Source organism: Ixodes scapularis, unplaced genomic scaffold, assembly GCF_016920785.2.
Source record: "Ixodes scapularis isolate PalLabHiFi unplaced genomic scaffold, ASM1692078v2 ptg000058l_1__unscaffolded, whole genome shotgun sequence".
NCBI lineage: Eukaryota > Metazoa > Arthropoda > Arachnida > Ixodida > Ixodidae > Ixodes > Ixodes scapularis.
Window position 1 is genome coordinate 2,511,661 of NW_024609900.1, and position 144,179 is coordinate 2,655,839.

Consider the following 144,179-nt stretch of genomic DNA (forward strand, 5'->3'; position numbering starts at 1 on the left):
TAGTGCTCTTCGTTTCATCATTGTTTAATTAAATGTAGTTTCGTGCTGTTCAAACTGTTATACTCCGTTTCACCTTAGGTTGTACCGCAGAGAAGGCTAGAAGCGCGAGCTCATAGCGTTGGGAGCTGCTCTTAACGCAGAACTTGTGCCGCCGTGATGTGCCCTAGCGCAAGGAGCTCGCGCTTGTAGCCTTTCCTGCGGTACATCATAAGGTGAAACAGAGTATAGTTCCGTGTTATTCCCCCGGATCGGGTATGCAGCAAGGCAAACCGACCACAGATGTTATTACTAGTTCCAGGCTCCATACTGTCCAAAAGAGACTACCCATTTTTTTATTTTTTAAATGGCAACTGTCATGTACCTAAATGGTAGACAATTATAGTATTTTTTTCAAATATATTAACAAAAATGAAAGCCGTTTACAACTCCCTGTAACGCCGAATTTGAGCGCAGCTCTTGAGGAGGAGGAGGGAAGGGTATTGGGGGGATCAGTTGACCTCGGAAAGGGGGGGTCACGTGACCTCGGGGGTCACGTGACCTGGGAGATCACGTGACCTCGGGGGAAGGGGTCACGTGACCGGGGGGGTCACGTGACGATGACATCATGACGATGACGATGCGGATGCCGATTACGTCATTGGCATCCGCATCGCCATCGTCATCATGACTGATGACGTCATCAGTGACGTCACTGATGACGTCATCGGCATCGTCATCGCCATCATCACTGATGACGTCATCATCACGTGACCCCCCAGGTCACGTGACCCCCCCCCCCTAGGTCCTCCCGAAGGAACCCGAGCTCCTCCCGAGGTCCTCGCGAAGGAGCCTGAGGTCCTCCCGAGGTCCTCCCGAAGGAACCCGAGGTCCTTCCGAGGTCCTTCCGAGGTCCTCCCGAAGAAACCCGAGGTGCTTCCGAGGTCCTCCCGAAGGAACCCGAGGTCCTGGGGTGGTCACGTGACGATGACGTCATCAGTGATGATGACGATGACGATGCGGATGCCGATGAAGTCATTGGCATCCGCATCGCCATCGTCATCGTCACTGATGACGTCATCAGTGACGTCACTGATGACGTCATCGGCATCCGCATCGTCATCGTCACTGATGACGTCATCGTCACGTGACCCCCTCCCTAGGTCCTCCCGAAGAAACCCGAGGTTCTCCCGAGGTCCTCCCGAAGGAGCCCGAGGTCCTCCCGAGGCCCTCCCGAAGGAACCCGAGGTCCTTCCGAAATCCCCCCGAAGGAACCCGAGGTCCTCCCGAAGGACCTCGGGTTCCTTCGGGAGGACCTCGGGAGGACCGCGGGAGGACCTCGGGTTTCTTCGGGAAAATTTACCCATAATGCACCGCGCGGTTACGCCGACGGCGACGGCGTCGGCGTTACCGCGAGGTCACGTGACCCCCAGATCACGTGACCCCCCCGCGGTCACGTGACCCCCCTCAAGTCACGTGACCCCCCCCCCCCCCCCCCCCGAGATCACGTGACCCCCGGACCTGGGGGGTCACGTGACCTGGGGGTGTCGCCCCCGGGGGCCACGTGAGCTGGGAGTCACGTGACCACCGGGAGGATGAGGAGGAGATGAAAGAGAAGGAGAGGGTGGAGGAGGAGGATGAGGGGAGGAGGCGAGGAGGAGTAGCAGGCAGGATCACGAGGGAGGAGGAGGGAGGAGGTATATACCCTCCTTTCAGTACCCTTCCCTCCTCCTCCTCAAGAGCTGCGCTCCAATTCGGCGTTACAGGGAGTTGTAAACGGCTTTCATTTTTTTATACCAATTTCTCAAGTTTAGAAGACTTCTTTGATAAGCTCAACAAGGGGCCAGAAAGGCTGCGGAAGAAAATGTACTTTTTTAGAAGTTAAGGCAAGAGCAATCAAAATACCTTATTGTAGGGTTTACAGATTCAACAAAAAGTTGAAGTGCCCAAAAAACAGGTGAAAGACAGAAGTTATAAAAACACTCACAGCAGATGGAGTTCCCTCGTGCGTGTTTCCTCGTGCGTCTAAAAAAGACAACCTTTGTTCACAATGAACAGGACACGAAAGGGCACTTCTATAGTGATTGTACTTTCGCCTGTAGCTTCCCGTGGGGGGATTTTTAATTGCATGTTTTTTCTGTGATTGTTTGTTCTTTTTATATATTATGGCGCACCGTGAATTCACGAGGGCGCCCATCAAACCATTTGGCCAATCTTGGCCGCGACACGATCACATGGTCGTGTTGCCGCGGGGTCGATCGGGATCTCGAATTCGGCTCCCGACGCGCCGCTTTCTCTCCTAGCCACTGGAGGGCGCTGCAGGCGCCCCCGTGGCAGGCGAGGAGAAACCTCCTCGCCCATCGAGTGTGGCAGGGGGCGAGAGGCCTCTAAGAACTCCGGACGCGACCGAGACGCAGGCACTGGCAGGCAAGTGGGTGGCGCTGGCGACCGGATCTAGGATATCGCGGGACGCGAGGCCTAAGGGCCTCCTTTGTGTTTAGCTTTAGCCTGAACGTGCATTTGTAAATAATGGTGTAATGTAGCTTGTATTTGTAGTTTAGATTGAGTGTTTTGTAGTGTTGTGTTTTATTGTACGAATAAACGGGGAGCGGAATCCCGCTCCCGTGAAAGAACCAGGCTGGACTCGGTTTGTTGACGGACCACGTGGGAAATGGCGAATCGGCGGCGGTACGCGATTTCCTACAATATATATAACATATGTTTTTCAGTGTCAAAGCTGCTGCCAATGTAAAGGAATCCCAGACCCAGTCAAGTTGTTTTTAACAGCGTTTTGTCTGGCGATCCCTCCAGGTTTTTGGAAATAAAGATTTGATTTGATTTGATTTGAATCTTGGCGCTGGGTGTTGAAAACAACAGCGGAGCTGAGAAATATTATGGTCAACATCGCTACATGATGTATGATTTGGAAGCAGGAGAGCAGTGCAACCCATGCTATTCCAAACAGGGTATGCAAAAGCCAGAATCGGGATTTATAAAACAAATATTCAGTTACATAAGAATACCACAAGGAAGGTTAAATTAAAAACGGAAAAGTAAAGCATTCAAGTAGTAGTGAATATGCTGATTTTGAACTGCCTTCCCATCCCCAAAATGACCTTTTTAGAATTATCTTCAAAATAAAACAAAAAAGTCATAGAGAATATTTTGACCCATATTCTGGAATGCCCTCCAATTCTCCAAAATGATCTCTTCAAACTGAACCTAAAATAACTCGAGAATATACTTAACCATACCTTGCATCCTCACCATTCAAAGTAACTAAATGTCATTGCCCAGTAGTTTATAGACAGAGAGTAGGCGACGGGATCGATAGATGGAAGCGTGACTCAGAGTCGCGAGTAAACTTTATATTTTTTCTGCACGTCCGATGACAGAGCCGATGCCCCCCCCCCCCCCCCCCCCAAGACTTTCAGCATTTATTCCTATAATAAATGCCATCCCTTCTTTAACAGTTTGACAGAACTTAGGGGGGTGGAAGCATTGCTCAATATCGCGAGCATTCTTGATATCTTCTGGATGTCCGATGTCAGAGCGGATGACTCGCCAGAAAAAACTTCTAGCATTTTGCAATCTTGCAGAAACGTGCCGTGGAGTGCTGCAACGATACTCGCCTAATAATCTGACGAACTTTGATTTGATTCCCACTGAACTCTCTGAGGGGTATTACCAAACTATTGAGTAAAATTGATTTATAATAAATGTATTTGATATTAGGGAAGTTCATAACTGCTTATATAATAAATTATTGGTTTAAAAGTCATATTTCCGCGCGCCCTCCTGGGCAAGGCTTAAGAGGTGGAGCCACAATATTTCTTCACTAATTAAAAAACAAAACTTTTCCCTTTTCGAAGCTTTATTGAATAAAAAGTTTAGTCTATGGAAAAGGCCACCTTAAAAGGTTCAAAATGTTTCATCTAATAAATACACGCTATATTGAAACAACCTCCGCCAAAAAAATTTTGTGTTCCGGCCAAAATGTTAAATATAACCAGCCTAAAGAACAAAAGATATACAAATAATGACCGAAATCTTCACAAAAAGAAAAGAACTTGAGTTATATGATCATAAACATTCTCTTCGTGTTTTTTTGTCAACAATATTTTAGTTAATATTAAGTGTGTTTACGTTTAGTGAAGAATTGTTTGATTGACCGGAAAATCTTAAAAGAAAATATATTAAATGTGCTTGTGAAAAATGCCATAATCCGGCTCGCAAAGATCGCACGAAAAACGTTTTTTTAGTTTATAGACGAACAATACTGAAGGCTTTCAAGTAAAAAAATTCACTTGATAATTTATATGACCTATACCGTGAGAATATGGACGGTGTTCTAAGCATTCATAACCATCTTGAATCAATTAAAGGCGTTATAATATATATTTTGTTTTATTTTCCATTTACAATGGTGGAGGCCGAGAAAAAAAGCCGCACGAAACGGCTTGTCGAGCTCTCGGCCCCCGAACTACATTCTGCAGCAGTGACAAGGCAAAAGAGAGACAAAAAAAATATTTAAAAAATAACTAAGGTATCTGTGTGATACAATAGTTAGGATATATTTAGTCAAACATGGAAAAAAAATCAAACAAAAAAAAATTCTGATGCGAATAAAAAAAAAACACCACCCTCGATTTTTTTTAAATTTAGGTAACCTGTTATACTGTATTTCGGCATTCATTTCCATTAAAACATGTTGCATCATTTTATTGAGAAAGAAGATGCAACTCCCCAAAGTAGGGTCCTTTTTCAAAGCCTACACTTAGCCGTGTTTTATACAAGAACTGACTCTGAGTTCCAGTTTCATGAAACCAACACACATCTTTTATATATTTTTATTCAGATGAGGCCAATGATAACTAAAGAAATCGTTCACACGCTTAAATTAAGGAGAAACTACTGTGTACAAAGAGGTATCATATTACGGACTAGTGATCCGAGAAAAGATCATGCAGCCATCGGCCACTAGGAACTTTGTTTACTTTATTCTCCTGCGACACTATATGCTATTCCCTCTTCCGCTCTACCTTCATCTCTCTCTCTCTCTCTCTCTCTCTCTCATATATATCCCTGATATATATCCAGAACAAAAACATGTTCAAGCATTCCCTTTCTGCGTGGTAGTGTTCTGTGGCTAGCAAAAATTATTTCCTCGCTAAGCTCACGATTATGGCAAAATAGTTGCCGGAAACCGCAGACAACACTCGTCGCTAGTTCTGGCAAAACGGCCGATACAATCTTTTTTTTCGCATTTCCCCGCTCGCTGTCAAGGACAAGGGGGTTCGCTTCAACCAGCAAAACATGGCCGCCGACGCCTGTTTACTGAGCAGTCATACCTGTCGCCATCTCACTCGCTGGCGTCACGGGCGATAATATCAGGCACAAAGGGGCACACCAACCGGCAGCATTATCCCCAAATACTCGAGCCTCGCGTAAATACATAGAGTGTAAACGCTGTCGCCATCTTATCGTAGTAAGACCGCCCCCCCCCCTCCCCCAACGGGGGACTGCAGTACGCGACGGCGTACTAACACAACGGCGACGATATCGACATCGCGGGCTCCGAATTTTCCCATAGTTCTACTCCACGGGCATTTCTCGAAACGCTTGATATTGTGTACGCCCGCCTGGAAGGATTTCAGGCGCGTAGTTAAGATAAGGCGGTTCTCCGCGGCAAAAGAAAGCAATTTCACGAAAGCTTAAAAGCGGCGGCGACGCGTGTGCGGTGAACGCTTGTAGTTTTGGTGTAGACAGGGTGTGTGTGTTCTCGTTGTTGACACCAGCCGGCGATAAGGCACTGCAGGCGGTAGCTCAGTACAGCAAGGGCTAATCCGAGTGACCATCAACGTAACCCCACCGCCAACCCCTCGCGAACCGGTCGCCGACATGGCTCAGGCTGTGTCATGAACCACGTGGTAGAAGCTCGGGTGCTTTCATATCAGCGCGTGGAGGGACGACAGTGCGATTCCGGAAAGTCTTTTTCGAAGGCCGCTGACCACAATTTTTTGTCTGGAGACTTTCCCTCTTTCTTCCTTTGACGTGGATCAAGCTTTGCCGACAGCCTCAGTTGTGACCTCTCTTTTCAAATGTACGTTTGCAGTGAGTGAGCTCCTCAGCCTCGGACTTGTCACTTGTGCACCCAGTAGTTCTTTCACTTGGCAATTATATGCCATCAGTTGGGGTTTAATTTCTATTATTTATGTATACATTATGAAGACGTCCTGGAGCTCCGAACGAGTGTTTTGTGCAGATTACTTTTGCAAACACAAAAAGACTATACCAAAGCAGCGGAATTTTCGAAGTGTTGGCGAGTTGAACCTAAACTCGTTGAAGCAAATTCTTCCGCCTGACTGTTCCACCAAAGTGAGTGCGACGGACTACCTGTGCTACCATTGCTTCATGCACATCACTAAGGAGATCTCGATGCGAAGTTCAGAGCAGTGCCCTGACATATTTGTGCCGGCTGAAGAAGCAATTGAAGATCTAAATCGCAGCATACTACCTACAGATGTGTCGCCGCTGAGACAACCAAGCGTCGTAAGAAGTCGGGACAGGCCTGCCTATGTCAAGAGAAAGCAGACACAACTAGAGCAGGTTGCTGTCAAGAATATACGCTCAAGGCTACGTATTGCGTACGACAGGGACGCACCATCGGGGTCGTCCGAACCAACATGCTCCACATGCACTGAGTGGGTGGACAACTTTCGGCAGGCCTTTGAAACCGCCACCTCTCTCCGGGAACGTTGTCAACTGCTTACACTCCTGCCGTCAACACTGACGAAGAATGAGGTTCAAAAGATGATTCCACAGGCCTCAATGTACCTCATCAGTAAATCCCGAAAACTCAAGGAAAAGCATGGCGTGTGGTATGAGCCGGATCCTTACACGAGGTGCAAGGTGAGCCCTGAGAACCTGTCTGCTGCCCTAGAGTACTTCACGAAAGACGAGCTACAATGTTCGCGCCAAAGTCCCAACCAGAAGGACGTCATCTCAGTCATGCTCAACGGAGAGAAAACGTTCGTGCCAAAGCGCTTCATGACACGCTCAATACGAGAGGCCTTCCGTATATACAAAGACAAGCATCCCGATTCCGGCGTTGGGCTAACGAAATTTTATTCGTTGCGCCATAGATGGGTCCAATGTATTCCACACCAGGAAGTGTGCGTTTGTGTGCGCTGCGCCAATTATTATCTTTGTATTGCCGCTCTAGAGAACGTTACAGGCTCAACATTCAACACTGGTGAAATGAACTCGGCATTTCTGTGCGACCCAGCAACAGAACTGTGCCTTCAAGGAGACTGTGATCACTGCCCAAAAGGCCAGTTTCTTACACTCCAGGAACTTGATATCCCGGAGGATGAAGAGATTGTGCTTGCAACATGGGAGTCCGGCGACCTTGTGAAAAAAACTTTGGAACCTGAGACTTTCCTAAAAGTCATCCAAGTGACGGTTGGAAGTTGGGTACTTCACAACCATATCCGGCAAACGCAAGGTAAAGCGATCTACGATGAAAAACAGTGCATGCAACGCGGGAGCATTGTCTTTCATTTTGACTTTGCTGAAAACTGGACCATCGTGCTTCCTGACGAAGTGCAAGCATATCACTGGAAAAAAAAACAAGTTTCGATATTTACATGTGTAGTGACGACAAGAAAATCTACAAACAGCTTTGCCATCATCAATGAGGACCTGTGTCACGACGCCGCTCACGCTTGCTTGGCTCTAGAAAAAGTGAAGGAGTGGGTTGAAGACAACGTTGCGGTATACTCGTACGTGACGTACGTAAGTGACGGCGCCGCCAGTCATTTCAAGAATCGCTACCAGCTTCACCAATTTGCAAAGGACGATTTCCCACAAGCCCAGTGGCTATTTTCTGCATCTGGACATGGGAAAAATGCATGTGACGGAGTTGGCGGACTCGTGAAGCACCAGGCCACGCTGAACAACCTGAGAGAACGTTCAGTAAGCGCAATTCAGACGGCCAGGACAATGGTGAGCGTTCTATCAAAGAAACTGGAAGGCGTGCATCTTGTATATCTGGACGAAAATGAGGTTGTTCGGTATCGTGAACAAAAAAAAAGAAGAGTGGCTGACGGTGCGCGCCTTTCCCTGGCATTCAGTCTTGGCACGCGTGGCGGCTCAGCAAGTCATCAACAGAAGGGACCTGTGACGTATATGTAGCACGGACAGTCGGATCTGATTGGAAGCAACTTTATTAAATGGGTACAGTGAGGAAAACCTTAGCGTAAAGTGCCGAATTTGATTTCCCAAGGACTGCTCATTTTGAATGCAGGGACATCTTATTTATCACATTTTTCTTCACGGGGTATTTAACCTACTGTTTTTGTTGGTGGTTACTAATAATTTTTATCTGATCACTATAAAAAAAATCCCAAAATGTTATCCTCGAGCAGGATAAAATATATCGGCTTGCCACGATTCATTCATACACCGAGAGCATCGAAGCTGCTCCAGTTAGGCACTATGGCATCCGTCACCTGAAATCGTTTGTAATCGTAAATACACAGCCAACCTAAATATCTACCTATTATATCTTTGTTTTTGTCTGTGGAAGTAAAGTTATTTATTTTACTCTAGATGTAAAATATACCGGAAGGTACAACTTCACACTGCATCATCTTTTCTCAAATCATTAGTCTCTAATATGATACCACTTTGTACGCTTATGTAAAATGCTGTATATAGTTTCTCCTCCCTTTTACTGTGTGACCGATCGCTCGTTTTATCAATGACCTTATCTGAATAAATGCATATAAAAGATTTGTGCAAGTTTCATGAAACTGGAACTCAGAGTCACTTCTTGTATAGGACACTGCTAAGTGTAGGCTTTGAAAAAGGACCCTACTTTGGGGAGTTGTTTCTTCTTTCACAGTGCAATGATGCAACATGTTTTTAATAGAAATGAATGCCGAAATAGAGTATAACAGGGTACCCAATTTTTAAAAAAATCGAAGGTGGTGTTTTTTTTTATTCGCATTGGAATTTTTCTTTGTTTGATTTTTTTCCCATGTTTGCCTAAATATATTGTAACTATTGTGTCACTCAGATACCTTATTTATTTTTTCAATAATAGCCATATATTAGTAAAATAATGTCTGCAAGTTATGTAATAATGATTAAATTATTTCATGAGATACAGATTTCCAAAGTTTGCCATTTGTCGTTCGAGCAGGCATGTTTGGCAATTTTTGGAAAACTAAATAAATTTTTAATAAATATTATTACTTTATATTACAAGCACGTTGTACCCATAGTTTGTTTGTAAAAAGTTTTAAAATTCTCCTAATTTTATTGTTTTAATTATTCACTTTCAAACTTGCCTCCTCTATCAGTGCGCATTATTGCAACTGTCCACCTCTCCCTGCCTTACGATTTTTCTTGTCTCCAAATTTTTTTTCTGGTCAAAACTAAGTGTGGATTCGTTTATACCAGACACTAGACAATGTCATATAAAAACATCAGTTGATTTAAAAATTTCGACCAGCCACCATTTGGTCGATCTTATCTGAAATCACCCTGCACTTAAAAAAACTATCAAAACCAAACACACGAAAGACAAAGCTGTGTGTAAATATTTGTCTAATAATCGAACGAGAAAGATTAGACGAACGAGATAGAGATTATGGATATTGAAAACTTAATATAGGACAAAAATCTTCAAAAATAAATTCTTAGACAATTTGGAGCTCTTGAATTAGAAGGACCTGGTTGGAAATCTTGAAATGTACTCAGAATTAAAATTGCAATCACCTAATTTCAACCCCTAGAGTGTGAGACATACATTCCTCTAACAGAATGCATAAAGGCTAAAAACGCTAGTTTAAATGTTCAAAATGTATATAACAGATGTTTCATATGGACTGTACTATCGGTTTTATATCCTGCTTATTGTAGCCAGCAAAAAATTTCTAAATATACGAATTATAGGCTGAATTAAAGTTTGATGTTATTGAATTTCCTCCAGCAGGTAGACTTCACAAAGTTTGAAAGGCAGAATAAGCTAAAGATCAATGTGTATGACTTTCAAGAATGCATTTGTACTAAAACAAATTGTAAAATTGATTTAGGAGTTCTTAATAATAGTAATATAACTAATAGATAGAGGCAAACCTTTTTTTTAAGTAAAAATCTCATACTGTTGAATAAGTCATCTAAGCAGATTAGTCTCCGCTCAACACTCAGAACATGGTCATAAATTAAATATACGTGAAAGCTGCTTCTATTGAACTTCAATGCAAGAAATTTAAGATAATCATAAAAAAATTACAAAAATAATATAATAGGTAGAATTCAATTGCGGGAATATGGTTACACTGAATTCAGAAAGCATTTTCGTAAATTTAGACTTTCTTAGGCGATATATGCTGACTTTGAGTCGGTTTAGTACAAGTAGAAGAGAATGCTAAAAAGAAATACAAAAGCATATAAGAAAAACTTCTTCCATCTACTTTTGGAATTTATGTTTTCAGTGTCTACCACTATATAAACGTTCGACTGTACCTTTATTGTGGTGAAAATGCCGTAAAAAATTTTGTCAAAAAATTACAAACACTGCTAGAGAAATGCATAGCTTATTGAAAGTAAATACGGTAATGTTTGATGCAAAACAGAAAAGCCGTAACAATGCTGACGGATGTTATATATGCTTAGAACAGTTCGAAGACAAAAAGTTTGTGATAATGATCACCGGAGTGGAAAGTATAATTATATTGATTCCTTTGAAACAAATAAATAAATTGAATTTTCTACAAAAAAATTAATTTTCTGGTAAGATTATTGGAGTTAAATAAAAGATGAAGACTAGATAGGAATTCACGGTTTATAAAAACTATTGCAAAACATAAGGCGAATACTTTGATCTTTATCTCGAACAAGATGCTCTATTACTCACACATGTATAAAAAAACTTCCGTGGTGTAGGATTGAAACATACATTAGATCCGTGTTGATACTTTACAACTCCAGGATTACCTTGGGATGTAATGTTAAAGTTTACACAAATTAGACTTCAAATTATTACATATACGGATATATTTTATTATAAAAAATTGCAGGAGGAATGGTATGTAACATACAAATATCCAAAAACACATAATAAATGTTAACCAGATCATGACAAAAATCTATCAAATTAGCTGCTTAGTGTACTTCCATGCAAGTAAATTATATAGATGGATACATTCTTGAATTTGAACATGAATATTCAAAACTGTACATGACTACCTACTGATATTCTGTTAGCTCGAATTAAAAGTGCAAGAAGTGGTTTCTACATTAGAAGATAAAGAATATTATGGTACTCATAGCGTAGCATTAAAGAAATACAGATAACTTAGGCTAAATGTTGCCAAGACACACATAATTCCTATGTTCAAATAGAAACCTTTCATCAAAGAAACCTTTCATCAAAGAAATATTTCAAGTTAATTATTGGTAAAACAGGAGAAAATTGGGGTAATAGACAAGTTATAGGATTAGTGTCAGATATAAACAAAAAATCTTGAAAAACTTGTGTCATAGGTTAACTTTAAGTTGAGGAATATATTTAGTGAGGATCTGGTTGCTCCAAGTTTTTATAAAAAAACATATTTGCCAACAAACCCATATATTTTCAAATTTCAGTTTTAGATCTACCAAAGGTTATAATGCATGAGCTTCAGAATAATGTTATGAAGAAAAAAGATGGAACATATAAAGATTATTTGTAAAGGTGCAGGTAGTTTAAAGTATGAGATTGAAACTGAAGATATTTTCAATGATATGAAAGGAATGAATGGGCACTTTGATTTTTCTGATTATCCAAGATATCATGAATTATATTCAATAGAAAATATATAACTGTATAGTTTTGAAATGAGTCGAATGTGAATATTCTAGTAAAATTGATAGCGCTTCGACCAAGATGTCATGCAGATAAAGTTTATGCTGAAGGGGAAGAAAAATATCAAGGAAGGCTAAAAGAGTTATAACTATGTAGTAAACATATATACACTTCGATAATGATAAAAAAGTCATAGAAAATACAAAAGATGTAATCAGAAACCAAAGTACATTACGATAAAAAAAAATCATGACATGATTATACGAGACAGTATAAAAAAAAAAGCTTTAACCTTTGAGGGCGATAGAAAAGTAATTTTGGGTGACGGTATAAGTGTATTGGCATATTGACATTATTATAGCCAATTTCTTCATTTATTTAATATTTTACCCTCAAGGCGCGGGGGCATTAGAGAGGAGAGTGGGAAATAAAAAGTACAAAAATGAAGCACAATAGGAACAACATAAGTGCTTAAACATTAGGAAACTTGTAGTTAGCTTTACTAGTGCAAAAAGAGTGTAGTCAACAATTGATGCTACTGATGCAGGTAAACGATTCCAATCATTGGAAGTTTTAGGAATCAAAGATGCAAACAAAAAGAAAGAATTACAGTTGCAAAACGGGACACCGACTTTGTAACGATGATCAGAGCGCGCGGAAACAAACGATGGTGGGATTATTAGCTGTGCATTGAGTTGAGAAATATGGTGGGAGATTGGTATGAAAATAACAACTGCGAGAGGTTCTGCGACAATGTACGAGACTTGGAAGTAGTAAGCAATTTTCATTGATGTGACACCTGCAGTGCGATTATAACTGGCTAATATAAAACATGCGGTCCTATTCTGAACTGCCTCAAGTGAGTCAATGAGAGAAACAGCATAGGGTTCCCACATGGAGGTTGCATACTTCAATTTAGACCGCACAAGCGCCTTATAAAAAAGAGCTTTAATGATGAAGGAGCCAGGAAGAAGTTACGTTTGAGATAGCCAAGCATACGATTAGCATTGTTAGTCATGTAATTAACATGCCGCTGCCAAGAATGATCGGCACTTATGATCACGCTTAGGTACTTGTATAAGCTTGCAAGCTGTAAGGGTGTGTGATAAAGTTTATAAGTAGCAGATATTTTAGCTTTACGTGTTATGCGCATCGGTTTGCATTTGGTAACATTTAGCTGCATTGACCAGAGTTCGCACCACTGAAATCGAATCTAAATCATGTTTCAGTTTTTGTGAGGCGGAGTCGCTGAATATACAGTAAATAGCACAGTCATCATCAAAGAGTTTGATCGAAGAAGAAACACACGTCTGCAAGTCGTTAATTTAAAGCAAAAAACAAAATAAGGGACCTAAGACGGACCCTTGAGGTTCACCAGAAGAGACGGGTGCGAAAAAGGAGTTTGCGTCATTACACGTTAAAAATTGAGAGTGATTGATTAAAGATGAAACAATCCAATTAAACACGTTAAAGTCAATGTTAAGTTTACTTAGCTTAAGTAATAGAAGTTTATGCGACACTTTGTTGGAAGTCTTTGAAAAATCTTAAAAGATGCAGTACACCTGAGATCCCTGATCAAGAGCGGTATAAAATCGTTGGTGATAGAGAGGAGGAAACATATTTCCTACACTCATGTTGAACTGGGAAAAGAACAAATTTGTTAAAGAGGGTTAATAGAAAATAGCTCCTGTGTTTTAAACGTTCATCTTTATTCATGTCATCCACACTTTTCTTTAGACATTCAATTCCTTTATTTTCCTCTGACCCACCAGCTTTGCTATATTCTCATACTTTTCATAGTTCTCTTTGTTCTATGGTTTTAATTTTGTGTATAAACTCTCTGCGAATTCCTTCCTTGTTATAAAATTAACAGAATCAAGGTTTTCACTTGAATTTTTAACATTGACGAACTTTTTGTATATCATATTTCCTTGATCAACTAATTGAAATTCGAATCCAGCATCTCCATTAATTACTTTTGAAATGTTTCTCTACACCCAGTATAATTTACTGAGGGTAAAACCCAGCTTACACCCAGTTTGAATTTGGATGACTAGTTACTTTATCAATAAATAAAAATATATATATTTGTTGTGTAAGGCAAGTAAAGCTCTTGGAATTTATCACTATACTCCGCGACAACTTTTCTTGGCAATGCAGTGGAAGGTACAGGCCCGCGTCCCGCCCTCTCCCATTTTGAGTGTGCGTGGGCTCTCCTCCTCTCCCCGGAAATGAGGAGAGGAGGAGAGCCTGCGTACACTCAAAATGGGAGAGGGGACGCGGGCCTGTACCTTCCACTGCATTGCCAACAAAAGTTGTCGCGGAGTATAGTTATATCCAATGAAAATTATAGTTTAAGTAATGTCATATAGATTATTTTTATCTTGAAATCCAAATAGAATGATATAGTCAAAGTTCCTTTTCAATTATGTTGAAATACTATCTCAAATCAAGATCAATAGAAGTTTTAAAACATTTTTCCTGGTATTGTAAAAAAAATTACTAAATTTTTCAACAAAAATTATTTACTATGAGTATATTTCCAAAATTATCAATAACTACAATATTTTGTTTAGACTCATCCAAATCATTAACATCTAACCTAGCATTTGCATTATCCCAATATCTTCCAAGCATATCTTTTCTATTTGCTTTTCATAAACATTCTGAAAGAATTTATATTGTTCATTTAACATTAGTTTGTATACATATTATATATTTTACTAAACATGATCAGAAAGTAAATTGGAGACAATTTGTTTTTCCGGAACCAATTGGACCATAATCTATGTTCCTTAATCGGCATTACATCACCATTGAGATATTTTATTGAATTTTATTATAGGTTTTGAATAGCCTTTTATACGACAACACATTTATTATAGAAAAATTAACTTGACATATTTTAACTACACTTGAAATTAGTTAACATGCATATTTAGAATGGATGAACTACACTTGAAATTATTCAACTAAACTTAGAATAAATATAGAATACTTAAAAAATAAATTTGATACACTTTAAGTAAGTTACTTTAAAAATATTAAGTGCCAATATTACTTATATAAATAGATCCAGAAATATATGTAAGTTTATAATAAAAATTGTAAACAATGAGAAATCCTAAAAAGTCGAGTTACATGGAAGCGAAAGAAACACTACGAATTTATATGGAATTACTTTGAGAACCAGCAACAAACGAAATTAAAAATCAGATAGAAAAACAAACCCTTGAAGTAGCACAATTTTTAGATAAGCAGAATAGAGCAAGCTTGTACGCAATTACTGCTCCTCGACAATTAGATCGGATAGAATGGCAAGATACGTTCAATCCTTCCCCACTAGCGAATCTTTAGAGCAAATTAGTAAAACTTTTGGTCGTGTTTCCTAAACAGAATTTGAATTACCTGGTTTGACATAACATTTTAATGAATATCTAAAAAGATATTGATGTTCAGCTTAGACAAGTTATAGAGAATTATAAAGCGAGACAACTATCATAAGATGGCAAAAAAGTGTAAGTAGGAAAAAAACTGTAGAAGCAGAAGAGAAAGAGAGCCTATAATATTGATGTAAAATTGTTGATAGCACTCTAGAATTTGGAAAAATCACAGGAACCGGCATAGCATAATATGCAAGTGTTGGTAACCTTATAGAAAAATTATATATTGTTATTGTGCATAAAAAAGGTAGAAATTATTCTAAGGAACTTATAAATGAAGCATGTTCTTTATTGAATATTTTATGAAGGATTAAAAAAATAAATAAACAATGGCATAAACAATGGTATGTAAATTTATATCCCCTTAAAATGAATAATTTATATGATATTCTAATTAATATAATTTTTATAAATGGTAACGATACTGCAACATTGCCCGAGGTCCAAAAGTTAGATCCATGCAGGAAATGTTTTATAATAAAAATAATAAGAATCAGAATGATAACAAAAATAAATATTTCATGTCCCCAAAAACAACCACAGTGGTCTTCACTTTGGTACACACAATAAAAAATCAAAAACCGGGTGAATAAAAAAAACCGATCAAAGGTCGAGATAACATATATCAATAGCAATGAAACGATGTGCAATCCTTTACACATAACATAATATCTAAACAAAATTAGAATCAAAATATCGCTTTACCATGGGTCCATATCACAAAAGCGAATGACGTTTTAGCGAACAGCGACATTTGAGCGAATCGACGTTTTGGCGAATAACGGGGGCGCGTGTTAACCCACCCGCCGCGCTGCACTTTACGCCGCTTCGCGGCGACAGTCTGCGGCGGCTCATTACAAAAATGTAAACTCACTTGGCCCACCCGAAAACGCCGCTTCGCGGTGTCCCACTATTCGCTAAAGTGTCGTTCGGTAAAACGTGGGTGTTCACTAAAACGTCATTCCAATTATCAAATGGTCAAATATTTCAAAATGTCCGAGGACGATATTTCAAACCTTTTTTTCAGAACCACCAGGTATTACTAATAGAATACCCATAACTTTAAAGAAACTTTGGAAAGTGAATGTTAGAGATGGTAGAGGCATTACGGAAAGGAGTGGGTGTTAGTGAGTTGAGGTGATCAGTTATAACTAGGGCTCCGTGTTTTCCGAGTTTAATTTTCGTGAAATTCGGAGGGTGTTTTTCGGAGTTTATTTTTTAGCGAAAATTCGGTGTTTATCGGAGTTTATTTTTTGTAAATCCCCAATTCTCCGAAATTCGGAGTTTAATTTCGCTGTATTCTCAATACTCCAAAATCTTAGATGAAATGATATCTGAACATGAACACATCAGAACACACAAAACAGATTTTAATTGTCTGAAAGGTTTAAAGGAACAAACAAATATGCACACAGGCACAAAATACTTGTATACAAAACATGTTCGTTTGTGCGTGTTACAACCTTAGAGCTTGTTATAATAGACGCAAGCCTACTTTAGGAGGTTTGTGTCGCCGATGGAAGTGCACCCCTTTCGGTTGATAACACTCAGCATTGAAAATGCCCTTTCAACGTTTGCGCTAGAAACAGTGAGAGCAAGAAGCTTCAGCGCGCAGCGCGAAAGCACTGGCCACTGGACCGAACGACAGGGGTTCAACAATGTTGGTGATTTCATAGCTCTGATAGTTCGCAAAATCACTCATGAGCTGGCTCATGTCAGTCTCAAGAAACACTAACTTGAAAATGGGCGCACAGGTTTCGAACGCGGAGGGTAGCTCGAGCTTCACATTTGGATTAACAATCTGAACACTCTACCAGAAGGATTCGCTCGTGTACTGGAGTGCATCACAAAGGTTCCTCTCAACTGCCTGACTCCACTTTTCAGCGACAGCAGCGTAGTATCCATGAAGGTCTGCAATAGTTGTTGAGCGGAAAAGAGGAATTGAGCAGCAATAAAAAGAGCTCTTTGACAGGGTTGCCTATTGTCTCCCCTGCGCTTTATGCTATACCTCAGTGAGAATATGGAAAAAAGTTTAGAACAGTGCAACCTAGGTTTTGACCTGACTTACATGGAGGAAGGACATAAAGTAAATCAAGTATTGCCAGGGTTAATGTATGCAGACGACATTGTACTTGTATCAGAAAGTCGTGAGACAATACAGGAACTGATTAGGATTTGCAGAAGGGAAGGGTACCATTTAGGACTAAAATTTAGTAGGAACAAGCCGGGTATAATTGTTTTCAACGACGAGAAGGGGGAACCCCTGGAGGTACAGGACACATTGATAGAACACGTAGAAAAGTACAAATATCTGGGAGTATGGTTAAGTGAGGGAAGAAAGCATCTAAAAGACCATGAATATATTATATTAAAGGAGGGGAAACGAGATTCAGCTATCATGCAACACAGGGCACTGTGGAACTATAATAGATATGAAGTCGTTAGTGGTGTATGGAACGGAGTCATGGTGCCAGGACTGTTATTTGGGAATGCGGTATTGTGTATGAGGTCAGAAATACAGGCAGGTTTAGAGATACAGCAAACGAGAGTGGGTAGGTTGGCATTGAGGGCACATGGGAGTACACCAAATGAAGGAGTACAGGGGGATATGGGTTGGGCATCTTTCGAGAGTAGAAAAGCGATCAGTAGAGTAAAATTTGAACAAAGACTAGCTGAAATTGAAGATAGACGGTGGGCAGTGAAAGTGTACAAATACATGAAAAGTTTAAACACTAAGTGGACAAACCGAACCCGCAAACTGAGATTTAAATACATTCAACGAGATGGAGCCGATCAGAGCATATCAGTAGAAAAGTGAGTAAAGGAAACTGAGAGGAAATTGTGGGAAGAGAGAATGAAGGTGAAATCAGCTTTAGCCATATACAGGGCACAAAAACAAGAAATAAAGAAGGAATAGCTGTATGATAACTCAGTGGGAAGCTCATAGCTGTTTGAAGCTAGAACGGGGGTGCTAAGAACGAAATTCTAAGTAGACACTGTGCGACGTATGCAACCGCGAAAGGGAAACTATAGAACATGTAATTTTAAGGTGCACGGGGCTTCGTCCCACACTCTCTGGGGGGGTGACTACGGACTTGGAGGGGGCACTGAGCTTTCCGGGCATGGATGGACGAATGATAGGGAAGGAATTGCGGTAACTAAGAGGAGATTGGAAGATTGGTGGAAGGGATCTAGGGAAGGATAAGAAAGTACAGATAAAATAAGCAATGGTACCACCTTAAAAAGGGGGGGGGGGGGGGGTGTCTGTTATAACAAAATTCATGCAAACTTAAAACAAAAAAGAAGGCGTGACGAAATGTTAAGCTAGGTGGCGCAAGCTACCGCCCGTTACAAGGGGTATAGCCATTACCATTTATCCATCCAGAAACTAGTTGGCCAGGGAGGAGAGCGGCATGGTTTCGGTTTCGATCGACACGTCAAGAAGAGATCATACACCGAGCGCGGATTACAAACAGCCGTCATCTCATGTTTTCTGGTCCCGAGTGCATCGTTTTGGGACTCTAAACTAACCTAAATGGCCAGACCTCGAACCTTCAGCACAAGACCGAACCATACGTAAAGCCTGTCCTGACACATGCTCGTTTATTTGTGTGCTCGAGCCTTCCTGTTAGCATTTCGAGGTATGTGGACGAGCCAGTGCCGGGAATCTCGACGCTGCGAAGCTCGGGGATCTTGCGTGTGTATGAGGCAACAACCTGTAACAACCAATAACTTCGCGTACACCGAGCTCGCAACTTTACATTAGTGTTGCTGGTCAGCAAGTTTGGTGCAAGTTTGTTACTTTTTTTATGCGCCCATTGACGAAATTAGCTTTTTTTTTTTTTTCAATTACTGTTTTTCTTAACACGCCCGGGTACGCGAGCTAGAACTGGGAGACGCCATCGAAAAGCTGAAATCGAACACTTATTAACCGTTGTACTGACCCGCAGCACTGAACGAAGTGAAGCCTCTACAGGCTTGGATTCGACTAATATGTAATATCGCATGAAGTTACCCTTCAATCATTTATGGCACGTTGACACATACAAACCGTTTTGAAGAAAGAAATAGTCGAGCACTTGCGTGAAGAATGTCGCACAGTTCGGCGAGCCCCTGTGCGGTGCGCCAAATGAACTAAAAAATTCCAAGCGCCTTTGGCGGTTGCTAATGGCCCTAAGATTTGTTATATTTCTTGACTGAGTATGCCTAGATAATGTCAGACCCACCGTTCAGACCAAGGAGGTTAGAAGTACTAGGAGGGGGCACGTTGCAATATTGGTGAAGCCTAGTCATAAAAAGTTTAAACGATTTTGTGCTTAGCGTGACCGCAGATCTGTCTGGTGATTGGTGCGCGTGACATGTCACGTGTGAGATGGATGGTTGATTGTAGAAGGACTCCTTGCGGGCTTGCGCGCGCTCCGTCCGGTAGGTCTTATCAGATCGAAGGCTTGACTGTGGTGTACTCTAGTACCCCATAGCAAGACCAATGCTAGCTACGGTCCCGTGATGTGGTCACGTTGGCATGGTAAGTGAGGAGAGTAAGGAGGAAAATGAGAAAAAGGCGAGGCGTCAAGGGAGCATGGCTTGTAAACGCTACGCGGCCGACGTCATGCCCTCTCCTACCCTTCTATCCTCCTTGGTTAGTATGGATGATATCTATGCTTTCAGAGTACCGAAACTCCCAAACTACGCGTCTGAAGCGCGTCAGGCGCCGCCATCTTGGGTCCACACGCAGATGGAGGAATGACTGTAGCTGAGCCAAGCCGAGCTGTAGCTGTCGCCTGCGCCAGCTGCCGTATCCGCAAATGTGGCAGCGAATCAAGGTTGTGTTGCTCGCATCTCGACGTAAGATGGAAAAAATTGCGGTGGCTTAGATCGGCTATGCCAGGACATACGTAGCGTGAGCTTATGCGCACAAAATGAGAGGCGCTATCAAGCGGCTCCGGTGCAGCATCAGACTTGGTTACTGCGCAACAGAGGCGGACAGCTGGGCACGCTGCGGCGCCAGTGCGTCTGCCGCGGCTATGACGTCACTCCTCTGCAATGTGCAGACCGGCGAGGCAAACGCAGCGGCGGCGGCGGCTCCGGCGCGCCAGCTGTGCGCCGCGTGACGTCACTGCTCCTCGCGGATACGCAGCACGGAGCACGGCTCATTATGCGAGCCACGCGAAACTGCTCAACCTCGGCCAGTGTAGCGTACGCTACAAAAGGGCACGCTTAGCGACGGACTTCAGCGTGCGCGCTCAGTAGAACAGTAAAACAGCAGCAGGCACGGTTCGCTGGGCCCAACATGGTGGCGTTGAAGAAACGCGATGGTGATGATAGCGACTCACGTGCGCTGTCCAATGATGCCGCAGCGAACGAGAATATTGTTGGATAGAGCGACTGTATTGTCGGCAAAATGCCGAAGAAAAGGAATGCGGTCATGGAGAATAGAAGGGTAGGAGAGGGCATGACGTCGGCCGCGTAGCCTCAACAAGCCATGCTCCCTTGACGCCTCGCCTCTTTCTCATTTCCCTCCTTACTCTCCTCACTCAACATGCCGACGTGACCACATCACGTGACCGTAGCTAGCCTTCGTCTTACTATAGGCTACTAGAATACACCACAGTCTAGCCTTCGATCTGATAAAACCTACCGGACGGAGCGCGCGCAAGCCTGCAAGGAGTCCTACAATCAACCATCCATCTCACACGTGACACGTCACGCGCACCAATCGCCAGAGAGATCTGCGGTCACGCTGGGCACAAAATCGTTTAAACTTTTTATGACTAGGCTTCACCAATATTGCAACGTGCCCCCTCCTAGTACTTCTAACCTCCTTGAATGCGGTACTCAGAAAGCGTAGCCTATTTAGTGACTCTAATGTAACTTATTGGGTTCCACTCTGCGCAACTCCCACGCCGCGAGGATCACTTCGATTGTGCAAGACGTAAAGTGCTGGATATCCAATTCACTTAGCGCTTTAGCAAAAGGTGAATATACCTATTGCTATATTTTAATCAAGCATCAAGGAGAATGCAGGGATTGGTGTTCCACGCGCCGCACGTGCTGGCCTCAGCAGTGGTAACTTTTATAAAAGAAACACCTACAACCAATGGCATCTTGCACGCGCGTTCGTCAACGCTTTATTTTGGTTATTTACTTGAAAGGCGTGCGCGTGTCGCGCGTGGATGACCAATCCCAGCATTCTCCTTGATCCTGCTTGGCAAATGGTCTATTCTGTATCAAATGTGTGTGTGTCATACGTAGCTTCGCTGTCGAGCTTAAACCTCTCAAACGACCCGGTAAGTCTATATCAAAGCACAACTCTTTGGTAGATAATGAAAGGTCCCGAGGGGCACCAAGAAAGCTATGGACAAGGTTTTCCGTTTTGCGTAGTTCACAGAAACGCCACTCTAATCGTGACGCGGCGCTGCCGATTGTTTTCGTATTTAGAGAAACTAGATTTAAGAGAGGAATTAACTAAAACCAGGGAAAGTGCTTGCGATTTAATGGCGAATGTTTTTTGGACAAGTCAAACGCAAGTTATCATGTGTGATTTATCACGTGAGAAAAAGGATGACATGCGGAGAGGCTGAGCTTAGCTAGGAGTTGCTCGTTCTCGCAGCTTGCACGGCTTGCAACATTGAAAACGCAGTACAAAAGCCACGTGACCCCATTCGACCAGTTGAAAACACTCCGTAATCTAGGCACAGCATTCGTTTTGTGTTTATTTTGTCTCTTTCCCACTTTCCCCACCTCCTGTAGTAGTCCGTTTATCGCCCCCCACCGAACCTCCTCCTCCAACCTGTACTCTCAATGGCGAGTGTGGGTTGCAGCGGTTGCAGCAAAGAGCCCTACGGAGGAAGTGTTTTGTTTTAAAAAGCATCTTTCGTTGCGTGCAGCTCGCGACGTTGCCGCGATGTGCGGGTGACACAGCCCGTCGACCACACGTCGCGTTGTCGTCACACGCAAAAGAGATAACAAAAATTCTTTTGGGCTCCGTCGTCTGGTTTCAGTTGTGGCCTTCCGTGGCGTCTTCTCTCGTCTGTCCAGTCATATGTTAGGAGACGACCGCCGTCGCCGAGACTTCAGGTGGGTGAAGCGTCGATTTCTTCATCCATCGACGCTTTTTTTCGATGGCGTTTGTGGCTAACAAGCTGGTTTTGAGCTCCGTCGAGCGTTTAAACCGCGCTATAAAGCTCCGCTTGTTCGCCGTCGCCAGTGTTTAGCGCCGTATCCTTAGTTTGAATACCTAGGCCTCATGTCGCAGGGTACTCGTGCTGACCAGCAGATTTGACCCCCCGCATTACCAGCTGATTCTCAGGCATTTTTTCTGCGTTGCAGTCAGGGAACCAAATACTTCGAACGAATGCGCTCGGGTCGACGCAAAACGCCAGCAGAGATAGCAAAGCGAATTTTCAGTTTCCAGAGGCTGTTTAGTTTGTTACCTTTTTTCTTACAATTTTTTCGTTGTTTTTGAGGAGTTTTCAATGCCAGTGGCTCAGTGGTTGTGTCATTTTAGGTGGGGTTTTATGTTTTCGTGTGATGACTTCATCGGCTTGTAGGCAGCCCTCGTTAATAGTTTCTTGATAAGCATACATAGATTGATTACCAAACAGCCCTGATAAAGCCTGTACTGCGCTGATACGTGAAAAGTTTGATAATCCGGCATTATTTATCCGCAGCAGGCGAAATTTAGGCTACATAACACATGTCAGTGAAACCTTGCGTTTTTCTCCGAAACCGATCTCTGAATCACCATGTGGATGTGCAGCTTCTGATTTCATGCTGAGGAACTGCACATGCTGATGGAGAGAGTACTCAAAGGAGTGCATGTTGAAAAAGCATCTAGAGAATGGGAGCAGCATTATTTTGTGTTGAATCTGCCAGTCAGTGGTGTTTTTGTACAATTACAGGAAGTGCAGAGACTTCTCAAGTGGTGGTAGTCCGTTGTTAGCCACGATTCCAAAGTCGGAGTAGTTTAACGTATTCCAACATTGGAGTGCATAAACCGTTGTCTGTGTGTAAAACTGTGTGCTATTCCCGACTTCGTCAGCTGCAGTGGCTTCGTACTGTCTGTGCCACATAACACGCTCTTTTCGAAACACAATGTTTTACATCGTTGCACGTCTGGTATGACGCACGCCCTTGCTTCCCATGCAATGTTTACAAAAGCTCCCGCTGTATGACACTGCCACCCCAGAGCAGCCACCATACGCACGTACAGTGACTGCACTGTATGTGCTTATGCCACCAATTACAAGAGTGCAACTCGTGTAAATAGAATAGACCAGTCTCTGATTGATATTTTTTGCAACATGAACACCTATTGGCGAGCAATCAAGCCACTAGTGCACGCATGATTATGACTTTCCTCGTTTCTTTTATTTTCCTGCCTTGTATGCATTTTTTTTTTCTATTCCCATGATATGTGAGTACCAATATTTAGGCTTAGCGCTGTTTGTGGATACGTAAAACTAAAAGGTTATGGTAGCGGTGTCTATGGTGTCTGGAACGTGTGTCCGACGGGTTTGTGTGCCGCGTTCAAAAACGTGGCCCCTCGATTTCTGCCTGGCGGCGTCGCAGAAGTGTCAGTTTGTTGCTGGCCACAGTCCTGGCGGTGTCGCAGCAACGGAGGTGGCCGTGGCAGAAACCCGTTCTGTCGCAGGTCGCTGTCCAGCTCTACAGTCCTCGGTAGCCGGGAGTTAGGACTCCGTAACTCACATTCGCTCGTGCTTTTTGCCGGTGCTTCTACTGCCAATTGCCAAGATCGCGACATCTGACAGCACGACACGCCGACTGTTGCGACATCATTTGTTGCCACCTTGGAACCGCTTTCGATGTCTGGGCGGGATGAGACGCCAATCGGACCGGTCGAGAACGTTCTAGGCACCATGGTGGAGCAGACAACCAACATTCCGAGATGATCGGTTGACAAGCTCCGCAGAAAAGCGTCGTTTGAAAACAGTTTTTTTTTTGTTGCCCGCACGGGAATAGGTACTGCGCCATAAGCATCGGCGCCTCCTCTTAGTAATGCAGCCAGGGGGGAAGCTTAAAAAAATTCAGCCGACTCTAAAATATACTTGTGCATTTTGACCTCCCCCTAAGCACCCCATGTCATGGGCATCCCTGCCACCCAGCCCCCCAGCCCTTGAAAAACAAAAAAGATTTCCGGCCAGGCTACTGCCTCCACAGACAACAAACGACACTCTTTTTCTGCAGACCTTTTGTTTATCATAAACTCTACTATAGGATCACTTTCCACCGCAGGCAATGTGCATTTAGCATTCACCACCGGTTACGCCGCTTCTGTCCATGGGGTGGGTTGACAGCATAGCGAGCGCCACCAAGGGGATGTACCACAAAAAGGTGCCAGGTGCTCTAGGAAGCTTGTCAACTGACTTTGTTCTACACGGTTAGATTGAGAAAATGAAACCCGGTTTTTCGGCTCGCATAAATGAACTACACATCGCAAAAGGTAAAACTTTGTGAATCTGGCACTAGCGGAGGTGATAAAATGCAAAAGTTTGTGCACATGAAGTCGCCTGGATCAAAAGATACAAGTGAAATCTCTACGAGCCGACATATATTCGTGAAACCGGAATTTGAGATTGTAAGTGCCTGTAGCATTTATTCGGTGAAAAAAAAAACTTCTCAGAAAGTCAATTTCGTTTTTTTTTCTTTCCATCTAGTCTTTTCGCTGACACAATTGCTACAAGCACCCACATTCCGAAATTTCAGTCTGACGAATATTGGGCGTCAGTTCAAAGAAATTTTGTTTTTCTTCGATTTCTTTCGATCCAGGTAACGTCGTGTGCTCCGTCCTTTGCATTTCATCACCATCTTTAGCAGACGACGGCGCAGACTTTCTCTCTGTAACTCTCCCCCTCCGTGCCTTGGGGAAGCAGCTGAACGGGGCCAAGATGGCGGCCCAGGGTCCTGGAGGGGGCCGGGAGCCGGCGCAGCCGCGAGTGCTGAGCGCCAGCTGCCCGGACGAGGCATGCCATTCCCGGCTCTTCTTCCCCTCGTACGACCTGAGCGTGGAGTGCCCCCAGTGCGGCCAGCGACACGACAGAGCGGCCCTGCGCAACGTCGAGGAGGTGTCCAACCCAGGCATCGCCTTCCACTCCCTCATCCGGAACATCCTCGTCGGTACGTGCGGACCCGACGCTTTCCCGCCAAAAGCCAAGCGGTTGTGGGTCCTTTTTGAAATTTGGTGCTGTTGGGTGGATCAAAAGGCAGTCTCAGTTTCGAAAAATGCGTGGCGATCGTGAAACTGTATTTCGGAGAGTGCCGTCCCTTTCGCACATCAGTGGCAGATACAATTTGGTTCTTCGATAACCTCGTGATTCCTTGTCGATTTGTTTCGGTTTTGGCGGTGGGGACGTAAGAGCCGACACGAAGCGGTAACCCGTAACCACGTTCGTTAAACTTCCGTCATCGAAAGGCTTCAGATACACACTCGTGCAAACAAACTTATTGGACCACTTTCTGAAACAAATGCTTATGCGGCCGTTTCATATCACAGACAAACTGCAGCCGACGCTACAAGCCATCCCAGCTAATCCAACACTGTAAATGTGTTGCGCGACTATGCAACCTGTACATCGCTGCACACCTTAGGAAGGTCATGGGACTCTCACGCGGCGGTAAATTGTCTCCGATACCTCGTCGCACCCGCTGCAGTTCACCGCAAGGTGAAACGGAGTATAATTTGTGCATTGCGTTGTACTGATGTCTCGAAAGTACAGGCCTCGTGTATCCTCTGCTCGCTGGTATGTCTTCAGTTTTTCCCTTCACCAGCCACAAGAAGGCCACCATTAGTTTGGGACAGATGCCATTCACCGTGGGGATCATTCTTGGGGCGCTGAGGGTGATCAAAACTGCTGTTGACTCACACCTCCGTTTCGTCCAATAGCGTCTCTTGGTTTTGCTCGTTGTTGGGGCGTGTCCCTCCACACTTCCGGCTTCACCCCTTGTGTTGTCATGTCACCTCGAGAAGCTTCCTACCTCCCTGCTATACTCTGAAATGATTGTAGAGATCGAAGTCGCCCGTCTGAATTTCAAAAAGGGTCTAGAGTCGCTGACGGAGTGGTGGGGAGGAGCTTCAGTTGGCCCCGCTTCCAGCGCGAGCTTCCTACCCTTGACCATGCTTCCACGTCTCGTGCACGTTGAGCACATGCACGAGGCCAAAGCACGGTGGAAGGCACGGAGCGCGTGCTGAAGGCCCGGCATTCAAAAGACACGCCCTGCGATTCTCACCGCGTCGGTGACAATAGCAGTCTTTTATCGAGGTTGTCGCATGGAAGTTTGGAGGGTTCGGAGGCAGGGCACACACGAAGGTAATTTGCAGAATCCTGGGACAATGTGGACGATTGGGCCTATTGTTGTGTCATTAACGGTACCAACGGCACGACGACACGGAGAGAGTAAAAGACGAAATAACGGTGCCGAATCGCGACTAAATTTTACCTGTGCCGACGACGAGCATGAATATATACTATGCGTGTCGCAACCTTCGCGAGTTTTCATTCCTCGACTTGTTTGCCGCAACGTGTGATGTAGTGTTTAGAGTCGACGTTGACGCGAATAAAGTCTAAGTTGTAAGTCGATGCCATCGTTTGTTGGTCTTTATTTTACTTAGTCCGTGACGTTGTGCCGTTTGTACTGCCGATTCTAAAACCTTTGAAGCATGTAGACCCGAGTTGCATCCGGAACCTCCGCTTTCATCTGGCGTCGCAGGCAACATAGTGCCCAAGCACGGGGAGGACACGGTGAAGGTGCGCGGCCTGTCCAACTACCACTGCAAGCTGGTGTCCCCGTTGCTCACGACCTACGGCATGGACAAGCGGTCGGGCAAGGCCCGGCCCCTGTCCGAGATGGGTGCGGGGCCTGCCTTCGACTGCGGCGTTCTGGCCGACCGGGCTTTTCGCATCGACCCCGAACTGGTTGAGGTGAGCACGGCGTTTTCTGTAAAATATTGCGTGGAGACTAAATTGGGTATATAGGTAGGTGGTGCGGTGCAATTTAGCGGAAAATGCATTTTCTTGATCTATAAGTCCCAAATATATATTATAAGTACTACTACTCATTAAATGTACACTTATATAGTTACACATATTCAAAGCTTCATATCAAGGCTGTTTGCAACCATGTTTTGAAAGACTTGCTGTTTTCTCGTTATTAATTGTTTCGTCGCATCAGTAAGTTTTTTTCCATCTTTTGTTCTAGAATTTTTATCGGCATACTTTTTTCAGGGTTTAAAGGGGCTAGGACAGAAACTTTAAACGGATAGATTATTCTTTAGATGAAATAATTGGCTACTTCCTAGTATATACACCCAGTTTCACGATTTTTAGAGCCCTAGTAATCGCAACGATCAATTTACGAATTTTTATCATTTTCATATTGCAACCAGGCAACACTGTTCAAGTTAGTCACACCACGGTGCGCATAAACCACATGATCATGAACACTCTCCCATTCTAAGCGCCCCCATGATCGCCCAAGCTCGCCTCGCCACAGTACGATCAAAACCACTCTCTCAACTCGACACCCCAGCGCTATTCTCGTTCTCGCCCCGGGCCCTTTGACCGTACATCCTGCATGCGCCTGCGAGATTGTCCTGGACAACGGCGACCACCGCGAATTCGTTCGTGACTTGCGGTCGCTTGAGCTGGTCGCCAATGGGTTGCACCCAAATGACCGGCTTCCAGCATCTCTCGATAACAATCACTTTCATCGCTGCTGCAACCAGTGTCGAAGGTTTAGACGAAGCAAGCGATGCCGTAGACATACTGTCACGGACCGCACGCTTGAAACGCGGAAGGTAAACGAGGAAGCTGAAGCTCGAGATGCCAAGGGAGCCAAGTCTGTGAGTGCATGCAAGGAAATGCTGCGCGGTTGGCTGGTGACATTGCCAGCCTGGCAGCCACTGCGGCCTTTTTGAATGGAATGGATCCGAGGGACCCGCATGTAAATAGATATATCCACGAAACTGTGACACCATTTTCAATACAAAGTTGGCAGGGTTACTATAGGAACATAAAATATGTCCTCTCAGTATAGTAATCTCATATTTTATTTTGGGCATGTCCTGACTCCTTTAATACCTCATAAATCAGAGAATGCAACGAGACAAACATTCCTGAAGTATAATAAATACAATATCTTTTAATTTGCAGACTAATGACTCATTTCTAATTATCAGCAGAAAATTTCAACTTGTAATAACTCTTTTTGTAACAATCCTAAAATTGTAAGAATGGTTTTGTTGCACTCTCTACTGGATTAAGATTAGGAACTTGCTGACATACTTTGTATTATATTGTTTTATGGGGTTATTGTAAAAAGGTTGGGCCAAAACATATGTGATTGAAGTGAGGTTCTTTTAAAATCTTTAACAGGTAGGAAAACATTAAGCTTATGTTTGTGCTTAGCACAAATTTTTATAATGCACGTAAATTAATATTATATTAAATTAGTTTAGAAATGTCAAAATAACGTTTGAGACTGGGGTCTCCCCTTTAAAAACTCCCGGAGCTGCCCCTTAACTGCCTGACGGAACATCTCCAGGTGGCGGGGTATGGCCGGGACGTGTCGGGGTCCCTGTCGTACCTGCGGGGCACCCTGGCCCTGGTGCGTGCCCACAATGACGGCGAGGACCGGCTGCTGCCTGTGCATGTGGACGGGGACGGCCACTGCCTGGTGCATGCCGTCTCCCGGGCCCTGGTTGGGCGCGAGCTCTTCTGGCACCCGCTGCGCTGCAACCTGAAGCGCCACCTTGAGGAGCACCTGGCCAAGTACAAGGTGCGGCCTGTCTCCTCTATTCCTCTCTAAAGGCTGGTTCACACACTTGCCTTAAAACCGAATGCTTTGAAACCTCTTAACGTTTTTTGGGATGAGAGAACACGCTGGCGCCATCTATGCGATGATCCTGGAACTGCATTTTACTAGAGCAAAAGTTCTGCAGAATTCCCGAGGTCAAACGTGCATAGTACCTATCAGAAATGGTTGTTTCTAACGTTGACCGGAGCTTTTTGAGCCAAGCAAGAAAGGATCATGCGCGAAAGAAATAGAATATATTTGGGACTGCCAAGTCTCCACTGCTACCCAATAGATGGCAGCAGTGTATCCTCTTGACGCAAGAGATTTTCAAGCGCCGTTCACACTCTTGCGACCGAGTAAGACCGAGAAAGACCAGGCCGGTTTTTAAGCCTTTTGCGACTTCTTAGGACCGGATGTGCTGCTGCGAAGCTGGTCCTAAGAGATCGCAAGAGGCTTAAAAACCAGTCTGGTCTCTCTCGGTCTTACTCGGTTGCAAGAGTGTGAACGGGCCTTAAGATGTTGCAAGTGTGTGAACACGGTCCCTTAAGGTTAGTTCATGCACTTGTGCTTTAAAGGCTTGATCAAGCACTTGTGCTTAATGGCTAATTCACATTCTGTAAAAAAACCAAACATGCACTAGATTTCCTTTTTAGGAGGAAATGTTTAGTTTTGTGTGGGCAATTATTGGGTGAATATAATATATCTAGGCAATGCTTTGCCTGTGATTCATATCTCTGCAGACCCCCTCCCCGTCAAGCTTGACCTATATATCAGCTTCTGCTTAGAAATCATTAAAAGTAGCATTCACAATCGCGATTCCTCAAATCACAAAGACAACGCTGCACGGGACTCTATAAACTGCGGCACTTGCGTCTTGAGTAATAGATGCTCTCCATATCGTCGAAACTCTTGTCAGTTCCCGTGACGGCGATGACATCGCAGTGCAATTGCTGCCCGACTGCGAGGATCGCATCGTGCCGCACTTCTTTAAAAAAAAGCGCAGGCAGACGAGACGGAGAATCTTTGGAATGAAAGCTTGTTCATCTGTTACCATAACTAGCACGTCATTGTTGTTTGCCAGTTTCGTGTCGATTTCATGACAACAAACTTTTTAGTATGTGTCGAGAGTTAATTTGTATTATAATTAGGCTTTTGGTGTTTGTAGTTCTTTCGTCGTGAAATCCAGAGGGTAATTTTTGGAGTCAAGTTTTCACTGAAATTTCGGGGTTTATCCAAGTCGCATTTTTTTAGATTCCCAATTCTCCGAAATTTGGAGTTAAATTTTTCTGTGTTCCCAATTTCTTTAAAATTTTTCTGTGTTCCCAATTTCTTTAAAATTTAGAAATAACATAAATAAGGTCCAGACATAAACATACCCTCAATTCATGCAAACTCGGCTGTATCGAATGTTATTTCTGCGGCAGAATTTGTCATTGGTTCCCTCGCCATTGGCAATAATACTGGCAATCCCACCACAAATTTTGAGAGGAAGTGTTGCCTTAGGAACATTCGATATTGTGAAAAGATTTATGGCAAATTGCTAAGCAATTGTGCTGCATACGGGAAATATTCTAGCATCACAAATGTTTAGCGTTGCTTTGAGTTTCCAGGTACCAGACACCTACGTTAATCAGGAAGTTTAATGCATACCATGTGTGCACTTAATAGTTGTTCATAGAATAAGCGATACTACCGCTAATCAGGCTGTTAAGCCTGACAATCTTCCAGCGCTTTCCATACTCTCGAGCTCTTCTTCCTTGGTGTGCATGTGGGGTCAAGCTCCTCGCCTCCTCCTCTGGTCATACAACCTCCCTGTTGACCAATCGGCACCGAGCACCTCACTTTTCTCCCTTCCATCAACCAATCAATGTCGAGCCTCGCGGCCACACTTTTATCCAGGCTTCACCTATGAGATTCACGAAATGCTGAACACCTAGCCAAATACTGTTTCATGTTAATAACTCCTGGACGTAGTTACTGGGAAGCATGAAGCTTCGACTGCCCTTCATTGAAACCTACGGGCTCATAACTTTCAGTGTCATGAAAAGTGCTACCTCTCCTTCTAAGAAGCACGAATATTGTGGTCCATAGTGGAAACCTAATTAATGACTTTATCGTGACACAGAGATACCATGACCCGTTGTCCTTTTAGCCCTTCAAGGTCCTGATCGAACCTTGACGAGCTAAAAGGTAAATCCTTTCTGTCGGTAGTCCACGATCTCAAAGGAAACTGATCTCGTGCTCTTACTAAATTTATTTGTAGAACACTGTCTTTTTTACTTTTCATTTGGCCGTCGTGGCATAGAAACTTGGAGCTTTTCGATTACCATGAAATACCGAGCATCCGCCCTCTCAACAATAAGCGCCACCCCTCAATTTTGTAACATTCAAAAAATACACGAAGGACATATCTTTACTTATTTTTGACCTAAGGAGCACCCATCCTCCAGTTTTAGACGATTATCTCAAAACTTTGATTTGTGCTCAGTGTTTTACGGTAAGTCACTACTAACAAAAATATTACCAGCAAGTTTTTTTGTTTTTTTTTAGATTCGTTTGAAAACATTCAGCATTAATTATAGCGCACGCAGGGTTCAGAGAGGGTAGTACGAGATGGGTTTCCTCCACCGCACGCAGGAGCTGCTGAAGGACTTTGTGGACGAGAAGGAGTGGGCGTCCATCATCGCCGAGTGCGACCCGGAGTTCCTGCCCCCCGAAGGGGAGCTGCTGGGCCTGCGCAACATCCACGTGTTCAGCCTGGCCAACGTGCTGCGGAGGCCCATCATCCTGCTCGACTCGCTGGCGGGCATGCAGAGCCTGGGCGACTACGCCGCCCTCTTCCTGCCCAGCCTGGTGGCCCCGGAGCGGTGTAGGGGGGGCCCCCTCAACCGCAGGAACCCCCCCCTCTGCCTCTCGTGGAGCTCCTCGGGACGCAACCACTACATACCCCTCGTCGGGGTGCGCCTGGGTGAGAGGCTCCCCCTTGCAGTCTCTGACTGGGCGACAGATGTCCCTCAAGGACCTTTGTATCGCTCCGCCAGCCAATCACTTCCGTTTGTTTTTTTGTCGATGGAGGTTCCTACTTCCATGACTTCCTCGAAGTCGCTGATGTCACGGCTCGAGGAGCTGCTGTAAGGCTCACTTCAGATGGGTCACCTCTCCCAGCAATTTTGGTGTTGCTGGCAAGTTGTTCCCTAGCTTTCCTTATGACGACACAAATTGCTCCTCACCATCACCGGACACCCGCTGGGGATGGTGACGACTAAAAAGACTTGGTCCTGGGTTGAAATGGATCGTTTTTGTCAATTAGCCGTTTTGGAAAGATGAGTATTCGCAATGCCATTTAAGTCCAACAGTACTATAAGTGAATATCTACCAGAGATTGCGCATGGATTTGATATCGCAAATACTACAAAACCCACCTTTCAGTTCAAGGCCGGAAGTGTCTGAGGTATATTTGCACACTTGTGCCTCCACGTTTCAACTCGCGTGAGGAAGAGCAAATACTCGGACGTGACACTCCAAAGGATAAGCGCCGAGGCGACCGAGATGTCGTCATTATTTAGTGGCTCTTCTCTGATTGCAGGGGATAAGCTCCCACAGCTGCCCCGCTCCCTCCTGCCCAAGGCATGGGGCGTGCCCCAGAGCCTGGTGGACGTGTACATGGAGTTTGACGCCAACGGCTGCTGCATTGTTGGGGGCGACTACCACCTCTCGGAGAGCTACATCCTGCGCCTCACGGCGGCCATGGACGACGTCTTCTACGACAAGTACGGCCTGCACCCAACCCTGGTGGCCGACGTGCACCACTATGTCTACAAGCGCACCGGTAACCGAGCCCACATTCTCGACACTCTGCATGTTTCATGAGAGATTGATGTGATGGGGCTGCCGTCGTACTCGCGAAACTCTCACTCCCATTTTTAAAACCCTTAATTGATTTGAGATTGAAGTCAGACTTGAGAAACTCGCACTCGCATCTTCAAGGCTTGCATAATGTTTTTGTGGAATTGATGCGAGTTCCGTTAAACTCGCAAAACCCGCTCGTGTGTTTGAAACGCGCATTAGTTCACTCGAGATTAACCCAAGATCTGTCAAAACCCGAGATCTGTTTTTCAAAACTCTCATAATTTGATGCAAGACTAAAATGAGTCCTGTCTCACATAACTCACACTTTTGTTTTCAAAACTCGTATCACTTGATCCGTGTTCGGTGCAAGTTTCCTTAACTCGGGAAACTTATGCTCGCATTTTCAGAACTAGGGTTTTGCGAGTATTTGAACTTTCGAATAATAGACTATTCGATGTTCGGTTTGAAATGAACCGCGATATTCATACTTTTCGAAGTGTTGATTGTAGCAAAAAAGCCCCATTGAGTGCGCTTCTTATGGAGCACCTGTCCACTGTGGAGAAGCAATACCCGCAAAGCTCGTGGGCTCCACGAGTATTGCTTCTCCACAGCGCGCAGGTGCTCGGCGAGGAGCGCACTCAACTGGGCTAGCCCGCCGCGATTATGCAAGAGTATGGACTGGGCAGCAATGTCTTGACAACCTGCAATTATCATCCATAACTGATTTTTTTTTTTCCAAATTTGGAATTTAAGAAAATATTTGCATACAGCAAGCAGATTTATAAATCCCCTCGGTTAGGATAGCTGCAACAAATCTGTCACTTACATGCCTGAGTTAATAAACATAGTTCTATTAAAATTAAGTGAGCTTAGAAGTCGAAAATTTAGCTGAACTTGTGAAGATTGTTCCGAACCTTAACGAGTTCAGCTGAATTTTCGTTTAATTTTTGTAGTGAATGGCTTGAAGAAACTACTTGATTCGAATATATTCTGCCAAAACCACTATTCGCTTTGAATTCGTCTCAAACTCGAAATCCACCATTCGCACGTGCCTATTCAGAACTCGTAATCTTTTTGTGAGATTGCGCTAAGTTCCATCATGCTCGCAAAACTCTCATGTTCCGAAATTTGAATCATTCGATGCAAGATTAACGCTTGCATTTTCTGAACCCACATAACGTTTTTGTGAGATATACATGATTTTCGCCGACCTCGCGGAACTCGCACGTTTTCAAACCTTGCACCTTTCCACGCGAGATTAATGCAAATTTATTCAGACTCCCAAAACTTGCTCTCACATTTTAAAGACTCGGATAATTCGATGCAGGGTCAATGTGAGTTTGATGTTTGATGCGCGTTTCAGGTTCACAAAACTCATGCTCACATTTTCAAGACTGTCATCATTTGACACGAGATGGAACTCGCCCGCAAGAATATGTGTACAGTCGACTTCCGTTACTTCGTCCCCGACGGGACATGCAAAATCGGTTTGAATTGTCCGAAACTCGAATTAAAAGATAAGGCAGGAAAACAGCCAAAGCCGCTCTCACATTTATTGAAAGTAGTTAGTTATACTTTGTTGCTGTCTATGCCTGAAATGCACATCAAACTGAGTGCTCCAGAAGGCGTCGATTCCGATAGCCTCCTCCTCCTCGCTTCCATCTCCTGCGTCCATCCTACGGCCAGTCACGTCAGCTACAATGTCATCATCCGTAAGCAGTCCGGAGTCTTAGCTGCTGTTGTCCACATTCACAAAGTGTTGAAAGAAGACGCCACGCGGGGCAGTGAGCAAACCCGTCTCGTGGAAGACAGCTCCACCATGATGGCACCACATGCGTCGACGGCACCCGCGTCAGCGATGCGGTGGCGATGCAGTAAATCACCCTTGCCAGCATCCAGAAGAATGGCTGTCTTTATACCGATGGACAGCGAGGTACGATTCCCTGCGTGGTGCAGTCGGCTGGTGCTGCGTGCACCAAGTTTAGTGAGTTATTTAAGAGCTCTAGTAATTCCAATAACCAATTTACGATTATTGATTACTTTTGTCCAGCGACCAGGCAACACTGCTCAAGTTAGTCACACTATGGTGCCCATAAATCATGCGATCGTCATATTCAGTTGAACGCTGTCATTCTAGGCGCATCCATGCTCGCGCTACTCGGCTACTCCAACATACTATACTCTCGCTCTCGTCCCCTTGCCCTTTGACCTTCCACTCTGCATGCACGTGCAAGATTGTCGCGGACAATGGCGAGTTTGTCCGCGACAATCTCGTCGCCGGAGCTGGTTGCGAGCCGGTCAAAGTCAAAATGACCAGTTTCCAGCATCTTCCATAACAATCTCTCTCATCGTTGCCGCGATCACTGTCAAACACTCCAACGAGGTGAGCTATGCCGTAGACGTCGTCATCTCAAAACCATGCGTTCCAAACGCGCAAGTTAAACGTGGGTGCCAAAACGCGAGACGCCAAGAGAGCCAAGTCTGCAAGCGCAAAACAAGAAGACGCCGTGCAGTGGGCGAACGACGTCGTTGCCTGGCGAGCATGGCAGCATTTTCGTACGGGGTGCATCCAAGGGTCCTGCACTTAAATCGATTCATCCGCGAAACTATCGTGCCATTTTCGAAACTGATACAGCAGAAATATAGGAACATGCAATGGTCCTAGTGGTATAGTTACCTCATATTTTATTTATGCCGCTTTCTAACCCCTTCGAGGCGCCCTGCGTAGCCGACGAAAGAATGGCCGTAAGACGCCCACCAAGGCGTTCGGGGGGGGGCTGGCAGCGGCGTCGACTCCGTGCAAATCTTGCGTCTCTCTGCGCAGGCGTCGTGGGCGTGCGACCTTCGCTCGTGGTGAGTGCGACGCAGAGGGCGCTGCAGGAGCGGCGCCTGTACCGCTGCCTCACGTGCAACGGCGTGTGCGAGCACCACGTGGCTCCGGAGTGGTTCCGGCCAGGGGGCCTGCTCTACACGGGGGCCATCCGCAATCACGGGGGACTCCTGCCAGACAAGCTGTACTCCTTCCGGAAGCACGGTAAGGACGCACCTCTCCGACGGGTCTCCCAAACTCGCTCGGGACGGATGGAACCGCCCACGGCCTCAGTCGCACTGCTTACGCGTTGTACGAAAGACGCTGCTCTGGCTGCGGACGGGAGGATAGAGTTATATGCGGACATGCCTAAAGCACGTTCGATGCACGTTTGCTTTGTTTGCGTGTATGCTTTGAACGGGTTTGCAGACTGTCTTTTTTTGCGACGTATTGGCAGTGTGACCGTGGCTTAGGTACTCCAACTCGACATTTCTCGCCTGGAGCAACGGTTCATCGGCCGTTTGTGGGCACGTTAAGTGTCGGCGAAGCTTGCCCCACGAAGCTTCGTCGTGTCAACATTTTGGAAATATAGTTACGGCGAAATACCCCTTGAACAGACACCGGTTGGACTGACTATTCGGATAAACGTTTGTGAAATTCCCCGGCACAACCTTATTGTGTCCAATGTATTCGGCCGAGTTTAAGAGGGCGCGGTACCTCTATTTATTCGTCCGTTTCAGCCACCAGATGGCGCGCGGCTCGAAACGTGGTTTAACGCGCAACTTCTAGATGGCGCCAGTATCGAGGTGTGAAAAGGCCCGCGTTATCCGCTGCGTGAAATAGATCCCGAAATGTGCCGTGTTCTCCCGGCGGAGGAAGTTTCCCTCGTGCGCGCTTGGTATGTACGCGCGGTGGCCGAGTCCGGCCTCTGCGCTGTGTGATGCAGTGGGTGGCGCTCGTTTCTGTTCGGAGGTAGGAATAAAAATGCCGGTCCCCTTTTTTACGACGCTCGTTTCTATAGCTTGTTTTTCTTTTCTTTTTTTTTTATCTCAAGTGACCTACAGTACCGCCTGTTCGAAATCGTCCTTTGCGGTGAGCGATTGAGAGTCAGGTTAGCATTTTATTTGGGTCAGTACTACACGTTCAATGGAGACCTCGGGCGGCGATGTAAATATGCATTGCTCCCCAAAGTGTGTCCAAGGTGCGCAATGACAATTGGAAAGGGTATTGAAGGCGCGCGACCGTCGGTTGGTAAAATACGTGCGTTAGATTCACTTATTCAGTCTGATCATTTTTGCCAACGTCTTTTATCTGTTTCGACAAATGACATGGTCAAGTCTATTGATAACCCTAGCTAGATTGGACGTACGGAGTGTCCGGGCTTTAAATAAATTTGCTTCGTTTATGTGAATGAATAACTGTTTTCTCTTTTCCGTGCTCCGTTCTATGCAAAAATCGCTGAGATTTTATGGTAGCTCAGTGTGGTGGCGTTTTGTACGCTGACTCGCTATTGCATTCGCTGTGCACAATATGTGTTCAGATGGAATGTGCCAAATCGTATTTCCGATCGATATGATAGATTTACTTTGCTACAGTGTTAATTATATTTTCCTGATTTAAACTGGTTCGCCCCTGATCTGAGCCTAAGTTCAAATGCGAAGGTGCAGACAGACTTAGCGTTGTAACAGCCGTAATGTGCAGAAAGAAATTAGTACCATGAAAGAAAAACAAAAGGTGGCTCAGTGTTATAGAAGTAATGAGTGTGCAAAGAATGCCATCGTACGTGTGTTCTTTTTTTTTTTTTTTAACTCTCCGCATTGCTGGGAAACGCTCAAGGTACCAGCAAAGACAGCGAGCTGGCGTGAAATTTCCATCGAGCAGAAAACGAGTGTCATTTTTATTTCATCATGCGCTTTCATTTTGATATGGCTCAAAATGGGCGCGAAATAGTAAGAGGTAAGGCAACAAAATTTAGATGTTAGGTCTGGAGCACCGCCATACTCAGCCGTGTTGGGGGCATCTCTCGCGAGTCAATACGGCAAAGGTATTGCGCGTCGAACTGTACGTGAGAGTTATCCATTTCAGCGAAACCTTGATTTCGCAAAACTATTGTGGCTCGAGTCGTGGCTTCCAGTACTTGGAAGCCACGAGCGAGAAATAAATGACAGTTGATTTTGAAGGACAATCGCGACGTGGAAACCCATAAAAGAGAGTTCCAATAAGACGAGAGCTTCCCCTTCTCTTCAAGTGCGTGGGTTACGCTCTCAATCCTGCACCTGTGGTAACACTGCAGGCTCCTAAAATCGCTTTGAAAACGTTCCTCATCGCAACAACTTTTTTTTTTTTTTTTGTCGAGGCGCTATTTCATTTTTTTTTCTTTTTGTCTACCTTGATACCCCATCAGCGCAAAAACTACCATAAACAAAAAAAAAAAAAAAAAAAAAATAGTGGGCATACAACGACAACGCACCCACTGGGACCCGAGTCAAGGCAAGAACAACTAACTACTAAAAGGGGAAAAAAAATTATGTTCGCATACACAGACAGTACGCCTCCATCGAAAGAAATGAATCATGCGCTTGTTCTGCCAGTCTCGTTGTGCATCTGTCAAAAGCCACAAAGGAGGAAGACAATCAGCGCCTACACCACTCCCCTCCCCCCCCCTTCCTCACCACCACCACCACCCCTAAAAAGAAAAAAGGAAGGTTTCTAAGGCGCGCGCGCGGTCGCCCAAGCGATGACCTTGGAAGGGTATGCGATTGTAGCACGTTTGTCCCCCAGTTGTGCCCCTGTCTCAAATGCCACGGTCCGTTTCTCCCAAGTGCCCGTCTTATCTTCCCGAGTATCAACTCCGCAGTGATTCTGAATCATTCCGATGCTTTCCAACGTCGCAAAACTGTTAGACGAATATTTGCACAGAAGTATACACTGTTCGCAGAACTATTTACGGCGCTAAAATTCAAAAGCGCCGTGTTGGATTCGGGAACTCGTGTAGGTTTAGCTCATTGTTGGAACATTCTTATTCGCTCGATGAACTCCACAAAACGTGTAAATATTAGAATGAACTTTCCAGAGAACGATAGTTGTTGTCGGGGTTCCAGGCGACCGGACAGGTCACAATTATTGGCTGATTAAAAATTTTATTTCATAATCACAATCGTATCATCAAGGGCACGCCATTTCCTCATCACTTCTTCTACGAAAAGAGTTGCTGTATTCGTAGCACACACAGACGGAAACGGTTGAGACTGTGCCCAAATAATATCTTCTTTTGGCAGGTACTGCGCAGCGATTACACACAATGCCTCTAACATAAACATGCTGCTCCACATGTCTATTCACAAGATGCAATACATCGTTCTCCCAACTTTGTTGAAATGGGCATGAAAGCGCATAACCGTCACTTTTTTTAAGTTCTACTTAGAGGTGAAGTGTTTACCGTAAAAAGTCGTTAATTATTTATTTTTTTTCCGTTCCACTACAAAGCTCGATTCACTTAAATTTTTGTTTTTATATCGTCTCTACAGCGCTTTTACGTCGGTACTTTCGTGTTAGAGGACATCACATAATGTGCGGGAAAAAAAAAAAAACGGTAGGATCGATGTTGCATAGCCTTTTTTTTGTGGACATCAAGAAAAAAAAAAGATACTAGTTGTCTTCACTTCGCACTGCATGTTTTAGCACGGAAGTTCCTATTTGGTTATGATGTTTTTACTTTCTTAAAAATTGTATACAGTAATTTAAATTACCGAATTACAAAAACGTCGAAATTGTATAATTGCTTTTCGTTGGGACGACAGCGACACTCGTGTTCCCTCGTGGTTTTCGCCAGCATTTCTACGATGAATTGCCAGGATCGCGAGATGCAACAGCGTGACACTCCGTCTTCTGTGACGTCATTTGTTGCACTTTGGAACCACTTTTGATGTATGGCCAGCATACGACGCTAAACACACCAGTTGGAGACGCGCTGCAGGCGCCATAGTACTGCTCCTAAAAGTAGCTGTCACGTGCTTTGCTCCGCGACTGTGATTCCCTCACAGCAGCTCTGACTGAGGGTTGCCAAATTAGGGTGAAACGGAGTATAGACCTTTTCACCCTCCGCCGCATGGGCGCTGCCATCTTGGAATCACGTGGTGCGGCCGCCATTAGGTCGCTTCAGCTTGTTGCTCCGCTCTCCCGTCCGCGCCTTGGCGAATGCGTTGAATTCGTGTTTTTCGTCGCGTTTCACCGCGTCTCTTGCCTTACTCCGTAAAGTGTCGTCCGATACTTATACTTACCATGCAATTGCATTACAAAATTATGCGCGCCACTTTTGTAGTTGATTTCGTAACACGTTTTGAATATTTTTTTACCGTCGGCGTGCGGGGTACGTGTGAAAAGGTTTTATAGGAACAGGAATCAGCGTTAGCACTTGCACACATTGAATACATATATGACTCGAAGAGAGCCTCGAGGGTTCAAATGCCAATAACTTATAAGAACTGTGGTTTGGTTACTAATAAGGGCGGAACATTTGCAATAGGAAGCCCAATGTTATTATATATATGAGTGCGCATTGGTGTCAAGGAAGAAAACAAAAACACTCAGCGTAATTAGCCACGTGTTTTTCCTGAATACATGGTGTTTTGTAGTTCCAACAGATCGAAAACAGTTTCTTTTGATTACACTAGGGAACTAGTGAACAAGGCGCGGGAACAAACATTTAGTTTGAATTATTTTTATGCTAGAAATAATGGTACCTTAACATTAGGTAACTTGTTTGTTCGCAATATCACGCCTATATCCGTTTTATGTTCTTAATCGCGTGTGTGATATAAGCATTCGCTTTATCGGTTTATTTATGAATTCCACAGAATTGTATATCGTGCTTGATCCCATGTCCATAGTCTTTCAATTGCTTAAGTCATTTTTTAATATAACCATGCAGTTTCAATTAATTTATTTCAACACAAATATTTGGACTCCCCGCGTAAGAAACTGTCACAGGCAGCTTGATAGTGCCTATGATTCATAAAATGTGGCGCCAAAAAGAATCCTTCTGCATTCAAATCACCCGAGTGCAGCCGGTTGTCGACCTCGAATAGGGAGTTACTTTCGGTACATGGCAACGTCAAAATGTGCAAAGCGTATCCCTTGGAATCAGTGAACAGCTTTCTACACAGGTCCATTGGGTGGTGCCTGGCGTTCGACTTGAGCCAAACTTATCAGAGATCATTTCTTTTGCGCTCTTCAATTTCATTCGGCAAATTTTACGGAACATGGGTATCAGACTTTATTTGAAGTCTGGCATTCACTTATCTTACCATTGTCATACCTTGAGAACGGTGTAAGCAAATGTCCATATAACAAAATGTTTATTTCATGAGGCCAATATTTTGAAATGCTGTAAATGAGTACTTTAGTTAAAGAAATTTTCTAGTCAGCCTAGGCTGGTCTATCAAAATATTTCTCGAGCGCTTAATTTCTTTAAATAAAACAGGCCAATACAATATCACTTTTCTATATTATCTACGTGATTATATTAAACTTTTCTAGTCATTATAAAAGACGTTTCCAGTCTCGAAGTTAGAAAAGGTTGGTGTACGGAAACCAAACATCGAACAGTAAACTTCTCAGTTCATTTGTTCTTGGTGATTCAGCAGATTGTTAATCATGTTGTCGACCTGATTTTTCACTAAGTACTCATGCAACATAGTCTGTTGCAATATAAGATGACCAGTTCAATATATGACTTGAGCGCGAGCTATCTACTTCTGCACCGCTCGGTGCACGCACAGCCAAAGCACGGCGGCGGGCAACGAGCGCACGCTGCAGGCGGAGCTTGTCCTTCTCTTTATTTTTTTCTTCTTGAAATTAGTGTACGCGGGTACGGCCGTGGACAATGGTAATCCTCCCTGTGCATCAGCGCAGTCACTTAACCGCCAAACCTGACCGAAATTAATGATGGACGGAATCAGACGCATATAGTGTTAGTAAAAAAATATCGCAATTTAGGCTCGAAACCACTTCGTGGTTTGCCAAGAGGCTCAATACTATTGTTTCATTCGCTGTGTGCTACTAGAAAGATTCATATCGCAAAATTAATCGAAAGTGGCATGAAACAGCATCACAACCGCGTATACGTTGAAACCGAAACCAACCAAATTGAAGCAACCTCATGGCGCCGAGTGCGTCAGCGCCCTCTACCCGCCGGTCAGGCAACTACTGAAATGAAAAGGTCTATAGACAAGACAGACCGGAAACGAGCTACCAGCATACGATAGTCAAACTCCAACAAAAAGGATTAGTTTCTTCCCAAGCTGGACGACATTTACCGGGCATCTTTAGAGCCGCGAAGCTCAAAATCACGCGTACTCATACGATTTTTTTTTCTCTCGTGTTTGTGATTTTTATGATGTCCTGCAAGCAAGAAAAAAATATATATGGTGAAGTCACTCCGAGGGGGTACCGATAACTGCGAGCCACGAACATGAAGGATTCGCTAACATCCGTCAGGAGCGTGAACGGTAAATCGTCACGCAAACATATTCTCACAAGCTGCAAATATTTATTTGGCTTAGCAAGTAGAATACTAGTATACTAACGACATGTGATTATTGTACACAAGATACCATTTCTCGGTTCTTCAAAACCATTTCCCTAGTCAGAACGGTCGCGCTACGGGCCGCGGCTAGCCGTGCCCTCGATACACTACGGAGCTGCGTTGTGTCGTCTGCTACTGTACCGCCAACAGGAGAGCGATAGCTCTGTGTGCTCCACAGATGCGTGTTGCGGTATAACTCTGTACGCCTGTCCTAGAGGAACACAAAAAGATAGGCTCTGTGACCCTCTCCTAAGCTAACAAAAACAAACAGAAGTATACTCGTTTGGACTGAAAGGTTTACAAAATAGTGACCAGACATTGGAAAAGCATATGTCACAGAACTTGGTTTATGAAGTGGCATCATTGTTTCGAGCAAGAAATCACCTGCTCACCACTGGGACGATGAAATCGTCACTATTTATTGCGTCAGGTATATTTGCGCTCATGAAGAAAAATCTGAACACATCCTTCTCCCAAAGTCCTATGTCGAATAATAAACACTTTTTTAAACATCTATGCACAAATAACTCATTTTTTTCTACACTTGTATATACACGTTAATTAAACGACGTCAAACCGCATTTTTGATTAGATCTTGATGTCTACACCAACTACATTCATATTTTATAGGGCTTTATTGAACGATAACTTCAACTATAGTTAATGGAACACGATGGCTCGATCTCAACAAAAACCTCAACGTGCGAAGCTTCCACAGACGGTCGCTTGAAAGTATTCTCAATGTGAGACTTCAGAAGCTTTCGCTTGCCATAGGGAGCTTGCTTTCGATACAGCACTGCACGGGCCCGGAAAGCGCGGAGCGCGCTGCTGTGGGGAGAGGTTGACTTACAAGATGACGTGTTACGTGGTCACGTAAGATGGCGTCATTTCGTGCAGCGTGATCACGTAAGACGACGTCATTTCGTGTAACGAGATCATGTAAGATGACGTGTTTGTGTCACGTGATCACGTAAGATGACGTCAGTTTGTGTGAACTGACGTCATCTTACGACAACGCCAACAACATGAGTGCCGTCCGGAACCATTGACCTTAGAAACGCGCCTCTTCGCTTGAAGAGCTGATATGCGTTGATTGTTATTTGTTTCTTTTGCCTACTACAGACCATTCAAAAACTCGCCTTCTGGGTGCCACCAACTTCGTCTACTGGGCTGTGAAGCGCGTTCGAGCGTGCGCAATACCTCTCTAGGCCGAAAGATTGTACACTGAGCATGCATTCACAGCTCAATGACTTAGGCATTTTTCGTCAGGATAGATGCTCCCACGAGAAGAGCGTAATGGATATCTGAATAGAATTGGAAATTTGAAACGTTCTTGTCCAATCGCATTTTTCTTTGGTTATCAACGCTTTGTAGCGTCATCACAAGGCGTTCAACTCGTAATACACTGGTGATTAAAAAATAAGCACCAAAAAACATGCACCGATTTTCGCTCAAAAATAAACACCGGAAAAAACATACCGTAATCATTACCCATGTCACCTTTTTGGGTGATATGTGAATTTCCAGAAGAACAGCGAGTTATCACCCTCCCCTAGGAATACCCTGACTACAGAGCAGGCGACCCGTTTTTCCCCGCGTTAGATTGCGATGACCACGAACCGTACGCAGGTCACAGGACGTCCGTGAAAAATAAAAAGGAGGCAAACAACGATCTACTCTGTGCACGCTTCATCCCCGATTTCCACGACCCCAAGGCCGAAGGACGTTTGTGTGAAGGATAACAATAAAATAAAACTTTGCGTCAAAAAAAAAAAGAAAAAAAAAGCCCGTTTTTAAAAGCAAAAAAAAAGTAGAAACAAGCACAACGCGTTGACGGACCGCGAGGTTGTGGAACACCTCGCGGTCCGCTTGCCACAGGACGGTTGTCTTCGACCCATAGCTCCAAGGTGAATTTGCCACTTGCGAAAACACGGAGACCTACCCAGCGAGAACCAGGAAAGCAAGAGACGCACACTGACGCCTCGGCGTGCAGAATGAAACAGGATACGGGCGCGGAATACGGCCGCGGAAGAACACCTCGCACAGTGCCGATCCGGCCGATCTCCGAACGGACGATTTCGCATTTCGTGGACAGCGAGCGCCACCGCACGGGAGAGAGAGGTACCTTAAAAACGACGAAAACAAGCACCGACACCTTGGTTCTTTATATTTGCTGTAGTTACGGAACAAATCGACTTACATGAATAATTTGAATATTATTCGATTCCGTAATAAATTTAGAAGACATTAAGCGCAATACTTCTTATGTTTGAATTTAGATAATTTTGTAAATTCGCTCCGAACGCAAAAGGGCCGAATTAGCCGATTTTGACCATTTTCATGATTTTTTAAAGAGTATAATTAAATTTATGATGAAACATTTGTTGCGCTTAGTGTCTCGATAATGACTTAGTGTCTTTAAAGCCGAAATTTTCAAGAAGATCCGCGCAGCCGTTATTATGTGAGAATTTTTTTAATTTGGTGAAAAACCTCATGTATTCTCTATGGGGCTCTGAGGTGCGCCCCCTCTTAAGCGAACCTTTATCTCGAGGTCTTTTGAAGTTTGTTAAGGGGGTACTTTACTGTGTATTGTGCTTTGTTTGTCACCTGTCAGCTTGAAGTTGAATCCGAAGCAATTTGTATGTGTAATCGACGGCTGCAGAAAATCTTTGAGACTTAGGGTTTTTCGCTCGGCACGGCCGTGCTAGTAGCCGATCCGGCGTTTCCTCGGTACAACTCACAAGAGGGATGTGCTCCAAGGTTTTGTTTTGTAGCTGTGCTCGGTGGCTGGATTCCTGCAGTTCTGCTAGTTTGATCTCGCGTGGAGTTTAAAATTTGGTATGTGCGCAGCACACACCTCACAGTTTGTCACCGACGCGCTTATTGGACTTCTCCATGATGTGGAGGAGCATCCAAGTTAGCTCAATGAACTCAGAAATGTTTTCTCAATCTTATATAGGTTGACATTCTTTGGTCACGATTGTAGATCGTTACCGTATTTTCGGTAATGGCACCAAAGAAAAAAGTTGACCTGCATTTGAATAAATGTGGTACTCCTTCACGCCCGTGAAAGTCCACGTCATGGTGGAGAAAGAGGGCGGTGTCTGAATGCCTAGGCATGAAATGAGTGTTTGCAGCCCCCAAAAGCATCATCAGTTGTTTGATTTTCGCGGATCATACATTTCCTCTTAATTCAGGTCCCCTGAAAACATTGATATTTTTCTCTCTTGGATCACACAGTTTGTTGTTTCAACCAAAAGCCTAAATCTCTCAGGATGTCGTTGAACTCTTATATCGGTGTGCATTGGACTGCTCGATTTTTCCGGGGCAGTCATGCCTTCAGTATGCAGGCTTTCACATCATAGGGTAAATGTATATTATGTTGTGGGATGTCCTCAGTAAAGGACTTTTGCTGAGTTGTGCCACGGAGTAGATTTTGTAATAGGGCCCTTTTTACTGCTTTGTTTTATAATGTGGGTTGTGCTAAGTGCTTACACTCCGTTCACCCTTCAGCTGACAGACGAGCGCATAGCTTCCACTGCACTGTCAGCTTAGGGGTGAATGGAGTATAGTTGAAGGCACAAATTGAGCTAAATCTTGCTTGAGAAAACTTTTCACGACTCAAGTGGTACCACTGTTAGACTCTCAAATAATTCTAAAATCGGATGTTTCTATATAAGGTAGGCCGTAACGAGCGGATATGCACGATGGCTTGGCCTCTGATGCTCTGGCACCTTGCAGGTGTGACGTGCTGGTACAGTCAAGACAAGGACGAGCTCATACCAGTGCTCTCCAAGAACACCCTGGAAAGGTGTACCTGGTGTCAGAGGTGGGACTTCCTTTTGCACCGTCGTTCTTGTTATAGCGGCAGCCATTATTGGTGAGGTTTCGCAGCAGATCCTGTGCCATGTAAATCGTGACAGGACGTCACATGTCACGTGACATCATGGGGTCACATGAACACATGACAAGGTGTCTGGGTGGCACATGACATCATGTGCAATTGTGACATGGCATCCGTATTTTCCAAACAATAGTCTGCAACAAATGTATAGTCTCCAGAACGCAACAAATCTATAATCTGCAAAAAAAATTTTGGCCGAGAAAAAAGATTTTTTTTTTTTTGGATAGTCCACACCTAGCGCATAGTCCACACCTGGTGAATAGTTTGAATGCAAGATTTCTCATGCACAGCATATTTAGAAAAATACCTTCTTTATTAACGTACAAAGAAATGGGTATCGTGCAATAATGACCATTAACATAATCTGTCGAGTCTCGTAACGAACAATCTTGAAAAAGCAAATCCTCGTATAGCTGCATAAAATTTTAACTCTCAAACATGTACAGTCTGCAGGCTGTAGACCATAAAATATTAGTCTGTGCGCACCAGAGGGGGCCACATCTCCAATGTCGACGGAATTCATTTGCAAAACACTAAGGAACCGGCAATTTTTTTATTTGTTTTTGCCCAACCAAGAAATTTTAAATGGGTGTTCCTTCCACTTGGCAGGATGAGATGTGAAGATCACGTAAATACAAACAGGCAATGCTGAAAGAAAAAAAAAAAAAAAAGACCACTAAATCTTTGAAGCCAATTTCAATTCTGTCATATCTCCATTTGTGATGCAGCGTAAGTTTTCTCTAGTGTTTTGCTTTGATCTGGAGAACTTCGTTGTAACTTTTCTCTGTGATAGTTTGCCTTATTAGATGTAGGGACTCCCTGAGCAAACGTTGGACTGGTGGGCAGTGTTTCCTTAGGAGTCTGTCTTTCGCCGGTGGGGGAATTTATATGTATTTTGTTTCTCCTGTTAGAAACCGAACAATCAATTGGCAGTTCACCTTCACAAGGTATTTTAAGAGTAGTTGTAATGCAAGTTCACTATTTGAGAGCAGGATTTACTCGTTCAAGTGCGATAATGTTTGTAACCTAATTACCCTTCGTTCCAGCTTAGTTGACTGTAACTGTGTATCATATTTTCCGGATTGTAGTCTGCAAAGATTTTTTTTATATTGTCTGCAATCGGTGCCAGTGGCGTCACGAGGGTCAGCGGCACTCGGGGCGGTAGCCTGCCGCAACACCCCCCCCCCCCCCCCCCCCTCCCTCCGTCGCTCTCGCGTGACCCGCCGCGACTCCGCCCCTCCCACTCTCGTAGCTCGCCGCGACACCTTCCTGATTGCGGTCCACTGTGAACGGTCACAGTGGACCGCAATCACAGCGGTCCACTGTGACCGTTGTGATTGCAGGCCCAACTCTGAAAAGTGCAGCCCCATCTTTTGTGACACCTGTGTCATGGGCCATTACAAAACAAAAACGGCAAGAGAAATTCATGAAGCCTTCCTGATTAGGTCCCACCACGACAATACTTGTATAACCGCTCCCTCTTTGTCCTTGACTGATAAAGAATTCTACTATTTGAAGAACCAATGACGCTGGCATTTGAGGGGGGTGTGTTTTTAGACCATATCTTTGGTGTTTTGCCAAGTGTGCCTGCTTTTATATTTTATATTTTTTTTAAATTCTGTCATCCAAATAAACAATTCAGTTAAGGGAGGAGGTGGGGAATAAATATGAACTTTCTTATTTCTAGAGATATCTGAACGAAATTTACAGGGTGTGTTTATAGCACAGACATAAGAGTAACTGCAAAGTTTCATGGAGCTGTGCATATTATTTCTCAAGTTACAAATATTTATCAAAATCGTCCATATGCATTCCTTATCCCAGGTCTGGAGAATTTGAAAAAGGTAGTAGCGGCGTAAAATTTGTTATGATTACCCCTGGATACATTCCTCAGGGCATAACAGAGCCCTTTTATTAAATTTCTTTGTTGAAAAATTTTAACGCAACTTTGAATTTTTGTGTAGTCATGAAACCCACATTCACCAAATTTAATTTTTTTATTATAAATTTTTAGCGCAGTTTTCTAAAAAAAGGGCTCTGTTATGCCCTCACAAAGTTATTAGAGAACAGAATAAAAAAGACAGCACAAAAATCCATTCATCAGTTCCTGAGATATCGCTGGGACAAGCAGCCACGACAGTGAAAAAATCCATTCTGAGAAAACAGCACTTGAAAGTTGCACCCAGATTTTCAGCTTTAGAATGACCCTGCAGAATAGTCAGAAGTGTTCTTGTGCACTTTCTTCTTGTTCCGCCTTTCCAAATTCTCTTGATGTCGTTTGCTGGCCTTGTGCAGACGTAGGGCATCTTTCCCGGCAGCTCGTTGGAGGGCTAGATGGGTCGGCTGAAGTCCCACTGCAACCGATATTTCTGCAGTTGCCTTGTAGCAGCCGGCGTTGAACCTAAACACCGCTTCATGCAGTGCAATTTGCTGGCATAGCTCCAAGTTCGGCTTGAGCAATATCACAATGTCTAGCTTCTGCTTCGATCTCCTCACGTGTCAGGAAATGCGTCCGCAGATGGGTGCTAGAAGACGCGCTCCTACTTGTCGCGGCAGGCGGAAGACGGGCGCTGGGACCCGCGATCTCGGGAGGAACCACAACGGTCGGCATGCTCGGCACTCCAGGCGTGAGCGGGGCGATGCGTTCTTCCTCGACGACAGCCGATGGCACAGAAAATCCATCACTGGAGGTGTTGACGCGATCATCATTGACGGCACGCCGTGCAGAAACTTCCTAGTTCGCCATCCGCACTAACTTCATGGACCGCTTCCGCGCGCCAAACGCGCGCACCGTCTTGTACTTCGAACCCCGCATCGTGTGCGACCACGAAACAGACGGGCACGCTACACGAAACTACTCAAAGAAAGTTCGGAAAACGATCGTAAAGATGGCGAAAAACGAAGTGGAACTGACTAAAAGAGCGCGTGCAAGCAGACCACTACCAAAAGCAGACGACGCGAGCGGCAACAGCAGGAGAAACGGAGGAGGAGAGCGCTCCGCGCGCGGAGAAATCGCGTCCCAGCCAATAGCAGTCGCGCGCTCCCCCGCACGCTCCTCGAGCGCGCGCTCTGTCCAATCGCGTTCTTGCGATTGCGACATGGAAGAACGGCGACAGTGCCGTAACCACGCGGCCGACGCCATTTTGGGAGCTGGCAAAAAAAAGAGAAAGAATTCACGTTCAAAACAAGACTAAGATGGCGGCCGTCGGTCCAACGCTTTGAAAATGGCGAGCGCGCGAAGTTGGGGTTGATTTTGACGTTTGACCGTCACTTGGATGCTATTCAGGCCTCGTAAATAATTGTTTTTAAATATTTCCCCATTGTATTTGGTGCTGATAATTACAGAGAAGGTAGTTTATGAGATATACAACCGAAAAATAAGGTTTTCTAAAAATCGACTTTTTCGCGATTTTCCGGTTTTCAAAGCCCGCGTCCCCCCTTAAAAGTTACGTCGCGTCCTGTCTAGTTCTCCCTTCGTTTCTTGTCCCTGTTGTTTTGGCGTATTACACCATGATAAAAATTTCAACCTGTGGATAGTGAAAACATGGAGGAGAGGCCAAACGAGAGTCCGTGGCCGTTACGCTTAAATCCTAAATGTGTTCTGTCGGCGTGGCGACGTCAAAACTATGTTTTCAATCATAGTGAAAGTGACACTATTCAAGATGGTGGCACCCTTGTGAAGAGGTCTATAGTCCACACCTGGGTGCTGTTCGGGCTTAACAGAATTTGTATAAATAAACCAGTGAGCGAGGGCATTGAAAGTTTACACAGAGGTGTCTTGATGTAATGCATTATCATGATCAAATTTTATGAGTGGGTTTCATAAAAAGACTAAGCCAAAAAATTAGTTTTTAGGGGCGAAACTCCTTAGGGGCTAGCCATGTCCGTCCGCCGTCGGGAGCACGTGCTCCTGCTCGTGAGATCACGTGCTCACAAGCTCGTGTAGGGCAAAAAAAAAAAAAAAAAACGCATCTCCACGTGGTGAATGATGTTGATTGGGGCGAAGCTCTGGTGGTGCTTGTCTGCGTAGATGGTGAGCCGCAGCATGCCGAGCCTTTCGTTCGTTTTCATCCATGTCACGCTGCGGTCAAATGCTCAAATGCGTATATAACCACGTTCCATACCACACATTCTCTTTCTGACATGGATGACAACGAACGAAAGGCTCGGCATGCTGCGGCTCACCGTCTATGCAGACAAGCACCACCAGAGCTTCGCCCCAATCAACATCATTCACCACGTGGAGATGCGGTTGTTTTTTTCCTATGAAGGGGGAGGGGGAGGGGAGTGGGGGGAGGAGTATGGTAAAAGCCATCTTGTTGTGAAGCTGCTGCTGGATCTGCTTTAGGATGTTCATATCAAAGAAGCTTTCACGTTTTTGCTTTACGTAGCACCATCTGAGCAGCAGCATCAACCAGAGAGTTTTTACCATTTTCTTTTCTGCGCATGCATAAGAAAGCAGGATTTTTTAGGCTCAGTTTTCTTTTTTTCCTAGAGCCTCACACTTATACAATATTTGAATATGATAAATGGACCACCTTAAGACACCTTTGTGAAAAGTTTCATTGCACTCGGATCATTGGTTTATTTATGCTCATTTTTTTATGTCCAATTAGCGCTCGGAAACACTATAGATTTTCCGCACCTCATCAAATTTCTACTCATAAACACGTATTCACCCTTTAGTATTTGGCAACAAACTCCGTGGTGCCATCTATTGGGCAGCCCCGGCACACTTCCGGTTCACATATATTTTCTCGTTTTTTACTCAATTCTTTGATGATAGGAGCGAATTAAGTCTGACAGTGCTATGTGGCCATTTCCGGAAGACACCGCATATATTTGATTTTGGAAATACTGCGAAACCCGCCGTCTAGTTCAGAACTGGAAATGGTTGGGGCTATTCGCTCATTGGCACCACCGCGTTTCAACTTACGGGACAGAGAGCAAAAAGTGTGCGGACTATGGTCCGGAAGACACGGTAATTTTGTATCGCACTTCGAGCAAGTGGCGTTTTGCCGCCCTGCCGGTCGTCCGCCGTGAAGCGTGTGGTCACGTGCGTGTGTTGTGCGACAGCGTCCAGGTCCGCCACTTGCGAGGGGACGGGTCCCTGGAGCTGCGGAACGGGGACCGCACCCGCACCCCTTCCAACTCCAACTACTGCAGCTGCGGGTTCAAGCACTTCTGGGACGGCAAAGAGTACGACACCCTCCCCCAGCAGTGAGTGGGCCCTGGGGGCACGGTGCACTTCGACGCGGGACGGTCTATGTAGCCTACCGTTTCCGAGTATTGCTCTGCGTTTTCGGTATGCAGGGCGTTTCTCGAAGCGGAGGCCAAATTGTTTTTGCGAAAAGCATGCGTTGTGCATGAGAAAAGTCTGTCGCGTCAGTCTTTGCCAAAGGGTCGACTTGGGAAAATTAGTAACGTTCAGTATGAATAGTTTGTTAATTACTTTCTAGTGACGAACGTTTTAATGAGCAAACTTCAAGGCATGGTTTCAGTTGGAAACTTGAGGAGCATCATCAAAAACCTCTAAATCAACTTATTTTGTAAAGATATAAGGCACATAGAACATTTCACGGCGTTCCACAAAAAAAAACGATAGGTTTGAACGTATTTCTAGGTTTCGGTTTCCTACCGGAGCGCATCTTTGTGCCGGTAGTTCAATGCCCCCTCGTGACCGAGGTTCACGGCCGTCGCCTTGCCCCCCTCGTAGGAAGGGATGGAGGGTGGCCCATGCGAGTTGTGCCACACTCTATCCGCTTTTAGTTGCGGCTCTTTGCACCTCCCGAGTGTGCCCTTTGGATATCACGTTTACGTCCAGGGTGACGGTGTCTCTCGAATGGAACCAGAAGGTGGTCAAGGACACGGTGGCCTGGTTTCAGCACGAGTGCGACCCCTCGCTCAACAGCAACGTCTACACGGTGGCCTCGGAGATCGTCAACAAGCACTTCCCGGGTGAGCACTCTGCAACGGGTAGAATTCACCGGCGGCCATAATTGAGTCCATCACTGCTGAGCGCGAACTATCAATAAGCTTCCACAACGCTTCCACGACGTGCATTGCACAGCATCAAGATTGTAGTTTTTCTGAAAAGATAAGCGGGGGCTTGTTCTGAGTATGCGTTGTAAACACCGCACTCAAATATGGCGTTCAGTGTATACTACGTATAGGTTCCTTGCTTTCTGGGGACCGTCCGATTATTGAATCACCGCTTAGCGATAGTCGAATCGACACTTGCCTTGATTGGCTGCTTGTTGACTGGTGGCCGGTTGATTCACCAACCGTTGATCGTCGAATCTGTGCTTGCCTTACCGTTGACTGGTTGGTTTTAATGCAGATTGTGTCATGGCACTGGGTTTCGTGACAAAAGCGACCCGCTTGACTCAACTGACACACAGATCGAGGTGTTGCGTGAACCCTGAAGTCGTGTGACTGTGACGTCTGTGTCATCCGACGTCGCGGTGTAATGTGAAATCCGTGTCGCTTCACGTCGTGACATTGCGTGACATGACACATGCACACACATACACAGAGTGGGCACAGCTCATCCACTATACACTCTGTGCATCTCCAAGTTTATCAGATATGACCGAGACAAGCTCGAGTTTTATTGATTGTCAGTCATTGAATTGACGCCTGCCTAACTGTCGATTAATTGGCTTTTATTAATGTTGTTCTGGCGTGTTATTACATCTTTGCTATGTGCAGACTGACTATTGGAAACTGTAAGCAATCTATGACTCGCAGATATACAATTTTTTTTTCCAATTCCAGAAATCTGAAATGTTGCCAAAAAGGTTACCATGCTGATCAACATGCTCATTGTTAGCATGCTTATTAGCATTGTACCGTGTAGTGCGTTTTTCGTTTTCTGGTGACAGGTCGAGTGTTGATGTTGGTGTTTTGTCGTGCTTGGTACGTCCTTCCTATACACCGATTGATTATTGATCACTGTAAACAACCTCCAACTTTTGTCTATTGAATTCTTTCAAACTTCTGGAGTCTAAAACAATAGCAAAGCATTTACTGCTCTGTTCCGTATATTGATTGTTGGCATACTAATGAGCAAGCGTGGAAATGATTAGTATGGGAGGTGATCATAATTCGGAGCCACAAACTGGTCTATTCCTGATGTTTGAAATGTCATTTCCACGAAACATTTCAGAAGGCTTCCAATTGCCAAAATACTTAACCCACTAATGTACCATCGTTTGCAGTAGTCTAGAGCGAGGGTCCCCAAACTCTTTGGTCTCGAGGAATGCCCATCTATCTTGATTGATAGCTGAGGAACCCCTCCCAGTCTCAGCATAGATGCATTGAAGCAGCGTATAAGATTACAGCTATTGTAAGCGAGAATCCAGTTAAAAGGGAATGTCTGACACATAGATGTGCAGCAAATAGGTGACTAAGATCTGCTGAGGACCGGTTACGCGACCCCAGCCACTTCCGCTGTTGGGTTTAAAGAGAAACAGGCCGCCATGTCCGAGAGGCTTAGCGTTAGACGCTGCCGTGTCTGAAGACCGCACCGATCCCGCTGTGCTGTGCAGCGAGTATGGAAGGCGCTCGGCGCATGACGGGAGACTTTTTCAGCGAAAACCGGGGTTCGCATTGAAGGCTGCCATCTTTTGTGCGGGTATGCGTATCCCGGATGTCGCAGATACGATTCAAAGAATTGGAGCGCTGAATAACGACCAGCCAAGAATGTACCATAAGTGAAATGAATCGCCTTCGTGTACTTTAGAAGCTGCATACAAAGTTACGTCTGGGAAAGGTCGTGGTAAGCGAGAAATTAAGAAAGTGACGGGCATGGCTTACGTCTGCGTAGCGGAATCGGCTAAAATTTCAAGTAATTTCTCCCCATGGAGCGGGTGACGTTACCTCAAAATCCCTCTTGTAACTAATATAGCTGCCGAGAGAGTGGGCCCACTACGGTTCTGCTCCGAGGCGGGGATCCCAGAAGTTCCGACGAACTTGTCGACGCTCTTTGCTCGTCAATGCAGGAGTCTTCGGAAGTGAGCGTCTGCTGCAGCAGGTGGTTGATCAGATCCTGGAGCAGACGCGTCTGCCGGACTCGATGGAGGAGGACCGCCCGGAGGAGGAGGCGGAGGGCGTCCCGGACTCGGCAGAGTCGATGCCCGCCTGCAAGTTCATCATCAAGGGATACAAGGTGATGGGGAGTCCCTGCCCTTTGCCTATGTAAAGAGAAGATGAGGGAGAGGAGGAGACGGAAGCGTACGGGGCTCTAATAGACAGTTTTGAAGATTCAGTGACACCTGGTGGCTCGAAAGGCAGTTTTTACTTTCGACTAACTGATAGCGGTCACGAGACTGTATTTCATCAGGTATTGTCAATTTCGCACGTCAATGTCAGATGAGAATGGGTTCTGCGATCGTTTCATAATTCTTTTTCGATTTGTCTTCGTTTCGATGGTGTGAATGTAGGAACTGACCAGAACAAAGCGGCAACCCATGAGCCCCTCAATTAAATTCTCATCATTAAAAGGATTTAGAGCCAAGCTTGTGCGAGAGATTGATTGAATTGCATTCTAAAATAAACGCTTACGCAGCCGTTGTATCTAAGTCGTGTAGTCTGTTGTACTGATGTCTCAAATGTAGAGGCTTCATATATTCTCTGCTTGGTAATAAGGTACAGCCCGTTTATAACAAACGCTGCGGGAATCTAAAATCGATTCGCTATATTCGTTTTTCATTACAGTCGAATCTCGTTATTGCGAACGCCTCCACGACATCGCCGCACGAGTAGGTGGATCTTCCCTTCTAGTATGTGCTGGGTTATCACAGCGACACACAATGAAAATTCACAGTCAAGCATAGCGCTTTTACGCGGAACGATGAGCTTCCACCACGCCGTCTACGTCGACGATCACCATTGATGCCATGTTTGCGGATAGAAGCAGCCAGCCCGCGACCGGCATGCAACGCACGCGAACACTTCTCCTTGACCTGCGATTGGTCTGTCGTTGCGGTTGTTTCCAACATGTTCCAACGCTGCGGAGAGACCACGACCGGCTGGGAGAGACGCACGCACGTGAACGACACCCGCGTGCGTCCCTCCGTCGCTATGGCAACTGAAGCTTCTCTCTTCGCTTCTCCCTGCTTCTTTAAGCAACCTCTTTGCTCCACGAGTGCCACATGCGGCTAGCGCCGTTATCTAATGTCTCACAGGGAAGTGTGCTCGCTGCGCTGGTTGGTCGGCGCGGTCGGCGGGCTGTTCCAGAAACCGCACTATATCCGGTATTTCCCTTCGCGCGCCTGCATTTTAAGCGGTATGTAATTACATGGAGTTCTATGGGAGGCGAACCGGTGGTTTAAAAAAGCCGCGTTATACCTGTTCCTGCACTATAAGCGGTTACGTTGTAAGTGGTCTATACTGTACACCGATACGTGCCCACATCGCAAGACTAGAGGACTAGGTAATATAACAAGATCGGGACGATTACAGTATCCTGACCCACCATCTTGTCTACGCTGGGGGGCTGGGGCCTGGAGGACCGGAAGACGCTGAATGGAAACGCCGAAAAACCCTAAGTGACATGCCCAGCTGTGCACGTGTCATGCATACTGCGGAGAAGGCGAACTTGCCAAGCAACAAGAGTTTCTCCCTCACTCGGACAAAGCGTGGCGGGCGCATTAGGTGCATTATCGGTATGCGGCTGTTTCTTTTACGTGCTAAGGGCTAGTTTCCCCAGGGTCGAGTCTACCGCAAAGAAATGTCGACACAAAATTCTGGACAGCTACTGCCATCTATGAGCAACGGAGGCAACCAGACAATCGGCTTGCCGGCCTTGTTCATAGATAGCGACAACCTTTGCAGCCTTTCCACTCTGGTTTTTACCGGAGTGGAAAGGCTGAATTTTTTTAGGCGTCGTCCTAGATGTCGTCCTTGAGGCCATCCTAAACGTCATCCTTGAGGTCGTCCTTGATGATGCCCGAGAGGTTGTTCTCAAGGTCGTCTTTGAAGTTGTCTTTGAGGTCGTCCTAGACGTTGTTCCTGAGGTCGTCCTTGATGTTGTCCGGGAGGTTGTCCTAGAGGTCGTCCTAGAGGTCGTCCTAGAAGTCATTCTTGAGGTCGTCCTTGAGTTCGTCCTAGACGTGTTTTTAAAAATTGTCCAAGAAGTCGTTTTTGAGGTCGTCCTAGAAATCGTCCCTGAGGTTGTCCTTGAGATTGTCTAGATGTCGTCCCTGAGGTCGTCCCCTAGGCGTCGTCCTCGAGGGCATCTAAAAAGTTGTCCTTGAGGTCGTCCTAGACATCATCCTTGAGGTCGTCTTAGACGTCGTCCTTAGGCATCGTCCTTGAGGTCGTCTGACCATAGTACAGCTTCGCTGGTCTTCCTTCTTCACCAGAGTGAAAAGGATGAAAGTTTTTTTTTTGTGCTTAGTTTATTGAAATATAGCATAAATAGCTTTTTCTGCATTTCATCCAAGTACTTTTTTTTCATTTCTTTTTTTTTTTTTCGTTGTGTTTGTGGCGTGCCTCTTAGGGCTTTTCGTTAAAAGCGGGCTCATATCGCATTGCAGGTATACAAATAGTAACAGTAAATTCAAATTTGTTCATTATATCCTTCATTTCCAGGTTCGTTATGAGTGGGCTGTATTGTATCATCAACTTCTTCCTTCATCAGCCTGAAGAAGGCCACCATTAGTTTGCCACAGACGCCATGCATTCCCAAGTGAAAATTAAACGTGGTTTTACAAGTGGTCCCACTTATTCTAAGTGGTCCCTCTTTACATCTAAAGCGCGGTCCAAACCGACACGTATTCTGGATCCGTATGCCAGAACCCGACGAACCTTCTTCCGGTATCGACAGGCACCTTGCCTACGCGCTCGGCTCGACGAAGCGCGTGTACGTAGGACAGTCGTCGGCGGAGCAGGCGAATTCTCATGTTATCGCACCAAAACCACTGCGCACAAAAGCGAATACCGACACAAATTTGTGACAGGAGAGACGCGACTCAGCGCAGAAAAATTGCTGCAAGAAGCCGGCAGCAATGCACCCGGCCAACCCCGTGCGCCCATGCTCGGTGACATGCGCCGGCGTTCCGAAATCGGAGACTGTGCAAACGGTGTTCGTTGGTTCGTTTGTCAAGCATGCACAGAGCACTCGCTCAGTGGCAGGAAGAAAGCGCGCTCCGTGATGGGACACTCCCTCAATGCGAACGCCGATGTCACAATACAGGTATCAATGTCACAGTACGGGACACGTAAAAGTTGAGATATTTTAACTCCAAATACTGGTGCTAAAACCCATAAAAAGGGAGTGGTGACGTCAGAACCGGAAGCGGGCTTTCATATGGGTTCCGGCATACAAATACGGAATACGCATCAGATTGGAACATGCTTAACTGGTCCCACTTTACCTCTAAGTGGTCCCAGGTTATTTCCAAATGGTCCAACTTTGGTACAGATGTTGAGATGATAGTTGTGATCAAAGTTTCCAGACTAAATTTTGAAACGGGTCTATTGGAGGGATAGTGGGTAGGTGCAGAGGCTGGCTGCCCATGTCTCTACCCGTCGTCTCCCTCCAACCAGAGCGAGGAAGAGCGTCGTCTACTCCTCTCACAAGGTCCTGCGTTCGAATGCCAAAACGCCGAAGCAGCAGACGACTTTCTTCCTCGCTGTGATTAAAGGGAGACGGCGGTTAGAGACACGGGCAGCCAGCCTTTGCGCTTACCCCCTGTCCTTCTAGTCGGAGCTCGGTGCTCTGATGCCACTGCACGCTTTCATCTCTTCTTCTCTCTTAGTTTTTCACCGTATGAGATTATCACCGCCTGCAAAGGATCTTGAGTAGGGCTCTTTGTTGTCAGTATATACCGACAAACTTCGAGAAGTGATTCTCGAGCCGGTTTCATCAAAATCGGGAAAAAACAAAAAACCCAGAATCGGACCTGTCATCATCGTCATATCTTTAATTGTTAATTAAAGGTGGCCAAACCTTGGTTGTCGTTTATTTCTCTCGAATGTGGTTCAACGTTTCAATAGACACGGCTGAACTAGGAACCCGAATTGTAGGCTGCCAAAGACGGAGGCTTATTGCGGAGAAGGCGCCGTGTAACCGAGCTTTCGGTGTCACGTCAAAAGTTCCCCTGGTGGTTGAACTTAATCCTCCGTCCTCCGCTGGGGCGTGCCAGATGCCCGTCGTAGGTTTGGCACGTAAAACCCCCAAATATGACTTAGGCTGCCAAAAAAAACATAACTGAGATAGTGCATGTTTTTGGAAGTTTAAAAAGTTTCACTTTAAATGGAAAAAAACTCGTTAAAACAAAACACAAAAAAACCTTCAGTTACAGGAATTAAGCTTTCTGACAGGGTTCCTCAGGAGTTGTGCAGGCTGATAAAACTGCTTTTTAAAACGTAAGCTTTAAAAGAAAAACTTCCAGCCCTTCCATATTGGACAAAACCTCGGGGTTTTGTCCAATATGTTAAACCTTCACCAGCTTGTTTGCGCCCTAACTTTTTGTTCTGGCTTTCCACTCTGGTGAAGAAGGAAGAACAGCGGAGCTGTAGCTTCTGTTCTCGGCGGTGGCCTTCCAGGCGAGCGATCTGCTCTTCTTTCGCAAGGGAATCTGAAGCGCTCACGCAGTGGAACTTTAGGCGATAGCGGCTTTGCTGCGGTTGCGGAACCATTCGTGCCACTGCGCACATCGCCTCTCGTTCCGCTCCCGCTCTTCTTCCTCTGAAGAAAGGTTGCCGCCATCTATGAGCAACGGCGGCAACCAGTCGTCTGGTTTACGCCGTTGCTCATAGATGGCGGTAGCTGTCCAGAGTTTGGTGCTATATTTTTGTTGCTGGTGGACACGATCCTGGGGAAACTAGCCCTTAAAGGGCAACTCCGCTCAATTCCGAAAAATTTAGGCTTGCATGTGATTCCATTTCATAAAGCACTACTAAACAGCTCTACGTCCTCGGGATTTGCGAAGTGTGGAATATTATTTGTGTAATCTTAATTTAAACATCAGCTGATACCAAAACCGAAACTTCGGTTGCGTCAAGCAACATTGGTCTCGTGTAGTCAGAGTCATGGCCACGTCACGTCGAACCACGTGGTTTTGTGGCGTTTGTGGGGGCGAGGGACAGGACACGCGACACGGACAGGTCGCTTCGCATGGCGTGGACGGTGATGGCCCGGGGGAGAAGACGATAGTGGAGAGGGGGAGCGGAGAAACAGACCGATAAGCGTGCAGGGCAGCGCAAACTAGCGCATCCGTGTTACGGTGATCACGTGGACGCCGTTCAGCCAACACCGGGAGGAGAAACTGATGACGTGATCGTTCAGTTTCGCTCTGAGAAGTAAAAACAAACAAAACGTGAAAATGACGTAGTCATGCCTCTGACGTAGTGGCTCAACGTTGGCCGCTCCAGCTCCATCGCATTGACTCCGCTGACGATTGCGCCTCACGTTGCACGCTGGAGTTGGCAGATTTCGGCGACTTGGCTCACTTGAAGGTTTGCTGGCCAGTTTATTAAATATATAGACGGAATTAGATCGTAATATTTGACATGGGGTCTTCCTATATGATACTGAAGAGGACTACATAGCTTTCTAAATATAAAAAATGTAGCGGAGTTGCCCTTTAACAGCTCCGCTGTGAAATTGCAGTTTTGATGTAATTTCCCCTCCTAAGGGCCGTGCAATGATATTGGGTGGGAATGTTTCTCACGTTACTCATGCTTCCTGACGCTTGTGAAACTCAGGTAAACTTGCACTCAGTGCCACTGATCAAGAAGCTTCTCTTTCCTTGCATTATTTGAAGGATAAAAGCGGACATTTTCTTTCAGTCTCCTCAAAATTTTATGGCAAAGTTGTGGGGATCGCGTTGTTGGCATTGTCAAAACAATGAAATCCCTAGGATTTCGTCATCAAACGTCGCGATTTACACGGTAACAATATTTAAATGCGGCTTTAGAGTAGGCACGAACACTCTGCGAGTATTCGATTTGGGTCCGTGGCAATTGACGCCTCGACATCCCCACGATAGGGCACCACCCCATCGCACCAATGGGGTTGTGCCCCATCGCTGCGATGATGGGAGTATCCGAACCTTAACAACGTGTGGACCTCATGCATGCCTCGTGCTTTGCCAACTCCAGCATGTGACTACAATACAACTTACAGAAGACACTTGAAACTGCCTACGTGTAGGAATGCAAAAGCATTCGTACATGCAGCCCATTCCTACAAACAACTCGCCCCGCTGTCCTTTGCAAAGACCGGCCGGGCCAATGCGGCCGCGCGTGCACCAGCCTCTCCCTTTTACCGGCGCGCTGGTCGCAGCGCCAGGAAGAGAGCTCCTCTAAGGGTGGCATTCCTTAGAATGATCACGCATCACAGCCAATGGGAATTTATTATTCATTCCGCTCAGCCGGAATAAGGTGCTGTTTTTTGCGGTTACAGACAACGCCGGTTACGCTCCATGGGACAGTCAATGCTGTCGCATTAAAATTGCTGGCATTTAACTGGCAATGGGTCACGTGGCCGCTCATTCTGGCTGCGAGTTGAGGGGATGAACGCCGCTCGTTCTTTATTTTTTTCGCGACTACTTTTGCGGGGGAAGAAGAATTGACGGGTGTTTCGTGGGCCACGAATGCAAAAGTAAAGTTACGGGCGGTACTTACCGAAAGTACAGCAATCGTTCCGTTGCCCCCCGGCGTGGCAGTTTCCGGGTTTGACCTCAAAACCCGTTGCGGACCTCTTGCAGACGCTGCACAAAGAGGAGCTCGGCGTGAGCGAGACGGAGAGGCGCCTGCTGGAGAGGATAGAGGGCCACGCCACGTCCCGGAGGAAGTCCCACCATGCCGCGGAGAAGAAGGGCAGCGCCTCCTCCAACGCCTCTGCCGCCTGCTCTGTGCCCGCCCCGTCGTCCGTCGGGGCGGCAGCCGCCTCCGCCTCCATGGCCAGGCCAAGCATCATCAGGGTGGTCACTTCGGACGGTCGACAGGTTGGCGGAGCGGATGATAATGATGATCGTAATTATTATTTTCGTGCGCCCAAAAACAACTAACAGGTCTTCACTTGGAGGGGCCTCCGACCAACCCCACCTAAAGCCGCGGTCACGCCGCTGATCCATCGTACAAAAGATGGTCTGCAGGCACTTTGTTTTGTTTCTTCCTTGTATTCATACTGTCCTGTCACCTTGGTCGTACAAAAACTCTTCAAACATGGCCGAAGAATGCACATGTATGAAGTAAACGTGCTTTGAACGTACTTGAAACACGTTCGAAGCATGTTTGAGACGAGCATAGTAGCAACGGGGGGAATGACTTCATAGACTTCCTCAAAACCTTCTATGATGAGGCACCGTGGTCTTCATAACTTGTCACTCGCAGCAGCAGCTCGGTCATTGACGCTTTTTTTTTCTTTGAGATTACACGGTGGAATTGCAGTATTTTGGGGTGCCAAGATAAACTATAAAAAACACGAGATTCAAGTTCTTTTGTGGTTAAAATCGTTGTGCTGCCCCTCTAAGCCCCGTTCGGCCTCGGGCTCATTGGGCATTTTTGCGGGCCCGCCTCCACCTCGGATCTTGCGTCGTGGCAGGCCGGGGGAGAGACGACTCCCTGACGGCCTCTCGTCCTCCTTGCGCAGGGTCAGCTGGAACTGGGTCCGGCTGGAACGACGCTCTCGGAGTTGGAAGCGTGGGTAGAGTCGGAGTTTGGGGTGCCGCCCCTGCGCCAGCAGCTCAAGAGCGGCGTCCCGCCCCGGGAGATTCGGGCACCCGAGGGCAGGGGAGGCCGTCTGGCACTCTCTCACGGGGACAGGGTCACCGTCGAGGTCCTGCGAGATCCGTGCTCGCCGGACCCCGGCACTTCGGGTGAGCTCTTGGCTGGTACCAGATTGGGCTGGATAGTGCTGGATATCCTCAGAGTGCACTGGATTGGGCAAGACAGCACTGTATGGTTGGATAGTGCTGAATCGGTCAGAATTGCAGTGGATGGTGAGACGCCTTGCTTTTCGTGACCAGGTGCTTCGGCCGCCCAAGCAATACTCGCAGGGACCGAAGACGATTACCTGAGGAGGCTGCAAGGTGTGTGGTCACTTCTCCTAAAAACGAAGCACAACTTTGGCTTGGTCTTTTATGTCCCAATGCTGGTAGATCTCTCAATCTTCTTCGGGACATGGGTAGCTTATGGTAGCACCCCACCAAACCTAGAAGTCGTTAACTAATTCCAGGATTGGTGTTGTAGAACGCATGCCATGTAACGCAAATTTCAAACTACTTAATTAAATTGCGTTCATTGTGTCTGCGCTTTTCTTCCGATCTGTAGGGTTGTGCGAATAGTAGATTTTGAGTTTGAATCGAATTCGAAGCGAATAGTGGTTTTGGTAGAATATTTTCGAATCGAATATCGAGTACTTGCCGTTCAAAAAACTTGGCCGTTTTTAGAGGGAAGTTTACAGAAATACTTCCAAACTGGACTCCTCACGCCGTCGTTTGTCCATCTTGCCAAACAACTTAGCTGCCGTCATTTTGACAATGTCGATGTCATCCACTCACCTTGTCACTGTAATAATATAACATTCCTTCGAAATATTATAGTTTAAATGTTTTAAAACCGTGTTTATGAATTTTATCGGAAATAAAAGTTTCTGAGCAATTATGCATGCTATGAGAAATTTCTAAAGGTATTTATTTTTATGCTAAACTTGTTCTTTTAAATTTGCGTCTGGACGTGGCGGTGGTGAGAAAAGAGTGCTGATTGTTGGGCAAGTTGGTATGGTACATAAGAAAACATGATTGCGCTTTGAAGACAGGGACATAGACAGAAGAGAACACAGAGCACTAACTTTCAACTGATTTAATTCAGATCCTCAGAGAAAAGAGTGCTGGCAACCAGGGAGCCAAGATTGACGAAAATAGCGCCGGCCATACCGGCGTCTCTGGAGTTCGTTGCTCGGTTTCTTTTGCCCGTTATTAAAAAAAGTTGATGAAATAATTACGATGAATATATTTCAAAGTTCCCATTATAGTATTTACACCATTTTGCCGAATGTGTGAGTATATTCTTGATTTTAGATATTGTTTCTTTCTGGTCTTTAGACAGTAAACAAACTTGCGACCGTGAGTTTGCGAACACTTCGAAAAGCACAAATATTACAACTGCTCTCGGAGCGAATATCATATAGGGTACTATTCGAAACTACTATTCGAATATTTGCACAACACTACCGATCTGCCATTGAAACATAGTGAAAGTTTTACTCAAAATTCAATAATTTCTTTAGGTGGTTTTGCTGTAACAGTAGTTGTGAATGCCACTAACTTTAAAGCACAACTTTGGGGGGTTGTGAGCCAAACAAACAATTACAAGCTCACCTACTCTACCTTATGCTTTTGTAGATATTGCTGCATGTACCTTTCTCAGCCCCATTCCCTGTATTAAGTCAACATTTTTGTAGTATACTGAGTGTCTCGTCCATTTTAGTTAACAAAAGAACTTTCAACCTTTCCACTCTGGTAGGGAAGGAAGACCAGCAAAGCTGTACTATGTTGGGAATTAAGTAATGGCCGGCAGCAAGCCGGCAAGCCAGAATGGAAAGGTTGCCGCCATCTATGAGCGACGGCAGCAATCAGCAAGCCAGTTGTCTGGTTTCTGCCGTCGCTCATAGATGGCGGTAGGTGTCCAAAGTGTTGTGTCGACATTTATTTGCTGGTGGACACGATTCTGGGGAAATTAGCCCTTAACAGCTCCGCTGTAAAATTGCAAACCAGCAAACCGCATCACCGGGGGTTTAGTGGTGGGTATACTGACCGGGCAGTGAAGTTTGATTGTACAAGTAGTGCCTTCTTACGCAGTATTCTCGCAGTTTTAACTTGCGACAGCGTGAAGCTGAGCTAGGTGGTTCATGCTTGTTAAGTGCCAGCTGAACGTCTGAACAAAAGGTAAGGGCACAAACGAGCTGGTGGTGGTTAAACATTTCGAAAAAACCCGAGACTGGGACAAAAAGGGACGGACAAACACAAAGTCTCAAACACAGCTGAATTTTATTTGACAACGAAGGGTGCTTATATAGGCGTCAAATCCTACACAAATCAAAAGAAACGAAGGAAAGAGAGGGAGAAACCTACACAACACAAAAGAGACAAAAGAAGGAAAGGGAGAATTGGGGAAACCCATGCCACAAGCAGTAAAACAAAAAAACAAGTATTACAAAAGAACTGAGAAGTGGTGAGATTGTTTATACAAAAGCAAAGTAGAAGGACTAAAGTGCATTGGTCGTTTATACAAAAACAAAGTAGAAGGACTGAAGTGCATTAGTCCCCAAGAAACCCCAACGCTACAACAGGAAGGACGCAATGAGCAAACGACCAGGAAACAATAAAGCGAAATGACTTAAAAATCGGACAAAGGCCTCAACACAACAATTGACAAGACGTGCAGACATCAAATTTGTAGGAACTTTCTTTGTTCTTTATCTATTGTGAGGGATGGCTTATTTACTGCATTTCCATGATTCGTGATTGCTATAGATTCTTTTATCAAACGCTTCCGATCATCCTTTTCTGATAAGATGACTGTTGTTGAGTCCCAGTTAGGTAAACAATTATTGCATTCAACTGGGACTCAACAACAGTTGAAGTCAAGGCGATGGTCCCCGTCTTTCGCAGTGTTTGCGACGTCAAACAGGCTTCTAGGATTGATCACCGCTGAACTGGTTAGATGGGTTAACCGAGCCGAGTGCCATGCGTGCGGTGCACCCGCATTCACCAGCACACCGACCCTGGGGCTGGACTTTTAACAACTGCCTCCCTATGGGCATTTCCTAGTAATTTTATAAGAAACGTCTGCGATTGGCCCGTTTGATCGCCACCAAACTGGTTCGCCGGTTAGGTCAATTAACCGAACCAAGTGCCACACGTGCGGTGCGCAGAGGTGCAGCAGGGATCGCTGGAGGCCGGAGTGCGCACTATGCTGAGTCACCTGAAGCGGAGCGGGCAGACGGTGTGGACGTACGCCCAGGAGAACCCCTGGCTCTTCTGCCGCGGTGGACTCTTCTACGCCCAGATGCAGCGGGACATCGGGCTCGTGGACGGCAAGCACTGCCACCTGCCGCTCATTCCCGACAAGGTACAGTTAAAGGAGCTGTGCAACGATATTCAGTTGGAATGTTTTTCTCTCTACACGAGCTTACTGGCACACCTGGGACTCAAGGATACTCACACGCAACGACACTGGCCAAGAAACTCCTTTGTTGCGGTGTAATTTCAAGGACAAAAGCGATCATTTTCATTCAATCTCTTCTTTGCAAAATTTGATGACGTAACTCGGGGATCGCAGTACACCCAAGTGACGATATTTGAATGCGGTTCATAGATTGGACCCGAGCATTGCGTGGGCACTCGACTTGGGCTCGTGACAATTGCTAGCTCCAGAAGCATTCGGGTTGTGACCCGTGTCCAATCGCTGCAACGACGACAACAGCCGAGCCATAACAATGTCTGGAACTCGGCGCGTGTCCTCCGCTTTGCCAACCCCAGCGCGTGGCTATGATCAACACTGGCGGCATATAATCGGCCCAGATCACATGGCCGCTTGTTCTGGCTGCGAGTTGAGGGGGTAAACGCTGCTTGTTTTTCTTTAATTTTTTTCTGGGACTTCTATTGCGTGGGGTGAAAAACGAACGCGTGTTTCATAGGCCATTAACATTAGGGATCCGTTTTAAGCGGTATTTGCGCAAAGTACAAAAATTGTTGCATTGCTCCTTTAACACGCTCGCGACTGCTTAGAACTGCATGCCTATGCATGCACATTCAGCTCGGCGCCATACTTTTCGTGTAGCTGCGCCGCTGCTACGGGAAGCGGGACGTAACGACGTTCGAAGTAGCTTTGGGAACGTCCACCGGGTCCAATTCAGCGACCGGTTTATTCGCTTTAAGAGGGGGCGCACCTCAGAGCCCCATAGAGAATACATGAGGTTTTTCACCAAATTGAAAAAATTCTCAGATAATAACGGCTGCACGGATCTTCTTGAAAATTTCGGCTTTAAAGACATTGAGTCATTATCGAGTCACTAAACGCAACAAATGTTTCATCATAAATTTAATTATATTCTTTAAAAAATCATGAAAATGGTCAAAATCGGCTAATTCGGCACTCTTGCGTTCGGAGCGAATTTACAAAATTATCTAAATTCAAACATAAGAAGTATTGCGTTTAATGTCTTCTAAATTTATTACGGAATCGAATAATATTCAAAATATTCATGTAAGTCGATTTGTTCCGTAACTACAGCAAATATAAAGAACCAAGGTGTCGGTGCTTGTTTTCGTCGTTTTTAAGGTACCTCTCTCTCCCGTGCGGTGGCGCTCGCTGTCCACGAAATGCGAAATCGTCCGTTCGGAGATCGGCCGGATCGGCACTGTGCGAGGTGTTCTTCCGCGGCCGTATTCCGCGCCCGTATCCTGTTTCATTCTGCACGCCGAGGCATCAGTGTGCGTGTCTTGCTTTCGTGGTTCTCGCTGGGTAGGTCTCCGTGTTTTCGCAAGTGGCAAATTCACCTTGGAGCTATGGGTCGAAGACAACCGTCCTGTGGCAAGCGGACCGCGAGGTGTTCCACAACCTCGCGGTCCGTCAACGCGTTGTGCTTGTTTCTACTTTTTTTTTTTTCTTTTAAAAACGGGCTCTTTTTTTTTTGACGCAAAGTTTTATTTTATCGTTATCCTTCACACAAACGTCCTTAGGCCTTGGGGTCGTGGAAATCGGGGATGAAGCGTGCACAGAGTAGATCGTTGTTTGCGTCCTTTTTATTTTTCACGGACGTCCTGTGACCTCCGTACGATTCGTGGTCACCGCAATCTAACGCGGGGAAAAACGGGTCGCCTGCTCTGTAGTCAGGGTATTCCTAGGGGCTGTTCTTCTGGAAATTCACATATCACCCAAAAAGGTAACATGGGTAATGATTACGGTATGTTTTTTCCGGTGTTTATTTTTGAGCGAAAATCGGTGCATGTTTTTCGGTGCTTATTTTTTAATCACCAGTGTATTATGGGTTGAACGTCTTGTGATGACGCTAAAAAGCGTTGATAACCAAAGAAAAATGCGATTGGACAAGAACATTTCAAATTTCCAATTCTATTCACATATCCATTACGCTCTTCTCGTGGGAGCATCCATCCTGACGAAAAATGCTTAAGTCATTGAGCTGTGAACGCATACTCAGTGTACAATCTTTCGGCCTAGAGAGGTATTGCGCACGCTCGAACGCGCTTCACAGCCCAGTAGACGAAGTTGGTGTCACCCAGAAGGCGAGTTTTTGAATGGTCTGTAGTAGGCAAAAGAAACAAATAACAATCAACGCATATCAGCTCTTCAAGCGAAGAGGCGCGTTTCTAAGGTCAATGGTTCCGGACGGCACTAATGTTGTTGGCGTTGTCGTAAGATGACGTCAGTTCATACGAACTGACGTCATCTTGCGTGATCACGTGACACAAACACGTCATCTTACATGATCTCGTTACACGAAATGACGTCATCTTGCGTGATCACGCTGCACGAAATGACGCCATCTTACGTGACCACGTATCACGTCATCTTGTAAGTCAACCTCTCCCCACAGCAGCGCTTTCCGGGCCCGTGCAGTGCTGTAGTCGAAATCAAGCTCCCTATGGCAAGCGAAAGCTTCTGAAGTCTCACATTGAGAATACTCGCAAGCGACCGTCTGTGGAAGCTTCGCACGTTGAGGTTTTTGGTGAGATCGAGCCATCGTGTTCCATTAACTATAGTTGAAGTTGTCATTCAATAAAGCCCTAAAAATATGAATGTAGTTGGTGTAGACATCAAGATCTAATCAAAAATGCGGTTTGACGTCGTTTAATTAACGTGTATATACAAGTGTAGAAAAAAATGAGTTATATGTGCATAGATGTTTAAAAAAGTGTTTATTATTCGACATAGCACTTTGGGAGAAGGATGTGTTCAGATTTTTCTTCATGGGCGCAAATATACCTGACGCAATAAATAGTGACGATTTCATCGTCCCAGTGATGAGCAGGTGATTTCTTGCTCGAAACAATGATGCCATTTCATAAACCAAGTTCTGTGACATATGCTTTTCCAATGTCTGGTCACTATTTTGTAAACCTTTCAGTCCAAACGAGTATAATTTTGTTTGTTTTTGTTAGCTTAGGAGGGGGTCACAGAGCCTATCTTTTTGTCTTCCTCTAGGACAGACGTACAGAGTTATACCGCAACACGCATCTGTGGAGCACACAGAGCTATCGCTCTCCTGTTGGCGGTACAGTAGCAGACGACACAACGCAGCTCCGTAGTCTATCGAGGGCACGGCTAGCCGCGGCCCGTAGCGCGACCGTTCAGACTAGGGAAATGGTTTTGAAGAACCGAGAAATGATATCTTGTATACAATAATCACATGTCGTTAGTATATTCTACTTGCTAAGCCAAATAAATATTTGCAGCTTGTGAGAATATGTTTGCGTGACGATTTACCGTTCACACCTCTGACGGATGTTAGCGAATCCTTCATGTTCGTGGCTCGCAGTTATCGGTACCCCCTCGGAGTGACTTCACCATATATATTTTTTTCTTGCTTGCAGGACATCATAAAAATCACAAACACGCGAGAAAAAAAAATCTTATGAGTACGCGTGATTTTGAGCTTCGCAGCTCTAAAGATGCCCGGTAAATGTCGTCCAGCTTGGGAAGAAACTAATCCTTTTTGTTGGAGTTCGACTATCGTATGCTGGCAGCTCGTTTCCGGTCGGTTTTGTCTATACTCCGTTTCACCATAATTTGGCAACCCTCAGTCAGAGCTGCTATGAGGGAATCACAGTCGCGGAGCAAAGCACGTGACAGCTACTTTTAGGGTTCCCGGACATTTCATCGAACGCCGTTTCGTCGAACGCCGTTTCATCGAAAAAATGGACGTTTCATCGAACGCCGTTTCGTCGAATTGCTGACGGCCGTTTCATTGAATGTTTTTTTATATAAAAAGTGTGAAAGATACTCTTTTATGCACGGATCGAGTGCATTTTTTGTGCCATTCACCCATTTCATCGTCAGGTTTTTTTATTGTCCAAACTCGTAGCTGTTAAAATTTATTTTCATGCAAGTAACCCATGGGGACATTTTTACCGATTTTTATGGTTGTTTCGCATATTGTGCTTATCTGTTCACCCCCTCTGTACTACCCGATGAGCCTTGAGGGTATTGTAACAAATAAATAAAAAGTCGCACTCTCGGTAAGAGCGCACTCCAACTCATGGAGGCCGGAAGCGACTTAGGTTTTGCGCAGGCGCAACAACTTTAGCCATGTGAGCCTCCTAGCCTCTCATGTCTTTATATTGATACTTTTTTACTGCCCGAAGCTTGCAGCAGCTAAAGCTGAGGTGCTATTTATGAAACTACAACGAAGCATTTTTTTTTTTTAGTTCTAAGACTCAATGAAGTCAAAAGTAAGTACGTCACTTCAAATGTTATTTGAAAACTTTCGGGGGCTCATATATTCGTGTGACAGCCATTCACCGTTTCAAAATTGCTCTCAAAAAGTCCCCCACAGCCATGCTCCGTCGGTTCTTTTAAAAAAGGCGGACCTTCCCTTTTCTTGCCGCTATGACCTTCTGGCGAGGAGGCTCTTGGGAACTCAGCATCGCCTCCAGCTTGTCTTCCATCAATTGATGTTCTGCGGCGATGCAAGTAAAAAACTTCCATAACCCGGGATGGGCACCTCCGACCAGCTTCAAGAAGCGGGAATGCCACCCTGGCGTTTGATAAGACGGCGTTCGATAAAACGGCGTTCGTTGAAACGGCTTCGATGAAGCGGTGTTCGATGAAACGGCGTTCGATGACACGGCATTCGATAAAACGGCTTCGATGAAACGGCGTTCGACAAAACGGCGTTCGATGAAATGTCCGGTCCCATACTTTTAGGACCAGTACTATGGCACCTGCAGCGCGTCTCCGACCGGTGTGTTTAGCGTCTTATGCTGGCCATACATCAAAAGTGGTCCCGAAGTGCAACAAATGACGTCACAGAAGACAGAGTGTCACGCTGTTGCATCTTGCGATCCTGGCAATTCATCGTAGAGATGCTGTCGAAAACCACGAGGGAACACGAGTGTTGCTGTCGTCATGGCGTCCCAACACGACGTTTTTGTAATTCGGTAATTCAAATTACTGTATACAATTTTTAAGAAAATAAAGACATCATAACCAAATAGGAACTTCCGTGCTAAAACATGCAGTGCGAAGTGAAGACAACTACTATCTTTTTTTTTTCTTGATGTCCACAAAAAAAAAGGCTATGCAGCATCAATCCTACCGGTTTTTTTTTTTTTGTTTTTTTTTCGCACATTATGTGATGTCCTCTAACACGAAAGTACCGACGTAAAAGCGCTGTAGAGACGATATAAAAACAAAAATTTAAGTGAATCGAGCTTTGTAGTGGAACGGAAAAAAAATAAATAATTAACGACTTTTTACGGTAAACACTTCACCTCTAAGTAGAACTTAAAAAAAGTGACGGTTACGCGCTTTCATGCCCATTTCAACAAAGTTGGGAGAACAATGTATTGCATCTTGTGAATAGACATGTGGAGCAGCATGTTTATGTTAGAGGCATTGTGTGTAATCGCTGCGCAGTACCTGCCAAAAGATGATATTATTTGGGCACAGTCTCAACCGTTTCCGTCTGTGTGTGCTACAAATACAGCAACTCTTTTCGTAGAAGAAGTGATGAGGAAATGGCGTGCCCTTGATGATACGATTGTGATTATGAAATAAAATTTTTAATCAGCCAATACTTGCGACCTGTCCGGTCGCCTGGAACCCCGACAACAACTATCGTTCTCTGGAAAGTTCATTCTAATATTTACACGTTTTGTGGAGTTCATCGAGCGAATAAGAATGTTCCAACAATGAGCTAAACCTACACGAGTTCCCGAATCCAACACGGCGCTTTTGAATTTTAGCGCCGTAGATAGTTCTGCGAACAGTGTATACTTCTGGGCAAATATTCGTCTAACAGTTTTGCAACGTTGGAAAGCATCGGAATGATTCAGAATCACTGCGGAGTTGATACTCGGGAAGATAAGACGGGCACTTGGGAGAAACGGACCGTGGCATTTGAGACAGGGGCACAAACGGGGGACAAACGTGCTACAATCGCATACCCTTCCAAGGTTATCGCTTGGGCGACCGCGCGCGCGCCCAAGAAACCTGTCTTTTCTTCTTTTTAGGGGGGGGGGGGGGGGGGGGGGGGAGGGAGGGAGGGAGGGAGGGAGGGAGGGAGGGAGGGAGGGAGGGAAGGAAGGGAGGGAGGGGGGAGGGGAGTGGTGTAGGCGCTGATTGTCTTCCTCCTTTGTGGCTTTTGACAGACGCACAACGAGACTGGCAGGACAAGCGCATGATTCATTTCTTTCGATGGAGGCGTTCTGTCTGTGTATGCGAACATGATTTTTTCCCCCTTGTAGTAGTTGGTCGTTCTTGCCTTGACTCGGGTCCCAGTTGGTGCGTTGTCGTTGTATGCCACTATTTTTTTTTTTGGTTTATGGTAGTTTTTGCGCTGATGGGGTATCAAGGTAGACAAAAAGAAAAAAAAATGAAATAGCGCCTCGACAAAAAAAAAAAAAAAAAGTTGTTGCGAGCAGGAACGTTTTCAAGGCGATTTTAGGAGCCTGCAGTGTTACCACAGGTGCAGGATTGAGAGCGTAACCCACGCACTTGAAGAGAAGGGGAAGCTCTCGTCTTATGGGAACTTACACGTTTTGTGGAGTTCATCGAGCGAATAAGAATGTTCCAACAATGAGCTAAACCTACACGAGTTCCCGAATCCAACACGGCGCTTTTGAATTTTAGCGCCGTAGATAGTTCTGCGAACAGTGTATACTTCTGTGCAAATATTCGTCTAACAGTTTTGCAACGTTGGAAAGCATCGGAATGATTCAGAATCACTGCGGAGTTGATACTCGGGAAGATAAGACGGGCACTTGGGAGAAACGGACCGTGGCATTTGAGACAGGGGCACAACCGGGGGACAAACGTGCTACAATCGCATACCCTTCCAAGGTCATCGCTTGGGCGACCGCGCGCGCGCCCAAGAAACCTTTCTTTTCTTCTTTTTAGGGGTGGTGGTGGGGGGGGGGGGGGGGGGGGGGGAGGGGGAGGGGGAGGAGGGGGGGAGGGGAGGGGAGTGGTGTAGGCGCTGATTGTCTTCCTCCTTTGTGGCTTTTGACAGACACACAACGAGACTGGCAGGACAAGCGCATGATTCATTTCTTTCGATGGAGGCGTTCTGTCTGTGTATGCGAACATGATTTTTTTCCCCTTGTAGTAGTTGGTCGTTCTTGCCTTGACTCGGGTCCCAGTTGGTGCGTTGTCGTTGTATGCCACTATTTTTTTTTTTTTTGGTTTATGGTAGTTTTTGCGCTGATGGGGTATCAAGGTAGACAAAAAGAAAAAAAAATGAAATAGCGCCTCGACAAAAAAAAAAAAAAAAAAGTTGCGAGCAGGAACGTTTTCAAGGCGATTTTAGGAGCCTGCAGTGTTACCACAGGTGCAGGATTGAGAGCGTAACCCACGCACTTGAAGAGAAGGGGAAGCTCTCGTCTTATTGGAACTCTCTTTTATGGGTTTCCACGTCGCGATTGTCCTTCAAAATCAACTGTCATTTATTTCTCGCTCGTGGCTTCCAAGTACTGGAAGCCACGACTCGAGCCACAATAGTTTTGCGAAATCAAGGTTTCGCTGAAATGGATAACTCTCACGTACAGTTCGACGCGCAATACTTTTGCCGTATTGACTCGCGAGAGATGCCCCCAACACGGCTGAGTATGGCGGTTCTCCAGGCCTAACATCTAAATTTTGTTGCCTTACCTGTTACTATTTCGCGCCCATTTTGAGCCATATCAAAATGAAAGCGCATGATGAAATAAAAATGACACTCGTTTTCCGCTCGATGGAAATTTCACGCCAGCTCGCTGTCTTTGCTGGTACCTTGAGCGTTTCCCAACGATGCGGAGAGTTAAAACAAAACAAAACAAAAAAACACGTACGATGGCATCCTTTGCACACTCATTACTTCTATAACACTGAGCCACCTCGTATCCTTTTGTTTTTCTTTCATGGTACTAATTTCTTTCTGCGCATTACGGCTGTTACGACGCTAAGTCTGTCTGCCCTTCGAATTTGAACTTAGGCTCATATCAGGGAGGAACCAGTTTAAATCAGGAAAATATAATTAACACTGTAGCAAAGTAAATCTATCATATCGATCGGAAATACGATTTGGCACATTCCATCTGAACACATATTGTGCACAGCGAATGCAATAGCGAGTCAGCGTGGAAAACGCCGCCACACTGAGCTACCATAACATCTCAGCGATTTTTGCATAGCACCGAGCACGGAAAAGAGAAAACAGTTATTCATTCACATAAACGAAGCAAATTTATTTAAAGCCCGGACACTCCGTACGTCCAATCTAGCTAAGGTTATCAATAGACTCGACCATGTCATTTGTCGAAACAGATAAAAGACGTTGGCAAAAATGATTAGACTGAATAAGTGAATCTAACGCACGTATTTTACCAACCGACGGTCGCGCGCCTTCAATACCCTTTCCAATTGTCATTGCGCACCTTGGACACACTTCGGGAAGCAATGCATATTTACATCGCCGCCCGAGGTCTCCATTAAACGTTTAGTGCTGACCCAAATAAAATGCTAACCTGACTCTCAATCGCTCACCGCAAAGGACGATTTCGAACAGGCGGTACTGTAGGTCACTTGAGATTAAAAAAAAAGAAAAACAAGCTATAGAAACGAGCGTCGTAAAAAAGGGGACCGGCATTTTTATTCCTACCTCCGAACAGAAACGAGCGCCACCCACTGCATCACACAGCGCAGAGGCCGGACTCTGTCACCGCGCGTACATACCAAGCGCGCGCGAGGGATGCAGAAACTTCCTCCGCCGGGAGAACACGGCAGATTTCGGGATCTATTTCACGCAGCGGATAACGCGGGCCTTTTCACACCTCGATACTGGCGCCATCTAGAAGTTGCGCGTTCAACCACGTTTCGAGCCGCGCGCCATCTGGTGGCTGAAACGGACGAATAAATAGAGGTACCGCGCCCTCTTAAGGCGGGGCACTACCCAGAAAAGTCAACTTCTGTACCACTTGCTTGATTTCAATCAAAATTGCAGTGGACGTTTATATGAGTGGCAAGCCCATCCTTGCCAAATTTCATTGTCCTATGTCAATTCTGAAACTTGTTACAAATGTTACAATATGAAAGAAAGTCAGTGTGTTCGCTAAAAAAAAAAAAAACATTTTTTTAGAATAAAATAAAAATTTGTGATTTTTATTTGTAATATAGTCATAGGGATACCCATAGCACATACTCAACTAGTTATTTTGCTATATTGCATTGTGTTTCATAAATATAACTCCATAAGAAGATTTAAACAAAAATTTCATGTCTGCACTTTTTTACAAATGTAGTTTTTTTAGCATAAAAGAATGTTAAAGTAGAAAAACTAACCAGCCAGGCATGTTCCTCACAAAATTCTATCCCAAAAAAACTACCCAAGAATAATTCTTTATTGTTTAATAGGAAATGATAGTTTTCCTGAAGTTAAATTAATGCCAAAAAGTGGAACAGAGAAAAATGCATTCAAAGTGTTCCAACCCCTACCTTTTCTTTAGCATCGGTGAGCCTAAAATAATTTATAAAAAATTAACTATACAATGTAAACTAATAAAACTTTCTGGGAATACTCTCTACATGTTGGTGGAGGTATATACAGTAAACTTGCGTTAATTCGACCTCGACGGGACCTTGAAATTTGGTCGAATTATCCGAACGATCGAATTAAAACGAAGAGCAGAAAACGGTTAAAATTAAACTTTTTTTTATTGTCCAAAGTACTCACGGATGGTCTGCTGCCCTCTGCGCTTAAAACGCATGTCCAAAAGCATGCTTCGGAAAGCAGGGTAACTAAACTTCACGTTCCCAAATAAATGCCACTACAAAAAAAAAACCAAAAAAAACTAAGTTTTACGAGTTGACTTTGGCGCCAAGCAGCCAGACCGTCGGCGACAGAGAAAAAAAAAAAACGAAAGAAAAGAGAACTAGCGCTTTCCGACGCGCAAGATGGACCGCACACGATGTTGCAGAAAAGGGCTTCAAGAGCGCGTGCTATGTTCTTCGCGCTACTCCACGCCAGATTGGTTGCGCTGGCTCGTGTCATTTGCTACGGTCCATCTCAGCGGCGTAGAGGAGCAGGCGCGAATTTGCGCACGTTTGGCTTTGCAGCAAACGGCCCGTGTTTCGCCGTACGTTGGTGGCTTTTTGCCGTGGTGCCGTACAATGTGAGCCCGCGCGCGTTCGCTCGAGGCGAATTATCCGGCGCGGAGTCTTCCCGAGTTCGAACGATCAAACTTTTCCTCCCATTGAAACGTATGGGCACTCGCCGGGACTGTTGAACACGATCGAATTAAACGAAAAGTCGAATCAACCGAGGTTGAACTAACGAATGTTTACTGTATGGCATTTTTTCAAAATCAACTTTTTTTGCAGAAATTGTTTTTTCTGGGTAGTGTCCCCCCTTAAGTCAGATTTTAGTGTCTTTTCGGAGAAAAGATTGCTGTCTTCATGGTGTGGCCAGAACATGGTTGACATTTAGACAATAGAATAGAGTGCAATCCATTTGTAACTATACCACATATAACGATATACTGCTTATAACGATCAGTTTATAGAGTCCTTAGACTAGAAACGATCAGTTTTTAGTCCAAATACAATGATAATTTGTTATAACGATTGCATTTTCAGGTTTTCTCACTATCGTTATAAGTGGATTGCACCCTAGATGCTGGAATTTCGTTGCATTACCCCCTCAAAACCTCTTAAAATCTCTTGCGACGAAAGCACATTGATACCGTTCATGAGGCAGCCATTGAACACTCGCAGTTACTATATAATTCCTATTTTTCTTGCACATCATTCTTTCCGTCTTGACTCGAAAAAGTTTGGATGTAATAAACAACCATTTCTCGTAGACAGTACATACATTTTGATCTCTCAAATACCGCGAAACATTCGCTCTAGTGGAATGCAGTTTCAAGGTCACTTCATAGATGGCGCCGGCTTGCCACTGCATTCTCCCATCACAAGAAATCGCAACGATTCAGTCACAAGCGTGCGCGAGGGCGGGACGGGTCTTTACTTTTTCGGCACCTACCGATGTAATGAAAACAAAAGGGCATGCGGAGATCAGCCACCTTGGTGTGCTCTACGAGCCGTCGAACAGGCGGGGATCCTACCATAGTCACTGGCAGGATGAAAACGGCAGAGAGGTCCTTTGGTCGACCCACTTCCAGCGCAGGCTTCGTTGCTTCGACGACACTCTGGCATTTTGGCAAAAAGGAACGAGCGCACAATGGGGGCAGGGTGTCCAGAGAGATGCCCTACTTTTCTCGTCCTCTTCATAACCACAGTAATCCGACTCGTTTTGGCGAAGTTTTCGCGTTTCTCTCCTGCCTTACGTATTGCTGTGCTAGCCTCACCGGAAGCGTGCGTCCCGCGCTGACACGCGACGTCGTCCCGCAGGTGTTCACCTACAACGCGGCGCACGACCGACTAGAACTGTGTTCGGAACCCCACGGACACTTTGCCGTCAGCCGGGATGTCGAGGCAAAGATAGCGGCGGGGCAGGTGGGCAGCACCGGCCAGCACCAAAGCCTCGGCGAGGCAACGCCACCCGCTGCAGGGGCCTCCACGTCCGCCGAGCTCTCGCCATCCACTGAAGGCTCGTTGGCACCAGCCAAGGTCGGCCTTGCCGAGCAGACAAAGAAGCCGTCGGCGACAGCGCTTCGCAAGGGTCCCGGCTTCACGGTGCTCGAGCCGCTGCCGCCGCCAAGCGTCGAGGAGTCGGCCATGCAGAGGCTTCAGTCCGTGGTCTCCATGTTCCAGGAGGAAGAGGAGGAGAAGGTTCGGTTTGGGGGGGGTCTCTGCACTTGTTTAGTTGGTTCCGACTACTGCAATATCCCGAGTCATTGCCCACCCTCCTGCCATCTGAAATTCGTAAAAAAAGGGGGTGGGTTATGCTTCGGTGGGTAGGCATAAAACGTTAGGAAGCTATAAGAATGCCCATTTTCCTGTACGTATCTAGCGTGGCTGCACAGAAGGTGCATTAAACTCAAAACTGGAATTAGTTTCATTGTTTTATGCAAGAAATGCTCATGAAAGGATGTCTTACTATCGCAAAGCCTGTTGCTTGCATACGTCCGATGAACACCGCCAGCCAGCATACAGTGCAAACGTTCCGTGAAAGCATGTTTCTAACGTTTCTAACTACGCTATATTCTCTTCGTCAGTAAAAAACAAAAGTCAACAAGAAAATACAGAAAGCAACCAAGTGCAACGAGCAAGCGAACGGGCAAAAGGAGCGATGAAGAGCGATGCTGGGTAAGCGGGAAGCGATCGCACCCCGCAATTAATTTGGCATCAAGCCAAGTTGAGTACCTTGTGCAATGTTTTTGTTTGGCGCATACATGCGTGCGTCCTTGCGCAATGTGCGTTGAGGCCACATTGTTGCATGGCATGCCACGAACACAGCTTAAAATGGGACGCTTTACAAACGTCTGTGTGCGGCATTTCCACAAATCTTCATCTACCCATCGACTTTGTGTCAAATATTGCACAACCTTACTGACCGCGTTTCCGACGTTCTGGGAGAAGGAGGATATTCGCAGTGACCTTGTTTCGGTGGAGGCAGACTTTGAGTTTACACTCTGCGGTTACATTCCAGAATATGGGAGGTTCGCTGAAACTTGCGATCCCTGAATGGGTTGCCACTTGTGTTATCTTTCCATACTTTTTTTTTTGTTGGAACAAAGTTTGTTGTAAGCAAAACAATGTTTTATTTTGTTATCTATCGTTTTCCTTTCGCACATACCTAATTCGGGATCGCGGAAATCTGAGAAGAAATGCGTAAACAAAGTCTTTCCCTCCTTCGTTTTACTTTGTGACGGACGTCCTCCAATTGTGAAGTCCGTGGCCGCGTCGTTTGGGTAGGATGAATGATCGCGGAGTCTGCGTTTGTGAATATGTTGAGTGGGCAATCGCTCAGTGTTTTTTATTGAAGTCGATATTCACCCAAAAAGTGGGGTAGGTGACGGCTCGGGATATTACGGTGTGCCCGACGCCCCAGCGGTGAGGCGTTGGAACCCCGTAGTGCCCCCTCCCCCCACCTTGCCTGCTGCAGCGTCGGGACCCCGCAGTTGAACGTTGTGACTCCGACGCCCCGCGGCCGAGGTCGCGATGTCCGTCTGAGTGAAATGCCGGCTCCTGCGACGCGATTTGTCACCACGTTCAACACGTGGGCAGGGTGGGACAGTGAACGCTTGCTTCGGGCACCATATTCCCAGTGTCACTTGAACAACCCGGTTCGGGGAGCTGCCGCTGGAGCTTGCTTTGGAGAACTGGCTTCGACCTGCACTTCAGTGCCGAGCCAGATGCAGTCGAGGCGCAGCCATTTCTGCGGCGGCGGCTGCTGCGGGAGCTATACATACCTGGTTGGAGGGATGATGCGGTTGCGCCGTGCTGGGGCTTCCTAGCAAATGGCCCAATCCAGGAATTGTGCCGATGTGGAAATTTTAGTTGCGTAAACATTGGATTTTGAGTTCGAAGCAAGCTCAAAGTAAATAGTGGTTTTGGCCGAATATTTTTTGATCGAACATCGAATAGTTTTTCTAAGCCTTTCACTACTGCACCATGCTTAAACGTAAATGCAGCTGAACTCTTGGGGGTTGTTTCCAAGCTTCCACTTGTCAATTTTTAAGCCAAGTTAATTTTGATCCATTTTTTTTTTTTTTTTTTTTTTACTTTGGCCTGTTAAAGTTTAATGGGTACATATGGATGGCAAGTAAGCGATCCATTTGACATTAAATTAAACATCTGTAGATGCCAAGCTATACCTAGTTGAGGGGATTGGTAAATATTCTTCCTATATGCAAATATATTTTCTTAAGTCCCGAATGATTAACGCAGGTTTTCAGGGCATCTTTGCCTAACGTTTGTTTACCCATGCATAATAGCCAGTTTAATTTTGAAAATTTTACTGGAATGTAGATGTCAACATTCAGTTTCTTTTTAAATAAACCAGGCTTGTGTGTGCACCATCCCACTCTAAAAGTGCTTTTCTCCTAGGCACGCTGCTGCGATATTTGTACTTTTCAAACCATTTACCACTGCAGGTTTGCCCCGTCGAATGCACTTCTTACTGAGCGTCGGTGCACCACGGAGAAGCCACATCTGCAGAAGCGAGCTCTGCAGGTGTTGCTTTTCCTCAGTGCACTGGTGCTCGATAAGAAACACGCTCAGCGAGGCTAATTTTCCGTAATCGACACTTCGAAAAATACGAATGTCGCAGTTCATCCCGAAGCGAATATCGAATAGCGTATTATTCGAAACTACTATTCTAAAATTAGAATATTCACGCAACACTAAAAATTTAAAAGGAATAAAGACCGAAGATTGTACTTGTGTCAGCAAAGCGGTATACGCTGCATCGTTAAAATGAAGCATGTACTGCTAACCTGAGTAACGAAAGGGTGGAGCCAGAGTTTTGTCTTTCTTTTCCTTTCGCCGCCAACTCCTTATTGGCGGAGAAGGGTGTCACATGCGGCAAATTTTACTGTACTTGTTTGCTGGACGCACTTGCTTCACCTATTCTCTTTATCAAAGCAGAGGTTTTTCCTCCGCTTCCAGTCAGCTCTGGGATGTTTTTTTGCCAGGGGAAAGGCAACTTTCGCTAACATTCTTGGACAAAGCCTCATAGCATGCTAATTACGTAGGGCAGGATGTAGCCAGTCATGCTCACTGCTGGCTGTCATCATGGCCTCTGCTGTTGTTTTCAGTCCCCCAACCCCCTCGAAAACAAGAAGGGGCAGACGACAGGAGGTGGCGAGGGGGAAAGCCGCAGTGTTTTGCGTGGTTGACGTCCTCAGCGAAAACTTTATTATCTTTTAGAAGCGTGCACGCCTTTTTAGCCGCGCACAGCAGAAAACATTTCCTATTTAGACAGCCCTTAATGGGTCGAAAAGAGCAGCGCTTCGTCATTCGCTACTCTTTCCGTTAACAAAATGACGGTCTTCCGCATGCCATGTAGGAAAGCTGATTCACAGGCTTGTAAGAGTTCATGATGGGCTCGAATAACTGTTTTTTCTTCATTGTTTACCGCAGGTAACCGTCGAAGAGGCTTCAGAGGTCCATCACAAGGCAACCGACGAGTCCGAAAAAATGGACTTGGACTGAGAAAGCAACTCTGAAGACAAAAAAAAAAAAAAGAGTTGTGTGGACTTGCGTGTGTTTCAGAGAGATTCCACATTGTGATATTTTTTTTCGTCTCTCTCCATTTCTCGACCGGAAGCCCGGTACCATTGATGCGGCGGAGAGAACACAGTCCAAGAAATGGCAGAAATTTTGACGACTGAAATATTTATATCTAGTCTTATCTTTTTTTTTTTTTTTTTTTGTCTGGCTCATTTTTAACTACGCGTGGCTACGACGGTAGCAGACGGTGCAGACAACACTTGTGTTATTCGCCCGTACAAAAAAAAAAAAAAAAAAAAAACCTCAAAAACCGTTGTTTTCTATTTTTTTTTTTTTTTTTTTTGTGAAAAGGGCAGAAGCAACTTCTGAAGGGGGGGATAGTACGACTTTGTAAATTTGTAAGAGAGCTTAGAACCTTGTACAGCTTTGAAGTGTTTTTTTTTTTTGTGTGTGTGCGTGTGTCTTTTTGAAGGGGTTTCGCATCCGACGAATTGACAAATACACGTTCTCTTTGGAGGCCTTTGGTGGACCTGACTTGGTTTTGAGTCTTGTGGCCTTAAAGGCTGGTTCAGCGCTGAGATAGGACAAAGTCGGCGCTGCATCAGCAAGGTCGGCGCTGTTTCCAGCACATAACTATCGGCGCCAAGTTGGCACCGCTCTGTGCGTGTTAGCGTGCTTTTACTGTGCCGAATTGCACAGGAGGTCAGGCCATTGCATTGAGGTGGCATATGCTGTTTTTTGGCCTGCAAAATGCATCTCTCCGAAGCTAATGTGGTGACTGAAACGAGGCAGTGTTTGTAATAGTGCAACATTAAAATGTGTGCCGATCGGTTTACGACATCTGCGCTGTTTCACCGTAAGTGGGAAGGATGCCACGGCGACAAGAGCAAGCTCCACACTTTCGAGTGCACCCATGGTTCGCTATTTTCTTTGCAGCACAGTTTTTCAGCAAGATGCTCACATTGGTAGCCTTGATTCCGCTCCTTCTAAACGTCAAATGAGTTATAATTGTTAAATAATGAGCAAGTGTTGAAAGTTACGAAGTTTCAAAATATTGAAAAGTAGGGCTGTTAATTTATCAATTGACCTTTCGATTAATAGTGGGCCTTTCCAAGCACTATCAGACATTCTTTCTTTTTTCTTTTTAGTCGAATTAAGTGCAATGAAACTTCACAAGGGCGTCTTTACGTGGTCCACTTATACTCCGATTTCACGAATGGGTTATGCGGAGAGCAAGTCGTCTGGTTCTTGCGCAGGGGTTGCGGGGACGATGGAACGACGCCACGATTGATTGGCTTTGATAGGAAGGATAGTGGGTAGGCCTCAATGCTAGATGCCTTAAAATCTACCCACTATTTTTTTTTTTTTTTTTCAATCGGCCAATAAGAATTTTCATTCTGACATCATCGCAACCCTGTGCAAGAAGCAGACGAACTTGCACTCCGCATAGGAAAAAGATTGAAGCCTAAACAATCTGCCGTAATATCCCGAGATAGCACACCTGAAATAGAAAGCAAATCGGAGGACGGGAATGGGGAAGGGAATAAGGAGTAAGCTAACAATTGCAATGTGCAAAAAGAAAAAAATAGTTATATTTTTACCCAATTAATATTTTGCAACAGAGTAGCGTATTTTTTTTAATAAAGCCAAAAGACGCAACTGCGCGAAACCGAAACCGAAACCCGGCGGAGGTCGGAGAAGTGGAGAGAGGAGAGCGAGTGGCGGAAGTCACGTGGCTACACCCGACCGTGTTTTTTGTTTTTTTTTTCTCCTTCCCGGTAGCAGACGACATGCGGCGTACGGAAACTGTTCGCCGTGGGATTCTTTTGCAGTTATGTATGTTCCGCTCGTTGTTCTGTACTCCAAGATGAGTTGCATTGTACATTGAGGAGTTGGAGATGAGTGGTGAGTGCCCGTGGTGAATTTTGATCGGCTTCGAAAAGAATACACCCAAGATGTTGCGTGAAGAGCTGGCTCACATGTCCTGCGTCCGAAACAGAAGTGGCATTGTGCGACAGAGTTTCCGAAAGATCAACGGGATCGGGACTAATGGCTGGCTGCAATTCCTGTAGACCATTTACGGGCACCTCGGAAAGCGGACGCTACCTGATTTATATGCTCCTTGCATTTTGTGGAAAGTGATTACATTGAGTTCGCAGGTGTCAAAAAAGAAATCCCATACCATTTAATTCGGCGACGTGTCGTCCACAACATTTGTTTCTTATTTTTTTTTTTTTTTTTTGTTTCTTCAGTGATAATGGTAAAAAAAAAATGTAGACATCAAAAAACATGAAAAAAAAAAAAAAAAAAAGTTTCACGGAGGATCGAACCCGGTCCTACGGCGTGTGAAGCGGACGTCTTTCCCACTAAGCTACTGGGGCACATCGAAAGTAAGGGATCTGTTTCCTTAGTAACAATTCAGCCGATAAACTGTAAGTTGGAAAGTTTGCTGCCGATTTTCCTCTAGCAAAAGCACTCCCGGGTCGAAGTCGGGATGCACCACGCATTGACGACATTCTCACCTTGTAAAGAAATCGTACGCGTGCATATTCAACTCGATGTAGACACGTCGTGCTTGCCGTTTGCGCGAGCGATGTCTTCAGCCACGAGAAGGGAGCGACGGCTCGGCGACGTCTTCGTGCAAATCGGTTTGGTGGTCGGGCGTGTCGTACGGAATGAATACCAATTCTTTTGATTAGTCCCAAATTTCTCTTTTAAAGGTAGACAGAATTCGCCAGTACCGCGAACGACAGTTCTGAAATAGAGGTCCCACGCCCGTCGTCCGCTGCCATCGCCGTCCCTGCGAGTCCCACGATACGCGAAACGACGCACGCACAGAATGCTTCCGGTTGTTTGTGCAACTTTTTTTTTCAATCAACGTATTTGCAGCTTTTTAGAAGCCACAAAAAATGGGTTTCATATTTTTTTCCATCTTTAATATTGAGTGTGTGCCTTCAGTGACCCACGACTTTGATTAAATTTGGTGGTCGCATCGATACCTTAGAAAACGGCCCGTGACCGCGGAAAAGAGAGTGAGCGAGACTCGAACCGGCCAGTTCTTGATCGGCGGTTTTCGGGCGGAAAGAAACTGAATTTCGAGCCGCAAATTTTGTTCTGGGTAGTTGAGCTCTCATATGTCACGTACAACTAAAAACCTCGGCGAGCATAAATGCCCTGTCAGTGTCCCGTTTCTGCCGATGTCATCATTGATCAAGGTTCTGCAATTACTAGAAGCAAGCTATCTTGCGGTGTTTTTGAAAAAAAGAATGGCAAATCCGGTGAAAAATGGGGGTAAATTATCAGAATACTGCAAAATTCTTGAACCCCCCCCCCCCCCCCCCCCCTTTCCCCATCCATCCCGATTCCCTGTGTTTCTTCTATGCTTGGGGAGGAAAATGGTCAAAATTGTATGATTGATGCTGGATGATGCTGATTGGGGATTCATGCTGGATGATGGTGGAATTCTCTTGGTGCGTCTCGTGGTGTGGTAGATCGCGTGTTTGATACAGCTAGGGAAAAACGTCCTGGGCTATGCCATGGGCAAGGGGAGATAACCCGGAGATAACCTCAAGTAAAGTAGGGTTCTGCAAACGAGACCGCTCAAGTTTACCGCACCTGTGTTTTTGACGCTGTTGTGAAACTGTTTAGCGCAAATTCAAGTAAGACCTTTTATTCCCCCAACATTGGCACTGAACTGGCGTGGCCCACTTGTGAGGCTGTGCAAAAAATTATAAAATCTCGGGACATACGGTCGTACTCCGATGTGAATTATGTTGTTGAGTAACCTTCAACGTGTAAATCCTCAAATAGATTTACACGTCTTTACTAAGCCCTCGGCGCACGGATTTCACAAAAACCGAAACTGTAACTTGAATGGAATGTGTTGGCCTTCCACCTCCTCGTATCGGCGTCTTCGGCAGATTACAAAACAAGTTAATATTCATTGGCTTGTCTCTTCGAGAGTTTTTAAAATAAAATAAATAGAAATAGTTTTGAAATATTTAAATTTTACGAAACGACAATCCAATCCCTGGCAGCCCTGGCAGCGCACGCGCGCTGGTTCAAAAAGACAAAGCCTTGAATCAAGGCTTTGTCAGCTTTGTTGTGCCCTTGATGTTCTTGAATATGTCTACCGCTGCCCTACGCTTTGTCTTTGCCTGAACCGGTTGCAGAAAACGTTTGACCTTTGTAGCGAGTTGACTTGAGAGTCCACAGCCAGCAGCTGTTTTCCACCGGAGTCGTCGCATCACAGTGTCTGCGGCACTGTAATGAGGAACTGCTGCGTCTTCAAGTGCGGTGTCTACGAATCCGACGTTGTCGGATTGTCGGCAGGGATCGCTCGATTCCACCGGGGTGTGTTTAGGCATTTTCCAGACGACCTGGTAGATAAAAAAGGCCAAGCCCCGACTGAAAAAAGGGCGCTTTTCCGACGCTGCAGCTCAAAGGAGCGCCGACTGCGAAAAGCAGGATACCGATGCGCAGTCGGACCGGTAAGTGGCCTTCGGTGATTGCGGATTACCGGTCGAGCCAATCCGACGCAGTCTTACAACACCAAATGCGCACCAACATGGTGTTTGCCATGTGGCTGTACATGTTTTGTCATCACTTCTATGCAACTTCTAGTCGCGCATCAAAGACTTGCTGCCCATGGCATCCTAGCTGCTCAGAATAAAGAAGGGTGTGTAGCTTTCAAGCCGAAACCAGAAATCCGAAAACCAGAAGCCACCACCCACGAGTTGGATTGCTTACTTGCCATAGTTTGTTTATCCTGCGGCCACACTTCTTCCGCGTATCGTTTTCGTAGTCTCCCAGTGGCAACATTTTTCCATTCTCTCGCGCAACAGTGCTAGAGGACCAGATGAGAGACCACCTACTTCAAAGAATAGATCTTCGCTCAGCGAGGATCGTGTGGGAGTGCCCCCTTCCGATTACGCCTGGGGGGACTGATCGAACATACTTATCACAACTAATTTGTGTAGAGGGGGCAGTCTAACTGCAGCAGTATGGTTCAAGTTGGTGTCACTGACTACTGTTTCAGAGTACTGCATTCCCATTCTTTAATGCTTTGCCGAAAACCAGAGCCGTGTGTATAGACCTTTCCAACAAACGCCTTCTGCGAGCTGCCATCTTTTCTTACTGGACTGTTAAACGCCTTCTGAGCACGCGCAATAGCGCCTCTTGCGAAAAATCGTACGCCGCGCCTGCGTAACAGTCCAGTGACTCGACATTTTTCGCCTGGGCGATAAGCGATGGAAAGGTCTATACAGAGAGTTTCGTCAATGGGAGGCGTGGGCAGAGCCAGGGTGTGCTCCAGACGCAGAAAGAGGGCTTGGTATGCACTTTTGGCCAACCAGAAGCCGAAAAGAATCCACTAGCAGTGGTAGTGAGAAATCGTTTTAATTGTTTTAATAAGCGTGTAAGAGTTGAATTAAGTAAGACAGCACTACATTGGGACAGTGAAGAGCATTGTTTGCATTTGGAAATGACATTTCGCGAGCCATGATCGCGCATAGTTCCGCCGTGCCTGCTGAACAGGACAATCGGAGGACCCTCACTAGTGCGCTTCCCGTTTCCATTACGGGAGGGCAAAAAACGAGCTGGAGACGCGAATACAGCTCTGCCGAAAACAGTCCCACTCTAGTCGTGTATGTTTTTATTTTCTGCGGCATCACTGGATGGCAGAGATCACGCGAAATGTGTGCCGTCGCTATCATTATCTCTTTTTCTAATCACATCCATGAGTTGCCATATTAAGTTCAGCCAGCTTCTACTGCAATGCTCCGGGTCGCTTCTCAGCCACTTAGCGCCATGGCACACATATTCTTATAGAATCGCATCTGAATGTTCCGCATTTTGCGGCTTTCATATGTCTCCTTGTTGTGCCTTCGGGTGTCGAAGCAGGTCAGAGAATGGCAAAAGACTCTTCTGCTTCCCGTCAGGCACGAGCGCCAGTGTGAAATGAAGGAGTGTTTGGCTTGCCATTATAAAACGGAAAAATTCTAAGCCCACTGCGGGAAGCAGGCTTTGTGAGGCAAGTGCATTTCACTGGTCTTCAGTATGTATTGCTCGTCTCCTCGCAGCCGATCAGGCTGCTTCGACTAAGCTTGGTTCGGCGCGAATGATGCTTAGAAGAATGGTTGCTTCTGAATAAGAATTATATTGTAGTGCTTTTTATTCAAATTGCTTCGCTTCGTATGAAGCATACAAAAATATGTAGCAAGTAGCTTTGCATGCACAATTCGAAGCATGAATGTCCGGGTGACTCATAACGCAATTTAAGTAAACAGTCTTGTGTGAATAGGCCCTCAAACTATTGTAATTTTAGTTTCTTTTTTTGACATTGTTAATTTTTTTTTTTTTTCGGCACAAAAAACATTAATGATGCCTTGACACCATGATAGGTATGTCACTTGATGCCTCAAGTGAATGAGATGCATCTTGCTGCTCTAGTAGAATGAATGGTGACACAAATATCCTTGGTTTTTGCTAGTCACTGATTTCATATCGGGCCATTCTAACAACTCTCGGACACCTCCTATTGTCTGCATTTGCTGCAAGCTTCATATGTCCAGCAAAGCAATTGTCAAGCTATCACAAGGGCTTGATACTAGCATGTTTCAATCTCTGTTCCTGTCCGGTCCTGAACATCTTGTATGCTGTTGTAAATAAATTGATGAAATGCTTCTGCATTTTTTACCACAGTCTCTTGAACGCTCAAAAAACGTAAATAAAAAAAGGCCAGGGGCCTAATGTGATGGCAGAAGTAAGCGGCTAAGCTCTTGCCAATAAGTTTGCCACTACAATGGGAACACGGCACAGACCACCCTCATCAAGTGAATTATTGGTATTTTTGGATATTTAGAAGTGATTAGTGACTCATCTCAAAATGAGGTATTTTGCCAGTGAGGTTTGACTACCAGCCTGACGGTCTTTAGCATGAGCCATGAAGTAATGATTACACAAGTCCAGCTAAACTGCACTGTAAATGTTGTCGCAAATGACTTGGAGGAACACTGACACCTCCCAAAATATTTTTTGTTTTTTTGCCAGGCGATCTATTATGGTGCCAGAAGATTACCTAATCAATATTTTGCTACAGTATCGCATTTTTTAATAAAGGAAAAAAATGCAACTGCTCGAAGCCGAAATGGACTGGGGAGGAAGAAAAAATGTAGAGGAGAAGAAAGATACCGGAAGTCACGTGGCTGTGCAACTTTTTTTTGTTTCAATCAACGTAATCAGACCTTCTTAGAAGCTACAAAAATGGGTATCATAATTTTTGTCCATTTCTAGTATTGAGTGTGTGATTTCGATGACCCGCAACTTTGATTATATTTAGTGGTTGTTTCTAAACCTTAGAAAATGGCACGTTACCATAAAGAAGAGAGTGAGCGTGACTCAAGCCGGCCAGTTCTTGACCGGCAGTTTTCGGGTGGAAAGAAAACGAGTTTCGAGCCGCAAATTGTGTTCTAAGTAGTTGAACTCTCATATGTCATGTACAAATAAAAACCCTGGCAAGCATAAATACCCTGTCAGTATTCCTTCAAAGGGCTGCTGCAAGGACTTTTTTACTGGTTTTTAATTTGCACCAAACCTGAGCGCACTGAACGTACTAACTTAATGAAACCTTTCTTCTCTCGAATTTCACTTTATTTTAAAAGTTATAGGCAAACCAAAATTACAAAAACAAGCAAAAAATAACCTCCTTCATGACGCCCTTGGCCGCTTGAGTGGCCGTGAGCTAGAGGAAGGGTAGTGAGCTCAGCGAGCGCTCACGGCTGCCGCACTCCGTGTCAACGGCTTGAGAGGGCGCCACTAAAGCATGTTCTGGATAGGCTGTATGAAGCGGGCAGCGAGGGCGGCCCGCATTGCATTTGCTGCATGATTAAACACTAATTCGGCACGACACTTCATTGGCCACAAATGACAGCAAACACTGGGTAAAGATCAGTTCAGAACGGGAGCCACTTCACGCTGCCATATTGCTAAATGGCCAAACCGCGAACCAAACCTCCTCGCCGAAGGCCTTCAGAACGCTCAGAACCGGTCGGATCCTCGAGCTCGTAACGACTGCAGCGCCGCCGCGTACATCAGGGACCTTTCTATGCTCGCCGCTCGTCGGTGCCTGATCCTACTACACCAGTCTAGGATGCACCGCCTTTTCCACCGCTTGGTGGCGGGTATGTCAACGGGTCATTTCTTGTTTCAGTACTTTATAAGGTGCATTTGTTTCTTTTCTGATCTAAAATTTTGAACAAAAAAATGAAAGACGTTTACAATCGCGTGTAACGCCGAATTAGAGCAGCAGCTCTTGAGGAGGAGGGGAAGGTACGGGGAGGAGGCTATGCCTCTCCCCCTTTCCTGCTCGCCTCCCATTTAGGGGAAAATTTTCCGCTATATTTTGCGGGGAAATTTTCTTGCTAACTTTAGCGGGGACATCTTTCCGCTAAATTTAGCGGGAAAATTTTTCTGCTAAATTTAGCGAGAAAATTTTTCCGCTAAATTTAGCGGGAAAAATTTTCCGCTCAATTTAGCGGGGAAATTTACCCATAATGCGCCGTGTGGTTACACCGACTGCGACGCCGACGCCGCTCAAGCCAGAAACGGGCGCCTAAGAGCTGCGCTCTAAAACTACTTTTATAAATAATTGAAACGGTTTGTGCCACTTATATTTTGTATTTCAACTAAAAAGAAGCTTTTAGTAGCTCTGACCAGTAGTAAGCCCAGGACCAAAGACTTCACATTTTGTGTGCTTTCGGCACCGCAGGTCGCCCCCGTTGGTGGAGGAGGTTTCCGCGTCGTCCGGTTAAAATATAACGCACTGATATTTAGTTACTTTCTCCGTGCCCCATGGCTTGCCCGAACCCCAAGAGACATGGAAGCCACAAAAAAGGTAGACGCTTAAATATGATTGCACGGCCCCTTTAAGGCGATAGACTAGAAATCCAATGGGGTCTCCCCGCACAGGTTCGAATCCTGTCAACTTCGCAAACTTTTTTTTTTCATTTTTTTTTTTTTTTGCTTTTTATAGCATCTATGCACAGCGCCACACACACACCCGAAATACCTGTCGACAACAACAGCGATGCATTGTGCATACAGTTATTGTACAGTGTACTATGCTAGGCTCCAAAATGGTGGCACGGATATGGATGAATTTGAGTGCCATTGCACGGAGCTTGGGAGTTTTGGTACTCTGGAAACCTGTTCAGTGACTCTAGTTGAAGTGATCTTCATTATCTTGCCATGACTGGCAGTGGGCAAACTTGATATTCCTGTGCTTTGGGAGAGCTGATGCATGAAACAAATTTGCAATATAGTCAAGGTGTTTAGATCAGTGTTGAACTAAGAGTATGGCTTGGTGTTTCGGACACGGAGATAAGCTTACTTTGTATTCTCCCTTACAGAGACTGATGCCCCTGCTGTTTCAGCCTATGGGGGCTTTCCTTCTGAGGATGCCAGTGCTCTGTTTCGCTCCCATGAGTACCTGAATCTAAGCCAAGCTACCACCGTTGTGGTGAAGCAAGACAAGCTCCTCTTGCAGCACAACTCATAGATTGTACAACCACTTTGCATTGAGTTTGTCTTGTGGCGAAACTGGTTTACTGAGGTTGCCAGACTGCTCTTTACAGCTGACTGAAACTGGACATTAACATCAGATCGGATACATATTCCTTTCTGAACAAAGAACAAACCTGAAACTCTACAACTTGACTAACATGCCTGATTGAAGTGTTCATCATAAGTAAGCTTAACTTTCTTCTTCTTTGGTTTTGATGATACTGTAGTGGGAGGTTGCATAGGCACCGGCGCTGGATGGTCTGTAGGACCGTCCATTATTTAACTTTCGTGGTCATAAGTTCCCTGGTGCTGCTCATTTTCCTCGTTGGGCACTTGTGGTGTAACATCCATGTCCTCCAAGTCGGAGATGGTTTCTTCAAATTCTTCCTTGCTCACAAGTAAATGCTGCTGTCAGGAGCCCCCCCAAGCACCCTTTTCCCAGTTCAGCCAAAGCGATCCTGGAGAAGGAGCACTTTCGAGGGATTTTTCAACTTTCTGCGAGGGGTTGGCCCACTGACTTTTCCTCAAGCCTTGTTTCAAAGACGTGCTTTCCACCCCCATTCCCCACCACGCGTCTGACAGGAGACTGAGTAGAATATCCTTGTCGTATGCAAGAAGATGCTCTGAAGGGCCGCCTCGGGGGTTCCTTCCCTTTTTCCCTCTCATGTAGGTATACGAGAGTCATGCAACGACAGCAGCAACGTGTGGACGGTGCTGAGCAGGGGCCGCGAGATTCGGCGGCCTGGCCTTCGGGTAGGGAGCACTGGAGGTCCTCCTGGAGGCGGCGCCTCTACGGTTGTGGCCCTGGTGAGCCGAGGAACAGGTTGGGCCCCTGACGTCGTTGCCAGTCGGCGGGCCACCGCCCGTCGCCACCCATCCGCAGATTCCCCCGAAAACGGTCGCCATGGGATCTGGGAACAACCCCGGTCAGCGGCTCCCTTCAGGGCCACCTCGATGACACCAACACCGTCACCGTTGGATGCCCAGTCTCCTGGGGCTGGAACGGCCCCGCTCCCTGCCACAAAATTGACCTGCCACGTCGCAACGTGGACGTAGCAGCAAGGGACCGGGCCGCTGCACGGCTTCGTCTCGTGGCGGGGGTGGTCGGACCAGCGGCAGCCCGGATCGGGGGTCCCGAGCGAGAAGCTGCCCCCGCTCTTTCGGGGCTGCCCGGTCCTGGACGCAGCCGGGGAGGCCCGGGCGCCTCCATGACTCCAGACCCTGCGGCGGTGTACTGCGACGGCTGTGGGGTTCTCCGTATACACAAGGTCCACGATTGGAGCAAGGTTCACTTGAGCCGTGTCCAGGTGCCCGAGGTGGTCCTCCCGCCTGTGCTGCCTGACCTGCACACAGCCCTCAACCAGCCCGGCGCCACGGATGCCGTGCTGTCATACATGGCACGACGGCCGGAGTTTGCAGCCCTGCTATCCTGGACAGCAGCCTGCTCCGATGCCCGTGGGCGCAGCGATGGACGGGGTGAGTGGGGAGGCGGCGCTCTCGGCGCCGGCGCTGATCCGGAGGAGGAGCAGCGGCTCACGGAGAAGCTGTTCAAGTTTTAGTAGGTGGAGCCTCGGACGACAGTGGATGCAAGGGTGTATTTTGTATTATGTATGATGTATTTTATATATTTCAATGGAATTTCGTAGTGTTTTTTTTTTTTTGTGTGTGCATCATTTGGGGGGGGGGGGGGGGAGGGGAGGGAATGAGAGCCAGCATCTTTTTGTTTCAAAGGAGTGCTCAGAATCTTAAGAAGGGGGCAGTTGTGGGAGCCGCCCGCTCCACTTTCCTGATTAGGCCGTACGGCCACGGGCAAAGCACTCCAAGCTGTCCAACTGCCAGCCGGAGCGCCCCTGTTTCATGCCTCGGAGGAGGAGCCATCTACCTGCTTACTCTCGCATCGCGTGCCTCCCCACCGTGCTCCCCACTTTGTGGGGACACGCTGCGAAACGTCCCCCTGGTGGTCGGACCTCCTTGCGTCTGAAGCTGGGGCCGCCAGCAGAAAGAGACGGGGGGAGGGGCCTCACGCCTCGGCTTTCAGAGACTGCTCGCTAGGACATCAAACTGTGCGACGTGTGGCTTGACCCTCCCTGTCGGCCCCCCTCTGTGCCCGTTCTCGAGAAGGCAAGACAATTTAAGGTCTGTTCTGCCTTTGTCGCCCTTAGCGTGTCCTTATCTGTATTAGCCTTGAGATCGACCTAGAGGTGGCGCTACTGTCGCGCTATCATCATCATCAAAGCGGGGATAGAAGCGTGGTCGCTTCATAGGCTCTCCATGTTAGCATGCGAGACGGTGTAGATTGTTGTGTTTATTTTGTCATGCAGTATCGGTGGGAAAACAATTTAGCAGAAAAGGGTGCGGTACCAATTGATGCTTCAGTGAAGATTGAATTGTGTTACCAGCGTACGGCCTACATTTAAATAATCGCTCGTGTGGATGCGTCGTCTGTTCTAGGCGGACGTTGGGAAGCATGGATTACCATGGCGGGTGCCTGTCTCTGGGTGAACTGCACTATTTATATTATATATTTGTTTCTTTAAAAATAGATGTATCAGTCCACCAGCTTAGCAATTCAACAAAACAATGAATTCCAACCTGGATAACATAATTGGGGTACTGTGGATTGTGAAATCGCAGGATCTATGCATTTTCGTTTTTGCATCTTTTAGCTTCTGCAGCAATATAAATATTAAGCATGGAGAGAAGTTAGTGTTATGTCAGAAATTACCGTGCAATTGAGTTCCGCTGCAGCCAATGTTTCTCTTTACTGTGCAGGGGCGTGAGTAAGTTTTTCGGAGTCTGAACAATTCTACTACGTTGCGATGAGGAGGAAGTGCCTCTTCTAGTTGCGATCCGGAAAATGTTTGTTTTCAGGAAAACTGAAACAAGTGAAACAAACTGTTCTAATATATCTGCCGCGAGTGGAACAAACAGGTGTAATCGAGCAACGCAGCAGCGTGTGTGTTATATTATATGTTTTTCTCGGTAGTGTGAGTTCACCCGCTTCAATTTTCCCGGTGAGGGCCGCGAATGTCAAAAGGTTAATAGTAGAAATTTCTGGCTAAATAATCTGCTATTCAAACATAGTAGACTCTGAAACCCCACCAGCTCGTACCACGACACAAGACGGCATCGGCCGCAGCGACATTCTTTTGCTGACTCGGGCTAAGGACTCTCATGAGACTTTCCAATCACCCTCCGCCCTCACCTAACGCATATCGGGACTGAGGAGTTCATCGATTAACCTTCCGAATGTTTGAGTGATGCTTTAATTGCAATATTTTTCCTTTGCCGTTTAATTGGAATCTTGTGCTGGAGAAAGTCAGGAAATAGTAAAAAATGCCTGCTTTAGTATTTCTGACGTCTTTATTTCTTCTAGGACACAAGCTTGCACGGTCAACCACTTCAGCGTGCTTGTGATTGTCATCGTGGGTGATTATACTCTTTAAATAATAACTTAAAAATTACTTCACTTTAAAAGGCTTCCCGTGTTCATATTTCTGTAGTCGTCACAACGTGAAGATTAAAATGGGAATGCAATATGCCGTTTATGACATAGTAAAAATAGTAAACAAAAAAGTTTAGTTTTAATGTCTTTGATTTTTTACCGGTCATAGATCAGTCAAAAATCAACTAATAGATTTATTGATTGATTAGTCTATTAAAGGGTAGTAATCAGTCGGATTAATGTTTTAATAAAACCCCAGCTCCAATCAACATTCAATGTTTTATGAAAACTATGGTTTGTGCGAGGTAACAAAATATGTGGGACCAGCAGTTGTATACAAACCACAACACTAAGACTATGGAAGCATCCGACTTAATAATAATCGCTTTGCTGAATTTCCGCGCATGATAAAGGATACAACACTACCTTTACTAGGAAGAAACGACAACAAAAACAGCAAGCGTTTAGTAAGGAGGACTTAACTCAGCCAAAAACGGGCCTGTGTCGTCGAGATCCATGCTTCCGAACGTGCGCCCGTAGCAGACGACGCACGGTGGTATCGCCGCTGTGCGTTAAGGAAATTTTACCAGATGATAAGATAATACCAGGACAACAAGCTCCAGAGAAAATGAACCAACACTTTATAAATCTGGGCCAGTCCCTACTAGAACAAGAAGACCAAATTGGCCAAACCGTGAATATAGAGAGGCTATTGGACTCGATAATGCTGGTCCTGGTTTATCTCAAGTTTGTCAAATTATAAACAAATCGAAAAAATAATGCTGCAGCTGGAGATGATGATGACAAACCAGAGCCTATTAAGTATGTGGTGCATGTAACAAGTCCTGCAACATCGCCGCAACTCCTGCGAAAGAAGCAGGCGACTTCCCAAACAGCACAAATTTCCTCTGAACTTTAACAGGACATCCCCAGAATGTTAAAACATCCTAAGGACTAAGTATACTGCTAGTGTTGCTCTCCGCATAACGTTGACCGCAGCACCACGATGACGTCAAGTCATGGCATTACGGCTGATGATCAGTGTTGCCATCCCTCTAGCAGATAGTTTTAATCTTGCTGTAAACGCTCGAAACCAAACTTTGAGCCATGATATTTATAAAACTACCGGGTGATTCAAGGAGACGGCAGGCTCTTTAAATTGCCCGGAAAATTTGGTTTCTTAACCTATCGTGCTACGACTTTGTGCAGCGTTGCCCACAGATGGTGCATTTTTTTTGTAAAATTTGCAAAGAGCGAACTTACTTGAGGAAAAAGTAAAGAAGGAAAAAGGCTTAGCTCCTATAAAAACGCAGCGACGCCACTGGTCTTCAAACAACACGGCGCCGTTTCGCACGGGAGACAAGAGATGGCGCAAGCGGTCGCGACGCCAGCTGCTGCCAACGAACGAGCATACGACGCCGAGAGCCGGTGTATTTAGCAGACAAGGTACTGCAGTTCTTTGTTGTTACCGCGCCTGTTCTTGTTTCTGCGACTGTCGCCGCCTGCGGAACGCTCGCCGCTTTTGAGTCGAAAAGCTCGTCTGTTAAAGACGCCGGCTCTCGGCGCCAAATGCTCGTTCGTTGGCGGCGTTCGTTGCGCCATCTCTTGTCTCCCGTGAGAAACGGCGCCGTGTTGTTTGAAGACCGGTGGCGTCGCTGCGTTTTCATAGGAGCTAAGCCTTTTTCCTTCTTTACTTTTTCCTCAAGTAAGTTTGCTCTTTGCAAATTTTACACAAAAAGTGCACCATCTGTGGGCAACGCTGCACAAAGTCGTAGCGCGAAAGGTTAAGAAACCGAATTTTCTGGGCAATTTAAAGAGCCTCCCGTCCTCTTGAATCACCTGGTATATACACACAGCATTGAAACAAAAAAAATTATACCTTGTAATTCAGGGACACTGCTTTAACTGAAGACAGTCGTAATCCCAAATACAAAAATATTGACCAGAGTTGCTTTTTAAACATAACATTTTAAATGCCAACCAACGTTACTAAAACACTCAGTTGGGAAACTCGCCGTCGAAACCTGGGCCGCTGGCGTCCACCGAGACCGAGCTAAATGCGACAACAGCGCCACTCTTTTTCGTTTGTCTGTACTATGGTCCCCTCGAGCTTTTTGAAAGCCTGTGTTTTGCGTAAAAACAAACGGAAAAGACTCTTTTTGTATGAAATTTATTGGAGTTTAGTACCAAATGATGCGCGCGTGATGTTTTTATTATCTTTAGTTCGCAAGGTTTTGCGGAACAATTAATATTGTTTTTATAAAACCATGCCTCAGCGGGCCTTTCAGGTAGCGCGTCCCGACCTAGGTGCATTTTAACTTCAGTGGTTCAACGCGGCGCGTCCGCCGGGGAGACGGGGGTTCACTCTGTCAAAGCCAAAAATAGAAGTCACGTGCAGTTTCTCGAGTGGCCGCTGCGGGAGAAATGGTGGCGTTGTGTTCGTCATTAGCTCGGTGCTTGGAGACAGATTGGGGCCATATTTTTAGGGCTGTCTCTATGGGAGTTTCCCAACTGAGTGTTTTAGTAACGTTGATGCCAACCATATATATAATTTAAAACTGCTGCGACTAATTCATAGAAATAAATCCTACCTGGCTCCAGAAGATGAGCAATCACCAGTGTATAACATGTGGCGTCGAAAACGCAAAGTACCTAGTGTAAAAACAAACTATGGGCGATAAAGTTAACTTTCGAAATCGCAACAATCCTAAATCGCAAGGATCTCAAAATTAATTATAAAGTTTCTATACCACAGTTTAAACAACATATTAGAGCGTATTTTGTTGCCAGTGATTTTGGCTTCTCTTAATGTTCTTTTTGGCATTTTACTGTATTGGAAATGATTATTTCATTTAATGTTTCTGTTTCTGTTTTTTTTTTTTGGCCAGTATATTTGTTGAATTTATTCATAGCTGAAAGCCATAACTATAAGAGATAATCAGATAAATAGTATGCAAGTGCTGAAAATGGCATTTTTTACATTTACATAAATAGTGCAAAGTGCATATTAGAACAAGTTGCCACATCAATGCCTGCAAATTCAATTTGGTGTGCCACAGGCTCCCAGTAGGACCTACCTTGGGCATCACTGGCAAAAAAGGAAAGTGCTAGTGGTAGTCTCCCCGGCAACGAGAGGACAAACACCAATTCCATTTTTGTCTTTACTGTGCTTGCGACAGAGTTGGCATCACCTGACGAAAGGACGCTCTTGGGGGAAAGCATATATATTGAAGGGCAGCACTTCTCGGAGAGCATTCGAACACGCAACCAATTTGTTGAGTCTTGGAATAATTTATAAGGGAGAGTGGCCAGTGTTAGACTTGTGGAAAAGCGATCATGCGAGCAGATCTATGTTTGCATCGGACAAGGCACCACCTTGATGCAGAGCCTGCCTTGAGGGACACCTGTCTATTAGTACCTGCAGACACCATTTGTACTGAAATCAAGCTCCTCATATCTTTTAGCTCTCCTGATGAACTTTAGGTTTATATATCTGTGAGCAGTATTTTTAGATACATGTTTGCATAATTAATCTGACACCTGTTTTTTTTAGAGCGCAGCTCTTAAGCGCCCGTTTCCGGCTTGAGCGGCGTCGGCGTAACCGTAAGGTCACCTGACCCCCCCCCCAGGCAGGATCACGAGGGAGGAGGAGGAATATGCCCTCCCTTCAGTACCCTTCCCTCCTCCTCAAGAGCTGTGCTCCAATTCGGCGATGCAGGGAGTAACGCCGAATTGTAAACGGCTTTCAATTTTTTTTTTGTTCGTTTTTTTGTGTGTGTGTTTGAAAAGTAAGCAAGGCTATGATGTTTCTTGCAAAGCTGTTCACCTTCTTAAAGGGGAACATAGGTCTTTGGAGCCAAAGAATTCCTAAAACTTGATTTTTTTGGATCTACCTCTGAATCTACCTCCACCTCTTCTTCTGAATCTACCAGGTTACAATTTTATGGATTAATACTGTAAACAACTTAATTTTTGCGAGGACCTAATTTTCGCTAATTGCCTACAATTCGCGAAAAATAAGACCCACGAACAATTCCCGTAAGATGTTTTTGTTAGCCAGACATTGAGCAGTGAACTTCAATGTATGGCGAAATCACGCATAATGGGTTAATCTTAAAAGTACTTCTAACATTGTGTTCTCTACACTTTTTAGTATCTAGCCATGTGTTAAAGGGGATATTTAGTTAAGCAGTTTTTTCCCTATTGTTTCCCCAAACAAAGGCAGGCAAGTTTTAATTGCCTTGAGGACAACTGATTAAGTGTGTCATTATTTTGCTTAAACACAAATCTGTTGCAATGTTTTTTTGTTTTTCTTTTTGCAAAAACTGACCTTAAGGTTCCATTGCTTGGCCGTTTTTTAAAGACTTGCTTGAGAATGTAGAAAAAAATTTTGATTTCAGAGATTTTTTCTGCATCATCCCTCTCATTGTAAGAGTTTTTTTTTTTGTTTTTTTTAGACATGTGTAAAAATGTTTTACTGGAAGGTGGTACACAAACTGAGTAGTTTTTCCAAGAGCTTGGGGATTTGAAAATCCTTAATTATGGGGCAATCAATTTTCTGCATTTAAGAATTATGATTTCCTCAAACCAAGGGTATGAAGTAAAAGGCAAACTTGATTGCCCGATACAGTTTGGCCGTATGAATAGTACTATCTGGTACTGTTCGTTTTACTTGTGACTTTTTTCTCAGCATTCCTGTTAGCAATTCTTTTGATACAATATGCCTTTAGTGTCCATGTCATTCTGCCATGTCCGGTGCATTAAAAAGCGCCCAAATGCTTGCCTCGCATGAGCGACAGTATATTTGCAATTTATCCTCTTCTCAACCTTGCAGGTTGACTCTGGCAACCATTGCAAGATGTGACAAAGCCAGGCTAGATCCAGCGCTGCTGAGATCCCCCGATACAAAGGGGTTAGCCCCAAATCCAATCCAATCCAATCCAATGGCACATTGTTGCTTTGCAGAGACACTTGTTCTCGCTGGCCATCTCAGCTTTTGGGAACATGCATTTTTTGTGCAGTGTTCTTGCTTATACCAGTCCAGCATCATTGAAAAGAGAGTGTCTCCTAGTGCATCAAATGGATCACAGTTATTTAGATGAGAACAAGCAGTTGACCTACGTGATCGCATTCGCCACCACTCATTTGTGCAAAACAAAACCATTGTGATGTGGTTGTCTTGCAACTCATGCTCTTGCCTGGTGCTTGAGGCTACAAGATATCGACAACTGTTTTGTTGATTGCATCTTTGCACCGGAAGCAGTGCTTGCATACTTAAATAGTGTGTGATTTTTCATTGATTTACTGTGACTGACTCTACAATGACATTTTGTAGAACATTATTACAATGAACCTATGTCACTAGATGGTACCTCCACAGTACCATATAGCATTCACTGCAGCCTTATATATGCCATAGCAATTCAAAAACCCAGAAAATAGGCTCGCCTATTGTTGCTTCAATGAAAGATTAGGTGCACGTGAAAAGTTTTCTGCTTGAAGGGGCTATGCGCATCAATTTTTTTATTAACTTAACGTGTGATATCACATGAATGTAATGACAGTCTTTTTTTCTGCTTTGTTTTTTTCCGGAGTTTGTTTTCTTTGTTCTTTAATAGACAGCTGTCGGGACGCTCGTTTTGTGTGGACTACTTTCTGCTGAAGGCATTGCAGATTTGCCAAGCTTGTTTAATGTTTGCATCGGACTTTGTCATTTAACCTCTTTGTCTTGGCTTCCCCATCAGTGCCAGCTGAAGCAGACGACGGGGACGGCGGGAGCGACTCCTCTTCCCCTAGAAGTGAACTGGTTGAGTCGCTACCCACGATGCGGCCCCGATGTGAGGGCATGTACCGCTGCGAGTTCTGCCCTTACTCCAGTAGTTATCTGCAATCTGTCATCAACCACGAAAGAACACACACGGGAGAGAAACCATTCAGTTGCGAGGTTTGCCAGAAGGCGTTCGCCAGAAATGATATCCTGGCGAAACACAAGAGGGTCCATACGGGCGAGAAACCGTACCAGTGTGGCACCTGTGAAAAAAACTTTTCACAGAGAAATAACATGTTGCGTCATGAGAGAACCCACAAGTATGAAGCCTGTGATAAAAATGTTTATACACATGGGCAATATATGTGGGCATAAAAAAAAAGCATGTGAGTGAGGAATCGGCACCATGCAATATCTTGAGGTTGTTTGTGTGGAAGTGTTCATGTTTTACCGTGTGCTTCACTGCCTGTATGTTGTTTGTTCGCCTGGAGTTATGAAACGGGCATATTCATCAGTTCTAAAGATTCTCAGTTGCAGTTAGGCAGCAGCCGCAGTACTGCTAAGTATTATGTTTTTTTTTAATGGCCTTATTTAAAGGGGTAGGGAAACGAAATTCCAGCGCTCATTTTCCAGCTTGAGTGTGTTGCATGTTGCACCCTAACCTCAAAAACACCAGTCTTCCATTGAAATTAAGGCACAAGAAAACTAATTTTAAAGCTAAATGAATGATATTTCAATGTGCACCTGGTGGATGCATGCGGAGCCTATTTGGGAGGTAGTCTAGCAACTTTGTGGAATCTGCTACGTAGTTGTGACATAGCATTCCTTCGGAGCAGCGCCGCTCTTCGGCATTTCAACATTTTCCCTCTTAGCTTTCCTCCTCAACTCACTAGTCGCGCATCGTATTAAACGGTCCAAGGCGACGGAAAGGAAGGACTCCCCTCTTTCTCGGACCCTCGTTCGTGCAACCGGAAACAACCACTCTCCCCCTAGAAGATTAGCCCGTTGCTCAAAACTCGAACAAAAGTTGCTTTCCTGACCCCGTTCAGCCCTAAGCTCACAGTGTTGTGGAAGCTACGTGCTCCTTGGGCCAGCCACACGCTCATCACCCCACGACGGCTCGGTTGTAACGCGCTGACGCTATTGACACCACTACAACGCTGACAACGCCACCAAGGGCAAAGCTCATAACCACGCCAGCCTTGGTACGTCACGAATGCGGGGAATTTTTCTTTCTGTTTTTCTTTGCACCGGATATCCCATGACGCATTGCGCTCTCGGTTCGCTTCTTTTCGAGTGCTTGCTCAAGTGCACCGTTTAGAACGTAAAATATATCAAGTCGTTCAAAATACAAATGTGTGATTATCATTTACGGTTATTATCCGTCATGCTTGACTCATTTCCGAGCGAAATTTGAATATTTCAATTTTTGTTTCCGTACCCCTTTAATAGACGGGGTTCGCACGGGTCCTTGAAAACCTTGAATTTGAAAACGGCATTTTCCAGACCTTGAAAATATGGAATTTTTAGCAGTGCTTGAAAACCGTTAAATTTCCCTGTGATCGTTTTTTTTTCCCCTTTGGAGTAATTAATTTTTGTTGCAATAATAAAATATAATTATTAGTTTTATGTGCATGTCAACAAATTTCAAAATTCCGACGAGGAAAGTTTTTTATAGGGCATATTTACACACGTTTAGCAGATGCCCGTTAAGCACCTGGCCACAATGGTTGCTGATCTGACAGCTTCATCCAATCACTTCGCTGAGAAAGCAGAGGCAACAGGTGACTTCACCTACATTGTCAAGCCGGAGAGCCTAAGGAAAATGGCGAAAACCAAGATTCACAAACTTCTAGTCGTCAACCACGAAATCAAGGAAGAGCTGCAGTAACTCTACTGAACCCTTTACTAGCACCATTTTTTTGGCAAATGTGCATTTTCCTAGGTATCATGCAATAAAAAAAATATTTTGTGGTGTATTTTAAAAATCTTTACATTATAAATTTACTACATAAAATATTTAAAGGTGTCCTTGAAAATATCTTTTCAGGCCCTTAAAAGTCCTTGAAAACCCTTGAAGTTTTTCTTTTGAGTTGAGAGTTTGGAGTTTAGCAGCTTTGAACATTGGGATCATTTTTGTTTTACGACGTCTACTTTGAACTTAATTTTGTGGGGATGAGGAGCATTGGGGTTTATTAAGGCACCTTGAATCTTATGTATAGATTATTGTGCCAACATTTTGAAAAGAGATTTTTCCTAAATTCTTTGGATTTACTTATATTTTAACCCTGTTTTGTCACTTTGCTCCTGATGAATTGTGTTCCTGAGGTTGTAAAAAGAAAGGTGTCAATTACTGTACTCCTCCATTCTTTGTGGATTCAGTGAATCACAAATAAACTACTTTCCTCTACAAGTCATTGCCTTACTGCCCTAGCCACTGTTGATGAGTATTCTACAATCAACGAGCTATATACCAAGTAAGCTTTGGTTTCAACCTTTTGTTGCGCCTGATCTTTGCCAGCTGACAGTGGGAGTATACTTGGGAGATGTCGCACCTGGACCATTTGCATCAAATTCTACAGAAGTCGTTATTCTACTACAATTTGTGAAAAGTCCCGGATTTTTTTTTATGGTTAATTTTTTCTTTACATTTGTGTCATTGTAACGAAACTAGCTACACGGGCTTTATATAACAATCAATTCATTAGTTTCGTCAATTCATACAGGAGACATATCAGTGATGCCAAGGTGGCACTCACCCCAACTTGGTACTATCACTGATGATATCCCCCACATAGGAGACGCAATGTCTGATTAAAAAAATTATGCGAACACAGCTTCAAATCTCCAGTCTTGGGCAGTAACCGATTATGGACACCCAGTCTTGGCCAGCAACTAGTAACGCATTACCGGTAACTAGTTAGTTTTTAGTAACTTGTAAGTGTGGCTTGTTACTGCTTAATGAAAATAACTTGTAATTATAACAGGGTTACTATTTTTTCAAAAGTAATTGTAAAGAGTAACGTCATTGCAGTTACTTCTCAGATTTATGTGCAAAAATATCACAAACAACCACCAAATTGCCTCGCAAGTTCTGAGAGACTCCTGCTACGGGAGGGGCACAGCGAAAACTGCTGCAGAAACTGTCTGGAGCACCAGGAAAGAACAAATAAAAATAAAGTAAATTTTGGGTGACCCTGCTTGGCAAAGCTGGTCCCGCCATCTGGGAGAATGGGGATGATTGTCTGTACCCGGCCGTGTATGCTACATCGCCCACAGCGCGCGCAGATGTAACAAAGCGCAGCATCTCTAAAGCGTTTCAATTTTAATTTAGGTCCAATTCTAGTTTTCAGCTCCTCCCAGGCGATGAGGGACTCGTCTTCTCCAGCCTGGCAGCCTTCAATCGGTCTAAGATTTCACTATGCAGATGGCAACCTTTGAAGGCGATACGACTTCGTAAATTTGAAAGAGATCGCTGGGAGACTTGCGCAGTTGTGCATGGTTATTTTTTGTGGGTTGATGACTACTATTGTTTTATGTGGGCATTCTTGGTGCACTTTATTTGCCCTATTTACCGTTGGATCCTCGCCCTTGCATGTAGGAGGTAAGACAGTTGTCCCGAGATGGTATAATACTGCAACATTGCAAAATCTGCAATCAATGCTAACACCACCGCAAGTCCGGACTGACACAGGGCATTGTTCATAGCAACGCAACATTAAAATTTACGTATCTGTCGATCGCTGTGTGACATCAGCCCCACATTTTGGTGCACGCGCTGTCCCAAGTAGTGCTCGCACTCGTAGGTGCGGCTGTGCTCATTGCTAATACGTTTGAAACGGGCCAGAATTTTTGAATATTAAGTACAGTTTCTTAACCTTTCCGGCACAGCTAAAGACGAGACAAAGAAATTTGCGCTCAGGTTTGATTAAACCGAAACTGTTATTGTTGTCTCGTTGTAAGGCTTTCAAGTTTGCTTTTGGTCCAACATCTTTCTTTCGTTTGACAAACATCGGCACTCAGAAGCACGAATGTTTGTCTTCAGCGGTAAAGCGCTGATGTTGCAGTAACCCTTGTGTTTTTGACAGGTTCAACCGGCCAAACTTGACGCAAAGCAGCTCAAGCCTGTTGGCAACGTTGATCCATGGCAGCTTGGTTGAGTTCGGTATCCTACGCGCCGAGTTGAAACCAAGTTGTTTTCAGTTGCTAAGTTCGTGGCACACCGCTAGCGAACGGTAGAGAAAGTGAGAAAATACGAGCCAGTCGCTTTCCAAGACTCTACGCGTCGTACCGAGCGTTCACGTTAAGTTTCCCGCACGGTAAAGCTGCGGGAACTCTGATCGGGCTGTGCTTGGATATTTACATCTGAGCATCAAGCATAGCGCTAGCTTGTACGAGACCAGTCGGAGCGGTGCGCGCCGATTGTAACCTGTAAATTAGCGTTCCGAGAGACTTTATGACTAGGATCTCGTCGGCTACGTGCAGGAGTTAGGCTCGAGCGCCATGTACAGCTGACTAGTGCTGTACCTTCTGCAGTTGCGGAACAGGTAAGTGGGGATTCGGGGGCACTGTGTTCGGGGACAACTTCTTGGTTCGAGTTTGATCGCTTTTCTAGACTGTTAAGAAATCGCTTCGACGCAAGGTTTCACGGGTTCGTTATTCACGGGTGGAGACTGGTAACGTTTTCCAACCGAAATCGGTGGCGATTTGCGGTGTACGACTGCGTGCTTGAGCGCTTGAGAGAAGACGACGCGCGCCGACATGGTTTTCGTCGGCGCTGGGCTATGATCGCAACTTTTGAAGATAATTCTGTAATCATCAGTCTTTTTTTCATGTCACATGAGGTTCAGCGTCTAATGCAAGAGTTATTTTGGCGTTTCTGTCAGTAGAGCGTCCGCATCGAACCAAAAAATGAAAAAAAAAAAACCTAAAAAAAAAAAAAAAGTGGGGGAGGAGTGGAGGGAGTACACAGAGCGCCCGTGTTTTGGTCCGTTACTACAGCTGACTGCCGCATGCCCAAGACATCGGTGGCATAATGTGCGCCGTGTAAACCTTTGCCGCGTGTTTTCTTCGTGTAAATTGTCACTTAGTGAAGTCCGTTAAGCCTTACACCCGTTATATGCTTGTCTTGTGTTCCCGATTCGTCGGTGTCGAGCTGCTAAATGCTTACTCGTGGTTTTCCGATTATTTCACCAGGTTAATCATGAAGATGAATGTTTGTACACGTTTACCGAACTGCACTAGTGGCAATGTTACCGCTCATTTTAATTTCCCGTCTTGTAGTTTTTTTGTTATTTTTTTAGCGGCGCGGATCTGCTTGAAGTTGCGAGCCAGACGATCTTTGGCGGGCGAGATATTATTTGACAGCTGGCACGCCTTGGAGTATAAAATGCGACCTGTTGTGTGGCGCTTGGAAAAGGGTTTTAAGTTTGGGTAAACATAATGGAGTAAATTGACTTAATGCGAAAGAAACACGCAAGTCAATTTAGATCCCAACACGCTCAAGTCTAATAATGGACTAACATCTGAAACATTGTACAGTCCCTCGGCTGCACGAAATTGAGTTGTTATCGGATCAAGGGATTCTTTTTTGGTATTGCTAGGAGTAGTCAATGGGGCCCATCCAAAGGTAACATCCCTGCAACGCTTTTAGAGTTGGGGATCTCAAGCTCAGTGTGCTACCGGTTTACCTTTGGATGGAATTGTCAGCAACACTCGTGGGAAGTGTGACACATTTTGAATAGCTTTTAGTAGAAAGGTCTTGGACAGCATGTTTATATTTTGTATGCTTTTCTTAGCACATACTTTTCCCCTCATGACCTTGATTCCGTTTTTGGTACATGTGGCATTTGTGCGAATGACTATAGTCACTAACAAGGTGAGAAGGGCAGGGCTTGTCTTTCGAATGCCTGACCACCAGCACATGCTCGCTGCCTTTTGTTGCGCTTAAATATATAGTAATAAAGAGGGAATACCCCAACTAAAGCTGTAAAAAAGTAACCCAATGTTTTGAAGTCCGCTTGGTTTGAAGTCCGCAGTTCTTCAAGAAGCAGAGAGCAAGTCGTCCGCTTCTTGCGCAGGAGTTGCGATGATGTGAGAACGACGCCGAGGTCTGATTGACTTTGATTGATAGTGGGGTAGACCTCAATGCTAGATGCGTCAAGGTCTACCCACTATTTTTTTCAATCAACCAATAAAAGCTCGTCATTCTGACATCGTCGCAACCCCTTTGCAAGAAGCAGACGAACTTTTGCTCCGCAAAAATTCCACCCAACAACCTTCTACCTCAGACATTTACATTTCTGTATATGCACCACTGCATAATCGCCATCGCTAGACTTGACACTGCAATCGTCCATGGTACGGGTTGCTGCCTTTTCGTGCTGTTGTGTGTCTCCTGAGCCAATGCGGAGCGCAAGTTTGTCTGCAGAAGTTGTGATGATGCAGAATGCCAAGCTCTGATTGGCTCCGATTGAAAAGATAGTGGGTAGAACTCAAGGCAGCTTGCTTTGAGGTTTACCCACCATCCTTCAATCAGAGCCAATCAGAGCTCGGCTCTCTGACGTTGCCACAACGCCTGCAAAAGATGCCGATGAGCTTGCATTCCGCATAAAGAGTGTTATTATTATTTTAAGTTACTCTTTAATAGGAGTAACTGAGCAAGTGTCGGATTCCACGGGCCCAGGTCTTCGGATGCCGAGATGTCCGACGTGGATGCGGACGTCGACGCGGAGACAGAAACGGAAGGTAGTGACCTCGAGGACGGCCTGTTGTCGGACAGCGACGCGACGGTGAGCAACGTGTCAACGGTGAGCGACGCCTGGGACGGCGACCTGGACATTTTCCTGGGCTCGGACGACGGGAGCGACTCCAACGACATGCACTTCGTCGAGACGGAGAGCTACAGCGATGACGTGAGGGCCTCGTTAAGATGGCTAATGACAGGGTTTGTCGGTCGTGGCACGGTACCTGCAATGCATCTTTGGCCGGTGCGCTTGCTGTGTCTCAAAAAAAGAACTCCCTCAATTTTCGCCCGACGATGTCACGAAAATGTAGCATTTTTGTCGGCCGTGATCCTTTCTCTTTCGTGGCAGCGGTGGTCGATGTGACAGATGTCCGTTCTGCTGCGGGTCGCTCTCTGGCTTGACGGTCAGCGGTAGCTTTGGCGGCCGGTATTCGGGATGCTGTGACGATGGCGGCACTCACGTTTGTTCGTGCTTTTTGCCGGGACTTCCACTGGGATTGCGACGTCCGACGGCGCAAAGCTCTCGATTTCGTGACGCCATTTGTTGCCACTTCAAGACCACTTTCAATGCATGGGCGGAATGGGACATTAAAAACACCAGTCGGAGACGTGTTCCAAGCACCATTAGTCGCGATTACTTTGTAACGTAATAGCACACGAGTAATAATGCACGAGACCACGATGCAACCCTGCTTTCGACTGGAGGTCTACACCGGAATTTGTGTCAGTGACTTTCGTCTGCTTTTGTGCCGTGTTCTTTTGTGCGCGGATGCTACGGAGGCAGTGTTTTGTAGATCGTTCGAGCTCTTTCAGGTTTCGATCGACTGCACTGGCCGGGGTGGTTTATAACGTAAAAGAGCATTGGCTGGTACTCTAATTTTTTACGTAGCACTCCTCGTACGGAGTTAATACGAAGTCGGCTCCTCGGTGGCCAAAATAGACCCGGCAGATGCCGCCAGGCGGCTCTGAAGGAAAAAAAAAAGTTATATTTTTTCCCCACAACATGCAATGAAGTAAAAGTGATAGCAGTAGCATGGTCGTGCAATGCTGGCAAAATGATGCCTTCACATACTCGAGGAGGGAGGTGCGATGTGGTTACTTCTCGTTGCCGGCGTGGCCGGCGTTGTGGATGCCACTGACAACCGCTGCGAGTGCTCGGTGATCTGTGAAGCAAGTGATTAAGTGCGGTGGAAGTTTGTAACACCATCCATTATTATGCATAGCAACTGGATGCTGCCAAAGTGGGAGTTCGTATAACGCCAGTAACGTTTTAAAGCAAGTGTTTGAAGCAGACAGCAGGAAGACTCTTCCTTCGTCGCACCGTTACTGGTAGGACGCCTAGGCTCTCCCCCCTTTTTGCGTGGCGTGCCGACAAAAAGACCCGACTTCCCTGGCCTCGTGCCAAGAGGGGAGAGAAGGGTTTCTGCATAGCGTTGACGACAGCCGAAGACTTCGAAATCTCTGAAAAGTGTCGCCCGTAAAGCTATCTCTTTAAAAACTGAGTAAACTTGGCTTTAAGTGTCCCAAATGCATCCCCCCTTGTACTTGATGGGTTTCGTCATTGATGGAGCCATCTGCTTGCTTCTGCATTTTACTGACGCCGAAGATGGGGCTAATGAAGAATCACTTACAGGCAGACGAATGGGGAGCGGGAGGAAAGCGTCACTGGCAGGGCCGCAAACAGCTTCTCGACGTTAGGCTTCACTGTTTTCGAACACGTTGGAAACGTCGTAACGGACGACCTTAAAAACAAACCCTTGTATTGTCCGCACTTTTAAACATTTCACACCGTGTAAAATTTTAACTTTTAGATGTGTGTAGTCTGCGGGTTATGGTACGGAAGATACGGTAGCGTGGCGGAGCATTTTTTCCATCAAGACAGATCTTGTCCCGCTGCAGGAGGATTACGACGATTCGGGTGGATCATCGGTCCAGGTGCTTTCCGAAGCAGAGCAGCTGGACGTCTCGAGCGTGGTCGAGGTGTGGACCGCCCACGATGAAGCAGATGCCGCCAACGTGGATCTCTCGGCAGATGACACCTTGGGTCTCTGTTTTCACTTTCTTGATTATGGCCACCTTGTCTTAGGACGCTTTTGTGGGCTGGTTAATGCAGGGTGCTTCCGAGTGCTACTGAAGCATAAAAGAATTTGTATACATAAACGAATGAATAGAGTGCTGTGAAGCTTTTTACAAAGGCACGTCTAGGTGGTGCACTTATGATACCCAGATTTTGCGAGCGTAGTTTCGTGTCAAAAATATTAGAACCAACTAAAATCTCGTTAGTCCAATGCACATGGAGGAAAGCGTTAACTAACCGTCTAGTTCACGCTGCTGCTCCTAGATGACTGCAACACGAAACGAAAGCATAGAAACTTTCTTGAGATGAACAACTGAAAGTGGATCTAGGAGATCCAACCATCTGATGAATAGCAGCATTGACCAGATGGTTTGTTTCCATTTTCCTTCTGTGCATAGGAATGACAAGAGTTTGTTTTAGGCTTGACTCTTTACTCAGAAGCCCACACTCGTGAAAAATTATACGATAAGTGCTCCACCTCAAGACATCTTTGTGGAAAGTTCCATTGCATTTATTTGTTTATATATATGAATATATTTCACCCCCGACTAGCGCTCGGGAACACCCGGCCAGTGTAGAAAGTGTCGAAGGTCACGTGTTTGGAGCCACTACAGGTTATCCGTAGGCTGTGGACTTTCTTGCTTTTATTAGAAAAATCTACCGACATTTTACCGGCTTACGTTTATATTTTGAAACTCGGGTATTTCAGCGGTTTGTTTCGTACGGGTGCTAACAGTGCGAAGTCGCGGTGTCGTGCGACTTCACCGTGTCATTGACAATATTGGACTGGTGTCGACAATGTTCGGCGTCATTACTTGACACACGTGACGTCACATGGGCACGTTGCTTGATGTCACTTTATATTAATTAGAGTGCGCCAATGAAGAATGTCACGAATATTCACCGTTTTGTGTTGGCTGCAATTCCACATGCGACGGTTCAGTCGACGGATAGAAAAACAGCTGCCAGTGTTTTCAGGTGCTCTTAGTTCGTAGGACTTTGGCTTTTACGAGACGTTCCTCATGTCGAACCCATGTTTTTGAAGGACGTGCCCAGAGCCACTAGACGAGCTGCGTTTAGAGTACAGACAATCCAATATCCCGGTTGTCCCACGGGTGCTGCCACGTTTTTGCCTAGTGCAGCGGACGTGCGATTGGCGACAGTTGCATTTCGAAAATGCGACTTCCCGAGCGTCTTGTGCGGCAGTGTCAGGATGCTTTAATGATGTGGTTTTGTTCTGCCCTGGTCTGTTTTAACGTTTCTAAAGGGATGAAAAAGTGTTTCCCGCAGTTCGAGATAACTCTTCAGATGACTGCCAACAATGATTTCAAGCACCAAAATGACTGGACCGTCCTTACTCCAAAATGTAGCTTACTTGTACCCTCGCTGCACGGGCATCCTGAACTGCAGTTATGCTTTGCCACAGTCACCGCACATGACAGGAGTGCATGTGCACAGCTTTGATGGGCATCCAAAAGTATGGCAATTGTGGTTAAGCGCAACTGCAGTAAAATGGGGCCATTTAACGAGGGTATTATAAGTGTTTCCAAACACGACCATCCTGGGCGCTGGTTTTTCAGCCGAGTTCTTTTGTGTCATAACGGGGTTCTAAAGGAGTCAACTTCGGTCGTTTCTCGCCGAATGTAGATAACGACGTGGAAGAAGATCAGCCTCAGGAGCAGGTCCGGAGTTCCACTCCGCCGCAGCCGGACCCCACGGCACCTCCGGCTCCGCCTGCCCTGGAACGGAGCGTGGCCGAAGAAGAGGGAATGGTGGGTGCTTTCTGGAAGCCATTTTGCTATTTTTGCTTGACACAGTCTCCTCCATCTTGTTTGTTCTCCAAAGAGTGTGTCTCGTCTCTTCGGCACAGAAGTGGGGGCTGTCAGTCTTTTGAATATGCTGAAAATTATGGTTAGCCTAGCTCTCCTAACTTTGTATAAGCACATAATTATGATTTACCTAACTTGACCTATTTTCTCCTGATCTATCCCGATATAATGTGATATGACAATGGTTATTTGTACCTCTTAAAGGGGCACTGACAGCCCAAAGGTCATATTTTCTGTTGTTATCTAAAGCAATGCAAGTTTTATTCATATACACACAAAAAAATACCACAACCTGAAAAACGTTTTTACATGCATGCACAAGCCTTTTTACTTTTGGCACCTTCTCTTCCTCTTCTCACCTCCACACTTCTTTTTATTTGTGACGTCATAAATTATGAAATTTAGAAGCTTTGTGGGCGATATTTCTATCGTATGTAATAACGGCATTCGTAAAACATGTTTTTTAACGCAATTGCGAACGCACAACGGCCTTTCTTTTTGAAATACCGAAAATCAAAGCCCGGAGTGATGTTGCCTCCTGGCTTTTTGTCCTCCCTCGGAAAACATGACGGCACTCGGCACATGTAGCACTGACGATGATCGGTGAATCAAGGAATCGGATGAAGTTCTCTTCTTTAGGTGCCCAACGACCTCTCAGACTTTGAAAAGGAAATTGTCAAACAGTCAAAACAACTGGGTTTGGTGTCTGTATACTGTAGTTTCAGTTGTGACTTTGCCGGGGCAGCCTTTCACGCCGAACCAGCGTGACGTGGCTCCTTGCATCGCTTACAAAAGTCCATTACAAGTTCTCTTCGACCTCGGACCGTTTAAAAAAAATTTTGAGATTGCTGAAAGGGCCCTAAAAAACTTTCAACTCAAAAGTGAAGCGTCGTCTGCTCACAGCGATAGGCGGCAGGCACAGAGAAGAGTGTTTGATCGCGGGACGCAGGCAAACACGGCACTTCGGGTCAGGGCGGTTCAGAGGTGCGAGAGAAACTCAAGTTGCAGGATGACCCAATCTTTGACATCACTGCACTGGCGCGGATCACGCGGGAACTTCAAATTCGGCTCTGGGAAATTGTTTCTTTACTTCACAAATACGGAGTTCAAAAGTTCCCAATTTTGAGGGTACTGTCTAGGCGTTCATTTCAATCGTACTAAACAATAATAATAATAAAAAATTTACCTGACAGTTAATTATTACATTTGCGACTGCTTACGATTTCTTGTAATCTTTTACAAAGAGTGGAACTCTTGCAATTTCTGTATATTTCCTTCTTTTTTTTTTCACCTATTGCTCTTAATTTATTGGCTTGAAAAAACTTTCAAGAATGTTATAAACAACCACGTCTCAAAAATGGTGCATACATTGAATCTCGCAAATATTTAAAGATCTTCAATCTTGTGAAATGCAGTTCCAGGGCCACATCATGAATAACGCCAGCGTGTCGGTGGTTTCTCTCGTTATAAGACATCACAAGAGATGTTAATGTATTTGGTTGTAAGCAGACGCAAGTGTGTGAGCCAGCCTTTAGGCACAGAGAAGCCAAATTTCTAGTCGGCCAAATTTAACCTTTGATTTCACGGGTGTTACTTGTGCCCTTATAGGGACCAGAAAGCTCGACCACAAGTCTGGGTTGTGCCTGGGTCTCGGAGGTTCTGTTATGTGCTCTCCTGTCGGTGGGGGCACTACCACTATTACTCAATCCTTTTTTGTATATTACATTGCTTATTTCAATTTTTCACAAAAAAAAAAAAGAAAGAAAACTTATTCTCGAAAAAAAGAAAAAGAAAATTGTATGGAAGAGCGGTGTCTGCTTTAGCCGACGAAGAAATACCGAGGGGATCGCCCGCCCCACTTCTACTGAGAACTTGGTGCGGTCGAATCGGACGCTTAACGTATAATTTGGAGAATTCCCAAGTTTAGGAAATGTTAATACTAGCGGGTGCTTGAACGAAGTGGGCACTTCCGCGATATTTCGCAATAGGAATGGCTTAGTGGCGCCCAGGTTCTGCCCAAACTTTGCGAGCATTTTACAGTTGAATGTCATGACGGTTTAAATGGACCTTTTGGACGGGGGTGAGGGGTTGATGCTGCAGTTGAAGACATAGATGTTTCATCTAAATCTTCATCTTCTGCATCACTAGACATGGCACCGCGGGCCTTCATGGTACGGGCTGCTACCTTTCTGTGGTCTAAGCTCGTGGGTCCTTCGGAGCCCAGTTTAGGAAACCGCTGTTTGATTGGCTCATTTGCATTTCAGGTCTGCACCATTTGCTTCGAAGCCTGGACAAACTCCGGGGAGCACCGCCTTGTGTCCCTAAAGTGCGGACACCTTTACGGACAAAAGTAGGTGGCGCTCCGGTCCGACCGCACTTTGGAGTGGACTCGGCACACATTGCAGGCGGATTGAAGGGGTCAGCAAAGTTGTGCCTTCCGAAGTATTTTTTTAAAATGGCTGTTTCTCACTATCTAGGAGCCCCAGAGTGTTATCCACATTTTTATGGGCCTTTGGAACAAATATATCTTGACGAAAAACGGCATGCGATAGCTATAGTGGAGACTAGAGCCGTTAACACTAAGTAAGCTATGATTACAGCATGGGTCTGCAGTTGGCCTCAGTGCAGGCAGCTATGGATCTATTCCTAACCAGGCAGAGGGCTGCCGAACGTTTACCTTCAGGTATAATAGGGTAGACACCTCAAGCTTGATCGCATCGTGTTGTGCGAAGCATAATGCTCAAATGACGCACACAGTTTTCATCAAGAGGGTTATCTCGGACTAAGGCGGTTGCGGTGCGTTTTCTTGCAGCTGCATCGAGAAGTGGCTCAAGGGTCAGCCAGCCAAGTGTCCCCAGTGTAATGCAGCTGCCAAAAAGGCGGACATTCGTCACATTTATGCCCAAAAGCTCAAGGTGAGTTTCGGGTGTTTGCCACTTTTTCCCCCTATATTTCACGACCTCCCCACACCTCGTTAGTGGGGAAACTCGGAAATCAGTAAACTTGGTACGGTGAACAATTACGGTGCAACAGCATGGTGACATCTTTTACAGTGTAGCGATGCGGTGGATTTAAATTACTAGGTTCGCCAGTCTTGTTGTCTCACCTTCCCCCTGAATTATGGTTTCCAGAACTGGACCTTTTGCATTTTCTATCGCCCTTAAAAATGTAATTTGAGTTTAAGCCAATTCTATTTCTTTCACGTTTGTGTGTAAGACTCTGACAGTCCTACGTACGAACACATCTTAGTAGATGTTACTCTGGGTGGGGTCTTGCTTCTGTTCCTCTGTGTGGTTGGCTGGAGGCATTCTGAAGGCAACGGATTGTTGATTGGATGTCACAGGTCCTGTTTTTCTCATGATTGCTTGTTGCAGGTTCCGTATTATCGGGATTGGTTGCAAGTTTGTGACTATACCCTGTTTCAGCTTATGTTGTACCGCAGCGAAGGCTAGAAGCGCGAGCTCATAGTATATGCAGCCGCCCTTAATGCACGAGAGCTTGTGCCGCCGAGATGCGCACTAGACCAAGGAGCTCGCGGCTCTAGCCTTTTCTGCGGTACATCATAAGGTGAGACGGAGTATAGTTGTTGCAGGCTCTGCTCCCCTTGTCAGTGGTTAATTGGTTGCAGGTTTTGTTCCACTCGTAATTGATTTGTGATTGGTTGTTGCAAGTTGTGTTCCACTCATGTTTTGTTGTCACTGGTTTGGTATTGGTTGTTACTGGTTCTGTCCCCCTCGTGATCGGTTGTCTCAGGTTCTGCTCTAGTTGTGATTAGCTGTCACTGCTTCGTGACTAATTGTTGCAAGTTGTTTCACTCGTGATTGGTTGTTGGAGGTTCTGTTACCCTCACGACTGGTTGGTGATTGGTTGTTGCAAGTTGTGTTTTACTTGTGATTTTGTTGCAAGTTGTGTTCCACTTGTGTTTTGTTGTCCCTGGTTTTGTGATTGGTGGTTGCAGGATTTGTATAGGTGATTGGTTGCCGCTGGTTCTGCTCTCCTCGTGATTGGTTGTCGCAGCTTCCATTGCCCTTTGTAATCGGCTGGTGGTGTGTCGTCGCAGGTCCTCGACACGACAGAGTTGGACCGCGTGGTGACGGAGCTCAACGTGGAGCGCGAGAAGCGCAAGCGCTCCGAAGTGGAGGTGGTGTTGCTCAACCAGAAATACAAGCTGCTCCACTGCGACTACGAGAAGCTCAAGGCCGAGCTCATGGATCTCAAGGAAGTCCAGAAGAAGATGAGGTAGGTGGTCCCCGAGACGCGCTCATTCTGAGGAAACTAGAGCTACTAGATCTGCTACACTTCAATGAATCGGCACCCCATTCCCCACCACCTTGTGGGCGTCGCGATTTTGTTGCCTAGCGCAGAGTGGGCGCAATCGGCACAGCTTTACGGTTCGAAAACCCACTTTCCTGTCTTATTGTTTCTGGAGGACATAAATGAGTTTCTCCCGAATTCAGACAAGAATTCGGATGACTGCCGACAGTGATTTTAAAAAGTGTAGCCTATTCAGTGGCCTTAGATAAAGCCTCCGCGTGAACCACAAATTCACCCGTTGATTTAGTCCGATCTGCTCATGAACAGTTTGGAGAGTCTCTTCACATGTGACATGGGATTTACTAATCGAAAGCAAAAACTAACGAAATTCCAAAAAGCTTTTCTTGTAACGAAGGATGCGAAGGATGAAAGAGTGTGCAGTCAACAAAGCTGGAGCCCTTTTTATAGCTTGTCTGTTTGAATTAATGGACAAATTAATTAATGACATCTTAACTGCCTTTAGAGTGGACCATTTGTCACTCTTTAAAGCAGGCAAAATTTGAAAAGGCACAATGTGACAGGGAGCAATAGTGCATGTTAGCTGTGAAAACAACAATAAAATGTAATTGTAGTGACAGCAACAACCACCATAAATTATGGAAAATGAAAATAAATAATATTAGACACTTGAGCCATGATAAAGAAAAGATTTTGATTTGGCATGAAACGACTTCTCAAGTGCCATGGAACGAATGCGAGACCTAAATACTTGGAAAATGTCCCGGTACTAATAAGAGAAGAAAATGAGACAAAGGGTGGTAGTTTCCCAAAAAAAGAAGTTGCCTCCCGGACAGTTTGGTTTGGGCTGTGTACCGGGTCAGCATAAAACCAATTTACAGGCAAAGATTTCTTCTAGTGAAACTTGGATTTTTCTTAGTCAAGGACAATTCCTATTTAGGGTTTTTCGGCTTTTCTTGATACTGATAAAACCAGCTCAGGGGCTATCTTTGCGAGGTTTGTCGGCATATACAGGGTGCTTTCTTTAGGCTTTAGAGATTTGTTTTAAAAAAGCCGTGAAAGCTACACTAACGGGGTTTGTGCAGGTGAGTTATAGGACCTGGGGGACGTAATGCAGTAGGCTAACCATCACAGTAAGTTGACTAATTAACTAAGATATGTTAATTAACTTTTTAATTAGTGAAAATAAACATAAGATTCCATTTAGAAACTTGCTGAGCGTCATTGAAAAACCCCAACTCTGTCAATTTCAGAAAACTTCACAGCACGTAAGAAACTCGGTGGGGTGTTAAATTTGCCACCCGTGCAGCAGGAATGAGGCTACCGGTGCAATAACCTACCTTGCACCGGAATGAGGCTACCGGTGCAATAACGCGCCTTGCACCGGAGTGAGGCTACCGGTGCAATAACGTGCCTTGCACCGGAGTGAGGCTACCGGCGCAATAACGTGCTTTGCAGCGGAGTGAGGCTACCGGCGCAATAACGTGCTTTGCACCGGAGTGAGGCTACTGGTGCAATAACGCGCCTTGCACCGGAGCGAGGCTACCAGCGCAATAACGCGCCTTGCGCCGGAGCGAGGCTACCGGCGCAATAACGCGCCTTGCACCAGAGCGAGGCTATTGGTGCAATAACATGCCTTGCACTGGAGTGAGGCTACTGGTGCAATAACGTGCCTTGCACCGGAGTGAGGCTACCGGTGCAATAACGCGCCTTGCACCGGAGCGAGGATATCGGCGAAATAACGTGCCTGCGCAGTCTTTTTTGTCTCTTGCCACCTGCATTTTCTCACCACGAGCTTTGCTTCTGTTGCATCAGTGGTGACTTTAGTGCACTCAAACTCTTTCTTTAAGTGACTGATTTAGTGGTTTTCAATGACACTCAGCAGATTTCTAATTGGAATCATATGTTTTTATTTTCACCTAATTAAAAGGTTAATTAACATATGTTAGTTGATTATCCAAATTATTGTGACAGTTAGCTCCCTTTATTACCTATATCCCCCTGGCCGTATAACTCACTTGCACAGACCGCATTAGTGTGGCTTTCACAACTTTTAAAATCTGTAAAGCCCCCCCAAAAAACGCCCTGTATAAACCAGTGTTGCGGAATGGGCACCCCCATTCCGGGAAGTACTACTTTTACTAAGCTCACGGTGCTGGATTGCCTGGAGCGAAGCGTCCGCAGCGGACCATCGCAGGTGAAACAAAGTATGCAGAGACTAAAGTCAAAGGAAATGAGCGGGCATCCGCTAGCTTGTTTGTAACCCCAACCCGCTTGAATGTAAAACCTATAACACAAAAAACAAGCATTGGAACAAACACCAAGTAAAAGGTAGACTTACACGTAAAAATGCAGTATAAAAAAACAAGCGTCGGAGCAAAGCGCAAGAGGGGAAGTGAGAAGTGAGTCTCGCTTTTTTCGCACTTCAAAGGAGTGCGCGCGAATGAACGTGGTAGGCAGCAAGGTTGGCCACGGGTCCATATCACAAGAGCGAATGACATTTTAGCAAACGGCGACATTTGAGCGAATGGACGTTTTAGCGAATAACGGGGGCGCGCGTTAACCCATCCATCGCGCTGCGCTTTACGCTGCTTCGCGGTCGACAGTCTGCGGCAGCTCATTACAAAAATATGAACTCACTTGGCCCACCCAAAAACGCCGCTTCGCGGCGTCCAACTATTCTAAAGTGTCGTTCTATGAAAGGTGGGCGTTCGCTAAAACGTCGTTCGATCAAGTGAGTGCCTCCCGTTGGCCACCCGCTAAACAGCGCTCCTCGAACTACAAGAAAACAATAACTGATCATCTTTCTGTGGCGGCGTGCGAGTCAGCGTCAAGTTATCAGAGCTCTGCGAGTTATGAGTCGCCCCCCGCTCCCAGATTTCAGTCTGTGCGCGCGCGTGCATTCTCCATGCAAAAAAAAAAAAAAAAATGTAATACAAGAAGCACGATGAGGAGCCGCGCATGGCGGTTTCTTTCTTTGCCGCTTCCTTCGCTTGGTGCTTGGTTTCTTGTTGCGCTGAAAGGCGCCACCGATACCCCCTCCCCCCCCCCCCCCCCCTTTGGTCTTTGCTCTGACGCTTGTTTTTTGTATTGCTAGCAGAGCAACTGACTCACTGACCGGCTCCGTTTAGCTGAACGTAGCCCCCCCCCCCCCCTCTCAAAAAATATAATAATAAAGAACCAGGCCCATTCCATTCCCATTCCATTCCGGGCAAAAGGTATCTAAATCCATTCCCATTCCATTCCTCTCATCGTTACCGTCATTCCATTCCCATTCCATTCCGGGGTCGCGAAAATGCGGAATGATTCCGGAATCATTCCAACTCCAGAGTGGCAACTCCGCAACACTGGTATAAACCAAAAACACGGAACTCTGTTCATGACTTGTTCTTGCGAGCGATGCATGCACATGCAACGTGGTGTTTGTTGTTAAGGGTATTGCATATAATTAAATATCTGTCACGAAATTTGCGTCATGAGATGCCTGTGTCATGAAACGTTCATGTCATGAGCAGTCTGTGTCATGAGATACCTCTGTCATAGGTCATCTTTTTATGAGCTATTTCTGTCATGAGAGATCCTTTTCACGAGATATATGGGGTTTTTGTTTTGGAGACTATTTTTTAAGAAGCCGGGATCGCTACACCAGTGTGGCAGGTGAGTTAAACGGCCAGGGGGACATAATATAGGGGCTAATCGTCATGATAAGTCATTTAATTAAATAATATTTGTGGATTCACTTTTTTAATTAGGGAAGATAAACATACAGTTTTAATTAGAAACTTGCTGAGCGTCGCCGAAAATCATTAAATTAGTTGATTTTGGAAACACTTAGAGTGGGTTAGAAGTGCTAAAGTTATTTTGTGCAACAGGCGTAAGGCTGGCAGTTAAAAGTGTGCCCATTGCTGTCGCATCATTTGCATTATTTGCACTACCAAGTCTTTCTAAAATTGACTGACGTAGTGCTTTTCGATGACACTCAGCAGGTTTCTAATTGGAACCACATGTTTATCTTCATTAATTCAAATCATAATTAACATATTTCAGCTAGAAACGACTTATCGTGACAATTGGCCTCCTATATTAGGGAGTTTTAGAATAGCGTACGCAAAAGCTTTATGTACACAAAGAATAGTGTTGTTGCCACTGCACCAAATGTTAATTGCGATTGGCACTTTGCGTGCACTTTTTTAGCTTAGGCTATTTTTCTGAAATAGCATGCGTACGCAGAGTCTTGCGCTCCTCCAAGAAGGATTCGTGATGAGAAGTTGGAAAAAGCCTAGACGAGCACAGTTAAAAAATAGCGGCTCTGAGGACCATGGCTGCGGCCGCTTAGGCAACGGCATCAGCGCTACGTCAGCGGTATCCTCGCAACTGCGATTTTCGACACAGGACTACATTGCACTCCTACGGGAGGTGCACGTCACAAATGGTATGGGAGGTAGGCAACGATTGCTGGTAGCTTCCTGCTTGCAACGCGTGAATGTTTCTCGGCAAAGGTACAATGTGCAAAGGTCAGTATTTGAGACCTTTCTTGCCGAGGCGATGCAAACGGACACGACCAGTTGACCGCTTTCGTCGCATTTTCCTATTTAAACAAATTACAGTGTTACTCAGGACCAAAAAACTTGTTTTGTTTTTTTTCCTTAAGTCGCAGCATTTCATGTGTTAAATAAAAATTGTTACTGCATCTCGGTGGCGTTGCAACCGCGAGATGCTTGGGCTTCTGCGTCGCAGCAGAGAAACACCATCTGAAACTCTCTTGTGCAACGCTAAAATTGCTTACTTTACTCTAAAACTCTCTTTTACATTCCCCCGACTGTATAACTGGCCTTTACGTACTGCATTAATGTAGCAGTCACGACTTTTCTTTAAATAAATCTTGCGAAGCCTAAAAAAAGGCACCCTGGTTAGTGTCATCATGAGCAATCCATATCATCCGTACGATGAGACCTGAGCGTGGGTACGTGTGACTCTCTCTGGTCAGGTGCGAGGCCCCCGCCTGGCTAGGAGAGGGCAGCTCTAGGTCGCAGTCCCAGCGGAGTTCTCCGGGAGGCTTCACATTGGACCGGGTCCTGCACCTGGGGTCGTCGACCTCCTGCCGCAACCTGGCCACCTCTGCCATTCTGGGCATGCTGGTGGCTTCACAGAGCCAGAGCGGGCTCTTCAGGGGATATGGCATCCGCAAGGTGGGAGCACTCTGCAATCGCGTCGCACGGCACTCGGAGAGGCTAAGTTGGGGGAGTAGGCATGCCTCTAGTTACTAAGAAAAGTTGCACAGGCTTGACAGTTGTTTTGCAGAATAAAACAACACTACCGCTAATCGGGCTGATAAACCTGGCAATCTTCCAGAGCCTTCCAAACTCATGAGCTTCCCTCCCTCAGTGTGCACAGGCGGTCTAGCTCCTGCTCGCCTACCCTTAGCTTTGGTCATGTGACCTCCCCATTGACCAAATGAGCATCGAGATTTGCGGTCACGCTTATCAAGCTTCTCGGATTGCTGAAAAACTAGCCAAAAAATGTTTCAAATTAATCATTGATTGTTTATTAAAAAAAAAAAAAAAAAAGAAAGACGCTTACAACTTCCTGTAACACTGATTTAGAGCGGAGCTCTTGAGGAAGAGGAGGGGAGGGTATACCCCTCCTCCCTCCTCCTCATGTCCTCATCCTGCCTGCTACTCCTCCCTTTGAGCGGCGTCGCTGTCAGCGTAACCGTGAGGTCACGTGACCCTCGTGACGTCACGTGATTTCACGGGGGTCACGTGATCTCGCGGGGGTCGCATGACCCCCGCGGTCACATGACCTCACAGGGGTCACGTGACCTCACAGGGGTCATGTGACCTCACGGGGTAGGGAGACAGGGTGCGTGCGATCAGTCCCTGCTCGATTCGATACACTACAACCACATTTGTGTAAACCTGGCGTAGTGAGCGTCTGGCCAGTCGTGGAAGGCTCATCATGGCAACACCTTTGGTCGTGCCGGTTGCCTAGTTGCGAAAGAAAGTCCCGTCGAAGAAGTTTATTTTGAAAGTTGCTCCAACCACGCTATTTGGCACAGGTGTCGCTGTTGGACTTCAAGTCTTCCGAGTTCATCCTGACACACCAGGGGGAGATCCGGGACATTGCCTTCCACAACAGTGACGCGCTGGTGCTCAGCGCCTCCCTGGACAAGTCTGTCAAGCTCACCAGCGTCCTCACCAACAGCATTGTCCAGACGTGAGCCCTGCCTCCTCCGCCCCCCTCTCACTTGTGCCGTTGCATCTGCACTCCGGCCCACTCCAAGTATGGCTGCAGCCAACGCTACGACGTGATGCATCCGATCAAGTGGTGCCTAAAGTGCGTCGTCGCGATGCTCGTTGTTTTTGTGCATCTGCTGTCCCGAACTAACTAATCATGCACAGCGAATGCTCCGTAATCCCGCCTTTTTTTCTGTGCATGACTGGCTTAGCCGCGGTGATAGAAGATGCACAAAGACTGCGAATGCCGTGACGACATGCTTTTGGTGCCACTCAGTTGGCTGCGTCGGTTCGTGGCATTGACTGCAATCAGACTTGACATGACACGGAGTGTGGGGAGGCTGACGACAGTTTTGAACTGTCCAATTCACAAGGCCAGCTCACAGCGCTTTGGTGTCCGTAGAATGCCTTGACGGTGACGTCGTACCGATGACATCACAATGTTTGTGCTACGCGTCTGCATTTTCAAAGATGCCGTGACTTCATCACGAGAATACTGTGACGACGTCACGTGTCCTCGGTGGCTCTGAGGTGAGAGCGCTGGCCTCGTGGATCCCCATGTGGCAGGTTCGAATCCCAGCCGAGGTGCCCGCAATCTGACGGAGGCTTATTGCGGAGGAGGGGCCGTGTAACCGAGCTTTTGGTTGCACGTCAAAAGATCCGCAGGTGGTCCAAATTAATCCTCAGTCCTCCGCTGGGGCGTGCCAGATGCTTGTCGTTGGCACCCCCAAATTTGATTTGACGACGTCACGTGACAGCGTGGCGTGACATGACACTGACGCCGTGCCACGTGATCATGTGATGTTGTCAAATGACAGTGTAGTGTCATAGGATGTCATGACATGGTCATGTGATGTCAAATGACAGTGCAGGGTCATGAGATGTCATATGACACTGTGATGTCGCATGACACTGGCATATCACATGGTCATGTGATGTCAAATGACAGTGTGGTGTCATGTGATGTCATATGACACTATGATGTCACGTGGCACTGGCATCATGTCACCTGGTCATGTGATGCCAAATGACAGGGTGGTGTCATGGGATGTTATATGACACCGTGATGTCGCATGACACTGACATCATATCACATCGTCACGTGATGTCAAATGACAGTGTGGTGTCCTAGGATGTTAAATAACACCGTGATGTCACATGACACTGTGATGTCATGTAGCACTGTGATGTCCTGCCGTCATCTATAAATCTATAGGAATCTATAAATGCTGCGCATTTAGAATGCCTTTTGGGATATACCAAAGAAAAAGGCAGTTCTTTAATGAAGAACGCCGCATGACACCGTTGGCATCGAGTGCGACATCGGCACTTTTTCATATTTTACTTCAAGAGTGTATTTGCACACACCGAAATGTGCTGCTTGGGTTGGGGCCACAAACGCACGCTTCCCACCGCATTAGTGGTTATGATGAGAGCTCCTTGATTCTAAGGGAAAAACAAAAAGTTATGCATCAATCGCTTTTCAATGTTAACAGATTCGCACTAAGTATGCTCAGAGCCATGTATAGAGAGAGTTTTGTCAATGGAAGGCGCGGTCAGAGCCAAGGCATGCACCAGACGCAAAAAGAGGGCTTGACATGCTCCCTTGGCCTATGGTTTTAAGAAGCACGGAAGAGTTAAATGTAGTAACCCTTCATGGTTGAAAATAGGGTGCACGTGATGTTTTGATTATGATCATGCAGAAAGATGTAAGAAACAAATGTGCCACTCGAACTCTGTTTTGCTCGGACAGAGTAAGACCGCTCGGACGGCAGATTCCCGGCCCTTGGCGCCTGGCATACGGATTATGTCGACCGTTCCGCTAGTCACACTCTTCCAGCATGATTTCGGATGAGTGTGATGGAAACATCACGCGCAGCATATTTTCACTCATCAAGAGTTACCCCGACAAACGTATTAAAATTGTTTCTCGCGACCACCGCCAGGGTATTATTTCCTGCTTCTGTTTGGCCACATTAGAATTTATGAAGACTCCCTAAAACACGCCCAGCCCGCTTTCGGCCAATGGCACCACCTGATTTGTCTCCTATACTTCCCATTGAATGGCCAAACTCTCTACATATACGGCTCTGGGTATGCTAAAATGCTACATCTTTAAGTCCATCTTTTTGTGGCTCTAGCGCGATCCAGATGCGTTGCAATGACTAAAAATTGTCGCCTCGTTTTGCTTCTTACCTCTTCACATTCCTTTTCTACGCGGCCATCACCACCTTAGACGTCTTATATGAACAAAAGTGTCCTTCTCAGATTGAAAAGTTTCATTCCTTTTCTTGTCACACGTTCCCCATACTGATAACTGGTATGAATGAAAAAGTGCTGTGCAGTTGAACCTCGATATAACAAAGCCCGATTTTACGAATTTCCCAATTTAACGAACAAATTCGGATTCCCCGCACAGCCTATGCCCGAAAATTGTTTTTCTCGATTTTACGAAGTTCCCGCTTTCACGAAATAATTAGCAGGTCCCGGTGACTTCGTTAAACCTAGGTTCAACTGTAAAAGGTATAGTCAAAGGCTCACACCCTTTCTTGGCACAAAGAAGGGAAAGGCATATGTTTGATTGCTCATTTTATGTATAAGTTTGACGCTTATTATACAAATCATTTGTGGGTCGTAGACTTTGTAATGTTCTAGCTAGACTGTGCACGGCGTTGAGTGGGCGCACAGTCAGTGTTACGTTAGTGTTAGTGCCAACAGGACTTTTGAAGCCATGAAAAAGTTGGGGCTCCACTTTACACAGTGAAGGTGGTTTGTCAGCGAAGCTGCGGTATCACCTGCAACAATTGCCTGCTGCACTATACGGAATGCCGCCACCAGTCGCAGCACGCCGTCGCTGATCGTATTGCCGTTTCTTTTCCCTTTGCCACTCCTAGTATTCACGCTGCTCCTCGGAAGTCCTAACTGTGCGTGGCCTGTTCATCGCGGTGCTGCAGCAACAATGAAATCAGTTGCTATAATTCGTTTCATCTTGTGTTTAAGTGCAGCGGATGTTATGAGCCATTGGAGCCAATCGGAGGCCGTGTGAATGCCACGTCACCTTAGAGAGGGGGGCACAGCGACGTGCGGAAAGCATATAACGGGCCACGTCCCCAGAACGAGATTGGCTGAAATTGCTGGTACAATGTAGACCGCACATAACGTATGTCGCGGGAGTCGCAAAAATCCGCACTATAAGCGGTACCGCGCTATTGCCAAATCATCAATTTTTCAGGCCAAAATACATGCCATCAGACAACTTACCTTTGTAATAGAATTTATTTTATGTTAGATGAAAAATAAAGCTTAGTTTGAGGAAAGTCTATATTTCACCAGACTAGTACACTTCTCTCTTAAGTGTGTCACACATTTTGAAAGAAATGAGCGACTTTTGCCTGGTGCAGCCTTTTAACGGCGTCGCGGGTTGCGGACGGACATTGTGAGTATTCAGGATTGCTAACCCTAATCACTTTTTTCCGGCGATGAAAACGCGTGAAAATTCGCATCCTTTATACGGTACGCACCAGTAATACCTTCAACTTGAGCACAGGCATGGAATGCTCCAAATAAGAAATCCGGGCGATGTTCGAAAACACAAATGCTTAGAAAGCACCACTGTAGTCGAAGTAAACAAACACGACGACACGGGCGTGTCTGCCGTCTTGAGAGTGCCGCCACAACATCACCGCACAAGTAGGTGGATCTTCCCTTCTAGTACGTGCTGGGTTATCACAGCGACACACAACGAAAATTCACAGTCAAGGATAGCGCTTTTACGCGGAACGATGAGCATCCACCAGGCTGTCTACGTCGACGATCACAACCGACGCCATGTTCTCGGATAGAAGCAGCAGGCCCGCGACCAGCATGCAACGCGCGCGAACACTTCTCCTCGACCTGCGATTGGTCTGTTGTTGCGGTTGTTTTTTTCCAACGCAGCGGAGGGACGCACGGACGTGAACGACACGTGCGTGCGTCCCTCCGTCGCAATGGCAACTGAAGCCTCTCTCTTCGCTTCTTCGAGCAACCTCCTTGCCCCGCGAGTGCCTTGCGGCTCGCGCCGTTATCTAGTGTCGCACAGGGAAGCGTGCTCACTGCGCCGGTTAGTGGGCGCTGTTCCGAAAACCGCACTGTAACCGGTATTTCCCTTCGCCCGCCTGCATTTTAAGCGGTATGTAAATACATGGAGTTCTATGGGAGGCGAACCGGTGGTTTAAAAAAGCCGTGTTATACCCGGTCCTGCACTATAAGCGGTTACGTTGTAAGTGGTCTTTACTGTAGCATCCGCTGCGTCTGGACGTAAGGTGAAACGGTGTATAGGCGGGTTCTTCTTTTATATATGAAAGGCTAGTGACGTCACTCCCTACGTCGCAAGCTGCCGTCGCCGCGGCAGCTTGGGCAACAGTAATCTTCACCTGGAACGTATGCGGTGAGCACTACGTGCTTCGCATTGGTTTAAGAGCTCCTTGTCATACATTATATGGTTAGGATGCTTGTGTTGTGCTTATTCTTTATTGAAAGGAATGTTGTGCTGTATGTTGTATGCATGGTGTTTGTACTTTTTGCTTCAATCTTCTGAAGTATTTTTTTCCGTGAGAATGCCGACACAAAAACACACGCGGGGAGAAGAAACGTGCTTCGCATTGTTCGCAGGCACTGTTATAATCCATTATGCGGTTTGTACTTCACATGAGAGCTTCGAATGACGTCAACCCCCTTCGAAACAGCTGCGATCCTCATCTTTACCAGACCGTGTGGGAGGGTGCTCCTATTGTTCACACGCGCCTTATCATCCATCATCTGGTTTGGATGCCTGTTTTGTGGTTTTCTTTATTGAAACGGATACTGAGCTGTATGATGTATGCCTGATTTCAAAAGAGATATGCTGTTTTGCCTTCAATTGTTCGCCGCGAGTTTTTTTGCCTACAATGCCAATGACACGAAAATTTCCTTGGCTGGTAGAGGTGTGCAGCTTCGTTGTAAAAAGATGAAACCAGAAACTGCTTTAGTGCCCCTAGCCACTATAAAGGCCCAGAAAAAGGTTTGGCTGGTGTTCAGTGAAACAGCCAATGTATATCACGCTTCCTTAGCCAACGCAACATTTTTGGGGAGTAATTTTGTGCACACTTTTCGATCTCCCAGGTACATCACGCTCCCTTAGCCAACGCAACATTTTTGGGGAGTAAGTCGGTGCACACTCTTCGATCTCCCAGGTACCCGCAGCCCGTGGAAGCCTGGAGCTGTGCCTGGGACAGGGAGAACTCGAACCGGTTTTTCGCCGGCCTGCGCAACGGCACGGTCTCGGTGTACGACCTGCGGGTGACCAGCGGTCCAGTCTGCAGTCTACCGGGCACCGACCGGTATCGGCCTGTGGTGGCCATGCAGCACGTGCCCAAGGGCCACCCCTCCTCCGAAGACAGGTGGGGCGCTCGAATGGCACTGATAGCACCGAGGGAGCACTGTGGTGCGTGTGTGAACGGGCCTTAAAGGCTCGTTCACACATGCAGTTATGTATGTGTAAAGTTGAAGTTTGTACTGATTCAGCATTCGATTTCATCCTTCCACTGCTGCAGATTCCTCTTCAGAAGTCTTGCAATACCGTGTGGTAGCTTGTTGGAGCAAGATTAATCTCATGCTGGCAATAGAAGCACTCTTGACGCCGCGTTTGATTTTGTCTGCTGTCGGGACTGAGGTTTTTGAGAGACAAGGTTTACACCAGTGGTTCTCAAATGAGGGTCTGCAAACCCTTTGGGGTCCCTGAAGGCCTTCTTAACGTCCCCAAAGCCCTCAACTGTCACGTGAGCCGACAAAAAATAATAATTTTAATTGATGTTGACTGTTTTACAATGATAAACAGGCTGAACCAAATGCACCAAGTGAGCAGGGTTTATTAGTCTCTGTTTATGAGGTTCAAAGTTAGTTTTCATGCATTAAGTTCTCTCCATTTATTTTTTACATTGTAATTATTGCATACCCCTCCCCCTTTGCCCCAGTGGATGGGCTACACCATCACTTTTGCCAATCTACAAAGGGTTTCTGAAACATTAATGATTGAAAACCATTGTTTTAATCGGTATTGGGGCAAGCTCGGTGCTTTGACAATGTTCTTTGTGCCTGCCATTGAACATGTTGGTCTAAAATGGGAACAAGTTACCGAAATCCTGCGATACATCCTTGCGACTTCTCGGGTCGGAAACATGAGACGGCGCCACTGAAACCATTCACTGCTGCCATATCAGCACTGTATTAGGAAGTGCTGCACCAATGCTAAAACCGGCAACGTTTTCTGCACCGAATAGCACTTATTAGCGCTGTGCCGTACGTATGAACAGGCCTCGAATGCAATCCCTGAACATCTCTTGCTTGCGAAAGATAAAAAGGCGAATCTACGTCTATTTCCCCATAACCGAATTTGTGTGTTGTAGCGTCTGTCGTGTGTCACGTCAAGTCAGCGAGCAAGTTATTCACGATAGCAGCTAAATGTGTAGCTGTATAGGTTGTGAAAGTATGATCGGATCTGAGAATGATTAGCACAAACGAGCAATTGTCCGACCGGAGAAAGGGTGATACTTGGCGCGATTAGGTAGCTCACGAGCATACACTTGATGGACGGTGGTTTACATAGGTGGATTTCTGGTTTGACAGCTACATTTTGACAGCAAGACAGGAAATCTCATCTTGTTTTCAAAGCTGCCCTTCATGCCTTTCTGCTTGTACGACGCTGCGCAGCAAAAAAAGCGCATCTCGAAAGGCTTGCTGTGGGCACTACAGTTCATACAGTGCACTGGCTCGCGCCACCGTACACACCGTAAAGGCTGTTGGCAGCAGCGCACGCCACCATGCCCAGGGGTTGTGCATAGTTTGTAATCGGTGCCGCTAGGTAATGCGGCAATGGTAAAATGGTTTATTGCACCATCTCTCCACTAGGCAAGAAAATGGCTGCCCTTTCAGAACAACCGGGGAGGCGAGTGTCAATGCTCTAAGCGTGTTTCCTTCCAGGTCTCCGTCGGGGCTGCTGGTGTCACAGTTCCAGTTGTGCACATTCTTCGAGAAGAGATCCGAGACAGAGTTCCAGTCGCATCCACTCGACCTGGAAGGTGACGCATTTGCTTCCTTTTTCGGTTGTCAGACATACGCTTTTGTGTGCAGCAGCAGCTGTTTGCGCCCCTTTCCAGCGAAATCCGGCGACGTTTGTACGCAAAATCCCACACGATCGCGGGGCGCACTGCCCCATTCCTGTTACGCTATCACCTTCTTTCCATTGCCGTTGTCCTTCACACAACTATGTCATCTATAGCGAGACGCGCTATCGCCCCCTCCCTTTCTTGCCCTTCTCCCTGCCGCCCCCCCGCACACAGCAGCAGCAATGAAACCTCTGCCGCTCCGGGGTTCTGGAAGGTTCTTCGGTGCATCTGCAAAAAAGGCATGGCCCAGTGCAACGCTCGCTCGGTTCTCTCCCCCTTTGAGATGTTCGCCGGACCACCCAATATTCGCTTTCCGTCCGAGGAGCAGGAATGGCAAGCATGCTGGGCCTAGAGGAGTAGACAGAGGGCCGCAGTGGCACAAGAACAGCAAATAGTGCGCAGCACCCCGACTGTCGAGCTTGAGAGGCAGCAAGTAGGCGCCTTTCACACATATCGCAAAGCACATCTCCGCCAGCCCGGGAGAGCGGAAGGAAAGGGAACTAGGCACGCAAACGCTTGGAACGACGACAAAGTCAGGGCGGTGCGAGCGTAGACATGGCCAGCGCGGGTCGCACAGCGGCAAATCTTTGAGTTACCTTTATTATCTACCTGAGAGCCTACTGATCTTGAAAATGGTGCCTATTGATAACTAATCTACTGAATAGACCTTTTTGCTAAATTACCCAAGCATCACGGAGAATGCAGTGAATGGTGCTCCACGTGCGGCACATGCCGGCGTCTGCAGCAGTAACTGTCCTAAAGCAAAAGCCTAAAACAAATTGCATCTTGCACACGCATTCATCAATGTTTTATTTTGGTTATTTGTTTAGAATCTTTTATATAGGGAAGGCGTGCATGTGCGGTGCCGCCGTCTGCAGCAGTAACTGCTCTAAAGCAAAAGCCTAGAGCAAATGGCTTCTTGCATGCGCTTTCGTCAACGCTTTATTTGGGTCATTTATTTCGAATGTTGTATACAAGAAGGGTGTGCACGTGCGGCGGTGCAAGCGTAGAGTTTTTAGTCACTGCACACAAAAAATCCACGGAACCCTAGCCATAAACAGCTTCGCTGTAAAACAAAGCTCCTAAAGCACCTCGACTTAACGCACATCTTTGAACAACGCAACAGCTGCCGCTGTCAATCGCAGCACTCTGCGTGGTTGTTCTACCTAGCCCAAGAGTTGACGGTTCTGTGTTGTTTCAGGAAACTGCACGTCCGTGAGTTTCGAGCCCAACACGCGCCATGTGTTGATGACCTGCAGGCCGACGCCAGAAACACCTTTCGTCACTCATAAGGTCAGTGTCGTTTTTTTTTAAAATCTTTTTGCAGACATTTAGTGCTTTTCTTCCAGCATCAAGAGGGATTGCAGTAGCAAGAGATTATCGTATTTTCCTGTGTATAGCCCACACCCAGCGCATTTTTTTTATTTATTTATTTGAAATACTATCGGTCCTACACAGGACCAAGATAGGAGTGGATTTTTCACAACACAAAAAAATACACACGCTCAAAATGCACAGATTAATAACACGAATTTAACACAATGATGAAATGACAACTCTAGGTACTGCTGTCAGAAATCTCTGAAATAAGGGAACTAAACTCTTCTCGAGTTTCAGCGGTAACAACATGTGCGGGTAGCTTGTTCCAGTCTCGCGCTGTTTGTAAGAAGAACGAATACCTAAAACAGTCCTTAGAAAACTTCCGCTCTTCCACATACCGAGCATGCTTGCTGCGGGTTATACGCGACATGCTCTCCTTAATATACTGTTGCTTATTTACTAGAACCAAGTTATTCATTATGTTATAAAACAGGTTAAGCCGCTTCTGCTTCCTCCGCACCTGAAGGAGGGGTAGATTTGCCCTTTTATAAAGAGGTGACACAGAGTCCAGCCGTCTATAGCTAGAAAAAACAAAACGTAACGCACGCCGTTGAACTTGCTCCAGATTTGATATAAGATATTTAACATGCGGGTCCCAGACTTCACATGCGTATTCTAATAAAGGCCTTATTAGCATCTTGTATGCTGTGAGTTTTGTTTCTGGGGAAGCGAGTTTAAGAGTGCGCCTGATGTACCCTAATCTTTTGTTAGCTTTTCCGATTATATTGCTAACGTGCGGAGTCCAACTTAGGTTTGAGGCCAATGTAAGACCAAGGTATCTAAACTCTGACAATCGGCTTAAGGCTTTTCCTTGCAGCATATACATATGCTCTAACGGCTGTCGTTTATGAGTGATCGTCATACATACTGTCTTGTCTAAGTTTATCGACATTTGCATAGTCTGCAGAGGCAAATTTTGATTGAAAAAAACATGATTTTCCCTCGCAGTCGGTGACAGGTAGATGTAGATGCCCCTCCTGCAGCATGCTCTCAATCCCCATCACCAGGCTTTGGTGGTACAAAAGCAGAAGGCTTGTGTTCAAGGTGGAGCATCTTCTGAGTTCTAGTCCGTACCCAAAGCCTAGTTGTCGCGTCAAAACTTCTCATGCGTAGCAGGCCTTGAAAAATGCCGGCTTTATTAGCTCACAAGGAAGCTTGTGTGCTATAAAAGCCAGTACTACTACTATTAACATCAGGTGTGATTCACAACATTCATGACGTCTCATCACAACGAACCATCTTTCAAAAACAAATCCTCGCATAGTTGGGCACCGCTTGAAGTTTCACCTTTCTAACGTGTACAGTCCGCATACTATAATTTGTGAAGTATGGTAAGTCAACCCTGCTTAGGTAAATACATCTCTGTTCGGCAAGATGCGCTGTTACGATGGTAGTTTCTTATGAATGGTCCCACGGCAATACACCATAAACCTTACTCAAAACACGAGGGTCTCTTTATATGTGCATGTAAGACTAAAGGCTGGCTCATGCATTTGCATTTTGGTGTTATTGACTGTATTGCAACCGTTTGTGATTGTTTATGGCAAGAGGACACATTGGCGCCGTCTGATTGCCCTGGAACATTTCCGATCTGAATATATTTTAGGCATTATTTTGTCACCATGCGCTCGAAATAATTCTGACATTGTCAAAAGAGTTTATTTCTCCAAGATAGTGCATAGATTTGATATTGCAAATACTGCAAAACCTTCAGCCTAGTTGCACGCAGATCAGAAATGTGGCAGGGCTCCTCAATGGACGGCGCCGGCGTGCCAGTTTGTTCTCTCGTATTTGATTCATGGAGTTTATATGATAGTCTAGAGAGAAAGGTCCGATCCATTTGGGCCATTTCGGAACGGCGGGGCGTCGAAGTGGACGTCGGCGGTCTCAGTGGGTGGTCCCAGTGGCCCATATCGCTGGCGACACCTTTATTTGCACAAAATAAAAACTTTCAGCCCTTCCAGTTTAATGAAAAAGGAAGACCAGTGAAGCTGTACTATGGTGGGAATGAAGTAATGGCCGGCCGCAAGTCGCCAAGCCAGAGTGGAAAGGCTGGAGAGATTGCCACCATCTATGAGCGACGGCGACAACCAGACATTCGGCAAGCCAGTTGTCTGGTTGCCGCCGTTGCTTATAGATGGCAGTAGCTGTCCAGAGTTTAGTGTCATCATTTGTTTGTTGACGGACACGATTCTGGGGAAACTAGCTCTTGGCAGCTCCGCTGTAAAAGCAGCAAAACATCATCTTTAAGGTTTGTATCAAGCCCTATTTTAGCTTAGTTTGCAAGGAAACACCGGCATCGCGCACTGTATAAAAATAAATGAAGTTGACTACTAGCACTCGAACAATATCAACTCATTGTGGAAAGACGAACCCGCCTAACCTTTCGTCTGCTTTCTTTCTCTGCTCTTCTACCACTCTTTACAGCAAAGCTGTTAAGGGCTAGTTCCCCCACTATTGTGTCCGTGGACAAACAAATGTCGACAGAAAACTCCCCATTGGTTGTGGCAAGTATGGATAAATAAAAACAAAAAGGGGGGTCAAGTATGAATAAATAAAAGAAAAAGAGGAGGCAACCAGCATGAGTCAGCCTTCCTTGGCATTATGAGATAGTGAGGTCTCGATCCCTAGTTATCACCTCTAGGCATCGTCCTCGAGGTCGTTCTAGAAGTCGTCCGAGAGGTCATTCTAGGCATCATACTCTAGGCGTCATCCTCGAGGGTGTCCTTGAAGTCGTTCTAGATGTTGTTGTCCTCGAGGTCATCCTAGAAGTCGTCCGAGAGGTCGTCCTAGAAGTCGTCCTTGAAGTCGTCCTAGATGTCCACCTAGAAGCCGTCCCTGAGGTCATCCTAGAAGTCGTCTTCGAGGTCATCCGAGAGGTGGTCCTAGGCGTCGTCCTCGAGGTCATCCTAGAAGTCGTCCTTGAGGTCGTCCTCGAGGTCGTTCTAGAAGTCATTCTAGATGTCGTCCTCGAGGTCGTCCGAGAAGTCATCCTTGAGTTTGTTCTTGACGTCATCCTCAAAGTTGTCCTTGAGGTCGTCATAGACATTGTCCTAGACGTCATAAAGATAACAGCGTCACTGGTTCTACATCTTTACGTGAAGCGGAAGGGCTTTACATTTTTCTCTTTGTTCCTTTCGGGAGCACAGACTTTGTGCCTCATTCTGCCCCTGTCTTTACCGCCTCGATGTGATCATGAGCGGTTGGTATGCAGTCGTTTGACACTCATACGCAAGTGTGTGTGCCATCCTTTAGAGGAAATGGCTAGGAGCTGGCTAGAGCCGCAAAACAAGCTACGCCTCAGTGTAAGGACACTTCAGCCATCTTGATGCTTAAAACTAAGGTTGCCAGTCATCTAAAGCTTCATTTGAAATCGCGGGAAACAGTTTTCCGTCCTTCAGGAACGTTAAAAAATTGACCGCATCTCCACGTGGTGGATGATGTTGATTGGGGCGAAGCTCTGGTGGTGCTTGTCTGCGTAGACACTGGGCCGCAGCATGCCGAGCCTTTCGTTCATTTTCATCCATGTCAGAAAGAGAATGTGTGGTATGGAACGTGGTTATATATACGCATTTGAGCATTTGACCGCAGCGCCCTCTCGTCTATAAACGTTGAGCCAATGCATGCAAAGTTTAACGCGATTATATACGCATTTGACCGCAGCGCCCTCTCCTGTATAGACGTTGAGCGGCTACATCCAATGTTTCATCCATGACATCCCCAGCTCTTGAGTTACTACCACATCTCAGAGCCCCCTACTCATCCCACAGTCGTGGCCGAGTGGTTAAGGTGATGGACTAGAAATCCATTGGGGTCTCCCCTCACAGGTCCGAATCCTGTCAACTGTGCAAACATTTTTTCTTTTTTTTTTTCATCTTTTTTTTTTTTTTTCTTTTTCCCCTGCATGAGCTTGTGAGCTCTAGAGCACAAGCACCAGCAAGATCGATGTGAGCACGGACAGCGGACGGACAAGGCTAGACCCTAAGGAGCTTCGCCCCTAAAAAGTCTGCGACAGAGCAAGACAGTGTCGCCTGAGCTTCTTGACCGCATATCTAAAATTGAGGAGGTTGCACTTTCGAATCGTAATGGTCGCCGATTGCGACCGCCCTGCACCAAGCAAGCAAATCGGGGAACAGGGTGCTGACACTAAGTCGGGGGTTCTCCGGTATTTTGTTCTCAAGGAATGCCTATTTCTCTGGGATGGCAGCCAGAGAACACCTTCTGATTTAGGCATTGATGCAGTGAAGCAGCACAGAAGCCTATAGAGCTAGCAAGCAATAACGTACATATTAGAGAATGTTTGCCACGTAGTTATGCATCAATGGGTGACTCGTATCCTCTAAAATAGCGTGGAAATGGAAGAACACCTTTCTTGGGGAAGGGATGGCCGAGGAAATTTGGGAGCTTGGGGAATTTCCAGATGCGCCCTGGGGAACCCCTCAGTTCTTAGGAACCCAGTTCGAGAACCCGCACTCTTCATGGTGTCTCAAACGGGGTTCCTCGGAACCCCGGGGCACTTTTGAGCATCCTCGGGGGTTCCCAGAGCTCTCGCATTTCCTCGACCGTTCCTGTACCCCTGAGTGAAGTGTTCTTCCAGTTTAAGGGGGGACACTGCCCAGAAAAAAATTTTTCTGCAAAAAAAGTTGATTTTGAAAAATGTCATATTTACATCCACCAGCACCTGGAGACTATTTTCAGAAAGTTTCATTAGTTTACACCGCATAGTTAATTTTTTATAAATTATTTTCGGTCCATTGAAGCTAAAGAAAAGGTAGGGGTTGGAACACTTTGAACACATTTTTCTCCGTTCCACATTTTGGCATAAATTTCATTTTAGGAAAACTATCGTTTGTTAATGGGACAAAAGGAAAGACTCGCTTATTGTTTTTCCTAAGTGGAATTTTATGGGCAGTGCAACTATGGAATTGTTTTTTGACTTTGTGGATGTCTTTTATAAAAGATGTTAAGATCTTGTGCTTTTCATAAAAGGGAAAACAATTTATTTGATTTTTCACTGCGATGTTAGCATGAAGTAAATTCCTTTTTAGAAATTTTCTTTTCCCAGCTGCACTCTCTAGGCATTCTGCTGCAGATCTAGAGTAGAAAAATGTTTGGTATTACATTAGTTTCCAAACGATAGTTTTCCTAAACAAAGTCTGTGTGTTCCTGATAAAAATGACTACAAGTTATTTTACAACTCATGTACACTGATGAAACTTTGCACTGCATTCTGCCTTGCAATATACACTAAATTTCATTCATATTAAGCCATAGGTTAAAAAGTTAACCCTATTGGGTAGTGTCCCCCCTTAAGTACTGTTTTAGCAGATCTGAGACATTCATTGATGCACAACTATGAGCCAAGCACTCCCTGGTATGTGCACTATTGTTTTATGAGCTAAGTGGTCTCTTCTACCGTTTTATTACACTAATGCCGAGACTAGACAGGGTTCCTCCTCTGCTATTTAGTGCAGAGGGGGGTTTCTTGAGATCAAAAAGTTTGAGGACCCTCGCTCAAAGTGTAGCTCATTGATTGGCTCTCGAGCCAGTCGCATGATGCGTTCCGCGTTAAAACGTGTGCGTGGTCTGTTGCTTTTGCAGGTGTGCAACCTGTCGTTCCCCGCCTGCCCGGACGACTCGTCGGGCTCCTTCCACGTGGTGCAGTCGTTCAGCGGGGGCCCCACCCAGGTGCAGCTCTCCCGGTCCTGCCTTTGCGTCGACCCCGAGGATGTGTCCAATTTCTGGGTCATTGCGGGCGACGAGTCTTACAAGGCGGTAAGCGTACGTCGACGCTGTGAGATGGCACTGCTGCATCGGCCCACTCTTGTAGAGCCTCTGTTACAGAGAGTGGCCCACTGGCCACTCTCTGTGGAGCCACGTGGTTTGTGGGCCCTGTCTGCAGAGCGAGCTGCGAGGGGGCGACAAAAGCGTCAGATCGTCTGCAGACGTCTGCTCTTCTCCGCCCGCTTACCCCCTTGCCACTCGACGAGGCGGCACATGCGCACGCGCACTTGCAGGAGGTGCCCTCCATTAAACTGCAAAAGCTCCCCATGGAATGAGTTGACCCTCTGTTGAATGTTGGCTCTCTACCCACTCTAAAGTTATAAAATGAGCTGAAGAAACCCTCAGGGGACTTCCCCGCCCAAACTCAGCTGGTCTGGTCACTGCATTCCATGATGGTACGGACAACCCCGCATCTGCATAGCAAACTAACATAACTACTAATTAAATATATAGTAGTTTAGTTACTGCAATTAGGTACAGTTTCAGTATAGCAATCGTATTCACGCTTGTAATCGCCACTTTTTTTTTTTGATGGGTGAGGGGGGATGGGTGAAGGACTTTCTATATACAGTAAAACCTCGTTATAACAAAGTTGAAGGAGCAGTCGTAATTATTTCATTATAACCATTAGTTTGTTATAGCCAATGTCCATTTCTTCCCACTATTAGCAAGCAAGGGGAATTATGGTTGCTTTGTTATATCCATTAGTTTGTTATATCCCATTTTGTTATAACGAGGTTTTACTGTATATATTTGCTTTTACTAATTGCAACTATTCACATGTAAAAACAAAACACCTCACCTCACCAATGCAGAGAAGCTCTTTCACATGCAAGGAAGGCTTGAATTGAGGCAAACAGCGAGCAGCATCCCACTTGTGCTTGTTGTTCACTCGTTATTTTTTACCGAAGTTAACATTGGGAGAAAAGAAGTCTTGCTAAACAAGTGCAGCATGGGGCATTGTTTGGGAAAGTTGTGGAGCAAATAGGAATTGTAAACAAATTGAAGTGGTTAGAGTGGCTACTAGGGTCATTTTGGCTTTCTTTGCAGTGGTAGCTGGAAAGCATTTTTAAGAGAAGCTGCTAATTGACGAGATAGAAAGAGGTAAAACTAGGGTTATGTGCACTATCTGGTGTAAGTAGTAGATGGAATGTCGTCTAGTGCTGGTATTGCAAACGAGATGGCAACTCCATCCTTGTAAAGCTGCAGGTGTCGCCTATACGTGGGTATTATTTAATTATTTTATTATTTTTCTTACTTTTTTTTTTAGAGTTAGGAGTGCAGTTAATTACACGAGTGCAGCCATTGCACGAAATTTATACAATAAATAGTTACGAAGCTACATTGAAGATTTAGTTACTGTAACTCGGTTAACACTTTTGAAGTAACTCGTAAGGTAGGTGACATTTTCGGAAGTAGCTCGGAACTTAGTTCTGTAACAGTTACTATTTCAAAATTATGTTGCCGCTATTAAAAATTCACGTAGATTGAGCAAACTGACAACAACTGAAATATATGGTTACCCTTGCTACGAAGCAATTTGAAGAGGCGTTATTGGGCTGCCATTTGTGACTTTCGACTGCAATAGGGGAAAGAAGAAGGGGGGGGGGGGGGGGGGGCATGCTTGTATATTTGTAGGAAAGTTTTGTTTTTGTTCCCTGGTGTTCGTTCGGCTTTTCCTCTGCGACAATGAGTGCAGCATCCACGCTGCTACGCTGTGTCATTTCAAGTCCTTGCAAGCTCATGTTGCAGATGTGCTTCTGCGATACTCCTGGTCACTTAGCCGCCGTATTTTGCAACTAAGTGTTCTTGGAAACATACCATAGCTATAGTGTTCTTGGAAACATACCATAGCTGCCATAGGCAACTTTTGTTTGCACCTTTTAACCGAGAATCTGTCGTTTTCTTCCGGGGCAATTTCGAGAAGAGATGTCACATCATGAACGGAGCGTGCATTTGAGATCACGTGATCTTGTTTAACCTTTGACCACGTGACATTGCGTGCCACGTGGTGCAGTGATGTCACGTGAGACGTTCAAACGACTTGACATCGCACGACATGTTCAGATGATCAGATGCCACGTGACACGGTGACACAGTCAGATGGCTTGATATCACACGACATGATCGTGTGATGCAACGCAGTATGACCCAACACTACGTGAACAGATGACATGACCCCATGATTTCGTGCGAACGGAATTTTTGTTTGCAAGAGCTTGGTGGGAAACATTTTCAAACTTTTCTCTTGGATATTTCACTGTGGTGTACTTTAGCCTCCGTCATAACGATCCAGCGAACTCAACCACGTAATCTGTTAGGACGACTAAATATGCTATGCTTGGAGTATTGGCACTCTATTCACCGATTATCTATTGGACGCTGCCATTTTGATGCCTACTGAAGAGCAGGCAAAACCGGCAATAGTTACTATTCAAAAATGCGACTTCCTAAGCTTTAGATACAGCTTCAGGAAGATTGGGTGACGTCGTTTTAATTCTGCCGCGGACTGTGTTAGCATTTATGGAAAATGGTAAAGCATTTTAGATGATTTCAAAGACTTCATCTCACAAGCAATCATGATATTAATCTTTTGGGTCGTGCGACTTTTTGCCTTGTTGGTGCTGCAGGTCACAATTATTTTGCTCTAAAAACAATACAATTACTGAGTTGTCATAACTAAAATTCATCCTCAAAGCATCTGCAAAAAAAAATAAAAATAAACTTCCAGACTCCCCTTCAGGGTCGTTTTCTACGCCAGAATCGCCTTTGCCATCACTCGAATCGCTAACATATTTTCCGCAGAAAGTGATTGGAGGAAAAAATCGGCCAGAATAATCGAGGTGTGCAAAGTTCCGCTTGTTCAAAAGAAAAAGAAAGTAGAAAAAAAGCGTCATTACTTATGCCATTACGCATAAAGCTAAAAATTCAAAGGTATCATGCTTACGCTCCAAACGGTAGTCAAAATTGTCGGAGCACGTGCGACAATCGACCGCAAAGTGGAAATGAGATCGCCGGGCAGGTTGGACTGCCCGCCGATCGCACTGCCATGGGAATATTTCTCCGTTGGGTGACATTCGACACACGACCTCGAAGGATGAAGCACTTATGTCGGAGCAGACAGACTTATACAGATTTTTGTCCCAAGTATTCAGTTATCGCACTTAACTTAAGCAGAAGTAAACGTCAGCCGCATTTATTTAGAAAACTATGTGCAGCGACTGCTGCCGGGCATGTGGCATCATCGTCGTTGGCATCCTGGAGCCAGCTTAGCGGCGAGCAAGGGTCGTCTGACCCTGCCGACAAAGTCCCTTTTGATAGTTCTCTCTGTTCTCCCGCGCTCGGCGCGCAGTAACAAAGTGGCTACGTCGAAATTTTAATCGACGATTACGACGCTCTTACTAATAAGATCGCAAGAAAACTTAGGACACATCATTTTTAAGGTTCCTTAATTAAAACGGTCGCAGTTCTTTTTTTTTTTTTTTTTTTCATTCAAAGGCCTCTTTAGCTTCCCTTTAAACACCGAAATGGCCGAAGTGCCGTCACTCGGAAGCATAGATTATTCAGAGACTTGAGGGACGACGCCTCCTCGTGTGGTGGTTGCCGTCGGGCGCACGCTCACGTCTAGCAACGCGGCTGCCCCCCAGGTACTCATCTGGGATGTGGCGTCCGGCAAGCGCATCCACCAGCTCGCCTCCGACGGCATCGTGCTCGACCTGGCGCCCCTGGAGACTGGTGGTTCGGGCTGGGGCCTGGCGGCACTCGCCAAGAGCGCTCTGTCGCTCTACACCTGGAAGGCCCCCAACTGATCACGTGCCACGGTGAGCGTCTCTCGAGCATTGCGACGGAACCGCTACGTCCAGAGCGCGCCTTCAACCAGCGAGTTTACCTTGCCCCAGAAAATGGACATGGCAGACGAACGTTCAGCTGCAGGTTGCTCTCTAGCTGGACGGTCCGCGGAAGCTTCAACAGCCACAAGTTAAATCGCCGCGACGACGGCGACGCTCGCTTTTTTTCGCGCTTTTCTTTTTACATTTGTGCCTGACTGCCAGGACCGCGACATCCGACGACTTGACACTCCGGCTTTTCTGATGTCATTTGTTGCCACTTCGGGACCCATTTAGGTGCATGGGCGGAGTAGGACGCCAAACAGTGGTCGTAGAGGCGTTGCAGGCAGCGCTGGGAAACGTACGGACGCACCAGCTGTTGGCGTTTAAAGCGTTACGGGAACGTGCGCGCAGTTGAAGCGGCTTGCTTTTTTATTTTTTAGAAAGCAGCATTTACATTTTTTTTTTAGTAATTGGAGAATTTTGGCGTATGGACAGTGAAGACGGTGATTTTCAGTGAACAACTCTTGAAAATCGAAGAGTTCAAATTTAATTTTCAATTTTTATGATGCTCGTATTGCTTTGTGCTTGTCGTAATGCGACAGTAGACACGAAACCACAAACAATGAATTCAAATACGTAATCAACAAGAGCTTTTTGGAGCTTTTCGTTTTTTCTATGCCGCTATTCTTATGCTCTGTGCGATGACAAAAATGTTATTGTTCTCAAGCAAAATTTTTCCGCCACAAGGAAGGCAAGCTGCTCTCGCTTCTTTTGCAAGATTCAACTTATAACGACCAGTGGGGCTGTTTCGAACATTGTTGTCCTGCTCTGACCTGAACAAGACAGAGACATTGTAACAATAATTCGTTACGAACTTGCCTAACTCTCATGCCCCTCTCCTTCAAAAATCGGCGATTTCCCTGATTCGAAACTGGCAGGATGCTTGATTTTATGTAGGAGTATGCGCCTGACGAATGTCTAATGAGAGACGGTTTTGACAAAAACATTAAAATTTCAAGCAGAAATTTTCAGAAATTAGTGCTTTTTGGTTTTATTCTATTTTATATTTTTGAGGCCGGCGGATGTTTATTGGTGCTTTTTGGTTACAACTATAAAGTCTGTGGCCTAGATATAGCTCAGCCCAGACGGACGATTGTAGTTTTGAATCAAGTTTGTGCCAAAAAAAGACAGTCTCAAAAACCGCTGTAGTGACCCTGGTTTTCCTCTTCTACCCGTTCTGTCATAAACAAAACAGGCCGTGGCACCATGCCTCACATCAAGGGTAAGACTGTGGGTAATGTTGTGGCCGAAAACAACCTAGAATGTTCTTGTATGGATGGATGGATGGATGGACGGACGGATGTGGCTGAACTCTTTGAATCGGATGTCTGCTTGTCCCATCTAGTGACGATAGGAATGACTTTTTCTGACTTGGGTATCTCTGAGTTGTCTTCTCAATGCTCACTTACTCTAACGTGAGTGAAAAAATTGGGTTTGTGTATTTTGTTTCTTTTGTTCACCGCTGGGCACTGCTTTTAATGTGGGACTTGAATCGTGTCAGCATAATATGTGTTTCAGGGTAATTGAGTGAAGTTAATTTCAGTTAGTATGATTGTCATAAATTTGGCTCTCCCATTTTTTGACTGCGGAAGATTTTTCGTTCCTGTCCACCTAGAAGCTGTCCTATCCTACATGTGTTGTTTGTTACATGACCGCATAAGCCAAAGTGAAGGTGTTCATATTAATGTAAACTTATTGCAAGGCACCAAGCATGCATCTACGCTGATGTGAACACCAACATTTTTGGCAACATTCTTAGATGAGGAGCGGGTACTTGCTCACTGTTTTACTGTTTCGTGCAATACAGAGGTTTTGATAAGAAATATCTCTTTTATTACTAGTTCTGGGATTTTATCAACGACAATCTCCAAAGCAACCATGGACTAAATGCGTTTTCTAATATTTTTTTTGTTTAGGGGGAGGGGGGAGTTTTAGTGTGCAAATGTTGGAGACAAAGATTCTGCAACTCCGATAAAAGTTTTCCGGGCTGCCCCGCATTACCTTTGTACAGTCTCTCTTTTAAGAAAAATTGCATACCATTTGAGTCCGAGTCAAATAACTAATGCACTTACCTTGGTTTTTTCTTTGGAAGGTAGTAGTATGCTTCAGAGACAACTTTTCATCAGATCCTCCGATCTTGCAGCGGTCCGTTGAAAGGGCGTTGGACTGTAGAGATACGCGAATCGGATGTAACTGCGCTTAGGACAGCGACACTCCAGTCACCGACTATTCCGCGAGCGCCGTTGTTTGGTCGCCCGGTGCGGAGGGGTCATAGTTGGCAATAGTTACGATTAAGAAGTTCAACTTCTGGAACTTCATATGTTGTCAAGATTCTCGGGCACAGCTCCCAGAATGCGTCTTCGACCGGCGCGTTAGCCGTCGTGTCCCGTCAACACACGAAAAGCGATCCCGAAGTGGCAACAAACGGTGTCGCGGAAGACGACGCGTCACGTCGTCTGCGGTCGATGCCAGAAGCCCCGGAAACAACACGAGCAAATGAGAGCGTCGCCGTCGTCGCGGCCCAGCCGGAGAGCAACTCGTGGCAGAACGGGCGTCTGCCTCATACTCCATCGCCGCCATGACACCGCCAAGACCAAACGACACCTGGACGCCGCTGTTGGGCGGAGATCGACGGATCGCTTTTCGGGACGCAGTGAACGCACCAGTCGGAGTCGCGTAACGTTCCGAGCCTCGTAGCTTGGGCGACGTCGTTTTGCTTTGCCGCAGTTGGTTTCGACATTTCTGAAGAGTAGAAAATAGTTTCTTGCTGTTTCAGGTAAGGCTTCAGATAACCAGCAACCTTGATTTTAAGCAACGAGCTGGCTGAAGTATCGCTGCTTCAAGGCGTAGCTTGTTTGGTGGTTCCGGGTGTAAAGTCTGGTGCACACACTTGCAACTGCCTCTGACCACGCTCCTTGAAACCTCTTGAAATCTGTTACGACGAGAAAACATACTGGCAGCATCTATCGGATAGCCATGGCATTTCCGTATAATTCCCTCTTTTTTTTGCGCATCTTCCTTTTTTTTTGTGGCTCGAAGAACCGTTGAAAACGTTATGAGCAATAATTTCTCATAGATGGTACATATATTTGATCTTACAAATATCACAAAGCCCTCACTCTAGTCAGATGCAGTTCCAGGGCCACCTTGTAGATGGTGCCAACTTGCCAATGTGTGCTCTCGTCACGAGAGATCGCAAGAACTCTGTGGTGAGCAGACACAAGTGTGTGAATGGCCTTTAACCTATGCGGGGCGCAAGTTCGTCTGCTTCTTTTGCAGGGATTGTGGTGACCTCAGAATGCCAAGCTCTGATTGGCACTGATTGAAGGATAGTGGGTAGACCTCAATGCTAGCTACCTTGAGGTCTGTGCACTGTCCTTCAATCGGAGCCAATCGGAGCTCGGCGTTCTGACAAAACCACAACCCTAGCAAAAGAAGCAGACGAACTTGCGCTCCGCATTGCGTTCAGACTCTGTTGTTGGAAGCGGTTGCTCTCTGCCCGTAGTAAATATTGAAGCTGCACTCTTTGTCTCCACTTTCTTTTACATTCAATATGAAGCCAGCGCAGAAGTAACACCGATTACATCGTCTTCGCCACTGCGGACCTTCCTGTGTCGACGGCCGGACTTCCAGCGGTCGCCTTTACGCCACGTGCCGGAATCTGCCGCAAGAAAAACGGGATCCTCAAAAACTGCATTCACTGTGTCATTTTTTTTTTTTTTTTTTGAGTCTTACGGATATATTATTATTATTTGTGCTTGTAAATAGACACTTCGTAAGGACGTCGGCACGCACAAAATGCAGTGTTTCATCGTGGGAAACGGATGGACGAAGAGTTGAGATGGATACGGCGGTTGCTTGGCGGGGAGGGTTTGCGACCGCTGCCCCTCTCGGCTTTCGATGGTGTGAATGCCGTCGAGGCTCCGAAGAAATGTAAGAATTTTACCTCGAGATTTGGGGACAAATGGACATTCAACTGGTGATTTTTGATTTTATTGTGTTCTTTTTTGGAGGGGTGGGGGGGCTAGTGTTGTATAGCGAACGGGACAATCCAAGGTATTGAAAGTAAGTGGGTGATTCTTGGGTTCTTCAAAAGCGTGACTCAAACGACGTAACCATAGTTATTAGGTCAACTCAGTCACGGAACTGCCCATAGATGCCACTTCCACGAGCAGTACCCTCTTTCTCTTCCAAGGTTCACCTCTCGTCGTTTGAAGCACTGCCATATCTTGGAGGGACGGCCGCTATGCTAATTACAGTTACACAAGTTTTGGAGCGCAGCGTTTATATGGGGCTTCACTGTAGTGTATCCGAAGAGCGCAGTTTTGGAATGCAGCCTTTAGTTGACGCTTCAAACAGCGAGTGGCGGGCTTCAGCTTGAGAGGTGAGTACCCCCCTCCGTAAGAGTTCCACAACTGAGTTGATCTAATAATGTTGGACGTAACTGATATCATTTTTTTGTCATTTTGGCTGTTATAGTTTGCAAACAAAACAGTGGCAGGTGGCTTTCTTTTTTTTTTTTTAATTTGAGCGAATACAGTGTTTTTAAGGGGTATTAAAATAAAATTCATTGTTTGGTCCAAATTTGTTTATTTCGGCTTTTTTTTTTTTTTTTTTTTAAAGACTTTCAGGGTAAGCGAGACATGCAGCTCTCTCATTTTGTGAGGCTTTTGATGGCAATGTGCCAACTTGTTTTTAAACTTTTTTTTTTTTTTATTTCTGGGTTTGGAGATGCGGTGTTGTACTTGGGGACCGTTTCTTCTTGCTTCTTCTTTTTTTTTTTTTGGAGCATGCGAAGTGAGAAAGTGTTGACTGTGTATATATGTGCCGTGGCAGTCTGTGCGACGCTCCAGGGTTGTGCGACATGCCGTTGTAATGCAAAACACTGCAATAGAGTGCTGTCCTTTCTTTTTTTCTCAAGTTGTGGAGCCACTTTATTGGACATCTTTCACAACAAAACCCTTTTGAGAACACAGGTTTCTTCAACTAGATTGTGTTCACGCCTCAACTATGACATCGAAGCCTACACCGCTACCATTCGTAAAGCTTAGGCAACACGCCGATTCCTCACTTTACCTACTTTGGTGATTGCTAACGAAGGCTTTAAAGGCTGGTTTCCGCACTCGCATTTGGTTGCAACTAACTGTGCTACACGGTTTTTAAGCCCCTTTTTGAAGCTGGTCATAAGCAGTCGCCAAAGGCTTAAAAACTCACCCCAGCACGCTGAGCTGCAGCCAAACGCAAGTGTGGAAACCAGCCGTAAGATCACAACTCTCGGGGATGGTTCACGTGTGGAGACAAACACGCAAACATACGCCGAGTTATATGCTGACGACAGACAAAATATCGTAGACGGGACATTCCTACGTGCCCTTCGTGAGCTCACATGCGACTAGCGACGACCTCTACTGCATCCGAAACTTTCTCAAACGGTGGGTATATGTACAGTTTGAATATAGTTT

General features: G+C 45.7%; 3 protein-coding genes and 1 long non-coding RNA gene across 6 annotated transcripts in view; 3 read left to right on the forward strand and 1 right to left on the reverse strand.

The window, feature by feature from the left end:
* The first annotated feature begins 25,067 nt into the window (after positions 1-25,067).
* On the forward strand, positions 25,068-81,079 carry LOC8028221 (deubiquitinating protein VCPIP1). Its single transcript, XM_029971407.4, has 16 exons — positions 25,068-25,413; positions 27,004-27,215; positions 28,837-29,070; positions 31,726-32,056; positions 32,675-32,917; positions 35,762-35,971; positions 46,074-46,161; positions 51,313-51,456; positions 52,061-52,194; positions 54,240-54,406; positions 60,957-61,196; positions 61,844-62,069; positions 62,220-62,282; positions 65,129-65,325; positions 76,825-77,205; positions 80,461-81,079. Exons 1-16 carry the CDS (start codon positions 25,185-25,187, stop codon positions 80,530-80,532), a joined length of 3,171 nt encoding a protein of 1,056 aa, XP_029827267.4. The 5' UTR covers positions 25,068-25,184; the 3' UTR covers positions 80,533-81,079.
* Positions 81,080-90,819: 9,740 nt separating this feature from the next.
* Positions 90,820-101,849, forward strand: LOC115312568 (zinc finger protein 79-like). 3 transcript variants are annotated; one of them, XM_029971377.4, is made up of 2 exons: positions 90,820-91,587; positions 99,301-101,849. In XM_029971377.4, exons 1-2 carry the CDS (start codon positions 91,320-91,322, stop codon positions 99,696-99,698), a joined length of 666 nt encoding a protein of 221 aa, XP_029827237.3. In that variant the 5' UTR covers positions 90,820-91,319; the 3' UTR covers positions 99,699-101,849. The 3 variants fall into 3 exon arrangements, 1 of the variants encoding a protein (XP_029827237.3); XR_005716184.2 differs by having other exon boundaries at positions 91,517-91,587; positions 98,391-101,849; XR_006076930.1 differs by lacking the exon at positions 90,820-91,587 and adding an exon at positions 97,289-98,468 and having other exon boundaries at positions 99,301-99,388.
* Positions 101,850-104,284: 2,435 nt separating this feature from the next.
* On the forward strand, positions 104,285-143,632 carry LOC8028222 (E3 ubiquitin-protein ligase RFWD3). Its single transcript, XM_029971367.3, has 15 exons — positions 104,285-104,360; positions 106,009-106,237; positions 107,968-108,112; positions 109,793-109,917; positions 112,239-112,324; positions 112,787-112,889; positions 114,035-114,213; positions 119,234-119,435; positions 120,305-120,462; positions 125,693-125,899; positions 127,479-127,576; positions 128,865-128,956; positions 134,645-134,818; positions 138,475-138,648; positions 142,277-143,632. Coding segments are annotated over exons 1-14 (1,962 nt in total). The 5' UTR covers positions 104,285-104,358; the 3' UTR covers positions 138,637-138,648; positions 142,277-143,632.
* The window catches only part of LOC121047386, a 4,433-nt gene continuing 3,862 nt past the window's right edge, over positions 143,609-144,179 (reverse strand). Inside the window, exon 2 of the long non-coding RNA XR_005798548.2 lies at positions 143,609-144,179. This exon is cut by the window's right edge and continues 162 nt beyond it. This is a non-coding gene — a long non-coding RNA (uncharacterized LOC121047386).

Coding starts and splice junctions, on each gene's coding strand:
- LOC8028221 (XM_029971407.4), top strand. CDS start 25,185: ATGGCGGCCCAGGGTCCTGGAGGGGGCCGGGAGCCGGCGCAGCCGCGA. Junction 54,407..60,956: donor TCATCATCAAGGGATACAAG/GTGATGGGGAGT, acceptor GACCTCTTGCAG/ACGCTGCACAAAGAGGAGCT. Junction 62,283..65,128: donor TTACCTGAGGAGGCTGCAAG/GTGTGTGGTCAC, acceptor TGCGGTGCGCAG/AGGTGCAGCAGGGATCGCTG.
- LOC115312568 (XM_029971377.4), top strand. CDS start 91,320: ATGACTCCAGACCCTGCGGCGGTGTACTGCGACGGCTGTGGGGTTCTC. Junction 91,588..99,300: donor TGGGCGCAGCGATGGACGGG/GTGAGTGGGGAG, acceptor CTTCCCCATCAG/TGCCAGCTGAAGCAGACGAC.
- LOC8028222 (XM_029971367.3), top strand. Junction 112,325..112,786: donor GGACACCTTTACGGACAAAA/GTAGGTGGCGCT, acceptor GTTTTCTTGCAG/CTGCATCGAGAAGTGGCTCA. Junction 134,819..138,474: donor GCGACGAGTCTTACAAGGCG/GTAAGCGTACGT, acceptor GCTGCCCCCCAG/GTACTCATCTGGGATGTGGC.